The sequence below is a fragment of the Siphateles boraxobius genome, unplaced genomic scaffold, assembly GCF_051911475.1.
Source record: "Siphateles boraxobius isolate OS27281-9 unplaced genomic scaffold, OSU_SipBor_1 2, whole genome shotgun sequence".
Lineage (NCBI taxonomy): Eukaryota > Metazoa > Chordata > Actinopteri > Cypriniformes > Leuciscidae > Siphateles > Siphateles boraxobius.
This window is the reverse complement of record NW_027508810.1, coordinates 1,579,275-1,716,596: the sequence shown is the minus strand read 5'-3', so window position 1 is coordinate 1,716,596 and position 137,322 is coordinate 1,579,275. Positions and strand designations below refer to the sequence as shown.

At 40.8% G+C, this 137,322-nt stretch overlaps 2 protein-coding genes and 1 long non-coding RNA gene across 6 annotated transcripts; 1 reads left to right on the top strand and 2 right to left on the bottom strand.

Moving 5' to 3' along the window:
• Positions 1-30,600: 30,600 nt before the first annotated feature.
• cnga2a (cyclic nucleotide gated channel subunit alpha 2a) lies at positions 30,601-47,474 on the bottom strand. The gene is made up of 7 exons (XM_077235622.1): positions 46,763-47,474; positions 44,776-44,883; positions 44,570-44,680; positions 33,044-33,220; positions 32,819-32,926; positions 32,295-32,401; positions 30,601-32,153 (listed from the first exon to the last, which is right to left on the bottom strand). Exons 1-7 carry the CDS (start codon positions 46,819-46,821, stop codon positions 30,733-30,735), a joined length of 2,091 nt encoding a protein of 696 aa, XP_077091737.1. The 5' UTR covers positions 46,822-47,474; the 3' UTR covers positions 30,601-30,732.
• A 3,869-nt stretch (positions 47,475-51,343) lies between these two features.
• pls3 (plastin 3 (T isoform)) lies at positions 51,344-92,032 on the bottom strand. 4 transcript variants are annotated; one of them, XM_077235646.1, is made up of 17 exons: positions 76,257-76,423; positions 75,009-75,157; positions 73,604-73,711; positions 69,448-69,611; positions 67,767-67,896; positions 67,149-67,281; positions 66,967-67,048; positions 66,590-66,755; positions 64,786-64,928; positions 62,667-62,762; positions 59,538-59,733; positions 58,419-58,497; positions 58,071-58,188; positions 57,785-57,918; positions 56,761-56,884; positions 56,506-56,630; positions 51,344-52,409 (listed from the first exon to the last, which is right to left on the bottom strand). In XM_077235646.1, the coding sequence occupies exons 3-17, from the start codon at positions 73,662-73,664 to the stop codon at positions 52,277-52,279; spliced, it is 1,884 nt and encodes a 627-aa protein (XP_077091761.1). In that variant the 5' UTR covers positions 73,665-73,711; positions 75,009-75,157; positions 76,257-76,423; the 3' UTR covers positions 51,344-52,276. The 4 variants fall into 4 exon arrangements, with proteins under 4 accessions (XP_077091761.1, XP_077091762.1, XP_077091763.1 ...); XM_077235647.1 differs by lacking the exons at positions 75,009-75,157; positions 76,257-76,423 and adding an exon at positions 91,919-92,032; XM_077235648.1 differs by lacking the exons at positions 75,009-75,157; positions 76,257-76,423 and adding an exon at positions 76,625-76,708.
• On the top strand, positions 85,388-90,924 carry LOC143744265 (uncharacterized). The gene is made up of 3 exons (XR_013205824.1): positions 85,388-85,455; positions 86,680-86,750; positions 90,751-90,924. It is a non-coding gene; the product is annotated as an uncharacterized LOC143744265 (long non-coding RNA).
• Positions 92,033-137,322: the final 45,290 nt, after the last annotated feature.

Here is a 137,322-nt window from a genome sequence, read left to right as displayed (position 1 = left end):
GCTGTATCTCAATACTAGTTCTACTCGATCTTAGTGCTGCGTTCGATACTATCGATCATAAAATACTCTTGGATCGACTACAAAACTACACTGGTGTTCAGGTACAGGCATTAAGCTGGTTTAGATCGTACTTATCAGACCGTTACCATTTTGTCTGTTTAAATGGGGAAAAATCAAAGATAACGTCAGTAGACTATGGAGTGCCGCAAGGATCGGTGTTAGGCCCTCTGCTATTCTCAATATATATGCTGCCACTTGGTAATATTATAAGAAAACATGGAATTAATTTCCACTGTTATGCTGATGACACTCAATTATATATCTCATCACGACCAGATGAAAACACTAACTTATCTAAATTGACAGAGTGTCTAAATGATATAAAATGCTGGATGACGTGTAATTTCCTGCTATTAAATTCAGATAAAACGGAGGTACTACTTATTGGTCCAAAAAACTACCCACAAAATCCCTTACAATACAACTTTAATTTAGAAGGATGTCCTGTTACTTTATCCACTACAGTAAAAGACCTGGGTGTTATACTAGACCGCAACTTGACTTTCGAAAATCATATTTCATATATTACAAGAACAGCCTTTTTCCACCTTAGAAACATTGTTAAGCTACGCAACATGCTATCTGTTTCTGATGCAGAAAAGTTAGTTCATGCATTCATGACCTCGAGACTAGATTACTGTAATGCTTTATTAGCTGGTTGTCCTGCATCCTCAATAAACAAGCTACAGTTAGAGCTGCTAGAGTTCTTACTAGATCAAGAAAATATGATCATATAACACCTATTTTATCATCTCTACACTGGTTACCTATTAAGTTACGTATCAATTACAAAGTATTCCTACTGACCTATAAAGCCCTAAATGGTTTAGCTCCTGTGTATTTAACAGACCTTCTATTGCCATACAATCCATCGCGCTCTTTAAGATCACTAAATTCGAGGCTTCTGGTCATTCCTAGGATATCTAAGTCCACTAAAGGAGGGAGGGCTTTCTCGCATTTAGCTCCTAAACTCTGGAATAGCCTTCCTGATATTGTACGAGACTCAGACTCGCTGTCCCAGTTTAAAACTAGATTAAAGACGCATCTCTTTAACCAAGCATTCACTTAATGCTTAACCTTTGATACTACTGCTGAATCAGTTCGAATGCATTAACATTATGAACATCAGCTATGCTAATTATTTCCCATCTGCCTTTCTGCTGTTATCTCGGGACGCTAGTCCCGAGGTAAATAGCGTTCGTCAGCTCCAGTTTGTATCCAGCCTCTCACGGAGACTTCAGATGCCCCAACGCCTGTGAAGAGACGACTCGACGCTTGTGAAGAGACGACTCAAAACCGGCGATATGTTATGCCATAAATTAATACTTGATTAACTAACTGTATTTTTCTGTGTACATTTCCGAAATGCAATTTCTGTAAAGCTGCTTTGAGACAATGTGTATTGTGAAAAGCGCTATACAAATAAATTTGAATTGAATTGAATTGAATGGTCCTTCATCAGATCTGGATACGGCCTGGATCCGGCGGACTGCGGTAAACCTCGGGACAAACAGAGAGACTAATATTAGCGTAGACGCCATCCTTCTTATGATGTACAAAGTACATCAGGATTTATGGGAAGTGTTCCCGGTTCCGCTGATCTAAATTATGCAGCCTAACATTGAATTATAGCAATCTATAATGTGTTATGTGTATGCTAAGCCAAAGAGATGTGTTTTTAGTCTAGATTTGAACTGACAGACTGTGTCTGCTTCCCGGACAATGTTAGGAAGATTGTTACAAAGTTTTCGTGCTAAATAGGAAAAGAATCTACCGCCAGCAGTTCATTTTGATATTCTAGGTATTATCAACTGGCCAGAATTTTGAGATCGCAATAGACGTGAAGGACTATAATGGGTTAAGAGCTCGCTCAAGTACTGCGGAGCTAAACCATTTAGTGCTTTGTAAGTAATCAGTAATATTTTTAAAATGTATACGATGTTTAATAGGGAGACAATGCAGTGTTGACAGAACCGGGTTAATATGGTCATACTTCCTGGTTCTGGTAAGAACTCTAGCGGCTGCATTTTGGGTCCAGCTTGTAGCGACAATGACTTTTGTAGGGAAATTATTAACTCAAAGGTGTACTTTTACGTGTATCATATTACAGTGTACTTACCTAAGAAAGTACTGGGTAATAATGCATAATTTTACAGTGCGTTAACTTATGTGTACTTACAGTGTACTTACCTAAGAAAAAGGGAGAAAACATGGCGGGGGAGAAAACATGGCAGGCGGTGGCTTGGCAAGAGCTGCAGGTGTGCTCACCAAACTTTTATGTCTGTTTTCATTTACATCGTTTAAAGTGGCCGACATAGCACACGTACGCATACCTCCATATCTTGTCAACTATTAGCAACCAGTATTGTAAAGCTACCTAGAAGTCAACTCCTCATCTAATTCATCAATCCCTTATAGGTATTCCCATGACCACACATGATGTAAAAATCACTGCACCATCAAGTATATTTGATATTTTTCTTGGGATATTATTGTGCGATCCTGATTATAAATTATCTACTTCGCAACACTGTGAGTAACTTGGAACTTGCCCATAGTTATCTGAAATTCAACAGGTTGCCTCAGAGGTAGCCAGCGTTGCAAAGCTAGGTGGAAGTCAGTCGGTCTTAGGCCCTGTTTACACGAGAATGATTCTGAGTGAAAACGTAAAAATATTTTATCGGATGTGCCTTTCGTGTACACGGCGACGGCGTTTTGGGGGCTTAAAAACGCAAAAAAGTGAAACCACCCTCCAGAGTGGAAAGCTTAAAAACGCACCACCGCCGAGTTCCCGTCTAAAGGGTAAAAACGCAAATCTGCTCACTGTGGCTCTCGTCGCGTACGCGTTTACGTCACAGGCATGCGCCAGTACAGGAAAATAACAACCAACATGTCGGATTATTTCCATTCGTCGGACCTTCAAGTTGCCCTAGCAGCTCTGATAAACGTTCTCGAGTCTTTTCAGCAGTTGTACAAAATATTCTCAGATATTGGTGTTGTTGTGTGGCAGTGCTTCACATTGCCCCCTAGCCGCCTGGAGTGCATACTACATCGAATTTCACACACTTTTGCGTCACCATATGCACGCGGATTTCCCCCCCATAACGCTCGTCTAAACGCTGAATAAATAGTGATAAGGCAACGCCACTTTTGCGTTTTTTCTTCAGATCGTTTCCGTGTAAACATAGCCTTAACCTACTTATGTCAAGGTGTCTTACAGCTATCTAGCAACAACTGGATTTCTGTGAGTAACTCAGTGTGACAACATCCCCTCAACTGCCTTGAACTGCCAATTCAACAGTTACTCTGGCTAACTCTGGCTGCTTCAGAGTTAGCCATGATTACAAAGCTGCTTGGAAGTTAGTATTTCTTAACTACTTATGTCTGGGTACCTTCCAGTTATCTCACAACCAATGGCTACCTGGGAGGTACCAACTAAATGAGCTACCTACGTCTACTGTAGGTGCCTTCCATTTATCTATCAACAACAATGTCTGTGAGTTACCCAGTGGGACAACATCACCCAAACTGCATTGCAGGTATCAGTCTTACAGAGCTAGTTGGAAGTGGTCTGTCTTAACCTACTACAAGAAGCCTTCCAGTTATCTATAGTTCAACAGGTATTATAAAACAGCCTTGAAGTCAGTCTCTCTTGTCTAGATGCCTCTTAGTTACCATGTCCAGATGTCTAGCAGATATCCTAAAAGATGCCGCTGCTTATCAGTTAGCTTGTAAACAATCTGAAAGACAACCACTCAACCATGCCTCATACCATGTGCACCTCACTTAAAGCTAGGTTGTGTCACACTTGTTTAAATAAGCAGACTGGGAAACATACAAGCTAATGCCTACGCACATAGCACTACTCAGACACTCTCCCAACCGCTCAACAAATAATAATAATAATAATACGTTTATTTTATATAGCACCTTTCTCAAACCCAAGGTCACTTTACATAGTGGGAAGGCAAGTATACACAACAGCAACAACCAAAACAATACAACAAAGACAAGTTATCTGTATGAAGCTATGAGTTTGGTGTGGAGAAATGATCATTAAATAAAAAGGTCTTGAGATGTGCGTTAAAGAGAGGAAGGGAAGGACAGACAAGAAGAGGTTGTGGGAGGCTGTGCCAGAGTTTGGGGGCCAAGGCACAGCCAAATGAATTGGCTGCCTGGAAATTAGCTAGCGCTAAACCATATCTTTAATATCCACTGATAAGTTTAAAAGTAGTACCTGCCAACATAACTTCAATGCTCACCACTACCAGCTATTATAACAGGCTGACCATATTTTAGCTAATCTTGGCTTAAAATTGTTTGGTAAAGCTACAATTGGTGTTAACAGTTCATTAGCTAGCTAGCTGAGCTGGCCATTCAGCCAAGAAAAAATTGATTTTGTCAATAGCCTTACTCAAAGCACAGAACCATTTCAAAATGAATTCAAATACAGTCACATTCCTATCTTACGATATCTAGGCTACTCACCTTACCAACGTTGAGGGGAATGGCTTTGCTGCAGAAGAAGCCGGAGGCTCATTGAAATCTAGCGCCAGTGCTGTGATTGGCTGAAACTGTAGGGGGCGATGTGTGCCTTCCATGCAGCGCTGTCTTGAAGACGACGTTAGGGGCTTAAAACCCCATCGAGCCCACCGCTATCAGTTGGTTTTTGCAAGTGGCCTTTTGCTATGCGAGGTGTTTTATAGTTCCATACAAATGACAGAATAACTAAATCAAGTTGTTAAAAAAGGTTGCCGGCAAATAAATAGGGAGATTTTGAAGAGAAACTTAGGGAGAGTAACCATCTTTATCACATTAACATGGCCAATTAATGATAAAGGAAGCAGTTTCCAGCTTTCAATGCTTAATTTGAGTTTGTTAATCATGTCTAAAAAATGTATTATATATTTAGGGTTCTTTGGAATTTTCAGACCAAGATATGTAAAGTGATCCTCCACTATTTACAGTTCAAAAAGGTATCACTTAAGTTATTTGGTAAGGGCATAAATTCACTTTTACTTCAATTTATTGAATATCCTGAAAGTTTACTAAAAGTGTCAATGTAATCTAAAATTTTAAGTACAGTGACCACAGGATCAGTAACACACAGTCAAATATCATCTGGATATACAGTAAATTTATCAGACTTTCAGCATTGCCCAATGAAATACCATGAATATGTGGATGAGTTGTGATACAGCTAATGGCTCAAGAACAATGTTGAAAAGAAGAGGTGATAAATGTTCATTTGTATATTATCCTATAACTGGAGCTCTGAAACATATGAATGCACTGTGAGACAAGCAGCTGTTTATATATTCATGCATAATGATTGACAGAATAACAAGCAAACTAGATACTTTCAACCCGTTATTTAGATTATTTATAAATGTTTTAAAATTGTAATATTTTTCTCTTTTTTAAGGTTTAATTTGGTTAAAGGTCTGTTAAAGTGAGACAGATTTTCATCATTCAAAAAACACAAAACTGCATTATGTAACAGGTGCTAAAAAATGTAGTTATTAATCTATCTATCTATCTATCTATCTATCTATCTATCTATATATATCTATGTATATATGTATATATGTATATATGTATATGTATATATATGTATATATGTATATGTATATATATATGTATATATATATATATATATATATATATATATATATATATATATATATATTCACACTTCAATGGATATTAAGTACAACTGCAGTGACAAATATAAGTCATAATATGCTGGGCATGCTGGGATTTGGTGACAGTAACATTAAAATCAACTCTGTTATTGAAGTGAATGGAATCAACGTTGGACTGACTCAAAGTGAATAACAACATTATTATCTTCTGTAGAACTGCTTATAGATGAACTGAACTCATTTCATAGTTGATCGTTACACACTTATTGAACTGATCTGAATATACACTGAACTGACTTCAGCTGAACAATGATACTGTTTTCTTTTTATAGCCGCTTTACAGCAGAATTAATTTCTGTTTGCATCATTGATCATTATTTTCCTGTTTACCACTGTAAAGCTGCTTTGAAACAATATGTATTGTATAAAGCGCTGTATAAATAAAGTCAAAATGAAAAAGGAAATAGTGACAGATCTTTTCTTACATATTGTGATGTTTACATCCAAGTGTAACAGATTATCAAAAAAGAAATAATGTAGGACAGGTTCATCAGTTGTTGATTGGATGTCGCACTTAAAAATGAATGTGAGCTTGCAGTCGATTGTAGAGTTTAAGCAGACGAAATGATTGAATTAAATATTACAAGTATGACATTTTAAAATAAATATGTTCATGGATGAATCTTTTACAATAAGATCTGTGCATTTTCAAAATAAATTTAATTTCATTCCAAATGCTTGAAAATTTCACTTTAACTTTTTACTGTTACAGACCCGTCGCTATGGGCGGGCTATAGGGGGCCGGGCCCGCCCCAAAAAATGCTTGTGCCCCCCCCCACTTGAGGCACAGATAATTTTAATTTAAATTTAATTTTAATATTATCATAGTTGCTAATTTTGTGTTGCATTCATGTTGCATTCTTTATCATTAAAATAATAAAAATATTAAAAATATAAAGAAACAATGGTGTGATTTAGTTTGATTGATGGGAATCTACACTGCAACAGCCTATCACGGCCTTACAAAAGAACGTTCGGCTACGTACGTGACATACAAATAAGCCGCTCAACAGTTACCGCGCATTTTTGAAAGCTGTTTCAAAACGAGTTTTCGCCGGCTTACTCGCTTCAGTTCCTTCCAAGTGGAATGATACTTTGATGAGGAGGTTCTGCTCGGAGAAACGCTTCCTACCGCTGTACTGGGACTGGAGAGAGGACAGCGCTGCCTCCACTCAAAGTATCTGTGCGAGTGTATTTGCGTGCGAATGTATATGTGTGTGTGTGTGTGTGTGTGTGTGTGTGTGTGTGTCATGGCAATGCATATCCCTCTGTTAACTGCTTTAAAATGCAATGTTTGAGAGATGCTTCTAGTGTTACATCTAATATGTTGTGTAGTCAAGTGTTTTATGGATATTCATAACATTGCTTCTGTGTAATGCGGTGTAGGCTAGGCTACCTGGTCATAGGCCTATTGCTGTTGGTTATATGTTTAACGTGATGATTACGTGCTGCGCGACTAGAGTTATATATTATATAATAATATTTTTTTATTATAAATATACATACTGTAGGCTAATAATAATTGTTCCCCCCCCCATACATTTAATATGCCCCCCTTAAGACTGAGGTCTGGTGACGGGTCTGTACTGTTATATGCATGAATAATTTTGTGTATTTTTTTTTTTTTAGGAAATAAAAGTTAATGGATTTTCTCTACAATATAGCCCTAGGTCAAAAGAAAATTGATAAGGATCTTGATATAAGGGCAGTTCAGAGGCTGCATCATTCGAAGGCCAGTTGTGTCACCGTAGTGTGACAAAGGCTGACCCAATTTGAAGGCTCCTTCAAATGTGTCCTTCATCACTCATAAAATGAGGGCTACAACAGATGGCTTATTCACATCCCTGAATTATTTTTAAAAAAAATTTAAGAGAGAGAGAAATTGCTGAGTTACCCTTTTAAAGGGTAACTAAACACTAAAACAACTTTTTTTTTAGTTAATGATCTGTAAGCATGGAGCTTCATAAATGCTGTTCATTGATTCGAGTACATTTTTTGACATTTGGGTTTAAAGTGTTTTAATTCTGCAATATATGGTGTAAAAAAGTCTGAGTGCTGCCCTCTTCAGGTTGAACGGTGGCTACTGCAGTTGAATTTTCCTATTGGAAGTTGTGGTACCCTCTGACGTCAGCTAACCACACCCTTGCCTACAGAGAGATGCTTCTCAGGTTTTTTATATGAAGCCTAAAATGTTTTTAATATCACAATTTTTGAGGATATATGATCTCTGTATATATCAGTCTGTATATATCTGTATAATATCAGTCTTTAAATGCAAAATATTTAACGTGTGCTGAGAGCAGTAGTTCCCAAAGTAGTTGCCGTGAGAACTGGCTAGGGGTGTCGCAGAATCTCAGCTTTTTTCCAATTTAAACAGCCTAAAATAGCTATCGTACCATATAATTACCTTTTACAACATACATTTTAAAAATATATCAAAACACCAACATATGAGCATTTCCAAACAAAAATAAATAAGCGAAAAAACACTGATATTTAAAGTTTAAATATTTATCTACCGCAAATTGGACTGTTCTGAGGAGAGAATTGCCTGCTCCGCCCGTACTGATGCTAAATTTTATATTTCACGCCGAGATTGACAGGATAGGGCAAAGATAGATACATTTCTTCGTTTAAACAAAAGAAAAGCAGAAATTTCACAGTCCAGAAGACCAACAGACAACAACTCGGAACCACCACCACCCCAAAAAAAAAAAAATCAGGCATTGCAGTGAAAGCTACCTGGCTTAAAGTTTTACATGGATCGGAGATCCTGTCCCACACCTGAATGCCGCGTCTGCAGGGAAAAGCTATCAAATGCAGCAATGGTACAGAGTAAGCTGAAGAGACATTTAGACATAAAACACCAGTTTAGCCAGCAAAAGACAAAGAATACTTCATGCGACTAAAAGCACAAAATGTTAAACAGAAATGGAAGCTTTCTTATTAAGTTCAGCCGGGAAGACTCAATTGCTACATCACTTATTACCTTCTCATCTATCCAATCGTGTTCTAATACTTGTGGTATAAAAGATCGGTACTCACACGTCTGTGTTCACAGATGCTGACGCTGCCATTCACCTCCATCCTCCCCACCACCACCAAGACGGTTTCTTCCCCTCCATCCTCCCCACCACCACCAAGACGGTTCCTTCCCCTCCATCCTCCCCACCACCAATAGGATGGTCCCTTCCTATACCTCCCAGGGGGTCGGCTGCGCCCCTGCATTCGTCTTCAGCCAGGAAATGCAAAGAACTTTATATTGCTTGCTGGGCTGTCAATAAATGTATAATTGTCTACCAGAAAGAGTCTTTCTGGTAGAACTAACAAATGCTGTCACGTGTGCGTGTGTCTGAGAAAGCTCAGGAGGCAAGCTTCTTAGTAGCAGAGCTAATCACCAAATCAAAGAAGCCCAATTCCATTGATGAATCACTCATTTTGCCAGCCTGCAATAAAAACATAGGGGTATTGATAGGGGAGGATTCTGTCAAAGAAATTGCCAAAATCCCATTATCTGACAAAACAATTAAACATTGCACGACATGGCTGTTGATATAGAAACAAGTTAAGTCACCTTTATTTATATAGCACTTTTTACAATACAGATTGTTTCAAAGCAGCTTTACAGAGATAACAGGAAAATAATGTTGTAATAATATTGTTAAATATAAAATGAAATGTACCCAACTAAGCAAGCCAAAAGCCAAAGGTGAAAAAGGCGACAGTGGCAAAGAACCAAAACTCTATCAGGTGACAGAATGGAGAAAAAATCCTTGGGAGAACCAAGGCTCAGTCAGGGGGCCAGTTCTCCTCTGGCCAACGAACGAACAGTGTATGATTATGATTTAGGCAGTAATTATAGGTCAGAAGTCAGATTGTATCAGAACTTTCACAATATTTATCCAGTTCCATCATGGAGACGAGTTTGTTGAGGTGTCCATGAGGCCTTCACAGGGCACTTCAGGACTGCGTTGTCGTCGTGTCCATGCGATGGTCCTTCATCAGATCTGGATATGACCTGGATCTGGCGGCTTGCGTTAAACCTTGGGATAAACAGAGAGACTAATATTAGCATAGACGCCATCATTCTTATGATGTACCAAGTACTTCAGGATTTATAGGAAGTGTTCCCGGTTCCGGCTGATCTAAACTAATGCAGCCTAACATTGAATTATAGAAGTCTATAATGTGTTATGTGTATGCTAAGCCAAAGAGATGTGTTTTTAGACTAGATTTGAACTGACAGACTGTGTCTGCTTCCAGGACAATGTTAGGAAGATTGTTCCAAAGTTTTGGTGCTAAATAGGAAAAGGTTCTACCGCCAGTGGTCGATTTTGATATTCTATTTATTATCAACTGGACAGAATTTTGAGATTGCAATAGACATGAAGGACTATAAAGCATTAAGAGCTCACTCAAGAACTGGGGAGCTAAACCATTTAGTGCTTTTTAAGTAATCAGCAATATTTAAAAATGTATACATGTTTAATAGGGAACCAATGCAGTGTTGACAGAACCGGGCTAGTATGGTCATACTTCCTGGTTCTGGTAAGAACTCTAGGGGCTGCATTTTGGACCAGCTGTAGTTTATCTATTAAACGTGCAGGGCAACCACCCAGTAGAGCTTTACAATAATCTAGCCTTGATGTCATTAATGCATTAACTAATTGTTCTGCATTTTTAATTGAGAGCATATGACGTAATTTAGATACATTTTTAAGATGAAAAAATGCGGTTTTACAGATACTAGACACGTGACTTTCAAATGAAACACTACTAACTCTAAAAACTAGAACAAAAGTGACAAATTTACACTCCAAATTGATGATTCTACGCATTGCGGCGGACACTGTCCTCTCCTGGACAGTGTGGGATATACTGATGAGGAATTAATAAAAATAGAAAAATCTGCAAAGAAATACAGAGCCGTGCAATACCTAGGCCTACTTGAAAGAACATGGCCTTAACTGGGGCATGTTTTATAGTATTTGCACAAATGGAGCAGCATCTATGACTGGAAAAGTAAAAGGACTGGTAATTATGGTGAAGAACCAAAACCCAGATGTGCATTACCCCCTGCATGCTGCACCGCGAAGCACTCATCGCAAAGTCCCCCAGACCTGATGGTAGCATTAGAACAAGCTGTCAAAATTGTGAACTACATTAAGTCACGACCTTTGAAGTCCTGATTGTTTACCATAATGAATGAAATGGGGTCTGAGCATCAGAGTCTGCTGCTTACAGAGGTGCGCTGTCACAGGAAAGGTGCTTTCTCGTGTCTATGAGCTTCGAGATGAACTCAGGTAATTCTCAAACGAGCACGACATACCCCACAAAGAACAGATCAATGACGACTCATGGGCTAAGATTGCATACATCGCAGATATTTTTAGTCACTTAAATGAGCTTAACGCAAATATGCAAGGAAAGAAAGAAAATATTTTAACAGCAACAGACAAACTTAACGATTTCAAGGCCAAACTCAAGCTGTTGTAGAACAACATATGGCAGTCTCTGGGGTGGTTCCAGTCTAGTTATAGGGGGGAAGAACACTATCAGAGACGACAGAGCGGGCTCTGTCGAGGGAAAGACACAGGCTTGTCCGCAGAGGAGCTGATCGTGGAGGAATACACATATGGGGTCGTTGCAGGGACTGCTACATAAGGACACCCAGCCTAACACAGGTTCCAATATGCATACGAGTGTAGGCCTGGCCTCAGACACTCCGTAAAGTCTGACTGCCGCAGGGGTGATGGAGGAATTCACAGCCAACACTCAGAATGGGTCCCTCACGCTTCCGGCCACTAGGGGCGAGTATACGGGAAGATACTGACTCTACACGGAGGCTGGGTGTCAGGTGTTAGGTGTCGCCCAGCCCGCAGCTCTATATATATCTGACAGCCAGGTGCTTTGAGGCAGCACCCAGAGAAAGCAACAATTCTAGTTGAGTGTGCTCGCAACCCGAACGGGCAAGGCACGCCTTGGGCTACGTAAGCCAAGGTGATTGCATCCAATATCCAGTATCCTGAAGCTTTGCGTTCAGTCCCCTTATAACCGCAAAGAGCAGAAGGGACAGAGAAAAGCTAGGGCTGGGTCTGCCTCCTCCAAAGGCAGTGCTTGCAGGTTCACTACCTGGTCTCTGAAGGGAGTGGTAGGAACCTTGGGCATGTATCCGAGCCGGGGTCTCAGGACAAAGTGAGAGTTGGCCAGCCCGAATTCTAGGCACGATTCATCGACCGAAAATGCTTGCAGGTCCCCTACCCTCTTGATGGAAGCCAGAGCAGTCTTTAGTGACAGGATCTTTAACTCAGCTGACTGCAGTGGTTCAAAGGGAGGTCTCTGCAGTGATCTGAGCACCAGAGACAGGCTTTAAAGTAATTAAAGAGGGAGGGGGTGAGGCGGATTTAGTCTCCTCGCTCCCCTCAAGAACCCGACGATCAGGTCATGCTTTCCCAATGACTTACCTTCAACTCCATCATGATGTGCGATAGCGGCAACATACACTTTGAGGGTGGAGGGAGACAGCTTTCGCTCATACCCATCTTGCAGGAAAGAAAGTAAGACTCTGATCGGACATCTTCAGGGGTCTTTGCGGTGGGAAGAACACCATTCAATGAACAGGTTCCACTTCACAGTATCGATGTGCCTCGTAAAGGGAGCTCTAGCAGAAGTGATGGTGTCTACCACCGCCTGGGGTAGGTCACCTAGAACCTCCGCATCCCGTCCAGGGACCAGATATGGAGAATCCAGAGGTCTGTACGCGGGTGCCATAGAGTGCCCCAGCCCCATCTCTGAGAAAGCAGGTCCTTCCTCAGAGGAATGGGCCAAGGAGGTGCTGTCGCAAGGAGCATGAGTTCTGGGAACCAGATCTATCTGAGTGGAACCTGACATCGCTAGCTTATGTTATTGTAAGCCCAACACGCTAGTAACTCGCTAGCCTGTTAACGCGCCAACCGTGCGCTCAGTTATTTATTTATTTTTCTCTCGCGCGCCCGCGCCTCTGAGTTCATAAAAAGCCCAGGTGAGTAAGAATCATTCAACAAACACGGTGAGTAATGTTTTGTCCTGTTATTGTCACCTGCACTTCATGTTACATGTTTAGCATAGCCTTCCCCGTCGGCAATATAGGGTTTATATGTGATAAATGCAAGGAAACAGTCAGGCTGACGGAGAAGATTTCAGAATTAGAAACACACATCCAAACTTTAATTGAGGATAGTAAGTGTGCTAGAGCTTTAGATTCTATTTTGGATGCGCCTAGCATAGTGAACTCTTTACATGATTTGGTTCCGGCTGAATTATTGCCTGTGCAGCCAGGCAGATGGGTGACAGTAAGGGATCGCTCTAGTCGCGGATCAATAAACCACTCTTCCGTTCCGATTACCACAACAAATCGATTTGCCCCACTCAGTGAAACACCCACTGAGAATTCTGTTGATTGTGCCCTGGTAATTGGCGATTCTATTACACGGAACGTGAAAATAGGGACACCAGCCAACATAGTCACATGTTTGCCGGGAGCCAGAGCACCTGACATCAAAGCAAATTTAAAAGTGCTGGCTAATGCTAATTGTAAATTCTCTAAGATTGTTATTCACGTCGGCACTAATGATGTTCGACTCCGCCAGTCAGAGATCACCAAAATTAATATCAAAGAGGTGTTTGAGGTGTTGTAATTTGCTCTGGCCCCCTTCCTGTTCGAAGGAGTGATGAGATAGTTAGCAGATTGTCATCACTCAATGGCTGGCTGTCTAAGTGGTGTCCGCAAAATAATATAGAATTCATAGACAATTGGAAAAGTTTTTGGGGCAAACCTGACCTGTTGAAAAGAGATGGTATTCATCCCTCCTGGGACGGTGCTGCTCTTCTCTCTAGTAATTTGGCTCATAGTCTTAGAGACAAAACATGACAATCTGGGGCTCAGGTCAGGAAGCAGACAAACTGGCTAAACCGACCGTCTGCTAGCGGCCTCGCGTCACCAAGGTCAGATAAATCCCATCACATAGAGCCTCTTTCACCTAGATATCATCATATAGAGACTGTGTCTGTTCCCCGAATTTGGAAATCCAAAAAACCTCCAAACCGATCTAATGTTAAAAATGTAATTGATATTCAACAAATAAAAAATAGATATAATAAAGATGAGCAAACTATAAAGCTTGGGTTGCTGAATATTCGATCCCTTACTTCAAAAGCGCTCATAGTTAATGATATGATTTCAGATTATAACCTAGATGTGCTGTGTATGACAGAAACCTGGCTAAAACCAAACGATTATATTACTTTAAATGAGTCCACCCCCCATGATTACTGTTATAAACATGAACCTCGCCTGAAAGGCAAAGGGGAGGTGTTGCTGTAATTTATAGTAATATTTTCAAAACCACTAAAAAATCTAGTTCCCTTTCGTTGTCACTCCGAGTTACGTCGGATGACGACGAATGGGGTTTCGCTTAGAACGCCTATCGACTTCGAGTATTACAAAACGAGTCAATGGCAAAGAAATGCCATGGGTCTGCGGAATTTGCATAGCGTATCTCCGCCTTACCTCGTGGGTATAAAAGGAGGACTCCGGCAACAGGCAGATATGTTTTCGCTTCGTTGTTTTTCTCCTCTCATAAAAGAGCTCGCACGCGGCACGTGTGCACCTTTTTAAAGACGGCTCGCCCGTGCATTTCTGGTTGCAGCGTACTGGTATCGGACTCTGATGGGCACGAGCGCTGTCTAGTGTGTTTGGGCTTTGATCATGCTTGAACAGCGCTCGTGGGTGACTCAAGTTCTCGCTGGGAACGTGATCATCGCGTCATATATAGGTCGAGACACGGTGAACTCGCAAGAGTGAGAGTCCCCTCATCCACCCCCCGATCTTCGGCTGGTGGCCAGGGTGACCTGAGGGTTACGGTCTGGATCAAGGCGCCCACTATGTGTCCGCGACCCCAGCCCTCCTCTTCAATGACGGTGCCCGCTACTGAACTGCTGATTCCCGCGAGTCTACCCTCTGGTGGCCCGCGTGTTTCAGTTGAAGCTACAGAGGAAGATGCCATGTCTGTTGCAGCATCACTAGGTGGGTTTGAGTCTTCTGGAAGTGAGGGCTCGTCACAGCTGCCACCTTCCGGTGTGCCTACGGCTGTGCCTGAGTCTGATCCGGAGATGACGACCATGCTTTCCTGGGACGATGGGTTTTGGGTAAGGCCGCCGACCCTCGTCCACGGCAAACCCCAATACCTCTCTTCCCGGACGTGCATTATGAGATCTCGAAGTCCAAGAAGACCCCCTTGTCTTCTCGGGACCGCTCGCTGATCTCATCCGCCTTTCCTCCCCTCGATGGGGCCGCTGCCCATGGGTACACTGGGGTCCCCCCGGCTGAACGCTCTGTTGCGATGCTATGTGTCCTCAGAGTGCTTCTTCTGTGGCTGAACCTATCAGATGTGCTGGATGTCGCGCGGACCCGTCTGTCCGACATTCCCATATCCCAGGTCGGCCTCTTCGGCGGTGCGGTTGAGGTCTTGCCCAACAGCTCTCAGCCGCCCATGAGCAGACTGAGGTTGATTCTGTCCCGACGGCCCCGCCGTCCGCTCAGATCCTTCGGTCTGCCCACCGCCGAGGGCGCCCTCCCGCGGCTCCCACCTCGCCCGTTCACGGGCCGGCTCTGGGGGCCGCGGGCGGACGCCACAGCCCTCTCCAGCCCCGCCCCCCGCTACACGCCGGGTTAAGCGGCGCTCGTGAGACGGGCTCCTCGGCGATGGAGCAGACTGAGGTTGATTCTGTCCCGACGGCCCCGCCGTCCGCTCAGATCCCTCGGTCTGCCCACCGCCGAGGGCGCCCCCCCGCGGCTCCCACCCTGCCCGTTCACCCGGGTCGGCTCTGGAGGCCGCGGTCGGAGGCCACAGTCCTCTCCAGCCCCGCACCCCGCTACACGCCGGGTTAAGCGGCGCTCTTGAGATGGGCTCCTCAGAGATGGGACTCAGTTCTTTCCAGGAGTTGGTAGCAGGACCACTCCTTTCCCCGGGGGAGGGCCGGGGAAGAATCCTTATTCTCCAAAGAGCTGACTCTCCCGTGACGGGAGAGAGCAGAGCGCCACAGAGCGCCGCCCACGGACCGCTTCGCCCCTGTCCCCCTCTGTCGCCAGACCCCTGGCAGAGCAGGCCCCCGCGGGACGACCAGCCTGGTTCTCCCCTGGCCCCCTCTGCCAGGGCGCGGTTGCTAACTGTGCCCCCACATCGGGCCGCTATGCCGTCCACGTTTGGGCCAGTTACTCCGCTTCGCTGCCCCTCCGGGGGGACGCCTGTGGTTCGCGTGATCCCGCTGGTTCAGTTCCTGGGAGCCTGGTTAGAGCTTCCCCGTCTGTCCCGCTGACCATCAGGCTCGGCTATGCGATTCAGTTTGCAAGGTCTCCTCCCCGCTTGGGGAGTCCGCTCCACTTTTGTCGGTGGCTATGTCCCCATCAGGAGAGCAGAGATTGCCACCCTGCTGGCGAAGGGTGCAATCGAGACTGTCCCTCCAGCCGAGATGAGGTCCGGCTGCTACAGCCCCTACTTCATTGTCCCCAAGAAAACCGGTGGTTTACGGCCAATCATGGACTTGCGCGTGCTGAACCGCTCCCTTCAATGGATGCCGTTCAAGATGCTCAAACGCATTTTCAAATGCATACGGCCCAGGATTGGTTTGCAGCGATCGACCTGAAGGACGCCTACTTCATGTCTCTATTCTCCTTGAAACAGACCGTTCCTGCGTTTTTTTTTCGAGGGGCAGGCATCCAGTACGTGGTTTTCCCTTTCAGGCTAGCCCTGTCTCCTCGCATCTTCACGAAGGTCGTCGAGGCTGCCCTTGTTCCCCTTCGGGGACACGGGGTTCGCATCCTGAGTTATATCGACGACTGGCTGATCATAGCTCACTCTCGAGTTCAGGTTGCGAACACAGGGACCTGGTGCTTCGGCACCTAGCTCGTCTGGGCCTTCGGGTCAACTGGGAGAAGAGCAAACTTTGCCCCGTGCAGAGTATCTCTTTTCTCGGTATGGATATCGATTCGGTCGCCATGTCCGCGCAGCTTACGAGCTAGCGCGCGCGCAGTCACTGCTGACTTGCCTGAGACAGTTCGAGGGCAAGAGTGCGTTTCCACTGAAACTTTTTCAGAGGCTCCTGGGGCATATGGCTTCTGCAGCCGCGGCAACGCCGCTCGGATTGCTTCATATGAGACCGCTTCATCTTTGGCTTCGCGACTGAGTCCTGAGGTGGGCATGGCAACACGGCAACCTCCGAGTAACAGTTACTCCGACCTGCCGTCAGACCTTCACCCCGTGGTCGAACCTCAGTTTTCTACGGGCCGGAGTGCCCCTGGAACGAGCTTCGCGGCATGTTGTTGTAACGACAGATGCCTCCTCCACGGGCTGGGGTGCCATGTGCAATGGACGTGCTGCCGCGGGCTCCTGGACAGGACCCCGTCGCCTCTGGCATGTCAATTGCCTCGAGATGCTGGCCGTACGTCTTGCTTTGCGCCGCTTCCGGGCCGTGCTCAAGAACCAACACGTACTAGCCGCTCAGACAATACCGCCACTGTAGCGTACATCAACCATCAAGGTGGTCTACGCTCCCGCCGTATGTCGCGACTCGCTCGCCACCTCCCCATATGGAGTCAGAAGCATCTGAGGTCGCTTCATGCCATTTATATCCCCGGAGCCCTGAACTGTGCAGCCTACGAGCTCTCACGGCTTCAGCCACTCCCTGGAGAATGGCGACTCCATCCCCAGTCGGTCCAGCTGATTTGGGACCAGTTCGGGGACGCACAGATAGATTTGTTTGCCTCCCATGACTCGACCCATTGCGCCCAGTTTTATTCCCTGACCGAGGGCACGCTTGGCACAAATGCTCTGGCGCACAGCTGGCCGCAGGGCCGCAAGTATGCGTTTCCCCCAGTGAGCCTTCTTGCGCAGACCTTGCGCAAGGTCAGGGAGGACGCGGAGCAGGTCATTCTGGTCGCGCCGTACTGGCCCGCCCGGACCTGGTTCTCCGAACTAGTACTCCTCGCGACAGCACCTCCCTGGCCGATCCCTCTGAGGAAGAACCTTCTTCCTCAGGGACGGGGCCACCTATGGCACCCTCGTCCCGATCTCTGGAACCTCCACGTGTGGCTCCTCGATGGGACGAGGCAGGTTTGAGTACCCTACCACCAGCGGTGGTGGCTACCATCACTTCCGCTAGGGCGTCGTCCACGTGACACGTCTATGCGTTGAAGTGGAACCTCTTCGTCAGCTGGTGCTCTTCTCACCGAGAAGACCCCCGGAGATGCTCGATCAGCGTTGTGCTTTCCTTCCTTCAACAGGGGCTGGAGCGAAGGCTGTCTCCCTCCACCCTGAAGGTCTAGGTTGCCGCTATTGCCGCACACCATGACCTCATCGAAGGTAAGTCGGTGGGGAAGCACGACCTGGTTATCAGGTTCCTGAGAGGAGCGAGGAGACTAAATCCGCCTCGCCCTCCTCTCGTTCCCTCTTCGGACCTCTCAGTGGTTCTAACTGCCCTGAAGAGTGCTCCATTTGAGCCCCTGCAATCAGTCGAGCTTAAATTCCTGTCTATGAAGACAGCGCTCCTGGTTGCACTGGCCTCCATCAAGAGGGTAGGGGACCTGCACGCATTCTCCGTTGACGAAGCGTGCCTGGAGTTCGGGCCGGTTTACTCTCACGTGATCCTGAGACCGCGGCCTGGATACGTGCCCAAGGTTCCTACCACTCCCTTCCGGGACCAGGTGGTGAACCTGCAAGCGCTGCCCCTGGAGGAGGTAGACCCAGCCTTGCACTGCTCTGTCCAGTACGCGCTCTCCGCGCCTATGTAGACAGGACGCAGTGTTTCAGGACCTTAGACCAGCTCTTTGTCTGTTATGGAGGGAAGCTGAAGGGAAAGGCTCTCTCAAAGCAAAGGCTGTCTCACTGGATAGTGGACGCCATTGCTTTGGCATACCAGCAGCAAGGTCAACCGTGCCCCCTTGGTGTGACTGCCCACTCCACCCGGAGTGTGGCATCCTCTTGGGCTCTAGCGCATGGCGCCTCGCTAACAGACATCTGCAGAGCTGCAGGCTGGGCGACACCTAACACATTCGCCAGATTCTATAATCTCCGAGTGGAGCCAGTGTCCTCTCGTGTACTCGCTTCAACCAGCTAGTACCGGACCCGCTCAGGTGTCTTCGCTTGCTCGCCATTCCACTCCACGGACTGGATACGTGCGAAATTCTCCTCAGGTGAGCTTCCCCGAAAGCCCTGAGCTCCTCCAGCACTCCTGACGTCGCCGCCAGTGTCTATTGCCTGCGTGTCGGCTAGGTGCCTCCCGTGTGCATGGTCCCTCCTCTGAGCTGTATTTCCACTGTAAGCCTCTTTGAGCATGTGTCTTTCCCTTGGCAAGCCACCTTGCCACCCCTGGGGTTGAAATATTCCACCTGCGGCTGGACACCCCAGTGTTCTCCATATGTCTCCTTCGAGTCATATGTGTATTCTCTAAGTCCTCCCCTCTGGGTTGGCAGTAATTGCATATTTCCCCTAAACTTTGGGATATGCTCCCCAGTGTACCTTGGTATTCCTGTGCTAAATAGGAGTCCTTCGTCCGTGCCAGTCTTGCGACAGGGATCTCAGATTTACGGAGGGCACTGGAAGACAGCTGAGAAGGTGGCGTGATTAGACTGGTAACCCCATTCGTCGTCATCCGACGTAACTCGGAGTGACAACGAAAGGGAACGTCTCGGTTACGTATGTAACCCTCGTTCCCTGAGTAGGGAACGAAGACGTTACGTCTTCCTGCCACTTTCCGCTGTACCGCGGGGATCCCCTGAGCTCAGTCTTGGCTCCTCAGCGAAGAAACATATCTGCCTGTTGCCGGCGTCCTCCTTTTATACCCACGAGGTAAGGCGGAGAAATGCTATGCAAATTCCGCAGACCCATGGCATTTCTTTGCCATTGGCTCGTTTTGTAATACTCGAAGTCGATAGGCGTTCTAAGCGAAACCCCATTCGTCGTCATCCGACGTAACGTCTCCGTTCCCTACTCAGGGAACGAGGGTTACATACGTAACCGAGACGTTTTAAATATACTTCTTTTGAAGTGTTGGTGCTTAATGTAAAAATATATAATTAAACGATAAATCAAGTTTGAGAATTCTGCTGGCTACTGTATACAGGCCACCAGGGCACCATAAAGATTTTATCAAAGAATTTGCTGACTTTCTATCAGAATTAGTATTGACTGCAGATAAAGTCCTAATTGTTGGTGATTTTAATATACATGTAGATAATGGAAAAGATTCAATGGGATTGGCATTTAAAGACATTCTTAACTCTATTGGAGTTAGACAACATGTGTCAGGACCTACTCATTGTCGTAATCATACTCTAGATCTAATATTATCACATGGAATCAATGTTGATGCTGTTGGATTTCTGCAGCAGAGCGACGACATCTCAGATCATTATCTAGTGTCATGTAAATTACATTTAGCCAAGGCTGCAAAGCCAACTCCGTGTTACAAGTATGTTAGACCTATCACTTCTGCCACTAAAGATTGCTTTATCAATAATCTTCCTAATCAGTTTCTTCGTCTCAGCATCCCAGATAGCTTAGAAGAACTTGATATTGCAACAGAAAATTTTTAACTTTCCTTTCCAGCACTTTAGACACAGTTGCTATGTTGCGCTTAAAGAAGATTAAAGAAAATAGTCCAACGCCGTGGTACAACGAGCACAGCCGGGCCCTTAAGAGAGCAGCCAGAAAAATGGAGCGCAACTGGAAGAAAACAAAACTAGAGGTATTTCGGATTTCATGGAAGGAGAGCTCGATTGCTTACAGAGAGGCTTTAAAAGCTGTTAGATCTGCTTATTTTTCAACCCTATTAAAAGAAAATAAACATAATCCAAGGTATTTATTTGAAAAAGTGGCTACACTAACGAAATAGAAAGCTTCAAGCCCAAAAGTTTCCAAGAAACACAGCAGTAATGACTTTATGAACTTCTTCACTTATAAGATTGATAATATTAGGGACAAAATTATAACTATGCAACCGTCTACTACAGCATCACATCAGGGAGTGCATTATAGTCTCCCTGAGGTAAAATTTGATTCATTTGTTGCCATAGGAGAGGAAGAATTTTGCAAACTCGTTAATTCATCTAAATTGACAACATGTATGTTAGACCCTATACCGGCTAAACTACTGAAAGAGATGCTTCCAGAAGTCATAGATCCTCTTCTTAACATCATTAATTTGTCTTTGTCTCTAGGATACGTACCAAAAACCTTTAAGCTGGCTTTGATTAAACCGCTTGTTAAAAAAAACGCAACTTGATCCTACAGAATTAGTCAATTACAGGCCGATCTCAAATCTACCTTTTCTGTCCAAGGTACTAGAAAAGGCAGTATCCTCACAACTGTGTTCCTTTCCTGAAAGAAATGGTATCCTCGAGGATTTCCAGTCAGGATTTAGACCGCACCATAGCACTGAGACAGCTCTCATTAGAGTCACAAACGATTTGCTCTTATCATCCGATCGTGGTTGTATCTCTCTATTAGTGTTACTTGATCTTAGTGCTGCATTTGACACCATTTACCACAAAATTCTCTTAAATAGACTAGAAAACTATGTTGGCATTAGTGGAATTGCATTAGCATGGTTTAAATCATATTTATCTGACCGCTATCAGTTTGTAGCAGTAAATGAAGAGATGTCTTATCGATCACAAGTTCAGTATGGCGTACCACAAGGCTCAGTGCTAGGACCGCTGCTGTTCACTCTGTACATGTTACATTTAGGAGATATCATTAGGAAAAATGGAATTAGATTTCACTGTTATGCTGATGATACTCAGCTCTACATTCTTCCAAACCAAACGAAACTCACCAATTCACAAAATTATCGGAATGCATAGTTGATATCAAAAATTGGATGACTAGTAATTTCCTACTACTAAATTCTGAAAAACAGAGATTCTAATTATTGGACAAAAAACTTCCACACGTAATAACCTAGAATAGTCTTCGTCGTCAGTTAGGAACCTGGGTGTGCTCTTTGATACCAATCTTTCATTTGAAAGTCACGTGTCTAGTGTCTGTAAAACCGCATTTTTCCATCTTAAAAATATATCTAAATTACGTCATATGCTCTCATTGACAAATGCGGAACAACTAGTTCATGCGTTCATGACATAAAGGCTAGATTATTGTAATGCAGTCAACACTGCATTGGCTCCCTATTAAACATGTATACATTTTTAAATATTGCTGATTACTTACAAAGCACTAAATGGTTTAGCTCCCCAGTACTTGAGCGAGCTCTTAACGCATTATAGTCCTTCACGTCTATTGCGATCTCAAAACTCCGGCCAGTTGATAATACCTAGAATATCTAAATCGACTGCTGGCAGTAGATCCTTTTCCTATTTAGCACCAAAACTTTGGAACAATCTTCCTAACATTGTCCGGGAAGCAGACACAGTCTGTCAGTTCAAAGCTAGACTAAAAACACATCTCTTTGACCTAGCATTCACATAACACTCTATAGACTTCTATAATTCAATATTAGGCTGCTTAGATTAGGTCAGCCGGAACTGGGAACACTTCCCTTAAATCCTGATGTACTCGTTACATCATAAGAAGAATGGCATCTACGCTAATTTTAGTGTCTTTGTTTATCCCGAGGTTTTCCCGCAGCCTGCCGGATCCAGGCCGTTTCCAGATCTGATGAAGGACTTTCGCCTGGACCCGACGACAAAGCAGTGCTGAAGTGCCAACTAGCCTCTCCCTATGGAGGATCCCTATACCATTCTACAGACAAAGCGGTGTGGAATTTTTCGGTTCGCGTACCTACCCAAAGGGATAAGATTAAATTAAATTCTGCATCAAAATTTATAGACAAGTAGTTTGTTTAGGCATGGTTTGTAAGGAATTACAAACCTGCGCACATATATTCAAACGCACATAACTATAGAATCAATTCTTAATGCGCATGTGAACGCCATCAGCGTCTATCACAGGTTCACGTTTAAAGTCTGTTTAGAAAGAACGGTATAGTCTTAGCGGCCCCTAATTTAATAACAAATGATCATTTAGACGCAAGTGAATCAATCAAAACTAACTTTAGCTGGAAAAAACATTTTTCAAGAACCACTATAAAACCAAACCAATCTCTGTTACCTTAAATTATAGGTTTATCTCTGTAAAGCTGCTTTGAAACAATCTACATTGTTAAAAGCGCTATATAAATGAGGATGACTTGACTTGACTTGACTCCGAAGAAGTCCCATAACAGCTGGACCAACTGGGGAAGGAGATGCCAATCTCCCGGAAGCGTAGGCTGTCATGAGAGCTCGTTGGCTGCACAATTGAGCACGCCAGGGATGTGAATTGCATGAAGCGACCTCAGTTGCTTCTGACTCCATAGGAGATGGCGGGTGAGTTGCGACATGCGGCGGGAGTCAAGTCAAGTCAACTCTATTTTATATAGCACTTTTTACAATACAGATTGTTTCAAAGCAGCTTTACAGAGATAACAGGAAAATAATGTTGTTATAATATTGAAAAATATAAAATGAAAGAGTGTAGACCAACTTAACGGTTGATGTACGCAGCGGTCGCAGTGCTGTCCGTACAGACCAGTACGTGCTTGCCATGTTGCAGCCCTTTGAGGCTGCCCAGTGCAAGGTGTACTGTGAGCAACTCGAGGCAAATGATGTGCCAATGCAGTTGAGGCCCCGTCCACAGACCTGAAACTGCATGCCCGTTGTATGTGTTCCCCCAGCCGGTGGCAGAGGCATCCGTGAAGACCACAGCATGCCTGGACACTTGTTCTAGTGGAACACCTGCCCATAGAAACGAAGGGTCTGACCACGGGCTGAAGGTTGGAGGCAGTGCGGGGTGACGTGCACCCAGTAAGTGCCGCTCTGCCACGCCCATCTCTGGACTCGGCCATGAAACCAGTGCTGAAGCGGTCTCATATGAAGCAATCCGAGCGGCGTTACTGCGGATGCCATATGCCCCAGGAGCCTCTGAAAAAGTTTCAGTGGGACCGCTCTCCTGCTTTTGATTGTACTCAAGAAGATCAACACTGACCGAACGCGCTCCTCTGTGAGTCGCACACTCTGGTTGACCGAGTCCAACTCCATACCGAAATTAGAGATCCTCTGCAAAGGGGAGAGTTGACCCGAAGCCCCAACAGGCTGAGGTGACGGAGCACCACGTCCCTGTGTTCACACAACTGATCCCGAGTCTGAGCCAGAAACAGCCAGTCGTCGAGATAGTTGAGAATACGAACGCTGCGTTCTCAGAGTGGAACAATGGCTGCCTCGGCAACCGTCTTTTAGATTTGAGGGGCGACAGGGACAGCCCGAAGGGTAGGACTTTGTACTGATACGCCTGTCCCTCGAACACAAACTGCAGGAACGGTCTGTGTAACGAGTTAGCTCAAAGGGGAAATATTAATAATAACTAAATATTTAATAATAATAATAATAATAATAATAATAATAATATTAATAATAATAATATCTTTTTATTATTACTTATGAATATTTGGGTCAGTTAATTGGATTAACTTGATGTAGCTAAATTAATATTACAATCAATTAATCAGTTTGTCCAACAAACTCTTTTGATTATTCATTTATTCTAAGAAAAGGGTATCTTTCATGGCCACAGAAAAATAATTCTTTCTTAGCATGTACAGCGCTTAGAGCTTGTAACACGATCATAGTCAACGAATTGTCAAGATCGCAAAATAAACTTTGTTGCAACCAGAGAATCAGAACCAAATACATATTGTACACAAGTTTTTTTTTATTTTTTTTTTTACAAAATCACGAACACATAACTAACATACAAACAATTACACATACATGGGTAGATGGTAAATGACAAAACCGGAAATGAAATGAAGCTACAGAAAAGATTCAACCATCAGCTTATTATTTTAAGAGCACCTCATTAAATGTATACTTGTATGGCCTTTGCAGTGAAAGCATTTCTTGAAGTTCAAGAAAAGGGGTCTTGATTGGTCCGTGAGTGTCAAACATTGAAGTTGTAATCGTTTTCTTCTCTGTTGGATGAAGAAGATATGATGAACTTGCATGGTTAGTTCGACTCTGTTCTGGTAGATTGTTATCTCTCTTTCCATGAGCACATGGCTGGTTGTGAGTCAAGGCCTGCTGCCCTGAGGCCTGCTGAGGCCATTTAGGATGGAGGATTTAAGACGCTATCTCAAGTGTGGTAGACATATGGGTTAGGGTTTGTGTCCATTTGTACTCGATAGATATAACAAACACACACTGCATTCTAAGAGAAGGTGATGTACACTAAAGTGTGTGTCATTAAATGAGGATTAATTAGATAGGAAATACGATACAGGTCGGGTTACATTGACCATTGGTTGTATAATAAAATTCATACTGTAGTATCAAAGACTTAAAAGAACACAAGACAGTAAATCATTCACACAGTGTCCTGGGGTGCATGTTCTCTTATAGGTCAGTGCGTCCATAAATTGAAAAATTGAAAAATCTGTTTTAAGGGCTGTGGGTCTTTTCTATGGCAATAAAACCAACTTCTCTGATCGTAGTCATGGTAACCAAGACCCTTCTTGCCCTTGGGACCATAGATCCCAGAGTGAGTTTTAAAGATTATTGTCTGATTTGTCTCAGTCTTTACATGTGTCAAGGAAGAATCGAGACATGAAAGTACCCGTCCTTCAGGTCCATCGCCAAACCAATCTTGGGGACGGATGCATTTGAAAATCTGTTTCTGCGTGAGCATCTTGAATGGGAGCTTGTGCAGGGCCCGATTCACGGTTTGCCGGTCCAATATCGGCCATAACCCACTACCTTTCTTGGGTACAATGAAGTAGGGGGTGTAGAACCCTGTCTTCATATCGGCTGGAGGGACCGGCTCGATCACGTCTTTCGCAAGTAGGACAGATCTCTGCCCACAAGACAGGAGCATCGCTGCTCCACAAGGAGGTGAAGTGGATGCCCCTGAACTTGGCAGGGCGCCGGGCGAATGAGTAGCTGAGTCTGATAGTACGGATGAGCCACCGAGACACCGACACATGAGCAAGTGTCCCAGACACCGTGAAAGCGGAACCAACGGGACCAAGGACATATCCGGTGACGAGCAGCAAGGTGGAACACAGGGGACTCGAATCGGGAGGCACTGAGGCGGCCCAAAGTGGAGTCTGAGTGCGCTGTGCAACACTACCTGGTTCCAGGGTTGGGCAGAGGGAGCGTAGGAAGGCCTGTTAGTGTCCTTTTTGGCAAGGCATGGAAGCATCACTCACTGCCATCCACGCCCTCTTGAGACCCAGAGATAGAGAAGCCGCTCTTACTGAGAATTTGGGTACCGCTGACTGAGACGCTATCGGCGGAACGGAATTTGAATAAACAAAAGATTCTCCGCCCGGCCCCCCACCAGGGAAGAACAGCTGACTCCGGTCGCCCGTCTCAGGGATGCTGGCGCAGTCTTCCTGCGAAAGCTCGACGTCACAGTAGAGCTGGCTGTGACGGAGGTTTTTCCTTTTTTTTTGCAGGGGACTGATATCCCTGGCGCCAAACAGACTAAGGGGTAGCCCACGAGTGACTCTGGTAGCACATCGGGACAAGCTCTTGGTTACCTCAGCCTGCTTCTAAACTGTGAGAAACAGCTAGGTATGATCTTCAACAGTGTTGCCAAAAAAGGCCACCTCGTGAGATAGTTGCATCGAGAAAGCAAGCTTTGGCGATGTCTCACACCACTGCAAGGTTTGGCCCTGGGTTGCTTCTGGACCAACAGTGTGGACATCGTCTCACCGAGGGCCAGCGCTGTGACTTAAACCACAGTCAGTCACTATGCACAGCTCAACCCCGACTCAGAACTACTCTCGTGCATTGTGTGTTTTGGCCTTCCACAGACTTGCAGGATGGCCATCACATGCAGGGAAGAGGCGGTCAGCCATTAGCAAAGCCACCCTATCACCAAGGGTAGTGAGAAGGGAAAAACTTTTTCTGCAGATTTTGGCATGTTTGGCTTGCCATATTGGCGCCAATATGCTTCCATACTGCCAAAGTTTTTCACACACATCCGGGCAGGCACAGGGGCGGGGCAAGCCGATTACGAGTAGCCCGGGAAAGTGTGGTTGTCAAGTCTGAATCTAATTCAGCACGATTCAATTCAATTCAATTCAAATTTATTTGTATAGCGCTTTTCACAATACACATTGTCTCAAAGCAGCTTTACAGAAATTGCATTTCGGAAATGTACATAGAAAAATACAGTTAGTTAATCAAGTATTAATTTATGGCATAACATATCGCCGGCTTTGAGTCGTCTCTTCACAGGCGTCGAGTCGTCTCTTCACAGGCGTTGGGGCATCTGAAGTCTCCGTGAGAGGCTGGATACAAACTGGAGCTGACGAACGCTATTTACCTCGGGACTAGCGTCCCGAGATAACAGCAGAAAGGCAGATGGGAAATAATTAGCATAGCTGATGTTCATAATGTTAATGCATTCGGACTGATTCAGCAGTAGTATCAAAGGTTAAGGATTAAGTGAATGCTTGGTTAAAGAGATGCGTCTTTAATCTAGTTTTAAACTGGGACAGCGAGTCTGAGTCTCGTACAATATCAGGAAGGCTATTCCAGAGTTTAGGAGCTAAATGCGAGAACGCCCTCCCTCCTTTAGTGGACTTAGATATCCTAGGAATGACCAGAAGCCTCGAATTTAGTGATCTTAAAGAGCGCGATGGATTGTATGGCGATAGAAGGTCTGTTAAATACACAGGAGCTAAACCATTTAGGGCTTTATAGGTCAGTAGGAATACTTTGTAATTGATACGTAACTTAATAGGTAACCAGTGTAGAGATGATAAAATAGGTGTTATATGATCATATTTTCTTGATCTAGTAAGAACTCTAGCAGCTGCATTTTGCACTAACTGTAGCTTGTTGATTGAGGATGCAGGACAACCAGCTAATAAAGCATTACAGTAATCTAGTCTCGAGGTCATGAATGCATGAACTAACTTTTCTGCATCAGAAACAGATAGCATGTTGCGTAGCTTAGCAATGTTTCTAAGGTGGAAAAAGGCTGTTCTTGTAATATATGAAATATGATTTTCGAAAGTCAAATTGCGGTCTAGTATAACACCCAGGTCTTTTACTGTAGTGGATAAAGTAACAGGACATCCTTCTAAATTAAAGTTGTATTGTAAGGGATTTTGTGGGTAGTTTTTTGGACCAATAAGTAGTACCTCCGTTTTATCTGAATTTAATAGCAGGAAATTACACGTCATCCAGCATTTTATATCATTTAGACACTCTGTCAATTTAGATAAATTAGTGTTTTCATCTGGTCGTGATGAGATATATAATTGAGTGTCATCAGCATAACAGTGGAAATTAATTCCATGTTTTCTTATAATATTACCAAGTGGCAGCATATATATTGAGAATAGCAGAGGGCCTAACACCGATCCTTGCGGCACTCCATAGTCTACTGACGTCATCTTTGATTTTTCCCCATTTAAACAGACAAAATAGTAGCGGTCTGATAAGTACGATCTAAACCAGCTTAATGCCTGTCCCTGAACACCAGTGTAGTTTTGTAGTCGATCCAAGAGTATTTTATGATCGATAGTATCGAACGCAGCACTAAGATCGATAACGATAACACTCACCATTACAGTTGGAACTCGGCATCATCTCTGATGCAGTCGTGGCCATCACGTGAGGACAGGAAACGACCGCATTCAGAAACACACGGTTTGAATGACATCTTGAAAAAGATGCAGTGTCAAACCGTGTATGCTCTTTCAGGGAACTGCTCTGTCCTGTGCTAAAGCACCCAGGAATGACCGCGGCTACACAAACAGGACGATAGTGCAAGCCTGCTGTAAGCACTCACATTCTCATTGTAGTCGCAACATTTTGAGCTGTGAAAACAGCTGTTTTGCTCTTTGTGAGATCGCGGCCAGTGCTGTCTGTGCTGTAACACCAAACCAGCTTGAAGAGGTGTTCTCCTTAAGAAGCAGACTCGTCTTTTGAAGTTAAAACACTATCAGATAAGATTGCAGAGCAGGAACAGCATTCACCGTCTGGCTCCGAAGCGAAAGACAAGGATGCGAGGCACCTTCTGCTCATTATATGCTAGTGCCGCGATGCACAGCAGCTGGTGCAATTATCGCATGCCAATGTGCATTGGCTCATTTAGTTACACTCGAAGTAGACAGGCTCTCGCAAGGGATCCCCATTCATCAGAATCACTTCTGACTCACACCATAGTGAGCTGACGAAGGGGAACGCTACAGGAAAGGCTTGAGTTTTACTTCCCCGCTGATAATGAAAACTTTGACTGCATGAATCCGTGACCCTTTTAACCCTCTCTCATCAAAATTGTCAAAAATGTTGCCAATCAAATAGCAAGAAGAATTGGCTGAACTCTTTATGGATCAGTCTTTATAATTAAAATTTGGAGAAATGTCTTTGGATGAATTTTGGCTGCATGTGTGACACGAATACCCATCAATCTCAGAAATGCACCGTCAATGTGCTGTTGTTGTTTTCAACCTCTTTCTTGTGTGAATTCCTAGCAAACGCGAAAAACAAAAAAGACAGCTTCTGTCAGTGGAGCACGATCTGCGAGTTGCACTATCCTCAATCTACCCTGTATCAAGAGGCCGTGCTCGCAAAAGCAGGCACATGTATCCCATTAAAATACACATGAGACAGTTCCATGCACAGATATTTTATTTTCAATTTTTAAGTTAAAAGGTCAGGTTTGAACAAATCAAAGTTAAGTTAAGTATCAATCTTTAAATGTGTTTTAAATGTGTTTTAAATGTGTTTTGTTCCAATGATTCCCACATAAAGTAATTGTTTCAAGTCTGTTGACATGTGTCATTTAGATGTAAAAGACAGATGGTTCATTTGAATGGGTTGTTTCACCTCATATTATGTCAGTTGTGATACATTCATAATACTTCATGCTGCTGTTTATGCTTCATTTGTTGTTTGCTCATCTAGATTTAATTTTATATACAGTATGTACACATGTACGTTTAGTTTAATAGGGTTGGGGTGCCGTGAAAAAAAAAAAAAACACTACACATAGGAGTGCCATACTTTGAGGCACCACTGAGAGTATAGTTGTAAAAGTTTAATTTAGGCACAATCAAAATACTTAACTTAGCCTGCAATTAATCGCAATTTGAACACGCTTTCTATTTAATTATCAATACAATGCCAATTACAACTGAATGGCACCAACAGAAACTACTGCAGGACATTTCTACTCCAAAACACAATATTGAATTATTTTACTGAAAGATTAGTCAAACTGATTCAAACCAGTAACGTGTGTGAAAGTGAATTATTAAAAGATGCTCAAATTATTTATTTGTGAATCGGGGACTGTGTTTGTTTTTGCATGCAGCTTGTGAGGACATGACATGTGCATTATTTTGACTTATCAAATTCAGATTACAAAATTACATTCACAAATATTTCCATGATATTACCATAAAATAAATGTTACTCAAAATAAATCTATATGAAGAAATATATTTTAACAGTCACCACCCCAAGTCTTTGTAACTCTGTAAATTGCATGGCAGTGGGGGTCCCGCTCCATGTTGAATGAAATCTCATGTGAGTACACACAAATGTAATTGTAAATGTAATTGTATTTGTCAAAAATGCTGTTCATTTTTTATTTGGGAAATTCTTCATTTGGCAAAACATCACACAATAAGCAACAAAAAAAGAAAAAAAAAAACCTTTAAGCAGGCTGGCCAAAATCTCAAGGAAATTATGTTATTTTATGTTATTTTAAACTAAGGTTTGTTCCATGACATTTATAAATATATTTATAAATTCCACATGTGGATTTTTGACTGCTATAATTGTTATAAAGCGCTCATATATTATTGCTATTGAGTAGTCATCAAGACTAGTACAAGGTTCTCTCTTAAAAGCAAGTGCTCAAAGTTGGATGTTGACCTCACTGTGTGTACCATCACCATCAATAGTGCTTTCATTGCCATCTGAGAGGAATCCGCTTCCAGAATGATGTGTCCTACACTCCAATGCTGTAAGTCTCTGCTTCAGCCGCTGTTGAGTAGCTGTGTATTCAGCCAGTAACCGAGCAAACCGAGTCTGTAGTATTTCAAGAGAAGCTTCCAACCTCTCCACTTTGTCCTCAACCCGCTCTTCTCCCATTCCACCGGCCTCCAACTCCTCCAGCAGACCCTCTTTCAGGAGAATCTGTCTTCCCCTCTCTTCCAGAACTTTCTTAGCATCCGGATACTCCATTACAGCCTCCATCAGGTCATCCTTTGACAAACAAAAGAGGTCAGAGTAGCCAATGCTACGGATGTTAGCTGTACGACGGTTGCCCATTTTGCTCCCTTTGATGTTGAGGATGCTAATCTCGCCAAAGCAGCTGCCGCCCGTCAAGTGTGCATACTGGGTCACCCCATCATCAGCCACAACAGCAAGGCGACCCTCTTTAATGATGTACATCTCTTTTCCTATGTCCCCCTTTCGGCAGATGTAGTCTCCAGGGCTAAAGACCTGTGGCCGCAGCTTGAGCACCAGTTCCACTAAAAGGCCTGCCTCACAGTCCTGGAAGATACGGACCTTCTTCAATGTTTCTAAGTGCACATTGATAGCAATCTCAGCCCGCAGTTTGTTTGGCAGATTCTTTAGGACATCCTGCTCATCAATTGCTTTCTTGTTGGTCCACAAGTAGTCGAACCATTTGATGACTCTAGCTTCTAGCTCTTTGCTGACCTTTCTGAACTGCATGTAGTGTTTGATGGCGTCGATGTGAGCTTGGAACTCGGTCCGTGTGGCATTCATGTTTGATATCATGGCTCCTACATTACCAACAATGGTGGCGAAAATGAGAACTCCAACAAGGAAATCAAAAACAACAAAAAGATACTCCTCATCTCGCACCGGAGCTGGCATTTCCCCAATGGTCGTCAAAGTGAGGGTTGACCAGTAGAGGCAGTAGACGTATCCTCGCGTGAGAGTCCCAAACTCAGGGTCAGACATGTTTGGGTAGACCCACTGGTCGGATCCAAAGCCCAGCGACTTGGAAATGGCAAAGTAAATACAGGCATTCCAATGAATGATGACTAGGATATAGAGCACCAAGATGCAAATGCGGAAAATGTTGGGGTAATTTGTGCGGGTCTCTGTGCGGTCGAAGAACTCGAACAGGCGTGAGAAGCGCATCAGTCGATTGAAACGCAGCTCTGGTACATGAATGCCAATGACGATGTAGGCTAGATCCGTGGGCAGTATGGATAGCAGGTCTAGCTTGAACTGCAAAGTATGTAAGTAGCTTTCTCTTAACTTGGTAAGATCCTTCACAAGAAGACCCTGCTCAAGGAAACCTATAATGAAGGTATACATTGTCAATTCTTAACAATTGCTCATATACACTTAATTTTAGCACCAAAGCACCTATCTAATCAATAGTGCGAATTGTCACAAAAACTCTTTGAAAAACATGATAGATGCTTAAAGATTCTGACCAGTTCTCAGTCTCGCACAGGTGTCCAGTATATATATAACATCAGAGAGATAATCCAAAACCAGCCACAGAATGAAGTTCCTGGTTTGAAGCTCATCAAAGCAGGCTCTGTGTTTGGGATATGAATAATGAAACACCATTAGCTTGTCAGGACTAACCTGTTCATATATGGCACAACAACACTTATTTACATGAATCATCATCAAAATGAAAGCCTAGATCACACACTCTTGCTCATGAGGTCTAATTACACCGCTTGGATTTAATTGGAAGAACAGCTGCTACAAATAATTTCCTCTCAGGCAATATACATCCAGTGTTCAGCAAGCAAAATTAGTAGGTTTGTTATTTTTTTCCACTTACAGTATTCAGATTAATTTACTGTATAATTTGCTGTCAAAAGGTTTTCATTGGAATCATTGGATTTATTTTAGCTAATAAATGCTATTGACGTTTAATATATCAGCTTTAAACTCCAAATAAAATTATTAGTGTGTAGATAAATTAACATTTCTTTTGTCTTACCTAGCCACCACAAAACACCAGTTGTACAATACAGCTGTGGCAATAACAAACAGCCAGCGGTAGTACAGGTCATCAGCAGGTGCCAGTATGAAAACATCAGACTTTTTCCTGATAACCAAATGCATTTCATAATTTTATGTGGTTGCATGTTTGTTAAAAAAAGTCAATGGAAATTTCATACAGCTATGTATAAATGGTGATAATGGTGTGACAGGACAAACTCACTTGGTTTTGGCACTGGTTTTTCCATCTTGAGCCTCAGATCTACTGATGCTTATCCGACTGGGAGCAACTTGAAGTTCAGGTCCTCGGAAGCGCTCTAAAAAAGAATCTGGCCTATCCTCCTCTTCCTGAAGGCTCTTATGGGCCCAGTCTCTAAGAGTGACTACCATACTCACCAACCTTGGAAACAAAGGGAAATAATGAATCAATGTGGAAATACCCATTGTGAGAAATTGACCAGAATTTAATTTCAAGAGTTCACCTTCCATCCAAGTCTAAATTGAAATAAACTAAATAGCCTTCTAGATGTTCCCTAACTTCATATATGTGGGAGCTTTGAAAGGTACCGCAGCTTCCCAAAGGATTTCAACAAGAGTGCCCTGTCCTTTGGTTCTGGGGAGTCCTGGGAGAAATTGCCTGATTAATTTGGTTCAAACATTCTACTTTACCAGGGTTCCTAAATGCTGTAGTTTCTCCTAATTATTTCTCTGAATTATGATCCTGTGACGCTGACCAAAGTTTGATTTAAAAACTGGAAGCTGGAAATATAGTGCCAGAAATCCTGAAATTAAACTATATAATAAAAAAAACTAAACTATATAATATGGAGATAATTCTGGTTCTCTGAGCAGTCTCATCCTTAATTGATCAATATTAACTTAATTTGTTATTTTTCTATTAAGTGAATATAGCTGTGCAGATTTAAAGTTCGCTCTTTTTTAATTTGGTGATGTATGCATCTACTGTATGTTCTTTCTATAGTTCACAATATTTCCAAAACTTTGGTAGGTCATCATATAAATATCATCAACATAAATTGAATTAAGAAATTTTTAAAGTATAGTTCAACCCATACTTCACTTGCCCGTACATATCTTGTCGTATCCGTAAATAGAGAAAAAAAGTGGGAATGGCATAAATTAGTTTTCACAGGGAACAAGAAAGGTTGACATGGAGCAGCTAAATCTCCAACCACTAGGAAATCACCAATTCCCTATCTGTCAGTCTCTTTGATGTTGTGTTAAGATTAACACTAGGGACCACACTCGAAAGCCCAGAGCATCTCTGACATTTCAGAAAAGGCCCATGAGAATTGGCGAGTAGACTTTCCATGCCAGCTTCTCCCCTAGACATATGGGTATAAAATGAGGATGGTGTGCTCTACTCATTCAGCTTTGTCCTTCTGAGCCTGTAGAAACTTATTTGTATGAGTAGAAGCAAATCTACAATCCATTCATCTCCCTCCATTCTGCCGGATCTCTCAGCACATTTCAGTTGTCTCTCTTTAAACAATGCACAGATAAGTGCAGGGAGTACCCCTGGGGGCTTCAACTAAAAGAGGCAGTTTCTCGTGAACACAGTGAATCTCGTCTTTTAAAAGGGGCCTTTCTGTCCATGTCCTTCTGGATGTGGCCAATTTCTCTCTCCTTCAGATGGCCATGATCACTTGAATGCCTGTGTTGTACTCACGCTGAGACAGCATTTGTGGATGGTTCGTGTTCACATTGTAAGAACATGGGCATGAGTACGGTACGTATATAAATCTCCAGGGCGGTATCCAATTTCGTTGCATGTCACAACTCGCCCGCCATCTCCTGTGGAGTCAGCAGCGTCTGAAGTCACTGTGAGCCACTCATTTCCCAGGTGACTTCAATCTCACAGTGGAGACTTCCTCCCCAGGTGGTTCAACTGATTTGTAATAAATACGTTGAGGCAAAAATAGATCTGTTCGCTTCCTGGGTATCCTCCCATTGTTCTCTCTGGTATTCACTGACAGATGTCCCCCTCATCATGAACGCACAGGGACGCAGCTGGCCCAGGGGTCACAAGTACGCGTTTCCCCCAGTGAGTCTCATTGCACAGACACTGTGCAAAATCTGGGAGAAGGAGAACATGTCCTATTAGTTGCATAATCTGGCACCTAAGTCCAGAACTCTGGAAACTCCATGTCTGATCCCTGAATGGGACATGGAGGTATTCAGGGGGCTGTCAATAGCGGTGATAGATACAATCATTCAGGCATTTTGTTCACTCACCAAAGCCAAGGTGTATGCCCCTTGGGGGTATCACAGCCTCCTCGGGTTTAGCAAGTGATGTTTTATGGCAGACATCAGTAGAGCTGCAGGCTGGGCTACACCCAACACCTTTGTGAGATTCTATAATCTCCGGGTAAAGTGCCCGTTCACTGTGGCCGGTAGTCTCTCCTTTATCAGGTAGAGCCGACTACAAGGGCTTTTCCTTTAAGTAGCACTTCCCAGAAGGTAAGTCCATAGGATGTCTATCCACATGTTAATCTCCCCTTTGGGCAGGATGTGGTCTCCATAGTGTTCCTTTCTCTGCAGAGATGGAGAATACTTCCCCAATGTAAACAATCAGGTGTGCTCAGCTGTAAAGAAAAATAAAAAGTTCAAGGATATGGCTGAAGCATCCTATTCCCATGATGAGGACAAGTCCCTTGAATAGGGAGGCTTTTGTTACTTACACTGGGCATTGGGAGTGTTACAACGTCGCTTTAGTGCACTTGCTACTTGGCACAAGACAGCATGCATGCACCTGCACCGTCAAACTTCTAACAGAGTTTAATAGAGTTGTGGTTGTGGCGTTTAGTAAAGGGTCCCCCAGTGTCAGTCTCGACAAAACATTGTAGTGACTGACAGATAGGAAACATCTCGGTTACTCAGTTCCCTGATCGAGGGAACAAGACTTTGTGTCCCTCCTGCCAACTCTAAACTGCCTGCTGAAATGACAGGGACACTATCTCGGCTCCTCATCTTAAACCTGAATGAGTGGAGCCTCTTATGCCTGTATGTCTGGGAAAGTGGCTGGCATGCAAATTCCACTCACCAATTCTCATTGGCCTTTTCTGAAATGTCAAACGTGTTCGATACTCCCAAGTGTGACCCCTAAGTCTTATTCTCTCCATCAGGGAATGGAGGTTACAATAGTAACTGAGATGTTTTAAACAAATGGCGAAAAGGCGTGTCTGCTGGCAAAAAGAGAGCGCGACAGAGCTCATAATAAAACCAAAATCAACATTGGTTTGGCTTTTCGGAGAAGACGAGAACTGAGGGATTTGAAGTGTTGTAAAAGTGAGGTGGAGATAATGGTGTTTTTATTACTCAAAAGGTGAGTAAAGTTTTTTATTGAATAGATAAACTGTCATATGTAGCTCTCTAACAGAGTTCACTGTAAATCATTATTTATTGTTAAGATAATTTAATTTTAAAACTTATGGAATGACTGATGTTTGGTGCTTTCAGAATCCTGGGCGCAGAGGCTATTCCTTCTATTCACCGGTTCACAAAACATTTTCTCGAATCGATTATTTTTTTGTTGATAATAGTTTACTTTCATTAGTCAGTAAATGTGAATACCAATCAATAGTGATATCAGACCACGCACCACTGTTAATTACTTTAAACTTGCCTACCACAATTAGTGTGTATCGGCCGTGGCGATTTAATACTTAACTTCTCTAAGATACTGAGTTTGTTAAATTTATTTCTAAGGAAGTACACGAGTTTTTAGAACATAACCGGACCCCAGGGGTGTCCTACTGTCTAATTTGAGGAACGTTAAAAGCCTATCTCAGAGGCCAAATCATATCGTATAGTGCCCGTGTAAAGAGAAAACAACAGGAAAGACATAAAAAGATAGAAAGTGATAACTTGCAAATCGATGGGGTTCTCTCACACTCGCCATCAGTCGATTTATTTAAGGAACGATTGGCTCTTCAGACAGAATTTGTTATCTACGAAACTTATTGAGAACCTTTTGAATAAATCCAGACACAAGTCTTATGAACACAGCGAAAAAATAGGGAAAATCTTAGCTCATCAACTACAGCAAAAAATTGTCGACCAGTCAATTCTCGAAATTATTGATGAACACGACAAAAAATTAATTGATCCATTAGAGATTAATAATAGGTTTATGGAGAATTACTCGCAATTATTTACATCTGAATCCAGTAGAAATGAGGTACTCTTTGACTCATTTTTTAGCAAATTTACTCTGCCCACCATTGATGAACAATATGCCTCAGATTTGGAAAGACCATTTTCAAAGGCCGAAATATTGAAAGCAATTGCCACCATGCAAAGTGGAAAATCACGGGGGCCAGATGGCTTTCTGAGCGAATGTTTCAAAAAATTCTCCTCAGAACTCTTCCCTATCTTACTTGCGGTCTATGATGAGTCCTTCACCTCAGGGTCGTTACCAGAAACCATGAGGCAAGCAGTTATTTCTTTAATTCATAAAAAGGGCAAAAGTAAATTAGATTGTAGCTCATATCGACCTATCTCATTGTTAAATATTGATAGCAAAATATTTGCCAATCTTTTAGTATGTCGATTAGAGATTGTTATACCTTCAATAGTGTCTGATGATCAGACTGGCTTTATCAAAAATCGATATTCATTCTACAATATACGCAGACTTTTGAATATCCTCCATTGTCCCACTCCACCCGATATACCTATGTGCATGCCGCCCTGGTTTTCACCCGTGCTCGACCGCCGGTGCACCACCACTGGAGGCCAGCGGACCTCAGAATGTAGTCCAGATGTATATGTGTGTGTGTGTGTGTGTGTGTGTGTACAGTAGGATCTTGGGAGAACGGCAGCTTCTACCTTTGGTTCAGGGGAGCGGTTGAAAGCAGATTATGATATTATTTCCCCTTTGCCCTTGACTGACAGTCTCTGGGGTTCGCCATATTACCATTACAGCTCCAGCACTTACACCAATTTTTCAAGTCTGTCAAACAGTAACATGTTGTGGCCAAAACTTCCCAAATGGAGGCGTGGACTGACCACTTGGCATTAAAAACATCACTTCAAATCCTAACGGAGGTAGTTTATATATTTTTTGGTGCTTCTGTCACTTGATGCTGAAAAAGCATTTGATCGGGTGGAGTGGGACTACCTCTTCTATACCTTGAAGAAATTTGGCTTTGGTGCCAAACTCATTTCATGGATTAATGTTTTATATTCCTCTCCTGTAGCAGCAATTCGGACAAACAATAACATATCACCATTTTTCCAATTAGGCCGCAAGACTAGGCAGGGCTGCCCATTATCCCCCTCATTATTTGCACTGATGATTGAGCCCCTGGCAGTGGCAATACGGTCCGATAATACTATTAAAGGCATATTGAGGGGTGAATCCGAACATAAAGTGTCCCTTTATGCGGATGATACTCTCTTGTATGTATCTGAGCCGCATAAGACCCTGCCTCGTCTACTGTCATTACTTGGTAGTTTTGGGAAAATATCAGGATATAAAATAAACATGCAAAAAAGTGAACTCATGCCGATTAACACTGCAGCCAGACTTATCACATTTAACTCCTTACCGTTTAAATTGAGTAAAGACACATTTAAGTATTTAGGTATATGGGTTACTAATAATTACAAGAACCTCTATAAAACTAATTTCATTCCATTGATAGATTCTATAAAACAAGATTTTGAGCGTTGGGGTACATTGCTGTTATCACTAGGAGGCAGGATAAGCACAGTCAAGATGAATATCCTACCTAGATTTCTATATCTGTTCCAGTGTATCCCGATATTTTTAACCAAATCGTTTTTCCTACTGATAGACAAGCTGATATCAACTTTTATATGGAATGGGAAAAATGCACAGATCCGTAAAAGTGTTCTGCAGCGACACCGAGAGCATGGAGGACTATCATTATCCAATTTTCAGTACTATTATTGGGCAGCCAATGCTTGTTCTATATTGTATTGGTTTAACTCGCATGCTGGTGGTCCTAAGTGGCTGTCCCTTGAGAATTTGTCATGCCATCCTGCTTCTTTACATGCATTGCTCTGCTCAACATTGCCATCACCTCATCCAATATATAAATACTCTCTGAATCCAGTGGTTAAGCACTCCTTCAAAATATGGGGACAGTTTAGAAGACATTTTTCACTTAATGACGTATCAGTCTTTGCTCCTATAGTAAGAAATCACATGTTTACTCCTTCTATTATTGATGATTCTTTTGGTGCCTGGTCTGTAAATGGCCTTAGGGTACTAAAGGATATGTATATTGATGGCACTTTTGCAACCTTTCAGCAAGTGAAAACTAAATTCCAAATTCCCAACACTCACTTCTTCAAATATCTTCAACTTCGCTGTTTTGCTGCATCGTCTGTTAGTCACTTCCCCTCATTACCACCTGAGTCACTTCTTGAGACTGTCCTAAAAGTGAATCCATATTCCAAGGGGGCCATTGGTAAATTATTTAGTGTAATGAACAGTGCTTTAAGTGTGCCGGTACGCACAGGTACTCAGTACCGCCAATTCCAAATATAGCTCTTGAGCGTACCGCCACCTCTCCGTGCGCCCAGAACGTGCTTTTAGGGTACCGGTACGCTCATTTGCACATCTGTTTTAATCATTTGCCTGTGCTGCCGCTTTTCACAGCGCCCTTCACAATGCACGGCACGCTTCCTAATTCGTCCCACCGAGAGCAGAGACTACATTACCCATACACCCTTGAGTTTTACAAGTGAAAAGAGCATGCGTCGCTTTTGCCGCTGTCAGTTGCTACGTTTACATGGACACAATCGGAATGAAATCAATACGATTGATGAAACCGAACAAGGTGTTTACATGAATGATAAATAAAGTAATCGGGTTGATGTGCGCTTTTATATGCCACAAGATTCAAATCGGATCTGATTTTTGCGCAAACTGCACGAATATACAGAGTTTCCCGCTGTTCGCGCATAAATATTCTCCTCTATTGGTTCTTTATTTGTTTTAAACAGCAGACGTAATATTAATTCGTATCTGGTCATAATTTAGAGCATATTAACCGTTTTGCCGTGCTGATCACGCAGTAAAATTGCCCCTCCCCGCGGCCAAAACCAGACGTCTGTGGTGGATGAGAATCCACAACAAGGACTAGTGGGACGTTGTCCTGCTTCACTTCACATACGCGCGAGTAAAATGAGAATTTTAGAATGACGGGAAACTTATTAATAAGACACTTTGTTCAACAGGAAAAACAGCTCGTTCCGCGCGTTATACGTCATTACGTTTATTTAACGTCATTGCACATGCGCAGTCCTTTCAGTTTCGGTTTTCAATCCGATCAAGTGTTTACATGTTCTCTCGATTGGATTACATAAGGGATAAACCACCCCTTTCAATCCGATCGAAATGTCATGCGGATCGAGCTCAATCGGATCGATTAGGGTGTTGACATGAGGGTTTTTTAGTCCGATCGAGCCGTCAATCCGATTATAAGTGTCCATATGTCAATCATGGTGTCAACTCAACGTGGTCCGGAGAGGGTGTGTGAAACGGGTAAAGAAATGAACCATAGCAAGACTCATGTTTATGTTCTACTGTTCTATGGTTATTATGTTATTATGTTTTATAATTTATTTTATGTACATTTTGTTCAAAATGTTTTAAATACCCTTTTGCACATTTTATTTATGTTCAGTAGCTCTTTCTAGCTCAAGCAAATCCACAATTAAATTATTTTTTATAAGGTCATCTGTTGACTGCTGTATATAAAACCCCTTCAATATAGTTATTGTTACCCCAGGGGAGGAGGGGACTCAGCAAAAAAAAAAAAAAAAAAAAAAAAAAAAATATATATATATATATATATATATATATATTAATAATAATAGTAAGACTACCGGAGTACCGGCACCTCTTTTGGGCCACTTAAAGCACTGGTAATGAATACTCATAATATGGGACCTCTAGCTCACGTGAAAAGATTGTGGGAAGCAGTGTTAATTTTGGCAGCCATTTTTGATTTAGTCTTAGTCTTCATCTTCAGACGAAAATGCTTATTGGTCTTAGTCACATTTTAGTCATTTTGTCTTTCATAGTTTTAGTCTAGTTTTAGTTGACGAAAAGTCATTGCATTTTTTGTCAACTTTTAGTCAAACTGCAGTTACCGACATTCATTTTGGTAGCTATTTATATGTAGCCTAGTCTTTAGAAAATAAATTCATAATCCTTTTTCTCTCTAGGCCAATTCAATTAAGCTTATGAGAAATTTTAATTATGGTAACAGGCTGTATTGACATTGCACTCTTTAGCAGTAGCACTTATGCAATTCTATATCCCTTAGTTAAGTGGTTGTTCAGTGGACAATATTTGCCATCTTAAATCCAGTTAAATTTTTTACCTTTATAAAATAAATAATGCTTTAAATAAAACAATGTTCAATAAATATGCAATGATGGTAAAAACGAAGTGATACTTTTAATATTAAATTAAAGTCGCCAGTAGGTGGCGGTAAGTCACTGTCTTTAGTGAGTCATCGAGTGTGCTGCAGTTCTGCTATGGATTTCTTAGCAAAATAGAGCAATAAGCCTACTGACAATACTGTTTTAAATGTAGTAGGCTACATCACTTAATGTTACCCTTTTGTTTGTTGAATTGTTGTATAAAATCGATGTCACATTTGAAATCGGATATTCAGGAAACATTGCAGTCTTGCTCGTATAATATGATCAACATTAAAAACACTGCTGGATATCAGCCTGCATTTTAATCGCAGATTTAGTCGCACAAACAGCGCAAGGGGCTCGTGACAGAACACAGACTGACTGAATGACACTTTAATTTGAGTAGAACATCTCAAATGAAGATCGCTGAACTCCAGCTTACTTGTCTGTGTTTTCAGATCATCCGCGCTTCTTCAGTAGTGTAGAGAGAGCGAGCGCATGGTTGCCAGATAGCCTAGCCTACTATTGAAAAGACCGTGTAAAAAACGTGTTCTTTTATCAGAAAAGCTCTGACTGGGGTTTAAATGATTGAAATCTGGCAACCGTAAACTTGAACGCCTATAAAAAAACAGTCAATGTGATGTCGTCTCCGTTCTCTTTTATTTGACAAAAACAATTGGTTTTGGTCAAGTTTAATTTTTAAAAAAAAAAACATTTCAGTCTCGTCTTTTTCCGTCAACGATATTGCATGTGTTGATATAGTCACAGTTACAATTTAATGACGTGGGTGTCGTCTCTCATCCTCTTGTCTTAGTCAGGGAAAAAAAGCTCGTCAACGAACATTTTTCGTCATAGTTTTCGTTAACGAAATTAACACTGGTGGGAAGAGGAACTGTCTATAGGAATTTCTGAGGATGTATGGGAATTTATATTGAAAAACATTCATTCATCTTCAATATGTCAAAGACATCGAGTGATTCAATTTAAAGTTGTTCATACACTGCATTGGTCTAAAGTAAAACTGGCAAAATTTAAATCAGACATAGATCCTCACTGTGATAGATGTGAAGTCGAACACTTCACTTCACTTCACTTCCCAGCGGGCACCTTGACGTCAATTTAACATCAATATGACATCAAACATTATGTCAAAATGACGTCACGAAATAGGTCAAAAATGAAAGTCATATTGATGTCAAAGTGTCAATGTCAATTTGATGCCAAGATTTTGACCTCTGCTGATGTCATTAATTGAGTGATGATTGGCCAATATTGAAGACACCTGATGTTAACAAGCAGAATCACTGAAGGAGAAAATCACAATTTTAAGCCACCATTTTGGTGATCAATGTCTGCTTTAGTTGGGCTCTTGACTATACTTGACTATAACTTCAGATTTTGTTTGGCTGCTGAAACTGAGTGGTGAACAGCCAGATGAACAAAGAGTAAAGGTGATCTGATGGTGTTGGTTATGTTTTGACATAATCGTCATTCGATCTGTGTCACTGAACTCATTTAGAGTCTAATCTCTGATTAAGATTTATATTGGTAATTACAGCATCACGGTATTCTAGAGCATGTAATCCTGAATTTTTAATTTAATCCAAAGGATTTCCTAAAAGTTGTTCTGATAAAACAAGTGTGTATTTTAGACACACACAGACATCTAGAATCAGTGTATGAATCTCAACAATGGTGACAGACAAAATATTCAATTAGGAAAAGGAAATTACTAAAATAAATCAGATCAAAATGTATTAATACCGCAAAGCATGATGGGAGCCATGAATGAGTTTTGATTGGTGGCACCCAGAATGCACTGCAACTTATTATTGTCACCATTGTTGAGATTCACAGGTTGATTATTGATGTCAGTGTGTCTAAATACAAAATGTTTTAAAGTCTTCTGATCAGAACAGCTTTCATGAAATGTTTTTGATTATATTGAAAATGCTGATAATTGTTATGTATAGAATCACAGTGTTGCTGTAATTAACAATGCAAAGACACTCTATTTGACTCAAGTGATTTAGGTCAAGTGATGATTATGCCAAACAAAACCAACACCGCCTGATCACCTTTTCTCAATGTTCATCTGGCAGTGACATTAACATCAGCCAAACAAATTTGAAATATTAATAGTATAGGGGTCAAGAGCCCAACTAAAGCAAACACTGACCACCAAAATGGTGGCTTAAAAATTGTATTTTCTCCTTTGGTGATTCTGCTTGTTAACATCAGGTGTCTTCAATAATCACATCAGCAGAGGTCAAAATCTTGACATCAAATTGACATTGGCACTTTGACGTCAATATGACTTTCGTTTTTGACCTATTTTGCGACGTCATTTTGACATAATGTTTGATGTCATATTGATGTTAAATTGATGTCAAGGTGCCCGCTGGGTTTGGCTCTGTCCAAAACTTGAAGTTTTTTGGAAGTCTATATTTAAATTTATTTCCGACACTTTGGGGACAGTCATAGAGCCTGATGCCATGATCTCTGTATTCGGCATTGTACCGCAGCATTTTCACTTAAATCATAACAACAAAAGCCTCATAGCATTTAGTACTCTTTTAGCTCGGCGGCAGATACTGCTTAAATGGAAAGACAAGTACCCTCCAACATTCAAAATGTGGCTCATTGATCTTTTATACAATCTGACCATGGAAAAAATAAGGTACGCTACAGCAGGCTGTGCCTATACATTTTTGGATATCTGGCAACCGGTTCTGGACAAATTAGGAAGGTGGATCCCTCTCTACTCTCAATTTCAGAGGAGTAATATACTGTACATACTTGTGCTTTCTTCTCTAAAACATTTCAATAATGTTTTTTTTTTTTAAATTAATATTTGCATTGGTGCAACAGGTGGGGATTGTTCTTGGGTGGGTGGGTTAACAAAAAAAGAAAATGTATTGTAAAAGTATATCTTATGTTTGATAAGACGTTCAATAAAAAAACTTTGAGGAAAAAAAGATCATTTCATTATGGTTGTTGTAGCGCTGTGTTGGAATTTATTTTCATCAGCTTGAGATCCGTATCATCTAAACTGCTTATATCTCTTAAGCCTAGTAGTGAATGTTTTATGAGCAGTAGGATAATCTCTCTCTTTAGTTATGAGAAATAACCATATTTATCCACACAGTCACACAGTGCCAAATCAAAACCAAGACAATGTTCTTCTGCAAAATGTATGACGTTTTGTCCTTTAACCGCTAGAGGACCATATATACCTTTAACCAATTTCAAATTCAAATTCCAAAGCAGGCCATACTTGAATAAACCCAAATGATCTGAAGAAACTGTCTGTGACACCCACCTGGACAGCGCCCCTCTGCCACGGAAGGAGTTCTGTGAGCTCAGTCCACGTGCTTCAATGGTGGCCACTCGCTGTAATTCTGATGAAGTGTCATCACATATGGACTGACCACTGCATTGGCAAAAGAGACAAACAGGGATTTATACAGACTGATAGACCGTATATGACCGTTACACTGCTGATTGTTGAGTTCTAAAATATCTGACCGGCTGATAGTGCTATCGGCACGCTCTGACTCATCTTCAACAGAAGTCTTCACAGACAGTCTGTGGGCCGATAAATCCATGCTCTCTACCAACACTTGTCCGGTCATGCTGTAAAAGAGTTTTGTAGAACTGAATATACTACCAATCAAACAATTTAATAAACAATTTAATATTATTAGAGTCTCATTCATAGCAGCATCTGTGTATTTGCACATTGATAACACAAAACATAATTTGTACAAATGATACTATAGAAATACTGCAATGCAAAAATACTACATAGAACAAATTGTCATATTACTGAAAAAAAACAAGTTAGAAATATCCAAATAATTTTGTGGGGTGCACGTTCTTCTCAGCTGGTGTTAGGTTTTATGAGTTTGTTCCATCTGTATGATTACTTATGCTTGCAGTTTAACACATTATTCACCATACTAAAGAAGTGTGTTATACTATTATATGATTTTAAAAGAGACACAAAATGGTGTGTTAATTTTATTAATTTCATTTTAAAATGGACAGAAATATATCTAATAATATCAGGCAACTTAACAAATAGGTTTTTCAGTATTATTGGAATATATGAAAGTTAAAATTAACGTTTAATGATCTATGAGCATTTCAAAGGTTTCTTGATGACCGGACATGATTGTGTTAACTGTAAATTTTACATACTAAATTAGGACATTAAAGTGACATTCCTTTTGTAACACAAGATCAGCACAGGCCTGACTGTGTTCAATGCTAGCAGTAAAGTATGGTGTTCACTGTTCAAAGGTCAAGATGGACAACTATGCAGGACACTCTGAAAAGCCTATGTCATTTTGGGGAGGCTCTTAGTATTCATGACAGTGAACTGGATTGAGTTCATTCACATCAGTTACTGATTTATTAGAGATGAATGACTTTTGATAGATTTTGGTCTGTATGTGTAATACATATGCTTTGCCCTTAAAAAAAACAAGCTCACTATTATAATATATTCAGCTGTGCTATGTTGTTTTTCTTACTGATAGTTTTGTCGGTAATGTTGAGTAATATGATGACATTTGCAGTTTGGACATTTTTACACTGACTATCAATCACCCTATTGTTAACAAACAACCCGAAAAAATGATACATTTTAACAGGGTTGAAATTAAGGTTGCACAAAATATGTTGTGAAAGGGAAATGTTTTAATAATAAACAGGCATCTATGGTTCCATGAAGAGGCCCTAACATCCATAAAACCGTCCTATTCCACAAAAGGTTCTTTATAGTGGAAAAATAATACTTTATAGTGTCCTGAATAAGATATTTTACATAAGAGATATTAGCATATAATTCACAAGACCAAATAATAGTTGAATTCATTAAAATGACCGTTTATTAAAATTACCCCTTGAATCATAATACTGTGTGTCATTACCGTCCTAGATGATCCACTACCATCCAAGATGGATGTTAATGAATTCCTTGTTTGTCCCGAGCAGTTAAACTGAGCACCGTTCTTCAGAAAAATCCTCCAGGTTACACAAATTTAGTTTTCCAGCATCTTTCGCTTATTTGATCCCTTTCCAGTAGTGACTGTGTGCTTTTAAGATTCATCTTTTTATTATTTTGTTAACATAATGACAATTTTGCAGATTTTGCAACATATAAACACATGTAACATTTACACATGTAAACTTTTGACCAATCATTAATGTTTAAAACTGTTAAAACTGTAAAGCTGTTTGCAACTTTTGAACACTGTGATCGTGAGATGACTAGAAGTGACCTTAGAATAAAGATCAATTATGACTGCATTTGAAGCCATTGCTGTGAATAGCACTAAACGTCAACGTTTAGTTCCTTTTTCAGGAACTCATCAAGATCTGACAATGTAATATTTCCACATATTATTTAAATGATTAATTAATACTATTACGTAGAATATGACTATGTAATAGCATCTAGCAGTACATTGATGATTAAGGAACAGAAGTGTTGTGTTTATTTACTCACCTGCTTGTATTTTGGGCTGTTTCAGGTTTTTGAAGAGATGCTTTATAATAATGCTCCATAACTTTGAAGAACGTGCATCTGAAGTGTTAAAACATCCCTCCTCTCCTGTTCTAAGTTCTGAAGAGTCTTCCTCTGACTTCAGCGCAGTGATGTTTTATCTGTCTGGTTCATGGATTTGCTGCGTTTGTTCCAGAGAAATCTGAAGTGAAGGGATGTGTTGTGATTGAAATGAGGCTGAGAGGACAGTTGAGTGTCTGGAGGCAGGGAGGGGGACGTGGGACACATTACCATACAGCTCTCCAGACATCACACACCTCTCCACCGCCTCCTCACATCCCACTCCATCTCTCCCAGCGGAGCAACATCAATATCAATGTCTTTTTCTCCGTCCTCTGTTTCTCTAAGCTCTGATCTGTTTGAATGTCCAGCACAGTTGTGAGATTAAAAGGTGGTCCTGTGGTTTTGTGAGAGCAGAGAGGCTTATTGTTATTCCAGCAGATGCTTGTGCGTTTGAAGTGCACTGATTGCAGTGATGTGTTTTTGATGCTCAGCCTTTGCTTTGGCGAGCACTTGAATACACACACAAGCACTGTTTGCTGTTTTTCTCAACCATGTTATCAATGGTTTTACTGCTGCTGCCTGATTGACCCCCTACACTAGAGAAATGATGACAGAAATATATAGACTCAAATACTTTGTCTGTACATATACAGTTGTGGTCAGAATTAATGGCACCCCTGGTAAATATGATCAAAAATGGCTGTAAAAAATACATCTGCATTGTTTATCCTTTTGATCTTTCATTCAAAAATTTTGCAAAAATCGAACTAAGTAAATTAATTTTTTACGAGTAAAATATCTCTGAAGTATATTCCAATTAATATTTACCTTCTTTGTAGCACACCAGGGTGACTATCAACAAGAAATTGTCTAGCTATGACTTCATGTTTCACAGGAGTTTAAATATGAGGAAACACAAAGGCCAAATTCCCTTAATAATCCATCACAATGAGTAAAACCAAAGAATATAGTTCTGATGTGCATCAAAAGATTATTAGGCATCACAAAATAGCTGTAAAATGTAAAATAGCCATTTCTTAAAATGGCTGTAAGAAAATAGCTATAGAATTGAAAATCCCCATTTTGACCTTCAGGGCAATAATTAAGAAGTTCAAATCAACTAAAGATGTTATGAATCTGCCAGGAAGAGGACGTGTATCTATTGCCTTAATGCATGGTGAGGAGGAGAGTTTGAGTGGCCAGAGACTCTTCAAGGATCAAAGATGGAGAATTGCAGAGATTAATTGACTCTTGGGGTCAGAATGCCAATAAAACAAAAACCAAACAACCCCTACATCACCACATGTTGTTTAGGAGGGTTTCAAGAAAAATCCTCCTCGCTCGTCACAAAACAAACTCCAGCATATTCAGTTGTCAGGCACGACTGGATCTTCAAAAGGGACTGGATTCTGTGGTCAGATGAAACAAAAGAAAAGGGCTTTTTGGCAGCAAACCCACCAGAGTGTTTGGTGCAAACAGGGATAACAAGTACCCCATGCCTACGGTTAAATATACTGCTGTATCTTTAATGTTGTGGGCCTATTTTTCTGCTGGAGGTCCTGGACTTCTTATTCAGATACATGGATTCTATCAAGTACCTACAGATAAAAAAATCAAAACCTTACGGTCTCTTCTAGAAATCTTATAATGGGTCGTGGTTGGATCTTCCATCAGGATAACAATGCAAAGCTTGTGAATTTGCACATGGTTTGTCTTAAAGCATATTAAAAACACTACATAGACATATATACAACATTAAAAGCTTGTTTTTCACCACAGGGGGAATTTAAGGAAATTAGCCAAAAGGGACCAGGGCAAGATAATAGACGATATACGCTACCACTCAAAAGTTTGAAATTATTACGATTTTTTAATGTTTTGAAAGTAGTATTTATACTACTGCATTTATACAGTAAAAACAGTAATATTGTGAAATATTATTAAAAATTAAAATAACAGATTTCTATGTAAATACATTTTAAAATGGAATTTATTACCATGATGCAAAGCTGAATTTTCAGCACTATTACTTCAGTCACATGATTCTTCTGAAATAATTGTATATGCTGATTTGCAATGGATCAAAGCATGGCCCAAGCCAAGCTCTAGTTCCAACGGCTGCGGACCTTGGTCCACCACGGACTTCACCAGCCAACACCATCCTGGCCACTGGATCCGTCTCATGGTGGACAGGACTGATAGGACTGTGGCGGATCCACCCTGACGTTGATGCATTGACTTTACTTTTCCTCGGTGCGCTCAGTAATGTCAGCCGCCATTTGGTGTGTCTGGGCCACACACACTTCCCTCGAGGCGGCGACATCCACCACGTTGAGGAGGCAGACTCTGAACTCTCTGTGCCCCTGTCGGCTCTGTTACAGTCACAGAGACCAACCCTGAATTCCCCATGCTTCTTGTCATGGCCATGGAGGCCATCTCTGAACCACTGGCTCCGTTATGGCCGCACATGAACTCTCTGTGCCCATATCAAGTCCACTAAAGCCATCCCTGAACTCTCTGGACTCTCTTTCTTCCCAGCCAACATGTGAATGTGGGACCCACATGGGTTATTTTAGGGCTAAATGGGTACCAAGTGGGCATGTGCCTAAAATGGGCATTTTATCTGGAGCCTATTTGGGTCAACCATGTTGTTCTCACATGGGCAAAGCCATGTGGGCTCCCTATGTGGGTACAAGTTGGGTGACTAATGGAAAATAAGTTTATGGGATCAAAATGGGGCCAAGTTGGGTTTAACGAATCGGTTTGACGTGGGCAAACACAATCAGTCCCATATAGGCAAACTACATGGTTACTGAAGTGCACAAGTAGGTAATCAGTATATGGTTTCAGAAGGGGGAAACACATGTGCAGCCTACCTTGTTCAACCATGTAGTTCTCACTTGGGTTAACCCATAAATGGGAAATAGGTGTATGGGCTCAAAAAGGGCAACACAAATTTTCTGCTGGCTGGTCTCCAGCTCTACCCTGGCTCCCCGCTCTACCTTGGTTTGGAGGCCCACCTCCACCACCTCACGGGCCTGATCCTAACCTCATTCTTGACATCCCTTCACTTTCCACTTTTGAGACTATATGTACATTTTGAAGCTAGAATGTTAGTATAGTAATTTTCAAAATAAAACCCAGACCTAACAGTCCTCTAACCCCTTCAGAGACCCTGTGTCCATTGGAATGGACATCACATGGTTTTTTGGTTTAAACCAATCCACTTTTATGTTTTGTATTATAATGTTCAAGTTTTATTAAGATTAATGTTTTTTTAATTCATATTATTAATGTCATTTAGTTTTTCATTGGTTTAAGAGAGAACGAGAGAGTATAGGGGATTATGTTGATAAGAAGGAATCCTTGTCATCATAATGGGATTATTATGAATCAGGAAAAACTTTCACACTGATAAAATCAAAATGCCCCTTTACCTCAGAGACCTTTGGCCCTATTGGATTCCTATGAAGGAAAAGTATGTTTTACAAAAGTAAAAGTCTTAACTTTTGGCCATTCTTTCTAGTAATGAGTAACTTAGCAATACAATGCAACATTTGGGTTCTGAAAGTAAAAAAAAACTCCATTCATTTTAATGATTACTTATAAACCTTTACAGCCCTATACGGTGAGCTACGAAGTTGTTAATCGGTGGAATTTGCTTCTGTTGAAGCATTTTGCCTGCACTATTTCAACTTTATTTTTAAAATAATCAGGTTTAACATCAGAATTATAGTATAGTAAATATATTCAAATATATACATACAAATATATACATATACATATAGTAAAAACTATATTCTCCATGATTTTGTAAAGAAAATTCCACCAATCAAGAGAGTTGCCACAATCGAAATGAGCCCAAATAGATACTTAGCCCCGTCCACTCATGAAGCACTGCGAATGACATAATCGAGTCAATTTCCCTCTCAAAATACTTAAATATTTATACAGTATGTGCATATTTTGCAATAAATTTAAAATGTATCGCTTTTATTTAGTCTATATAATCAACATTTTTAAGTGAGTAGTTTTATATCTCTCCATCATTTTTAACTCAATTCTGTTGTTCGCAATGCTTCATGGGATTGTAGCTCTTTCCCTCACTAAAGCCGTTAAACGCACAGTCTTGTACCTTTGTATTTTTGTCTGATTTTTTAATACTTTCTTGCTTCAAATAAAAGTTTGTAATGTTATGCTTCTTCTCGTAGTTGTTTGTTTTGTTCATGACCTGTAACACTTTAATGAAGACTTTTTAAAAATTCCTATATAAAGGAATGGAAAAATAAGGCGGGCTGTTGCATTCTATCATAAAGAATTGTAAAATGTTTAATTTTACATCATAGCTTTACTGTTTTAATAGGCTAAACTGTCAAACAAATAAAGCAATTTTCAATGTGACGTGTCACTGTTTGACTCCTGCGTGTTCACAAGCTTCACATCAACATCGCAACACTACTTCATCTAGAGCACAAATCACTGTTTATGTGAAAAAGAAAAGGAATGAATACAGAAGAGTAATGCTATGCACAGTTGCATTTTCTGCTTTATTTTAATGATGTTTTTCAGTTACAGACATTTGGTGTCAGCTGCTTCGGTTCACAGATAACAATGACCAGACACTTCCAGTTTCATTCCCGGAAACAGTCACTCACCATCAACCGACGGTAACAGGTTTGACACTGACCACATGTGGTCTGCGTCAGCGCTTACTTGTCATCTTTGTATTGAACGTTCAGCATGGATTGGTTAATGCTTAAAGTTTTAAAGACATTTTCTGAGGAGTGTATTGTTTTAAATAAAAAATATAGATAGATCATGCATAGTTCATTCTGTTTGGATGTGTCTTGAATGTAAAAAGCAGTTTTGAGTATACATACACATAAGACAAATAGTACACAACTATGGAATGCGTTAAAGTGTCTCACTGGAAAGTTTCTGGCAAATTCCGTAACATGTATAAAACATAAGGAAAATAAGCGGTCCAATTCAATGGTTCAAACACAATCATGCTCTGCATAGAGGCAATACTGCATCTAGTAAGGCCAGTCGTGACTCTAAACGTCCAAAGCTGTCCAATTGAGACCTACAGCTAGCACTCGTACATTCTTCCTTTATCGATTATGTAAATAGAGTATTGCAAAGCAGAGTCCGACATGGTTTAGATCCAATGCTTTAGTCATCTTGCATTTTATTGACAATAAAATTTGGTATTAATTTGTCCCTTTCGCAGATGGAATCGTAATTGTTTTGGTTAAAAAGAACTGACCCTCCCTTTCCATTAACTTCAAGCCTATTTCAACTTTGTAGTCTTGCCAAACTTAAGCATGATTCTTTAACATCTGTTGCCATTTCTATTGTGGTTGTAATAAATTTACTGAACCAGAAGCCTTTCAACCAGCAAAATGGCTTTTGGGTAGGACATCAGCGCTTGATTGTCCGCAGGGTCCCGCGTTACGCCCTCTTCATCCCTCGGCCCATTAGACACGCAAACACGGTCATGACCATCTTGGGTTTGACCTCCACTAGATCATCAGGCAGAGCGTAGACACGAGCCCCAATCTTCCTGGCCATTGACACAGCAAACCTGCAAGAAACACACACAGAACCTCACTATACTGGGAAACATGACATGCACCTAAAGACTTCTTAATGGGTGTGTCATTTATAACATCCCTAATTAATAGCTCTCACAGCATATATATATATATATATATATATATATATATATATATATATATATATATATATATACTTTTCTTCATACATTTACACCCATATTCGAGTGCCTTTTCATATATTAATCGCTTTTTTATTGCCAATGTGTAAACAGCTTGTAACCAAACTTTTAAAAAAATACATTCCCTGACTTCCTAGGTTGTCTATAAAATCCTGTAGACTGATTTTTAAGTGAAGGACTCAGGCGGTTTTGCAGGTAAAATGAAAAGCATGTGATGTTTACGCGCTCCTGAGAACTTCTCTTCCGTTCACATGAAACGAATGCTTATACAATGTTCAGGATAATGCTGAAAGAGCCATTCTGTAGTCAAGTCAAGTCAAGTCATCCTCATTTATATAGCGCTTTTAACAATACTACTTTGTACTTTGTACAGTACTACTGTACAGTAATTTCAATGTGCCATGGAAAGAAAAGGGATTCATTCAAACTATAGTCTTACATAGTCAGATCTATATAGTCTATAGTCTCAAATATACTTTATAATCAAACTATTATAAAACTATTACTAATGTTAATGACCTCATCTGTTCTCATGACGTTTATGAATCTCAGAGCTGTAGAAAACACATCCACATCTCTACGATCACTGTCATGCATGTTGTGTTTATTTTGTTATTGAGAGGAAAGCGCTCAGCATATATTTACATATTCATCTAAACGTCGCTCTCTGCATCGTGGACAGTGTCAGGATGTGCGTCAACAGTATTCTGATGCAAAGGTAGGGCTGGGCGGTATGACGGCATATATTGTTACCGGGGCTTGAAATGTCAACCGTGACAGATTTATTTATTCCGTATATACCGCGACATGTAAATAAGTGGGCGTGGTTAACTCACGTGCATCGTGTGTGAGACCGAGACACTGAGATTTGTCAAAGAAACATGGAGAAAGCAGATCAACAGGATCCACAAAGGAATTACGTTTTCGAAAGGGTTGTTAATGTAATATTTTCAGGAAAAAAGGCGCAGCAGTCAACTAGAGCAGTGCAGCACCCTTAGGCAACAGTTTAGAGGAGTGCATGTTCGCAACGGGGAAAGCATGTAGCTTACTTGACAACAACAGTTCATATATCATTATCGTAATGAATAGAAATAACCTTAAATAATGTATGGTCATCTTTCCATCTCGTATGAATAGTTACTTTTAAACACAAAAATCGCATTCAGCATGACACGCAAGCGGTTGCCGTGGTAATGAACAACCTTGCTTGTTAAAGCGAATGTATAATCCTGTATCTGAGGCAAAATTACTAAATATGCAGCGCGAGTTATATATTTCTAACTCCAAACAATTGGCCACTGAACCAGCTGATAAAATCTTCCTTTGATTCGATATGTGATTACAACTTGACACTCAAATTAACCGATCGCATTTTATGATGCAAAAGGTGCGCATGCACACACACTGAGGGGGAGCGCGGTGTGTCAGTGTTCACCGGGCTATGGTAAAATAATGACGCAGTTACAAGGTGTGTATAATTAAAACTATTTAGTCAACACTAACAGTCTCTGCTGATCAGTTTTCATGCTCCTTCTAGTAACTTCTGAACTTGATGAATTTGACACTTGTGAACTTCTCTTGTTTAACGCTCCAGGTGATGGGTTGCCAGATATCACAAAAAGAGCAAAACAAGCCCCTTAAAAACGCAGTATAATAAGCAGACATGGCAAAAATGTACCAGGGAACACATTTAAACATAACTAGTATTACTAATATCCTACAAAATTAAAAGTAACTAATTTATTATAAATAGAATAATTCAATATAAAATATTGAAATTCATTTATAAACTGATTGATGAAGTAAAGCAATAACATGAGATTGAAAAATTATTCAGCAACACTTTATTTAAAGTTTAATTGCACCTATGAGTTGTATTTAATATCAATCAGTTGGGGGACGTTCAGCTAAATGTTGATGAGTGTGTTTTGTTTACTATATTTAGCTATCAAAATAGTTTAGCATAGAAATTATTTACCAAATAAAAGATCAAACAAGGGGAAGTACTTTTAATTTCTAAAGTATTTGGGTTTATCTATTATACAAAGCCATTTTTGTCGATTTTTCGAGAAAGGCTACATATATAAATAACTATCATGAAATATATCGTTACCGTGAAATAAAATTAGTCATACCGTGAAAGAGAATTTTGGTCATACCGCCCACCCCTATGCAAAGGTATTTCTAACTTCTTTCGACTTCTAAGCAAAGAATGGAAAATAACTTGAGTATATCGGGTCTTACTCAAGATATAAGGTACAAGGGGTGTGCATGAGTGTGAGCAATAAGTGCTGCAGTTCACTTAACGGCCACCGGTGTCGCTAATAACAAGGGTTTCTGGGTTTCAACTCTACATAATGCCCCTTTAATGTATTTTATAAACACTTTTTTGTTATACTGGTTGAAACTCTCTTCACATCTTAATAACAATCAATGATAGAAGTGATATTAAAAATGTACATATATCTTCTGTGGAAGTCTCAGGACCTAAAATTGTTCGTCCAATAATTGCATTAGGTCCGAATGCAATGATAGCATGTCTTCCATGCCTATCAACAAATGTATTTCCATACCACCGCACAGACATCACACGTCATCAGCACTTTCTGATGTCTTTATGCATGCCGAGTGCCATAAACAAACAGCAGCCGCCTTTTAAAGTTCCAACTGAACCAAAAAAATAAGCGTTCACGGTAGGGCTGACTTCTAATAGTCGAGGATTCGACGATTCGATTCGGAGAGGTCTGATTCGACTATGAAGCTCATAGTCGAATAGTAGGGAAGTGTTATGTAACCAATAGGGGTGTGACGGTTATTATATAACGTGAGACCGACGGTTATAGTTGATCGCCGTCATTAGAACTCTATAACCGCCAAAACCGTGCTATTAAAATATTTTTTACAAAAATTTTTTATCAGAGAATGTTTAAATACTAATATCATCTTACGAGGCAAACGGAGGCGGAGTTAGTGTTGCTTCGGAGGCGGAGTGCTGGAGATGATTCGGGAGAGGTCTGTGCACCTTTACCGATCAGAGCGCGTGCTGACACGGAGTAAAGCCTTGTTTATACCAGACGCGTCCGCACAAGAGCGAAGGTGCGCGCGGCAAAAACTGTTGGGTGCGCAAGACCGGCAAGACCCCATTTCGCTTGGCTGTGTGCACGGCTTTTTTTGTAACAGCGCGCGCGGCGCCGCATCCGAGGATGAACGACTTCAAGCCGAATCTGCTCAAGCATGTACGTCTCACCGCACCGGCACGCAGTTTGCGCGTTCATTGCAAAGTTTTTTTGTTAAGGTTTTGTTTACTGTGTGTGATTTATTTAAAACAAAGCACGTTCATTGCAACGTTTTTTTTTGTTGTTTTTTTGTTAAGGATTCATTTAATGGAAAGCACATTCACTCTTGCTGTTCATTTTAAATAAACGTAGAGCGAGTTGTCCTCTAACAGACGAACAGTTATTCAACCGAACGTCTACTACCTAAAAAAAAAATAAAAAAAATAAAAAGGTTCGACTATCAGTCGACTACAGCAAAATCTAACGAATCAGATTCGACTATGAAAATCCTTAGTCGAAAACAGCCCTAGTTCACGGTCTTAATTACTGTAATTATGAGATGGCAACATGTGACATTCTTAGTTGGAGCTGTTCAGGTTCTTGGACTTGAAAATAATATGAAATTAATCTGCAGTAGTCATGTGGTAGAAGTTGTTTACTTTAGTTATTATTGTAATTTAAGTGCTTGAATCATGAGGTAATTTAACACCATCTCTTGTGTGTGTTCATGTGTTTTGAAGGAGGCGTGGCTTTGGAGATGCTCTGAAGGGTGAGTGGGATCTTATGCTTTCAAAACTAGCTTACTATTACTAGCTTCACTGAAATTGCCTACCCTACCTTTAATGCTTGATGCATGTTATCTAATGAACACTCTTTTGAAATCTTACTTTGCATTGTCCAGTTTGTCTTCGTCGCTAAGACTTCCTCTCTTCACGAGGTCGTAGTTGACGCAGCCGGGCTGGATGGCATCAATCAGGTCCAGGACGGCCAGACTGGAGCTGATCTCTTTATCCTGTAGTTCAGAACACAACACTTACTTCTGATATTCAACACACACGTGTAGGAACATGAATACTGGCTGCTGCATGAAGCATACAGTATACATATATGCATGTTAGTTGGATAAATGAAGGGTTGTGCACCTTGAAACTCGATATTTTAGTTGATTTTCCTGCCTGCGACAAAGTCTTGTTAACCCAGTTGACGATGATTTCATCGTTGACCTTCTGCCCGTCGCCCAGGTTCTCTAGTACATTCAGAGTGTATCTGGAAGAAAACAGCAAACACTCATCAACATGACATTTCCTCCAAACTACTTAAGCTTTATACACATACACATGCTCTAATAAGAAAAGAAAAGAAAAGAAATACAATCTTTGTTCATGGAATTTTAGGTATTTATTGTAAAATTTGTTTTTAAATATTAATGATGGTGTGTTTGTTTTTAAATCAAATGTGAATTTAAGTTTTAAAATAAGGTTAAATTTGTTTTCATTAGTTAATACATTAGGCATCAAGACCTTATAGTTTAAAAAAAGTCACATTTATTGATCAAGGTTATTGTCCATTTATTAATATGCTATTGTTCAGTCTCATACTGATGGAAAGGTTTTTTTAATTATATTTTTGAAAGAAGACTTCTGCTCACCAAGGCTACATTTATTTGATCAAAAATACAGCAAACAGTAATATTGTGAAATATTATTACAATTAAATTACTGTTTTCTATGTGAATATATTTTCAAAAGTATTTTTTTTTCTGTGATCAAATTACTCTACTCTTCAGTGTCACATGATCCTTCGGAAATCATTCTAATATGATGATTTGATGCACAAAAAACATTCATTATTATTATCAATGTTGAAAACAGTTGTGCTGCTTCATAATTCTGTGGAAACCATTATACTTTTTTTAGGATTCTTTGATGAATAGAAAGTTCAAAAGAACAGCATTCATTAGAAATAGAATATTTCGTAACACCACTTTTGATCCATTTAATACTTCCTTGCTGATGTTTACAACATTTATTAATCATTACATATAGATATCCACAATGCAAGATTTACTATACTGTACATGTTTAACTACAGTGTACTTTCTATTTGTTTAGTAATAACACTGTGAACGTTTATTTTTTTTATAGGACACGTCTGTTAACGTTTTACCTCCTCATGAGCTGCCAGACCAGGGCGAGAGTGAGAGTCGGGTTCCCATCATTCAAGTCCTGTCCCCCGATGCCCACCAGTGAGAAATTGGCTTTGGTCTTCCCCAGTTCCACAGCGTAGTTACAGTTCTCCAGCTAAACACACACACACACACACACACAGATGTAAAGACTGAAACAGCACTTTATCCAGTCATAAAACTGTCACTCATTATGCAGGTTTGGATTGGCTGACTTCCTCAGAGGGAGGGGTTTTGGAGAAAAGGTAATGCGTGTAGAATTAATACCTTCTTCATGTTGGCTCCTAGTTTGGGATAAGGAGGCTTGTTGACTTTGTTGTTCCAGTCGACAGGAACCTTGATCTTCTCATAGAGTTGCAGGATGACCAGGGCATCTTGAAGGTCACTGAGAAGGTATGAAAAAGATCCAAACTGATTCAAATGTAACACTCAAGTGTAACATTATATAAACGATATAAATAAGACGTCACTCATGTGATTGAGTCGATCACTGATGCCATAAAGTCTTGAGAATTAAGTGAAATTCACATCCAATACATGAGAAAAATCGAATTTGATTTCACTATCAACTTGATTGGGTTTTCATGAAACAGATTAAGAGAGTGTGTGATTTACCCGTATAAGTGATTGACATGAGGGTTGACGCCCAGAGAATTCATCCAGTTTCTGAAAGTCCTCTCCTCTCTGGTCTCTCCTACACAAACCAAGCAAAAGCAGGAATTAATCACAGCTCACTAACACAAGAATTACAAACTGCATTTTTAGTCCACAGAGAACATTTCAGCAACACTTTATAATAAGGTTAATCAACCAAATCAGTTAATGTATAAAGTTAGTTAATAAAAATACAACTGATTATTGTTAATTCGTGTCAGGTCATGTCTATTAAATAATATTAACAGATAACACTTTTGATTTTAATAATGTGTTCTTTAGTCATAAACTAAATTAATATTAACAGAGATTATAAATGCTTTATAAGGGTTTTTCATTGTTAATTCATGTTAATTAATTATTGTGGTTAACTAATGTTAACAAATTGAATCTTATTTTAAAGTGTTACCAATATTTCTTGACGACCATAAGTGCATGCATGAAGTTAATAATAAGAAGCAAATATCATTAATAATCTGTTTATAAATAACCATACATTCAAATTGTATGGACCACATAAGTTACGTGTGATGATTTTATAATCCTGTGGCCTGGTTTCACAGACAGGAATTAGATTAAGTTTAATTAGGGCATTTAAGTATCTTTTATAAAAATGCCTTAGAAAAACACATTACTGCTGTGCATCTTGAGACAAAACAATGGCACTGATATATATTTTAAGATATGTCAGTGCAAGTTGCTTTCAGTTAAAACAGCTCAAACATGCATTTTAGTCTGGGACTAGTTTAAACCTTGTTTGTGATACTGGGGGTTAATCTATAAACTGAGGATTAGGTCTGACAGCGGATGTTTTCCACCACAAGAGGGCACAGTCTTCATCAAAAGGGCGTAAACTGTTCCAGCCTCAGGAAATGAGCCAAACAGTCCCTCCCTTTGAATCTGTGGTTGACGTGCTTCACCAGTTTCCACAAAAAAAATCCTGAATGTCCCATTTGTGTATTTTTAGAAGCAAGTGTTTGGAGGCAGTGTAAGCCATTTTCATGAGTCATTACGTGGCGCGTGTATTTAGTGAATGCTAAAATGGTTTTAGGAGACAGGAAAGAGTAACAGATTCCCCACCCTCCAGAAGGCCCCAGTTGATGTCTTGATTCTCGGGTTTGGTCAGCGCTGGGTACTTGTTGAAGAGATTGGCCACGAAGGCCAAGTTGAGTTTAGGGTTGCCAGACACGACGTCAGTAGACGTGACGAACTGTCTGCAGCCCAGCCTGTCTGCCTGCTGCAACATACACTCGGCTCTCTTCAGGTCATCTTTCTCCTGCGGGACACACAACAGTTTAAACGCAATTCAGCGCATGTTTCCCTCTCTGCTTTAGTGGGACAGATTTACTTAAGCCTCAGATGCAAAATATCCTCCTCTTCTGTTTCATGGGTCAGTGAGAAAATAATACACAAATCAAACATAAAACAGGATTAAAGGGTTAGTTCTCTACGGCCGAAACTTGACTCGCGCACGGCTGTTACAGGGAGTGGTTATAGTTTATAAAGTTATAAATATGGATATTTTTCTTACAAAAACGCATGGTTTCACTTCAGAAGGCCTTTATTGGAGCCTGGAGCCTTATGGATCTCTTTTATGATTGAGGCGCTTTTTTGGGCTTCAAATTTTAAGGTACCATTCTCAGGTTCCATAAGGTTAACATTATTCATTATTGATAACAAAAATAATAACAATTATTAATAATTGAGAGCCAATAATAATTGATACATTATCACAAATAATAACTAATCAAATCGTCATATTAGAGTGATTTCTGAAGGATCATGTGACAATGAAGACTGGAGTAATGATGCTGAAAATTCAGCTTTGATCACAGGAATAAATTGCAGTTTGCTATAGATATTTCAAATTGAAATAATATTTCACAATATTACTTACTGTATTTTTGATCAAATAAATGCAGCCTTGGCAAATATACGAGACGTCCTTCAAAAGCAAATCTCACTGACTCCAAAATACATTTCAACATATACACTGAATGAAAAAGATCACTTTTTTTAAGCTATCTTGCCCAGTCTTTCTTATAAAGGAACTGCATACGTCACCAGAACAGACCTTGATGCAGTTCACTGGGGCTTGGGAAAGAGTGTCAGACACTGAAAGGAAACATTATTTATTATCTGAGACTCAAAGGCAGCAGAAAGCTGAAACACTGGCTGATGTTGATGGTGAAACGACCCTGAGCGTGTCCCAGCCACAGCCGTCTCATTCAGCACACAGTCAATAACAGTGCGTGGGGTTAAACACACTGGCTGTTTACAAGTTGCTGGGAAATGGCCAACATTGTTACTGTCTTAAACCAAAGCAGTGAATGACTTAAAGCATGGCATGCTGGGGGAGGATCTGGCATCTGCGGTGGCTGCTCATGTTGTGACTTCCACGGCAAACTGGAACACAATGTTCAATAAACACAGGCTTTTTGATGATTTTCCTACTGGAAGTATCGTAAAAAACACTCTGAAAACACATCCTGCTCAGAATTTGCAGGTTTTCATTTTGGCAATGATTATAAGAATCAATCCCAGGTTTGGATAAACTTTCACCCTCCTGTGCCAAGTTTAGACCCCAGAGAAACTAGTGTTTGAACTGCTGATACTTGATAACTGCGCTTCATACACCAGGAAGATACCGGTCAAATCCATAGACTGTAAAAAAAGATGCATGACGCCCCCTCGTTCTCTTCCATTGGCGAGAAGTGAAGCCGCCATTGTCCCGATATGGCGCTGACATCTTGGGACTTGAGTCTGTGCAGTTGCGATTTCGGGACCAGACATGCGCAGTAGTGAGCAGGACGTAAAGCCGCGAAATCAACGTCCTGCTCTGGTCCCGCCCTCACTCTGGCTGAATCAATTGTAAGCACGCGCCTCTGCTGCAGAACAAACCATTATGTCGGTGTGAAATAATTAATTATAGAAATTTAGATATTAAATTTAAAGCTCCAATCTCCTCAGTCCTCCAAAGATCCCGAAAAAAAGTCTGTTGTTGCTTCAGTGACTAGTTTGCTCAGAGAACCTGTTAATCACAGCTGTCAATCATGTACGCCACAGCACCGTTTTTATAGCATCAAATAACTAACTAAAAACAAACTTATTTTAAAAACAAACACTTGAAATTACATCAGCGTGATGAAAACTACAGTAAATGACAGAAACTATCTTTGGAAAAAAGATATGTGAAGTGTAATTTAATTGTTTAGTTGGTCTCACATCCCATTGACTAACACGGGGAGGCGGGGTTTATGAGCTATACTAGGACCGGTCACCGGGGGGCGATCGAGACTCTTTGGCTTCACTTTTCAGGGCCTGTGCGGCACACTTGGTCAAATCTGAGAGGAACTGCTTCTGTCCTCCTGACTTACAATGAGTTGCTCTAGTGAATGAAGCTTTGATATTTTTATATAAGACACGCTCTTCTACTGAGAGCTGTACGATACCGGATGCATCAGAAGAGCGATTCAATAACTACTTACTGTACGTTCACACCGCCGCCGGCGAGAGCGGCAAAATTCGCTCTAGCCGCTCTGCCAGCGACGCCGGTGAAAGATTCGTGGACGCTCTGATGCTCTGACGTAGATCGAACGCGTGGTCTTTTTTACAACTGTATGTAAAGGGGCCACAAAGCAAACAAGCATGTCGATCGTTATTTTTGCAGAAAATTGATCGATTGAAAAAAATTAATTATAGTGACATGTTGGCTAATGAAATAAACAAATTAAAAGCCATTTGTGTGGTGTGGCTTTTGTGTTCATGGTTAAGTGCTATTATAATTTGCATTCCCGCTGAAAAACAAGCGTTCTAGCCCGAAAATATTGCCTATAAATAGTGTTGCGCGCCTTCTTATCAAATTCAAATGATCAACCTCCTCAATTTTGCTTGGGAACTAATGTGGTCGGAACCAAAGTTTACAGGCCTGCGTTCTCTGGACTCCTCTCAAACGGAGCACTTCTATATTCCGATTGGTTGCCGCCGAACCGTGTCATTGCTTATTACCATAAAGTTGACCTGACTTCAACTCTCACCGTCCAAGACGCGCCGCTCTCGCTGGAGCTCGCCGCCGGCTCTCATTGAAAATGAATGACTTCCGGCCACTTTGACGCTCTCGCCGGCGGCGGTGTGAACGCACAGTTATGGTTCTGTCTTCTATTTACTGGTTTATAATACAGAAATGCTTAATGGTAGATGTGAACTCACGCTGAAGCCTGACATGTCAATGTCAATGTGTTTCTCGCCCTCCTTCTGTCCTTTAGGTGCGATCTGGTTGAGCAGGTGGAAATAAGCCCTCGAGTCCTGCAGATTCAAGAGTGAGAACAGAACAATCTTTCAGTGAAACATTTAGCGTAGTAATGCTGCCTTCAAGTCACGTCAGCAAGACTGTATTTATGAGTTTAGAGTATATGAACATAAAAATCGCGTCATTACTAGAGACAGATTCTCAGACTCTCTGGAGTTATTTTTGAATTAAAAGCCGACATAAATTAATTGATTATCAGGAACTTAAAAAAAACTCTCTCTACAGAGTACTGGAGGGATTTACTCTGAGCCCAGACGTTCTGAGCTGAGCCTGACTTATGAAAAAATATTCTGAAAAATATATTTTTAAATAGTAATAATAAGTCTTAGTAAGATGATATTTAAATGCTTAGTTTTATGATCAAAGCTCTGTAGTTTTAAAACATATAATGCAATGCAATACAATGATGATTGAGAAATGAACAAATACAACTTCCTCAAAAGCCTGATGATCATATTTGAAATTTAAGATGTTTCTAAAAAAAATTCTATTTCAATACATTTTTGAGTACAGTTGTTGAAGAATAATTAAAAAAGCCTGTGAATACTATGAGGCAACAGACTTGTGCAACTACAATACAATAATGCTCCAAAGCATCAATTTTATTCTGTCCAAAAATCACAAAATCTGAAGGAAAAGGACTTGAAGGCATCAAAAGATAATTACACTTTGAATTATATTTTCGTAAGACACAATCAAGAGAAAAGAGTGAAAATATGAGAAACAGACAATCATGCGTGAATTCCTGAGAACATGACTGTGGAGGATGTAAATGAATGAACTTGTAAACAAAACAACAAAATAGACATAACTGATCTCACAGTACAGTTAGGAAAGTACCTTTACACACTTTGAAAAATCGGTTAACTGCAGCACAGAGGAAGATAGAGAGAGATGTTAGTTAAATCATTCACTTCGTTTTTCATCTTTATCTTCATCGCCAAATTACTATTTCACGAAAATAAATGACATATCACGATTCAAGAGGGCAAGCACCTAACAGCTTGGGTCACGCATTTCTTTCATTAGACACTAAATGATCCTCACATGTTTTACACATTTTTTCTCGTTTTTTGTGGTTTGCCATCCAGAGCATTTGGAAGTCAAAGTAACTGCACTCTCGTTCTGGCGAAATGCCTTTATGGAACAGAAAATGGAGCTAGCTGTTATGTAAATTCAAATTTGGATAAATTTGGCAACATGATTTTTTATTTCATCATTAAATTTAAAGCTAAAGTAAAGCTGTATCTTGGACATCTACCCATAAGTTCTTCAAGAGATTTAAAATATTCAAAACATCTACGCAAAATTTTCCATTTCACCCACGCTGGGTTTCATGTTATTCAAATGATAATTGTAGGTACATGTCATTTATTGTTAGTGTAAAGTACAATATGTATCATTTAAATTCAACTGCATATAATAAAAAGCTATAATTACATGTTCATATTTCCGAGTGTTTCTTAGTGATAGAGTTTCTTAAAGAGACATAATGCTAGGGTGTTAATATGCAGATGTTATGAAGTCAAAAGAGCCCGATCCCAAGTCCCAATAATATCTATGTATAGCTCAGAATTTGCATAGAAGAGTAATGACATGCCTATATTCTATATAAGCCACAATTCAGGCATCATAATTAATAACCACTCTGTTGCACATTAGCACATTATCCTAGCAAAATAAACTTTATCTGTGACTGTTTATCCTCTGTTACACTGACTAGCTATTTCAATAAGGAGGAAATTTGTTATCAGTTTTATATCATCTTGATAGAGAATACAAGCCCTGATATTATAGTGGTCATGCATTAAAACTATGCATTTAAACCATTACCATCTCAGATGGATCTCAGAGAAGCTTACATATTTTACAACTAAATTAATATAAAAAATAGACAGGACTACAACCACAATTCTCATGCTCAATATCCTCATGAAAACAGCATGGAAAGAGATCTGATACTTCATCAGCACACAGACACACAAGCAGAGTATAGTAAAAGGACACATTAAGGCTGACCTTAATATCATGGCTGAAGTTGTTGATCTTGCTCCAGCCAGCATTTTCCAGGTGGAAGTTGGCCCAGCGGAGCAACAGTTCCTCTGGAGACAGTTTCATCAGATCCTCAAGTGTCTCTCCATCCCTCAACAGTGCTGCAAGAGCTGAAAATAGAACACAATGACATTAAATCACACCGTTTTAACCTACATTTTGAATCAGAGAATGATGTGGAACAGCTGATTTTAATGGCTATTTCCTGTGCCACACTGACACATAAGCATCTTCTGACCACTGATAATTTAAGGCAGACAGGTCCAGTTGTGCTTTTAAAAAGCCAGTTCACTTAATTTCAAACTGACCAGGCTCTTTCCACGACCTCATAGTACACCATAACTCATTTTCGGTGTCAAATACTAGATTTCTCTAGTTCAGGGATGGGCAACTCCTGTCCTGGAGGTTCACTGTACTGCAGCGTTTAATTCAAATCTGCCTGTAATTTTCAAGCAATCCTGAAGATGTAGATTCGATTTTTCAGATGCAATCATTAGGAATGGAGCTAAACTCTGCAGGATAGTGGCCCTCCAGGACCGGAGTTGCTCATCCCTGCTCTAGTGTATCCTGTAGGTGAACATACTTTGCCCACCACATTCAAGTAGTTAAGTCTTTAACTTTAAAAACCCTACACTATCAGTTAAATTATAGACCAGTCTATATTAACTTGTTCATGATGGAAACACTTATTTTCAAGAGCCAGGTCTCTTCCTTACTTTTACAGGGCAAATTTCTATGCAACAGTCAAACTTTAAAAGCAGCCTCCAGATCATGTGTCCTCATTCTGCTGGACTATACTGCAGATTTTGAAACATTAAATGACTAAATCCTTTTATCTAGCCTCTTCTTAATGTGCATTACAGAAACTACATTCCACTGGTGTGAGTATTACCTTACAGATCCTTCAGGGCGTCTCTGAAGGGAGAGATGTCTAAGTCATATTAACTAACCACCGGAGTACCTCAGGGTTCTGTGCTGGGTCCGTTTCCTTTCTTGATTTAAACAATGTTGCTGGTACCATACATTCACATCGAATGTATGGTATTCAATGTGAATGAATACCCCCCACCCCAACAATTCACCACAAAATCACTGTTTAGCAATGTTCTTTGATGATAACACCGTCTTTAGACTGGATTACTGCTATGCTCTTCTAGCTGGCCTTTCTGTTTACGCACACAAACCTCTGGAAACGATCCAGTAGGTCTGTTGTCTTTAACTCAATGAGAACCCAAAAAACAGGCCATGCTACACTTTTCTTTCTCACTTTTACTGGCTGCTAGTTGTTGCCCATAGTTCAAGCCATTGACGCTTGCATACAGAATCTTCACTGGATCAATAAATGTCAAGCCAAGGCAATTATTGTATTTGTTTATAATTTATGATCTCAAGTCTGCTTTGTGACTAATCATTCCTGGCAGTGTGTCCCATGAAAAGCAATTTTATGTAATAAAATAACTTTATTCATCCTTTCAGCATGATTCTCATTCATTAGAGGTTCATCTTAGGCTAGACAACTCTCTAGATCTGTGCAGAGCCTTTGAGACAGACCTAAACTCCCTTAAGTTTAATTTAAGGGAGAAAACAAACTGTCAGGTCTAAGAGCTCAAGTCCACCATAACAATCAAATCAGTCAGTCGGGTTAACATTTAACTAGAAAAGAGACCCTATATCTGTTTGTCAGGATTCCTGGATGTTGTCATCAGCTGTGGCAATGCCAGCACTGTTTGGACTAGACGTGTGATCGTATTTGTGCAACAGAGACACGTACCCTCGTTTCTGCTCAGCTCAATGTCAGCAAACAGGCCGATCTTAATGATCTGCCACAAAAGGCCCAAAACCAGATGAGGTTTGCCTTCCCGAAGGTCCAGAGCTCCGATGTTGACCACGTGACAGCCAATGGCAGAGGCCGAGTTAAGAGCCAGGTTAAGATTCTCCTGCAATACAGAAGCAATGATCTTTGTTAGCCCCAAATCTCTCTCTCTCTCTCTCTCTCTCTCTCTCTCTCTCTCTCTCTCTCTCTAACACTCATGCGCTTTAATACATTTGGGGGTAAAAAGGGTTAAAACAATGCAAGTGATTCAGAGTCATATTTTAAAGAATAATCTTTAAACAGAGAGGGCACCAAAAAGAAAATCAAAACCAAACCTGTATTGTGAATGGTGTTAGTTTCTTCTTGTTAATGGTCCTCTCATCAATAGTATCAGGTACTGACAGGTTGATCATTTTACTAAAAAGGAAACAGTGACATATGCAATGAGGAGGTTTCTTAAATAATATAAAATAATTAAAACTCACAGGCAAGACTTTGAGGAGTGTGTCCTACTTACCACAGCACAATACCGTCACCAACAGCCTTGAAGAGAGAATCTGTATCGGGGTTCATGGGCAGCACATGTTTACAGTCAGGGTCCTGTTCCAGCGCTGTGTTGATCCAGTTCACAAAAGCAAACCTCTCCTCCTCTGGACAAAAACACAGAACACAAGATCACATACCACTAACCACTAAAAACATAAAGGTTGCACTTTGTTTTACAGTGTGTGCACTTACAGTGTACTTACCTAAGAAAGTACTGGGTAATATAAGGTAACTACATGGGTTAAGGCTAGGTTCAGGGTTAGTACCTATTTATTTACCCAGTTATTGCAATTATTATAATAAGTACATAGTATGCAGTTTGGGGAAAATGACTTGAAATAAAGTGCTACCAACCTAAAAATACATGGTAACATTATAATGTTATGGGATTTAGAACCTGGTATTACCACTGCATTAGAGTAGCATGTAGATCTCAAGGTATGAAAATGGCAATCCATACAAAAACCATATTATTACTATCTTTCTGCCACAGTACTACATTCCAAGCCAGTGGAAAGTGGTGCAAAAGTAATTACAGCAAAAGGAAACAGTGGTTTGTCTGATCCGGTGAAATCATTGGTGTTTTTACCTGAGAAGGAGTGCTGTGTGCCCGCACTGGACAGCTCGGATGTGCCGCCAATAGCCAAGATTCCCTCTTTCCTGTTGATGGCCTTCCGGAAGCTCTTTGCAATGTCACTGCTCTTCAGCTCCTGAAAGATCTGTGCACACAGACACATGGGAACAAACAATTCATTATTTACACATTACTGGGGCTTATAGTACCTTACTGCTTTAATCCACACCAACCAATTCATCCACACATAAAAAATAATCTATGTATTACTAATTTAAAAATACACTAACACACAAGAGGTCCTTGAAACTAAACAGATGCCCGTATTTAATGACGTGTGGCATGTGTGGGTAATTAAACCATGATTGTCAGTGCCAAGGCTGCCAGCAGCTGCTCATAACCTCCTCACAGCAGTGCAAACAAACACAGGGCCATTCAACGGGGTGATGCCCCATTTGCAGGAAGCATCAACAGTCTCAATAAAATACAGTTTTCGTTTTGTATATCAACATTTACCGACTGCAAAAAAGTCTCTGTGATATTCTGGACTGCAGAATTATTCAGCAAGGTCACATTAAATTGATCAAAAATAGAGGGACTTTTACATTGTTACAAAAAAAACTGCTATTTCAAATAAATGCTGTTCTTATGAACTTTCTATTAATCAAAGAATCCTGAAAAAAAGATCACATAACTATATATTATAATATAATCATTATTAATAAATGAGCACCAATAATAATTGAGAATCAAATCAGGATATTAGAAAGATTTCTGAAGGATCATGTGACACTGAAGACTGGAGTAATGATACTAAAAAAATCAGCTTTGCATTACACTTTAAAATCTATTCAAATAGAAAACAGTTACTTTAAATTGTAATAATATTTCAAAATATTTCTGGTTTTACTGATATTATTATTGCTATTATTGATATTGATATTACTGAATATTACTGTTCAATCTAGCCTTGGTGAGTATAAGAAACAAACAATTTTATTCATTTTTCACCATTAGTTTTTGGGAATTGTTGACCTATTTCACAGCACTCCTCAACCAGCCTGCACAATTTAAGGTATCATGTCTGTTGCACATGGGATGAGATCTACAAACAGTCATTACTTCATCATTCCTTTAGTACCACTAATTACTAAAAATGATGAAATGGTGAACAGGCCATCTGGATTCAGCACTGAACCTCTAATCTATAAGGACAATGTTTTATCTGTTGTCCATATATGGTGAAAGCTACTGCTGAATATGCAAATCAGGGATTTTAAGCTTTAAAATGGCACGTTTTAAAAATGTGTTGGGTTTCAAATTCCGTTCCAACTTCACATAGCGATCTTAAACTGTCTGATTTATTAATCATGCAGAAACTGTTTTACTGTAATCATTTAACTTCACTCTAAACGATGCACCTGGCGTTGATCCATTAAAATCATGCTTGCACAGAACTATTTTAGAACAGCATATGTGATCATGTAAATGTTTTCTCACGACAATAACATTTGATTTGCAAATGAAGTTTATGAACTGAACAAAGGGTTGATTCAATTGACAACTTTTTTTTTCAAAGCACTACAATGAAAAGTTAGTATATGTGTAGCAAGTTTTAAGCGTAGTTAGGATGTGTATGTAGATGTTTAGAATTATTTTTGTATATTACGGAACAGAACAGTTCGTAGACACTTACAGACAGAAATTCTTCAAAGCTGATCTTGTTGTCCTTGTCTTTGTCACCATCTTCCATCAGTTTCTGGATGATCTCTCGGACTTTGTACCCTGGCAGGGGCAGATTGGCCTCTTTGAACAGCTCATGGAGCTCATGGTCACAAATAAAGCCATTGCCATTCAAATCTATGGAGAGATATGGAAATTATTGATTTGGCATCAACATCTTGCCTCTTCCCAACAAGGACAAAACATTAAGGTTGCAATTAGTTAACGTTGCAATTTAACAGCGTAAAAATATTAAGAAACCACAACAACGTAGGTAAAAAAAAGTGAGGACATGCAATTGAAATCGTTTGATTAGCCAAAATTATCAACAGCAAACTGCAACTTTGAGAAAAACTGTAATTGTCCTGCATACGCATGTAAAATAAAATGTTTTGGAAATGTGAAAACATCTCACATGTATCAAAGTAGCATTTTAACACAAAAACAAATACATCTGTACACTTAAATTAAACTACTAAAATGTAAGGAAAATATTAATATTTATAGAATTTATGCTTAAGACTAAAACATAGGCCACACTAAACATTTTCACTGAGCTTCAAGCAAAGCATTCTGGTATTGTTTCATCCACAAAAGAGACACGCAACATGGCATTAGATACTGGCCAGAACGAGGTGTAGAAGATTTTTATTAATCATAATATAAATATTTAAGTATAATATAGCCATTTTTATTCTAGTATTATGATCACAGATCTAAATCTGTGAATTATAACCATGTATCGGAGCATGCGAGTCTGCGTAGAGGCCTGTAAGTTGAGTCTCTCGCTCTGCCATTAGATATATACGTCTCATTAAGAGTATATAAAGAATATTTGTAGGATGACTAGGGGCCTCTAATGTAAATAGGTTTGATCCTTCGTTACACTTTTTAAAAACAGACTGGATTCACAACCAAAAATGGAAGAATTGATCAACAATATTGGTGCAGAGTTTGAAAATGTATAAGATGTATGGACCCCACCTAGGTGGAGAGCTATAGGAACTTAGACTTTATTACAAAGAAATAAAGCCACCTTTTAGCATCAAAACTCCAAGACTTCAAGAGTGATTTTTCACAGAGACGAAAGAAGCCACTACAAACACTGGCTACATTAGATAGGTTTGAAACAGAGCTGTTGTGTCATGTGTGTCTAAAAACTGAAACAGAATAAACAACATTACAAAATAACCATTAAGAATTGACAGCCACTGGGTTTTTTCTAGTATGTGCATTACAATACCAGGACATGGGCAACAATTTAGGCTCCAATGCTCTGCCCAGTCTGAGGGAGAAATCTGATAAACGGGGAAATGCAGTCTGAACCACATTCTTGTCAAGGACCATTAGAAAAAAAACAAACTCCACAAACTTCAAAACCCAGACTTATAGACCGAAGTCTAAGATCACCAATCGCAATATACTCTTTAAAGGAGTCATGAATAGAAAAACCAAATTTTCCTTGAGCATGTACTATAAAAACATCCTGTAAGTTTTAGAACTCAAAAACGTCCTCGTTAGTCCAAAAACAGCCTTTATTGAAAGCTTCACAAATGACTCATTTCGGATTGTGTCACATTATGACATAATACTACGATGAAAGACCGCATCATCATAAGATCAACGCCTACTTCTACATCGCCACGTTAATGAGATGATAGAGGATCACTGCGCTAAAAACAACATTACCTTACAAAGGATCCTAATGTTATGAATGTGGTTATATATTTTCCACAATGTGAATGTCTCAGTAGAGCATTATTTGTTTGTTCACTGTGGATTCTTTGGTACATCAGTTGTATTTCGGCACAGGCTTTAAAACAGACTTTTACTGTAAGATATGGACCCGGCAGTAATGCCACAACATGTAAGTAAATGCGTTAATTCTAATGCCAATTATTTCTGATATGTAATGATTCATGTATATTCAGACGTTCTTTGTCTTTAAATTGTTTATTGCTGTTTATGCAATAATTTTATTATTATTTAAAAGCAATCATTTTAAATTATTTATTGCTGTTTATGCGTCAGTAAAGCAAATAAATGTTCAACTTCACATTGTTTCTCTCAATAGCATGGAAATAATCTGTTATTTAAATTGTGATTAAATTATAATTCAATAATAATATACAGAATGCAATCAAAGAACTCTCCCTTTAGCTGTCAATCAAACAACACGTGCAGAAATTGCAGAAAGAGAGTGCAGAGATTGAGTTGCGATTACAATATCACTGCATTCATGCGTTCAACAAACATGTCTGTCATCGGCTACAATGCTCAACACTGCAACCTTTCATGCCACGGGAGTCGATCTAAATATACTGTAATGCCGTAATCAACACTTTTCAAAATGAGCTAATCTTAACAGCTGTAGCCTAATAGTAAAAACATAGTAAAAGTTTGAAAGGGTTCCACATGTAATGCTCATTTCATATGCAAAGCTGTTAGCCAATCACAGCAGTGGACGTTTACATTCTCACAGCAGACACGCCCCTTCAAACAGAGCTTTAAAATCAGAGGCTAAAATTAGGGCAGAAAATTGCCTTTTATTTCTAAATTATGACATTTTGAAGTAAACATCATACTAACATAAGTGCACCACAGGGTTTTTTTTTTAAATACAGTTCATGACCCCTTTAATGACTTGCTTTTTGTAAATCTACAGGCATACCATATTAATACTGTACTCATACTCTATGCAATACTCAAACTCAGGCACTGGCTGACATTAATCTTCTAAAGTCTTCTAAAACACTTCAACAAACTCTACTTCTGAAGCACACAAAGAGATCATATGGAAATGTTTATGTGAGTATATATATATATATATATATATATATATATATATATATATATATACTGTATATATATATATATATATACAATTAAATATTTTAGTTAAAAGAACAAATAACATTTTTTAGAGACATTGGCTGGGCTGTTTTTTGTTTTGTTTTGTTTTTTCTATTGAAAACCCAATAGTTGGACCAGCCTGAAAAAAAGCACATTTTTGCATGATCTTTTGCAAGCCAAAGAAGCAACATTTTTATACTATTTTCGCTGATTTAGCATGTAATTTGAGTGTCTTAAGTATTTTAGCATCTCAGTACAGCAAAATAGGCAATATTTTTCCACAGTTGAATTCTAATAATATCTAATAATCTAATCATTTCTAAAAATATGAACTGTACTTGCTTGGCACGTGAGAAAATTGTTCGTGTGCGCACATTTGAGCTTATTTTGAGTTTAAATGTGAATAAAAGCCTAAATTATATCTGTTATTAATAAAGTGATCATAAGCCGCTTGATTCTAATGGGTTTACGATCTCTTTATGAACGTTTTGAAGATTCAAAGTTTTGGGTGAATGAACTTTCATTGGAAGGACAAAAATATCTCAGAGATTTAAAATATCTTCATTTGTGTTTTGAAGATGACGAAAAAAAAGTCTTATGACGGTGAGTAAATGAAGAAAAAATTTGTGGGTGAACTAACCCTATAAAGAGAATTATTTTGAAGCTGACACTCTCAGAGTGCACAATTTGCCAAATATTCAGTGCACAATTAATGGTAGCGAATAAATTAAAACAATTACTTGTTAATAAATCCAAGTCCTATTCAATGATTTATACAAAATATTTAGTTTGAATAGAACTTGGATCACACACACATAGGACAGTAAACACTTGTTGGTTTTGGAGACAAAAGTCCATGAGGACAGTTTAAAAGCCAGGCTACAGGTTAGGCCAAAAACTTCATGAAATCAAATGAAAAACCCAGATGTTTTTCTGAGCAATAACAATCCAGACTTTCATGAAACACGCTGCACATGAAGTCAGGGGGGGAGATAACAACATTACAAAACAATTAGGCCATCACACACACACAAAAAACAAACATCTAGAGTTTCCTAATCAATGGAATTTAAACCTAGATGCCAAATGAGACATTTAAAAATAGATCTAATTTTAGGCTTTGCACAGCAATGTAGCTGTTTTCATCCATGCAAAGAAAAACAAAGATAAATCAGTAGAAATCACAAGATACGTAAAGGAAAAAGGACACCTTTACGGGCGGCATGCCAACTTGAGATTAGAGTAGACAAAACAGGTTGGACAGGAAGAACACTCACCGACTTTCCCGAAGGCCTCCCGCAGCTCCTCCAGCTCATCTTTAGATATCTTTCCTGCCATCTCCCCGAAGAACAACCTGAAGCTCTCTCAGTCGAATATAGTGTGTCCTATGGAGAGAAGACAAAAACTTTATTGTGTGGACTTCCAAATTGTGGTAAATGCACAATGGCGCCTGTCTTCCGAAAGAGAAACCTGGAAGTGGGATTGTACAGTAAGATGATAAGACATGCAAACGACATGCAAACGTCTATCAAGCATGAAACAGAGCAGACTATATTTGGGCAAAATATATGTTTGAGAGGGCGTGTCAAGACAGGTTCTTTTGAATGTAACCTGACTGTAATGCAAGCAGTGCAATCACATGGTGATTTTGCCAAGACAATGATTTAAACACTACTTTTATTTAAATGACTAGTTTTGTGTTTCGTCGACTGCAGAGTCGACTGGGAATCGAGGCAAGCAAAAAACGAGCAAACAGCCACAAATATAGTTATTGCACATTGAAAATGGTAGAAAACAAAAAAAGATCAACTAAAGGAAAGAGTCTAATCCACAGCCAAAAGTCAAAGTCTGGACCTGTTTCTTTGGAAGATCAGTGTGTTATTTTATCTATGAGTTATGATAGATGAGTTCAAATCTGAACACCAGATGCAGTCTATACTGAGCTGTGCTACAGTCGGTCTGCTTTTGTTTAATTGTGAAAGTGGATCTAACTACCTTCTTAAAAATAAAAGCTCCAAAGTCATGCTATTGAAGAACCAATTGAGTTCCCCAAAGAACATTTCAGTGAACAGTTCATAAAAGAGCATGAAGATCATATCAATCCTTTTCCACTATAAAGAATCGTTTGTGTAATGCAAAGGTTCCATGTGTGTTAAAGGTTCTTTCATGGAACCATCAATGCCAATAAAGAATCTTCACGTATAAAAGTGTAGCATAAACCTTATCATCCAAACACACAATAAGCAGTAATACACTAAACAATACACTAAAACCTAAACACTAAAATGATTGCACTCGCCCTCAAGTTGTTCCAAACCTGTATGAGTTTCTCTCTTTTGTTGAACACAAAAGAAGATATTTTAAAGAATGTGGGTAATCAGACAGTTGACGACACCCATTGACTTCCATAGTGTTCAACAGAAGAAAGAAACTCATACAGGTTTTCATCCCGTTAAAGGTTCTTCATGGAACCATCAATGCCAATAAAGAACATAAGTGTAGCATAAATCTTATCATCCAAACACACAATAAGCAGTAATACACTAAACACAATACACTAAAACCATGGTAAATATTTGTCCAGGATATATAACAATAATTAATATAGTCCAATTAAATGCAGTATTATGGCATTGGGCCAATGTGTCAGTGAGCAGCAAAGAACACACTATGTTGACATACCGTTTGAATCAAGGCCACAACAAAATAAAACCAGTTGAGCAGAGTCCACCCACAGCAGCTGAACCGAGAACAGATGCAGCGCTCCAGCCTCCGTTGCACAAACTGACCCGAGAGCTGCTCTTACAGGCAGCGATCACAGCACTGCAGACCTTCAAGCAAACCAAGACACATCTTCCTGTTAGCCACTACCTTACAAGAACTCATGATGATTCAGGACACACCCACAGCGCATGTCAACATCTCCATTCCCATAGTCGTCAATCCAGCTTGTGCTTTTTTTTCTTCAGTTAGTTATGTCATTAGCGGTGCCAGCTGTCCAACCACACCCCAGTGGGACAGCATAAAGTTAGAGACTTCTAAAAATGCTCCAAAACGAGTCAATGGCATGCCAATGTTACATAATGGTTAAACTGTTTATTGTTTGAATAACTCTTAAAGACAGCGCTGGACTACAATTATTTCTCAAGGTCTACATTTGATGTCATCCTTCAGCTATTCGGAAGGCCAACAGAGAAATTTTACAGGAATTTTTAAGAAAAACACAAAACACAAACGGGCCAATTCTCCACCCTTGTGGCATCCCTTTCACAGACACAGTACCGTGTGCTAGATACCTTTATCAAATCATCAGTTGGAATCGATTCTTCCACATTTCACGCTTTAATAAACTTCTTCACAATTCAAGCATAGATTAAGTGTAATTTGACTAAGGTTTGTTTACTTCCCAAATGAGTGAGGAGTAGTTTGACCTCATGGGATTGAGTCATGCACAAATCTAAGCAGCCAGAGAATCCTGTCTAGTCACTAGATTTTCAGAGTCTCTAAGGACTGCCAACACTGCACGAGTGATTGAACAAAGTCAAAACCATTATGCAGTGTTAAGTTACAAAGCAAAAGCAAAGAGAAAAACAGCCACAGAATTGCTTTCTTGGGGTTTTGATTGAGAAACAGAAAGCATGTGCTCCACCAAACAAAATTCATTTACCAGTCTGACGAGATGTAAAAAAAAAAGCTTAACCAGTTACCCCAAAACTGCTTCCTTCACTCCAAACAGATGCAACAAATGTGAACTCAAACAACAGATGTTTTTCACAGATGCTGTAACGTTAGCAGAGCGGCTGGGAAAAGAGACAGACAGACAAACAGACAGAGACTGCTTTTCCCCAGTGTATACTGTTAATGAGAGAGTGTGGGATGTAGAGGAGAGAGGAAGAAGCAGCAAAAAAAAAGAGAAATGGAGAGACAAACCGTTGGGATGTGTGCACAGAATGGGTCTGTAGGCAGCAGCGGTCGCAGCAGAAGAGAGAGTGCTCGCTCCACACCCTTCAAGGCTAATCTGAAACACCAGCATTCCTGCCTGCCTCACAAAGACCTAGGCAGCAAGTCATAACACTTCCTGACAGGCTATGGGAGTCGCTTGACCGCCGGAGAGGGAGGAGGGATAGGCAGGCGCAGGAGAGAAGGAGAGGGGGAGGGGAAAGCGTGCATGCTTTTCTTTTTTCTTTACTACCAACGTTTCCATCCCAGATGTACCGAGTAATGCAATAAAGTCACGAGAGAGAAAAGGGGCAGGGAAAAGTTCAATGCATCTCTTAAATCCGCATACCGTCACTCACCTTAAAACATTCTGTTGCTTTAAAAAGTCGCTACCGGAGGGAAAAAATAACAGTGTGGACAGACATATGCTGAATCACTCCACTGAATCACTTGGAAACACATGCTGAACATGTGATATCTTTGCATGTTTAAGCAGAAAGACTGTTCAAATAAACAGATTGCACTTTTATGTTAGTTAAAAATCACATACAGTCAGCGCAAAAACTGCTGCCATTTGGCAGCGAAAATAAATAAAACATTTTGTAATATCCTCCCAGTCTATCAATAGTAAACTAATTTCAAGGACGGCTGAACGGACGTAACAAAGACTCATTCATGTGCCAAGGAAACAGGCCACATGAGAAATAACAGAACATTCCCAGAGACAGAGCTTAAATGAGGGCATGATGACCGCAAAACACACTCTTACTGTTTCAGTTCAGCATTAAATTAATCAAATATGGTATCTGCATCATAATCTTTTTTTTCATAGCCTTAAGCACAAGTTGCATGTGGGTTATGAATGGGTCTGGGTTTTAGCAAACTGCTATGCATTTGCCAGGGCCCCTAGTTAAAACAGTCCACCTCCACATATTTTGGCCCTCAGATATGTCCCAAGTCCATCCTTTTTTTGCCAATTTCATGAAAACGTAAGTCTCTATGAAAAAAAAGAGCACAGCTCTCATGATCTGGCATGACAGCATAAACATGAGCTCATTAGCATATAACCACTCACATTTACATATCAATGCCTTTTCAGCAGAAACTTGGCCGCACCTTGATGAAAAAAGTGTGAACTATGTTGTATTTCACATGCAATACAAGGTTAGCTAATCATACCAGATCTCATTTACATAGAGATCTATACAACCTAGGCTCGTTGGAAAAACATCCCTTTACATTTTTACAAAACTCCAATCTTAGCTTGATACATACAATGCAGTTTCCACAGTAAAACACCAACATCTTCTATTAATTTTCACAGGAGCTATGATCATAGGGGCAGATTATTGATAAATAAAGACTTTTTTAAATGCGATTCATTATAAAATACTATTTTATGGCCTTTTACCACGAGCATGAACTAAACTAATACATTTTGATGTTAGCATCACATAACCAGTTCCATATGTATCGTTTCTACCATAGAAAACTTGCTCGGTAGCTCACCTAGTACAATATTACACACAAGTACGAGTACTTTGAAACATGAGTCACGATAAAAGAGCTCAAAGACTTGTAGAGGCAAGCTAAAATGGCATTGCTACTTCAGCGAATGCGATTTTCTCTCATATTGGCTTATGTTAACATCTTCGTTTAGGTTTAGGGTCGTGTTTAGTTTAGGTGCTACGTTATTTTCAAACGAGATCATTAACTTTGTAGCGCCACTCACTGAACACTTCATTTCTGAACTGTTATGATACGTACAACAACCAACGTAATAAAACATCGCCATTGATTTCCGAAAAGCAAAAACATTGTGGCACAAAACATCCAGATTAGACTGACACAACAACTGCTCAACCAATGTCATGATCTGGGGGCGGAACTAGGCCTATCCATTTGTCCAACCATAAACAATGGATGACGTGTTTATAAAACCCTTTTGAAAACAATCATGCCGTTTGGTGATACTAGTTGCACAGAAATTTCACACCAAAAAAAACTTGTTGGAGCAAAAAAACATTATTCGAAAATAAAAGGTTTTACAGGAGATTTGCACACATTGCATACATTTCTAGACACAAGTGAAAGGTTCCTTTCATTTATTATGAATGTGTTGTGCTACCAGACCACAGAGGAATTCATGATTGTGGCATTCCTGAAGCTCAGGTTACAACACACACAACACAACACCTGTTAAACAAGTCTGATCTTGAAGATCAGGAACATTCAGTATCAAGAGGCAGAATTGTAGTGGAAAAATCCACCTAACAGCTGGAGAACACAGTTGTGTTGGATCTTCAAATTCCGCCATCGCACAACAACTAAGATTTGAAAGCTCTCTTATCTCTGTTCTTCTCAACAGTTGCAAACTGAAGACAGGTGTTGACTTACAGGTCGTTAAGTAAACTCAACCTGCACTGCACACCGGACATTTACTGAAGCGTGTGTGTGTGTGTGTGTGTGTGTGTGTTTGTTTTTGTGATTTGTGAGGGCACAAATGTGTATAATGACATTGGTATTACACTGGTATTACAACTTGAACGGGATTTATGAGGACATTTCATGAGTCCTCATGTTTCAAATGGCTTTAAAAACATACTAAGCAGTGTTTTATTAAAAATGTAAAAATGCAGAATGTCTCCTGTGATGGGTAGGTTTAGGGATAGGGGCAGTGTGTGTGTGTGTGTGTGATGGGTAGGTTTAGGGATAGGGGCAGTGTGTGTGTGTGTGTGTGTGTGTGTGTGATGGGTAGGTTTAGGGATAGGGGCAGTGTGTGTGTGTGGTGTAGGTTTAGGGATAGGGGCAGTGTGTGTGTGATGGGTAGGTTTAGGAATAGGGGCAGTGTGTGTGTGTGTGTGAGTGTGTGTGTGTGAGTGATGGGTAGGTTTAGGGATAGGGGCAGTGTGTGTGTGTGTGTGTGATGGGTAGGTTTAGGGATAGGGGCAGTGTGTGTGTGTGTGTGTGTGTGTGTGTGATGGGTAGGTTTAGGGATAGGGGCAGTGTGTGTGTGTGGTGTAGGTTTAGGGATAGGGGCAGTGTGTGTGTGATGGGTAGGTTTAGGAATAGGGGCAGTGTGTGTGTGTGTGTGAGTGTGTGTGTGTGAGTGATGGGTAGGTTTAGGGATAGGGGCAGTGTGTGTGTGTGTGTGATGGGTAGGTTTAGGGATAGGGGCAGTGTGTGTGTGTGTGTGATGGGTAGGTTTAGGGATAGGGGCAGTGTGTGTGTGATGGGTAGGTTTAGGGATAGGGGCAGTGTGTGTGTGTGTGTGTGTGAGTGTGTGTGTGTGAGTGATGGGTAGGTTTAGGGATAGGGGCAGTGTGTGTGTGTGTGTGTGTGTGTGTGATGGGTAGGTTTAGGGATAGGGGCAGTGTGTGTGTGTGTGTGTGTGTGTGTGTGTGTGTGTGTGTGTGTGTGTGTGTGTGTGTGTGTGTGTGTGTGTGTGTGTGTGTGTGTGTGTGTGTGTGTGTGTGTGTGTGTGTGAGGTGTAGGTTTAGGGATAGGGCAGTGTAAGGGGATAGAATATACAGTTTGTCCAGTATAAAAACCATTATTAACCATTACGAGAGAGAGAGAGAGAGAGAGAGAGAGAGAGAAGAGAGAGAGAGAGAGAGAGAGAGAGAGAGAGAGAGAGAGAGAGAGAGAGAGAGAGAGAGAGAGAGAGAGAGAGAGAGAGAGAGAGAGAGAGAGAGAGAGAGAGAGAGAGAGAGAGAGAGAGAGAGAGAGAGAATGATTTTATATGAACCAAGAAATAACATTTTGGAAAATCTTATTACTATAAAGTAAAAATATATTTTTAGATTTGTAAATATTTTCTAAAAGTAAAGTTGATGTCAGTTTTGTAGCAGGCTGTGTGGTATTTAAAGTATTTATTCAAAACATTGTAACATTCCTATAACTGGATTGTTTTATTTGTATTTTATTACTTTTCTTTTGTATATTGTTACTTTGATAAATAAATTACTCATTCTGTTATATACAAATTTGATCCCTGACCTATTTTGTGGATCAGGCTATTTATGCAGATTTGAATAAAATAAAATAAAAACATTGTAAAATAGTATTTAAAAAAAATAATAAAATAATTCCAATAATGATCACCACAGAGAATAAGAAATACTAATTATTATTACTATTAAAAAAAGCATTACAGTAAAAACAATTTGTGAGGGAAATGTTCTTAACTATCATTAAATCGTCAAAACTCTCACAATTCTTTTTTCTTTTCTTTATATTTTAATACACACGTTACAAAGCATCCCCCCACCCCATGCCAGCAAATAAGAAACAAAAACATAAAATAAAATAAATAATAAACATCCACAAAAGAAAACAATAATAATAAATGCCTATATGTACAAGTACACGTAAACATATCCATACATACATATACACAGTACACATAAAAACATCTACATAGGCCTACATTAAAAATAAAATAACAATAAAATGCCAATGCCAATGATTACCCAATTATGGAGATAAAAACTGAATCATTGCACACTGCGAGACACTATAGTATACAGTACCCCACCTCCTAAGTCAAAACTCTCACAATTCTTTAAGCAAAATGTTAAAACGGGACATTCTATCAAAAAAATTGAGTTCAAGTGAAGTGACTTGAATGGCACAGTAAACATGACACTTCAAGCAAACGTGTTCACTCCTAACGGCTCTACGTAACACAAGCTTTAAATTACCAGTCCCATTCAAAGTGATAAAATCGACCAACAGAGTGATGTGAAATGTACCGTTTCAAAACAACATCATGAAGACATATCAAAACACATAGGGCCTACTGCAATTTGCAGTATAATTAGAGCAATGCAAATGGGATTCAGAGTCACAAAACAAATTAGAGGAAGGAATAGCTGATTGTTGATATGACCCCTTCCAAGCATTCAATCGAGGAAGAACTTAAACACTGAAGAAAAGAAAGGAACAAGTCCAGCCAAGAGAAGAGCGACAATATTCACAACATTCAGATTCACAAAGCCGGACATTAGAGGTGAATGCAGGTTTGTGTAGTCAGAGCAGGAATGTTTAGTCTACAGCCTCCACCGGTTTATCATAGATCATAAAGCATGAATAAACCAGTGAAGTACTACAAAACCACATAAAAAAGACAGACTACCGGTCTAAAAATTGTGTCGTCAAATCGTCCCAAACATACAACTCTCTTTCTTATAAGTAACACAAAAGGAGTTGTTTAGCAGAATGTTCACGTTGCTCTTTTCCATACAATGAATGGCGATCACATCTGTCAAGCTCCAAAAAACAACAAAAAGCCTCTTAAAAGTAGTGAAATTCCCATTTTTACATCTAGTCTAACTGTAAGTTTGTTCTGTTACATGTAGTTCTCACTGGATCCGTCAGGTCTCGCAATAAAGTCAATAATTGTATCCCTTAAAACTCATCTTTGAGAATCAAAATGAGGTTTAAATGTTTTTTTCCCGTGAAAATTTCTTCATGCCTTAAAATAGCTTGAATGTATGCAGATCATAAATATGGAAATGAGCTCCGCCTCAACTCAATCACAGCCGCTCGAATTACCCGATCCACTCGCTAAACTGGTTTAATTCAGTCATGTTTCACCCAGAAACTGATTCAGAAGAAGAAGAGGAAGAGTGAATCATACAGGTTCGTCCACAAGTACTTGTGTCAGAATGGTAAAGCATTTTATGTATCGCTCTCTACAACGTCAGACACATAACGGTAATTGATATGATTAGCCTTTGGCTTTACTACGTTATCACACAGCTAATAATGCGTTGCTAATGTTTATGAATGGCAGTGAAGTGACGCAACTGACGCTGGTAGGTCACATGATAATGACAACATGGGGAATGCAGAACCAGATTACTGTACATTCATCATACCCATTACAAACCATTTTAGCGCATACAAAATAGTTATTCAAAAAATGACCTCCTCAAGAGAGTATGCGATTTCAGACGCAGGCAATGTCTTTAAAACACTTTCCAAGTGGAAAAAGGTATCATTCACTGTAATATTTTTTTTTAGAAAAAAAGAAAAGGCACCAGTAATTTTCTGCCAAGTTCACAGACATTTCCTTTAAGCCTAAAACACAACACAGTGCAATGTGTAATTCAAAATACACACGTAAAAAATATTAACACAGTACATTGGTCCCCGTTTTTACAGGCTTTTCTTGGAGTGCTGTTGCATGTCGAGACTCAAAGTTAGGTGGCTTTTATGAGGGGAAAATGTGGCAGAACTGGGGTGGAACCATCTGGACTTCCCAAACAGTCAAAACACTAAGAGACCAACAGATTTTTTTTTTTTCGTAATCATTCAAGACTATTAGTTATACACCCACTAGAGGAGACGGAGAGACACAACAGTGGGATATTAGTTAGGGAATCAAAATACTAGCCAACCTTGAGACACTTCAGTCTGTGGTGTCAATAGAAACATCTGTGGTGGCTTCAATACAGCACTGACTACTTCCTCTCACTATCTATCCTGAGAGTCATCATGGCATATCATTACAAATAATCAAGATTCATTCAGCACGATCTAGTCAAATGCTTGGAGGTCATGAGCAAACAGCCTCCCACAGACATTGCTGAGGGATTTTTGTCCTGACATCACTTTAACCTCAGCCTTGACAATGGCATCCAAACCACACGGTTCTCCAGGAACGGCTCCAACCGAGAACATGCTCCAGTGAACCGGACGCAACATACACTTACAGCTGAAGAATGAAGGGTTTGAGAACGTGAGACGGTTCTCGGTGGAGGAATATAACCACAGCACGACAGAAACCAGTATGAACAGTGTTTCGAGGAGGACAAAGCCAGACATACTTAAAGGAATAGTTCACTTAAAAATTCACTTGAAAATTCTGTCATCATTTAGCCTACTCTTTTTTCTTTCTTCTGTTGAACACATAGGAAGATATTTAGAAGAATGTTAGTGGTAACCAGACAATCGTTGGACACCATTCACTTCTATAGTAGGAAAAAAATACTATGAATTCAATGGGGTCAAACAACTGTTTGGTTATAACATTCTTCAAAATATCTTCCTTTATGTTCAGCAGAAGAAAGAAATGCATACAGGTTTGAAACAACTTGAGGGCGAGAATGATGAAAATAAATGATGACAGTATTGTTATTTTGAAGTGAACTATTCCTTTAACACCAATGATCAGGAATGAAAACAGATTCACCTTTCTGAACCAATCACAGCTTTAGGAAAGCAATGCAAGATATCTGAGTTCTCAGTCTTTGTTATGGCCTTTTCAAAGGTTGTCTGACGAGCAAATAAAAAAATATAAAAAAGACGAAACCACACATTCCTATCTAGCCCAGCAATGCAGTCGGGAATTGCCTCATGTCTAGGGCTTTGCACCACAACATCTCACACTACTGGCTGCTGAGACATGCCATACAGTTCACATCCAGTATAACACAGTTTACTTCTCTAAAGTCTGGAAGTGTGTTCCATTACACCCTGAATGCCCTATGAAGGGAGGGCACATGTTCAGTTCAAAGGGCACTTTGAATAGGGAATAAGGGAACATCGATACATCAAATTACCCACCAGTCATTGCAAGACTGACTAAAATATAAAAATGATTTGAGGCTCCAGCGTTTTTAATACATTTAAGATATACATAAATTACATAAGAACACATAAATAAGTCAGGAGGAGTTTTGTTTGCAGGGTATAAATTGTGCGAGATGCGACAATAGTGTGGTGCAGGGATGATTATTACAGCACAACTATCATGATTAGAGCTAAATAAGATAAAATACACATCTAAGGGGCAGTTTACACAAAAACGTTTTCAACTAAAAACAGAAAACTTTTTATGCTTTTTGTCCGTTCGTTTACACGACAACGGCATTTTGGCGGCCTGAAAATGGAAGCTTTTGAAAATGGGTTTCAAAGTGCAAGTTTTTGAAAACGATACTGTTATTGTCTCTGTCTAAACTACAAAAATGCAAATTTGTGACAACGGTGACGTCATGCATAGCCATGTATTGTTTCTTTACAAAGTGACATCGCCATCTACTGGTCTGGCAGCACAATACAGCGCTTTGAGTCGTATTCGCAGATCCTTGTGAATGAAAAGGACGTTTTTCAAAGGAAAAACTTTTCCATTTTTAGTACATCGGTGTCATGTAAACACCCTAAAATAACAGACATTTCTCAGTCAGTTTGCAAATGTATCACTCAGCATCGTCAAATGATAATTAATTAAATAATAACTTAATAATAATATAAATACACTTGGATGTATGTTTATATATCTTTACCAATTTGATTATTTATGGTTCTGTTAATGTATGTCTGAGCCTCGTCACAAGCATTTCAATGCCACTTTTCCCGGTGTTAATTGTGCAAATGATAAATAATTGCCACTTGAATGTATAATAAAGTAAAGTATAGCCTAGTAATTTATATTACATTTATTTACAAAAGTACTGTATATTATGTGATATAACCTCAATCCCCTTTAATATGCACAACTCAAGTGTCATCTTTGTTTGATGATGTTGAAGTTTGTTCCCAATGAACTTATCTTGCCAAGGGAAGTGAACCTCAGCAGACATGGTGTGCTCAGGGAGTAAGGAGCAGTGAACACTGCGTAGGGACACTGTAAATCTTTAAAAAAGGCTGTCTTGAATTGCATGCAAGCACTCTTACTTGGAATGCAGTGTGCAAAGTTTGTACAGAAAACAACTTTTCTGCACAAATGAGATGCCTGAAAGGTCAAAAACATCTGTAAAAGTATTCAGTACCAATATACTAGAAATATACATGGAATACTGTATCCCATAATGCAATATGTTCACATCTGTCCCAGGTCCGTTTTCGAATCAGTAGATTCACGCAGCAGTCGCACTCAATATGCAGATCTGCACCAACTCTGCGCCAGACTTGTCTGTAGCTTCGACTGTGACAGTCCGTCCGGCGGGTGCGGCGCCGATCCGGGGCAGACCATACGCGCCACAACTGAATTGAGTCCGCCCGGCGGGTGTGGACCGGATCCGCGCGAGCTGCGCAGACCATACGCGCCACAACTGAATTTAGCCCGCCTGGCAGGTGTGGACCGGATCCGCGCGAGCTGCGCAGACCGGACGCGCGGGCGCCACCCCGCATAAACCCGCTGACAAGAGTGGAAGACTGCAGGCTTCACCATCTTTGCTAATTGGTAAGTGCATTATACAAGTATAATTTAGTAAGTACATTATAAAAGTAAACTGGTGTTGATGTCATGTTAGTCTGTTACATAATTATATTAAAAATAAAAGTTTACAAACGTTTACACTGACATTCTGACAACCTGAGACGTGTCAGATAAGTTGGGTAGTAGCAGGCGGTTAGCTGGTAGTATAGGTTCTTTTAAACATCCACAACTGAACTGATGTGAACATATGCTTTAAGGCTGAATCGGTGATATTTGCTTATTATTCACTAAAATTGCTGAATATTGTGTCCATTGTGTGTTAGATGCAAAATCGTATAACGTTAGCCTACCCACTAACGTTAGCAGCGGTGACTGCTGCTATAACGTTACTGCAAAAATAACAAATTAATGACTTCCCACGTCCAAATACATTAAACTAGTTCGACGTCAATATCATATCAATTTTCACTGTATTATACCACCTGCTGATATGTTAGCTATCAAACTACCTGCAAATTTGGCCTAGGCCTACTGTTGCTTACCTCCAGTTCGTGTTGCAAAATGGATAAACCATATTAACGTTACCCACGTCTTCTAAGCCACTGCGATGTGCCTCTTTTATTAATTTGTTAAACAAGCTGTTTGTGAAATACCCTAAAGCGGTTTTTAATTTCCATTGATGACTGATTATTGCAGGGTTCGGACATACTATTTATAGGCTGTTAATAACTTAATTATAGGCCTAGAATTCATTGTATAATCGATCTAAATGTTTTTAGATAATTTAGATAATTGTCAGCCCAAGCAAGCTTCTATATAATATTATTATCCTGCCAGCGTGTCAATGCAGTGATGCGCAGTTAAATTATTGCGTGGCAAATTAATTATAATAGCCTATCAATTTAACAATGAAAGTAGGCCTTCCCTAATAATAATAATAACAACAACAATAATAATAATACAGTCATACTAATAATAATTTAATGCATAAATTGGAAATGCTAAATCCTCTTGAGGCGATCTAGACACGGCAGGCAAAAACATCGTTTTTTTTTCTCTCATTAGGTTTAAAATAATTTTTTCATTGTGTTCATATATTAGATGGAGAAATAATTACAGAGGGATTTATGGATATCTACTTTTGTTATCCTGTAAATCAGAATATACTGTCTATGAATATGTTGTCCATACCTCTCTATCATTTATCAATCTTTTACTTCTCACTAATTTAATCTCTTGTTTCCACAGGTGGGAATGCTGGCCTCTATTGGTGGAAGAGATACCAAAAACATCATAACCAAGCAAGGCCATTATGGCTCGTAAGTATTATATATAGATGCCTAGATCACCACTCTCTCATTCATTCACTCACTACTCTATGAAGGTAAAAGAGTATCAACACTCTAGAGCACGTAGATGTGAATTTGAGAACTTGTACAATAAATATTCATACTTGTACCTGAACATTTAATCTCACAGTTCCAATGTGAAAACCTGTAAAATTAAAATCTGAAGTTTTCTCCCTCCCATAGAAAACACTTAATGAGGCTTAATGGACCAACAGTTATAAAAAATAAAACACAATTCGTTATACATTATTAATAAAACACAGGCAGCAGGTTTATTTGCTCTGAACACAAATTTGCTTTCTTTAGTCAAATTCTGTGCTCATCGGCTTTTCTGTTGAATGCATTATTATAATAATAATATAATAAAACTTTATTACAGACTCACCGGTCCAAATAAAAACAAACAAGACAGTACACACAATACAATACAATATAATAAAAACAAATACAACTTCAGAGGAGACAACTATACCAATGCTTCCATAACTTGGACTTATACCGTGTAGTGCTAAACTTGATATTTGTCAATGCCACAATTATATAATTCTCTGAGTTATTCAGCCGACATATAAATTTGTACATAACATTTCTCAATGTGGCTTGCAGAGTATTAACACCTGCAGCCACAAACATCTCACTGGCACTACACCAGCGTGGTCTTCTCAGCAGAATTCTCAGTGCGTCGTTGTAAGCTACCTGAAGTTTATGCAAGCTAGCTTTGCTGAAACTAGACCACAAGTGGGCATTGTGGAGAGGAGTGCAGTAAGCTCTGAACAAAGCAACTTTCACTCTATCTGTGCACCCACCAAACTTACGAGCCAAACTATTCGCCTGAGCATATATAGAGCGGCATTGCCTATAAACGTCAAGGTCATCCTTCAACTGGTCTGTAATGAGATGCCCCAGATACTTATATTTGCTCAAAACTATCAAGGTATTACCTGCCAATTTAAAAGGAGGAAACATTTGACATTTATCCTCCTTTGTTCTACAAATCATCACCGCACTCTTGTCTGTATTAAATCTTATGTCATGAACAGTTCCATAGTCAGAGCAAACATTAAGAAGCTGTTGCAGACCAGCACTGCTAGGACTGAAGACCACAAGGTCATCTGCATACATAATATGATTCACTAGAGTGTTACCTATCATACACCCAGTGTTACACAAATTCAAGCAGACAGAGAGCTCATCAACATACAAGTTAAAAAGAATAGGGGAGAGGATTCCACCTTGTCTGACCCCGTTCCTGACCCCAAAAGGGGCAGAAACACAGTGGCCCCATTTTATAAACATAGACTGGTTGGCATACCAGTAGGACAGAATTCTCACAATACATTTAGATACACCTCTCTTACTCATTTTGTCAAATAACTTGTAATGATTGACGCGGTCAAACGCTTTTGAAGCATCAATAAAACTCATTAAAATTGAGGAGTTCTTATCTCTATACGTATTAACAATTTCCTTTAAGGAATATGGCCATATCTGTGCCATGTTTTGGTTTAAAACCAAATTGGTTGTCTGTAGAGGGGATAATGTCCACAATTCTGCTCAACAGGATGCTTTCAAAAACTTTAGACAATACACTGGCAAGGGCTATTGGTCTGTAGTTATCAGAGCAACCAACCTTACCAGACTTATCCTTGATCACCGGCACAAGCAAGACAGATATCATTGTATCCGGTAGGAAGCCATGAATTAAAAAATAATTAAAACAAATACCAAGAAGGGGGGCTAACCTCATGCTGGCATATTTAATGTGCTCAGCAGTGATGTGATCCAACCCACTTGCTTTATTATCTGCTAACTTATTTATTGTGCATGATACCTCATGTGAAAAATTTGCCTTAAAATCAACACACTTAATATTGTCAGACACATAAATATCACTTTTAACACAATTAAACAAGGTCCTGTAGTGCTGTCTCCACATCTCAGCAATATTCTCAACACCTGAGATACCATCTACAGTGCACGGGGGTGGTATACTACATTTGTTAAGACCCTTTACCTCCTTCCAAAATTCAATAGTGTGGTTATCCATTACCTTCTCGGCCATAGATTCTGCCCTCATAGCTTGCTCATTTTTATCAATAAATCTAACAGCATATTTATACGCTGCATTAGCATTTTTCTTTTGTTCAAACAGCGGGCCTTGCCTTGGTCTACCAGCCAACACCCATGATTTAAACGCTAACTTAGCTTCCTCATGATATCCGGCCACATACTTATTCCAGCCAGGCCTCATTTTACCCCTTTTGTTTTTCCGTTTAAAATAGGGTCTACTGCTTTCATACAGGGCTCTCACAACATGATCATATAGTGAGGAGATTTCCTCCCTGTGCTTCCAGACATTACAGGTAGGATCACTACACCTAATTGCATCACTGGGAAGACTGATTTTACTCAGCAATCTATTTGTATCAGCATAATAGCCAGCAATATCCTCCCTTGAAAGGGCAGACCAATCCAAAAATTCAGTATTACAATCAGAACTATCACAAGAGAGCATTGGAATATCCTCAACATTTATCAATATAAGCACAGGCATATGATCATAGGTGGCTGCCCCATACAAAATGTCCATACCCACTATAGATGAGTGTGCATCATCTGTGCTAATACAGTGATCCAACCACGAGGCTGTATGCCAAGCCTCACTTATATAAGTATAAGTATTTGAGGGTAGAAACTCTTGACTTGATAGCTTTAAACTATTATCCTGACAAAACTGGATCATATGATTAGCAAACAGTGAATTTCTTTCCGCAATGTCAGCATTCATATCCCCAATTACATAAATACAATAAGTATTACTACACTGAATAAAAGAATAGATAAAAGCAAGCCTATTAAGATATTCGGCTTCATTCTGAATACATTCATATGGTGTATAAACATTAAGTATGATGAGCTCCCTGCCACTGTAACTGAGCTGAACACCAATACACCAGTCTACATCAAGCCTAAGGACATTGACAAGTAAGTCAAGTCTCTTATTCCACAGAATGGCCCGACCCCCAGGTATTCTACCCCTGATTATTCTCGAGCTAAGATCAGTTGTTGATTCCCCTGCACCGTGAAAATTGACATCAAGCATAAAATGTCACAATTTTCCAAGAGATTGTCAATAACCAAACGACGAGCCCTGTCACCTGCGCCCTGGCCCAGACGCAGGCCTCGACAATTGTAGGACAAAACACGCAAGAGGACCAGTCATATGAGTGAACTAGTAAGTGCTCACAGCACCAGTAGACCCACTTCTCAACTCACTTCTCCAGACCCACTTCTCTATTAGTATGGTTTTTACTGAGTTTGATAATATCATTTATTTCTTTAAATATCAGTCTAATGCATTAAGTCATGTTAGCATTTCAGAGCGTCCCCCTTTCTCTCTTACTGCCACTGAGTTTCAAGTGCACAAGTTAGTTTTGCAACTTGCACGAAAAGAGGAGCAAAATTCAAGGCGCGAAATTTGAAATTGCAGTGACAGATTTGAGAAGTTGCAAGTGCCTAATTGAGGTTGTACTGCGATTAAATGCAAATATATATTACAAGTTTGTGTGTGTCGTATTTCTGTGAATGGCATTTTATACATTTGTGACTGCTTGTCTGCAGCTTAAAATTCAGAATACAGGTTTGTGACTTTTGTCTGCGAGTGCAAATTTCAACATTCAACTTCAGATTTTAATTTTACAGGTTTTCACATTGGAGCTGTCAGTGTAAATGTTCACGTACAAGTATGAATATTTATTGTACAAGTTTTCAAATTCACATCTATGTGCTCTCAAGTTTTGATACTCTTTTACCTTAATACTACTCACTCTACACCACTTTAGTCACATTTATTATTATTTATTTGTGCAAGCATTTTACTATAATGTCATGTAATGAAGAACCTTTGAATATTGGATCTAATATTTACTCTTTGTTTCTTTGCTTTGTGTGCTTTGTGTACATCTTACAGGAGCAGTGAGGAAGAATCGCATGTCTGACAAAGCCTGACACCGAGATAAACCAGTATAACATCAGGTGGTTTAATCTGGCATGCGACCGTGGGGGTGGCCGCCGTGCCCGGTCACACCCAACTAATGAGCAATAAATGAGATTAAAATAAAAAAAGTTTTTTGAAAATTACAAATTGTCTGGGTGTTTGTGCCTTAATTGTCTGATAGCCTGAATATGAATCACAGACCAGGGCCAGATGAGCCCCCGATGTAAAATATGAGTCACGGATCTGGGCCAGATCTGCACCACATGTCATGGCATTAATAACTGTACTGGGCCAGTGCTGGCCCAGATCTGTCTCTGATCCGTAATTCCATCCTGTTCCGGTATTGGGCCGTTGGAAAGAATAAGCCCGGCCCAGGTCCGTTTAGCGGATCTGCGCCAAATGCTAATGAAGACCTGGCCCAAATACATTTTCCTGTCTGGGGATATATGAACAGCATTGCAAAGATAAACACACTTTTCGAGTGATCTCACAATTTCCTTCGACTCTGCAGTTGTTCAATCAAGTTCTGGAGCAGTTTTTCATGCATTATATATATTATTACTACATTCCAAGAATGAGTATCATATTCAAAACAAAACAAGTTCGCAAGTGTTTGACATTTATTAAGACTGTTAATTATAGATTTATGAAGCACAAAACAGACTCAAGTCTTTAGCTGCGTTCAGATCATTCGTCGCATGTAAAATGCCTAGGAAAATATCATAAAGGGCGTTTCGTGTTAAATGGGTTAATTGAGAAACAATCACCTATTTCATCCATTCATCATCAAATAACAGCTATAGTATAACAACAACCATGCATGCTTCCGGCTGCAAAAAACAACAACAAAAAACACTCACATCACATGATTAACCGTCTCTAAAAAACAAATAATGAACACTGAGGGGAAAAAAACGTTTCATAGCAGCATATCGAAATGAAAATGTAGACTAATACTACTTCCTAATGCAGTGATGACATGAAATAACGTTATATTCAACTTCCAATAAGGCTCACGAGACTGTTTATAAATCCATATAAATGAAGATTAAAACCTTATGCCTCCGTGTTTGTAGGAAGAAAAACAACACATCAGAAAAACAAAAGTGCTCTACATAGTTTAATAAGTTCAATAACTTACTGCGTCCGCCTGTGTGTTTGTTGCCCTGCTGGCGTTTCACGCGCACACACACACACACACACACAGTCACTCACAGCAGCGCTGAACTCACTGGGCCGTGTCTCAACACACATCGTCTATGCTACAGTACACTACACACACTACAGTCTGTGCTGACTACCTAGACAGCCTTCTGTGACAGCACAGGCTCACACACCGACAGCAGCCTAACTATATGCCTACACAGTTGAACTCGCAAAACCATGAACTTTCTACCAAACATGTCAAGCTGACGTGATTGGGATTTTATCAGGCTTTTTTTATTTTTATTTATTTATTTTGATAATAATAATAAAAATAAAATAGGCTAATATTTCAACTAAATATGAATCTAAAATTAAAACAGAAAATATAAAAATAAAATCTAACTCACAGGACAGTATAGTATAATAGTTGGCTATATCAATGATGACACCCGTGTTGTAGTAGGCCTACTTTGGTACAGTGATGTATCAGATTGTATTACCTACAGTATATGATATGCCATGGTATTGATTACTGTACTTGTGTGACATTGTTTTTAGATGACACTCAACATTAGAATATGGTGTAGGTCCAAAAACAATATGGTTTTACAGTTATACATGTAATTTTTGTTAGTGTAGGAATGGAATTCAGTTATTCACTTTTCATTAATTGATTCATAGCTGTATTTTGATATTATGATCATAAAAAAAAGTATTGATACGGTTTCATCTGGGTTATGCTGCTGACAGGTGTCTTTGGATTTTATTAGGCTATTATAAAATAACATTTCAACTGCACATAAATCTAAAATGAAAGCAGAAAATATAACAATAAAATCTAATCCAATCTATTAACAAAAAATCTGTTAGTATATCAATGATAGCCTACTGAATCGACTGACGTCCAGCTCATGTACATGTACTATGGTACATCGATGTTTTGAAGATGGTATTACCATGATATATACACCATGATATTGATTACTGTATTCATGTGCCATTGTTTTTAGATTACACTAAACAGTACTTCAAATAATATGGAACTGGATGGTGGATGTCCAAAACAATATGATATTACATGCAGTGTTAACTCTAATGCCTAATCTATTTACTCTCATTTAATTACATTTCCCTTGAAAAAGTAATGTAAGGGATTCCTCTTAATGTTTTGTAATTCAATATCAGTAATTTCTGATGTAATTGCATTATGTATAAAAATTCTATATTAAACAATAGTGAATTTAAAATCAAAATTGAACTTTCTCCCTTTACATATTTTGGTCAGTTCGAGGATAGTTTATGCAATTGTATATTGTTTATTTGAAAAAATCAAAAGTGCAGTTTCGAGTCGATTCTTGTATTGTTCAACTGGTTGAGGTTGATATGGGATTTAGAAAGTATAATTAGTAATAAGTAATCCAATAGTTTGTAGAGATAATAATTGCTACATTAATCTAATTACACTGTTGAAGATGTAATTAGTATAGCTATTAGAGTAACTTACCCATTACATATTTTGTGTTAGTGTAGGAATTGAATTCAGTGGAATTCCTTTTCATTCATTAATTCAATCATTGCTGCATTTTGATATTATGATCATCATAAAAAAATGAAATGATTGATATTTTTTCTAATGAGTCATGCTGCTGACAGGAGTGTTTTTCTTTTCCCTCCATATAGTGTTTCTCAGGTCACAGCGGTTTTCTGCATCATAATCACAGACTCATATTCCAGAATAGGAGGAAATACCAAGATGAGGAGCAAAAGTTATTATTAACAGCATAACTGTCTTGCTGCGATTAAAGCTGCTGTATTTCCTGGAATTTCCTTCCAGGCACTAGTGGATTCTCGAGACGAGTTTCATGTCCTGTGTAGTAAATGCTCAGTCTCAAAGCTGCTGGACATGCAACATTAAAAAGTTCCAATCAGGCATTTATTCATAATTTAATATATACTATACATCATATGGGTTACACTCAAATAAGCTTTTAATGGTAGACATTCTACAAACTACAAGTTAAATTCAAACTACATGTCAACTAACTCTCATTAGAGTATTTGCAGACTGTTAGGGTTCGGGTTAGTAGAAAAAGTTGACGTAGTAGCAAAGTCACTTACAATCAGTATACTGTCTGTTCTGGAGCATCAAAATAAAGTGTTCGATATTAAGCAGATCTACTAATTGGCACGGTGTGGTGCAGGCAGAAGACAAGGAGGAGTCAAAAGTTCCAACGCAAACTTTTACTCACAATGTAACTCAAACAGGTACAAAGAAGACGGGCAGAAGGTACACACACACTTAATACAACGGAGATCGGACAAGACTGACTGAATAGAATGAAACTAAATACAAACACTGATGAACACTGATTAACAGAACACAGGTGACATAGATGATGATGATGATGATGATGAACTAAACACAGGTGATACAGATGGACTAAATGACAGTAACCATGGATACGAATGAGTGGCGGGAAAAGAACAAAGGAAGACATGTGACTACTAAAAAAATACAAACAAACACGGACCGTGACACTAATACTCTAATGACTGCTAGTTGACATAGTTGCAAAGTTATTTTAGGTCGGATAATGTCTAAAGTGAACCATTGAAATGAAGTGTTAATATAACAGATGTTAGTCTCTCCAGCACTCATGGCTCCACAGGACAAGCGGTTTCTGCACAATGGTCATGTTCCAGGTCTATTGTTTAAAGTGGTCTATTTTAGAGAACATATTGCTGCATATTTCATCATATATTTCACGTCTTTCATCATCACGCAGGGTGTTTCCTTATGGAAATGCATGAATGGCCTCATAAAGCGGAGGGAAAAACAACATAATCAGACAAGCATGGTGAGAAAACATTGAGCTGTTGAGCATATGAATGGAATATAAAAAGTTTAAGGGTTATAATAACAAAGTGTTTTGTTTGGACTCAACAATAAATACATAACTAGACGGTGCAGTCGTGTAATGCAATATTGAGCAGCTGGCTGGAGAAGCTGTGTGTGTGTGTGTGTGTGTGTGTGTGTGTGTGTGTGTGTGTGTGTGTGTGTGTGTGTGTGTGTGTGTGTGTGTGTGTGTGTGTGTGTGTGTGTGTGTGTGACTAACAGTCACACTGCGCTGGGAACAACTTCTGCATGTTATTCAAACCTCATCAGCTCTTATGAATAAAGTGGGAGAGTTTATTTCCTAGTTTGAACAGTTGTCAATACTTTGTGTTTTGGTGGTCACTTACAGACTAAAAGTCTCCTGAAATCATCCACCAAGCAAAAAAAGTCACTTTGACATCCATACAATTTGAAGCAACATTCATATCTGTGCAGTTACCAGTGTTTACATTGCACCAAAAAACAATTAAAACAACATTGTCCGTGAAATCATCCACAATGTACACTTTGATCGATGTGTTTTGTCAGCTGTGGACGATTCATGTCATGAGTGACAGAAAATAGCAGATGTACCGGCGTCAGAGTAATCACTAATAAAACTTCCTTTACATGACAGAGACTTTACAATGCACTCACATATAGTTCAGTCCATCATTAATACGCACTTTCCACTGTAAATAAATTGTGATTTTAACAGTAAAAGAAAATGCTACGGTGAAAAACAGTTAATGTTTCCGTACTATATACGGTGAATAACTGTAATAGATCGAACCGTACATTTACTGTAATTTTACAGTGAAATACCATTAAATTGATAGTTTTGGGAAGTGAAAAAGAACAAGTCATTATGTAATTTACAGTGAAAAAAACGTAAATTTACATTCCCAGAATTTCCTGCGTGACACTTCACATTTGATGTATTTTCGTTTCTTCTTAGTTTTTTCTAACCAGTTATGTACATTCGAGTTTTATCTTACATCTGATGTTGTTAAATTAATGTGTATTGCTTTTTTACATTTGATTAATAAATGTAACTCTCATCAAAACTGTGTTAGAACCTAAAATATGACTACTGCATTTTTTACGGTAAATTTCTGGCAACCACAGCTGCCATTTTTTACCGTAAATTTAATGATTTTTTTTTTACAGTGTATACGTTACAAAATAGATCAAATTAAATGTCATTACAAAACATTTATTTATGTAATATTTGGAGAATTGCCTTTTTAAACCCTATCGCAACAATTTTGGACATACTGCATACAGATTTGTAATGAGTTATCACACATCTGATGCGTGTTATTTTCTAGCTACAAACATAAAAAAAAAGTTTCTCTCCCTTTGTTGGGAGAGTGAGTTTGCTGGATAATTCATTAAATATTATGAATAATTTGTGTGTGTCTGATTGGTCCAGATACTACATCTATAATGATAAAGATATATCATACTAAATATAAAAGAATAGCAGAAACCACAGCACAACTATAATAACGGCACAGAGAAACAATATCATTTGAATCACTTTCAGAGCGATTTTTTCCATCTGATGAATGATGCAACCATAGACGGCCAATCAGAATCCATCTTGCTTTATCGAGCTCCAGCATTTAAAGTGACAGAAGACAAAATTACAGCGCACTTATAATAAACAGAATGAAATCGTCCGCTGGTGTGGACGCTAATATAGTTATGTTTGGATTATTGGCATCTGCTTTCCCTGTTTGAATTATCTTTGCATGTGTGTTTGTTTAATGAAAACTGCTGTGATTAAACCCTCTCCTCTCCTCTTACCTGCTCACCATGACAATAAGTGTGTTGTGCTGATATTTATTGTCATCTACAGTATAGCAGGCTGCAGCAGTCCTGGGTCAAGGGTGAAGATCTGACACACACAATAGAGCTAGAATGACATCAGGTGACAAAACTTATGAAACTGCTCACTTTTGTAGCTACCACCATTCCAGTGGTTTGTTGGTATTTGTGTGAACAGCTTATATCTGTATTGTTTCAACGAGTTAGGAGTATATTACGCTGTGAATAAAGTTCCATTGAATAAAACCTCTTTTATTTCTAGGGGCTGTGAAATATACGCTTGACCATGTAATGCACAATATGTAATACTTAAGTAGTAAACCATCAAGCCTTATGATCCTTTGCGTAAACATGATGAGCTGATTTGACCATGAACATTCATTAAACTCATTCTCTCGTCTCACTCAATGAATTAGATCTTCCAGAAATGAAAAATCGCATTACGTAATCACATTAAGAGGTCAGATGTGACAGGCAGAAGTACCAACTTTATTTAAATTGGAAAATATATTTAAATTGGAAAAAATGAGATTGAGTTTTTCACTTTGCATTTTGAACCGAAAAACACGTGACCTTTCAGAGTGATTACGTCATGCGTGGTGCATCGCAGAGCTAGTGCAAGAAGAGCAATTGTAGCTAAAATGTATATAAATGTTTTTTTGAAAATGGTCGATAGTTTAGATAAGACTCTTATTCCTCAGCTGGGATCGTGTCGAGACTTTGAAGCTGCACTGAAACTCACATTTGGACTTTTAACCCGTTGGTTCCCGTTAAAGTCACAATATGGAGAAACATTCTGGAATGTGTTCCTCAAAAACCTTAATTTCTTTTCGACTGAAAAAAGAAAGACATGAATATCTTGGATGATGTGGGTGTGAGTAAATTATAAGGAAATTTAAATTCTGAAGTGAACTACTCCTTTAAAGCAACTCTTCATAAGCAGAACTGGATACTTCTGATCTAAAGGCATTTTTTTTTTTGCAACCCTTTAATGTTCTTTAATTAGTCTTTGTTATTTTCTGAGAATTTATTTGCAAATATTGATATATGTAATCACCTGGATATCTTTTACGAATTATTCAGAATATCATTTTGCAGCGATGTCTAGCAATTTCTCATGCACTGATAACATTCAAAATGAATTGCCGATATGAATTTATTCATATCTTCCCACAAATACTAACAGTCTAAGAAGAAAGACTAAATCCAGTACCAATTACTAAACGTTCAACTGTCATCTCAGCCCTTGCTAGAGGCTTCTCACCTAAGAGATGTAAACACTTCTTTAGGTGAGGCTTGATTGACTTCTTACTATAAACCTGACAGGCCTGATCAGGGTGTAGATCCTCATTCAGTCACATCTCATTTACTCTGACTCTGTACATGAAGCTAAATGAATCAAATCTAACAAGAACTGGATCAAAAGGAGCTGGTTTGGTTTTGTGGTCTTTGCAGACTTATAAACTGTGGTAAGCTGTATGTCATTTGACCCACCCAGTTAGGCCGTGGATCATAAAAAGAAAAATCTCTGTTGGCCACAAAACTAAAAGCATATTGGGTTTTACAACAATAATATGCACAGAGAGACGGTCTGTAGACACCAAGACAACACAAAACAGAGACAGGAAGATGAGGGTGTGACATTGCAAGTCATTCAAACTTAACTGGACTTGCTTTTATCTGTAAATCATGTGTCTTTTATAGCCAGAGTCCCTTGTGTCCGGAAGGGGGTGTTTCACAACAAGACCTGATTTTCAGGATATCAGATACTTTTAATTACTCCTCACATGCCTTAGTGTTGCGTTAGTATGTTACCCGCTATATTTTCAACCTTTGACTGGAAAACAACATAATGGTGCATTGCAAAGTCTGTAAAAGTTTTAACACTTTGCGCCAAGTTTTTGACATGAGGCGGTCCAAGTATATATATATATTTGGACCGCCTCATGTCAAAAACTTGGCGCAAAGTGTTAAAACTTTTACAGACTTTGCAATGCACCATTATGTTGTTTTCCAGTCAAAGGTTGAAAATATAAATATATATATATATATATATTTAAAAAAACACAACTGTGTCAATATTAATTAGGGATGCATGATATATCGGCAAACAATTGGTATCGGCCAATATATGTTAATTTTTAATGTTATCGTTATCGGACCGATTAAAGCCAATAAATAATGTATTATTTCCTTCAGCTGCGACACTTCAGATGCGCACTGTTCGCCATGTTCATTTTTAATTGCTTGAAATATGATTTAAATCACTTCAAAAAGGAAAATCCAGTAAAGTACAATTTCAGGATATCAGATACTTTAATTACTCTGGACGTGCCTTAGTGTTGCGTTAGTGTGTTGCCCGCTGTATTACAGCTGTGCAGTTTTTGTGGGTTAATCGGTGTACAGTGGGATTGATGAATTTTCCTGCTAACGGTTAAACTCCAGTTTTGCACACAAACCTGCTAGAAGCTTTTGCAAAAATGTTTTCCTTCCTCACATAATGTGCTGGTATGTTTCTCTGCCTTCCGGACAAGCACCAATCCAGTCACTTCACTCAAGGAAAGCCTGGAAGAAATTACGTCATACAGGAAAAGCTCTCAGAAAATATTACCTTAAAAAGAGCTTTTCTGCACATCTCAACACGGCAGGCAAGACTTTAAACACCACCCGAATCCCGGCGGACTTGTTTCAGACAACAGGAGAGTCTGTACAGCCTAGACCTTCAGCCATTCGGACATGCTCACCTGGAAAGCATTTTCTTAATCGGTCTTTTAAGGAACAGTGGCTCCATCTGAAAGCTTAGGCAAATGACTTGTTGCTGCCCTATCAGGCAATGACTGTGCAGCGTTTGGGCACGAATGAAACTCACAAAACTGATTCCAGACAGACTTCTGAGGCAGCGATAAGCTTTGATCTACAACATACAACATAGAGCAAGCTTTGATGATGACTAAATAAATATGAAATTACTACTGTAGTAATTTCTCACACAAAAAGTAAAAAACGTTCTAAAACTTACATTTACAAAAACTAACATTTACACACAAACTGACCACAACTTTTAGACGATATGCTAATTTTGTCACTGAATTAAACGCACAGGATTATGGGATATCATCTAGGCAGCGAAGCACATATCAATTTTGCCTTTAGAAATTGATCAGATGAAAGAATCTCAGGAGACAGGAAGTGACACGATCATTGGATTTAGACGTGCCTTGTTGCGTTCCTACTTCCATATGCATTTTTCAGCATTCGGACACAGCCAGAATCTAAATACCCATAAAATATGGTGAATTTACTTGTTTTAAAATTAAGTTTATTGTCAGATCATTTTTGTTATTGGTAGATTTATGCTTAAAAAACAAGACATTGCCAATCAATGGGGTAAGAAAAATAACTCAAAACGGAGTAGGGCTTTTCCCCTCCAAAAATTTTACTGGAAAACAACACATTGGTGCATTGCAGAGTCTGTAAAAGTTTTTAAGACTTTACGGCAAGTTTTTGACACGAGGGAGTCCAAATATATATATAAAAAAAAAAAAAAAGAAAACGATATCAATATTAATTAGGGATGCACGATATATCAGCCACCATATCGGCCGATATATGTTCATTTTTAATGTTATCGTTATCGGCCCAATAAGAAAATTTTGCAGATATATTAAAGATATATGATGGTTTTGAATTACTTGAAATATGATCGAATCACTTCAAAAAATTAAAATACAGTTAAATGCAACTTGAGCAGCGCAAGTCTGTCATATAGGCTGGATAAAATTATGAAAACATTATTTTCATATACACTTTTAATGGTGAGATTTTTGTAGTCAGGCTCTCAAAAATTATATAAAAATTTTAATTTAGATTTATCAGCCAATTTATCGGTTACCTGTCTCAATGACGAGTTCGAAGATCCAAGTGCAAGTAAAACACAGTGTATTAGACAATCAGGGAACTACACTCAAAACGGCACAGTTTGCAGGCGGGCGACCTGAAATCCATAATGCCAGGAAGCAAGACGAGGAGACAACATAACCTCCGCAAGGAGACTCCGAACAGGAACTAGGTGAGAGAAAAAACAAGAGTGATGAACCGACAACACACAGTGCACACGCCAGCTAGATAAAGGCAGCTAAACTAGCCACAGCTGAGCCTCTCATTAGAGTAATCAGCTGAGTATCTAGGCAACGCACACGCACTGACACACCCATATCCCAATACACACCCGACATAAACTCAAGAAATGAACACACAGATTTATGAATCGTGACAGTACCCCCTCCCCTAAGAGTGCATCCTAGCACTCCCAGGAGAGCCTACCTGGCGATTGTAATCATCGATAAGGGAGTGATCCAGTATGTCCCTAGCAGGAACCCAACTTCTCTCCTCCGGACAGTAACCCTCCCAGTCCACCAAATACTGGAATCCGCGTCCCCTCCGTCTCGAGTCCAGAATACGGTTAACCGAATACGTAGGCTCCCTGTCTACGAGTCGCGGTGGTGGGGGATTGGTGGCTGGTACCCTAGATTACACTCAAACGGAGAGAGGCCCGTGGATGACACTGGTAACGAGTTATGTGCGTACTCAACCCATGAGAGTTTCTGGCTCCATGAAGAAGGATTTTAAGAAAAAAAAACATCGCAACACTCTCTCTAAGTCTTGGTTGGCACGCTCGGTCTGGCCGTTGCTCTAAGGATGAAACCCAGACGAAAGACTGACACTCGCCCCCAACAAACGACAAAACTCTTTCCAAAATTTGGAAATAAACTGGGGATCCCTGTCAGAGACCACGTCCATCGGGAGGCCATGTAAACGAAAGACTGGATCTATGACAGCAACCGCTGTCTCATTGGCAGAAGGTAATTTGGGCAAGGGAATGAAATGGGCCGCCTTCGAGAACCGGTCCACTATGGTCAAAACGACGGTATTGCTCTGGGAGGGCGGGAGGTCAGTGATAAAATCTAGCGCGATGTGGGACCAGGGTCTCGAAGGGACAGACAACGGTTGGAGTAGCTCATCCGGTGGGCGATTGGAAGTCTAACCACAAGCACAGACCGAACATGCCAAAATAAAACTTTGAATGTCGCGAGCCAGGGAGGGCCACCAGAATCGTTGCTTGACCAAAAAACTGGTGCGATTGACTCCCGGATGACATGCTACGTTGGAACAATGACCCCACCGAATGACGTCGGACTGTAAGCCCTCAGGCACGAATAAACAACTCGGTGGACACTCGGGCGGAGGCGTTGCCCTTTCTAAGGCCGAACGGACCTTCGAATCGATCTCCCATATGAGTGTGGAGACAATGAGTCTCTCCGGAAAAATACACTCAGGAGTGGATGGGCGAACGGAACGGTAAAAAATTTGAGATAAAGCATCGGGCTTGATGTTTTTGGAGCCCGGACGATACGATAGAGAAAATTCAAAACGACCGAAAAAAAGTGCACAGTCTAAAGCCTATAAATCCTAAAGGAAAAGTCAAACCTTCACAAAAATTGATGAGCATATGTGTCATAACATGGTGAAGAAGCATGCAAAGTTTCATGGAGATCGGACCATAGGTAGCGCTATAACTGTCAAAAAGGTCTCATTCTTAATAGGTGTTCAAGCACTTTAGTGCTGAAAACCTATTGTAATTGATATTTGAAAAAAAAAATTCCCCTAAAACGCATCGTGCAGCCAAAACCGTAAGGCCCAGAAACTTGAAACTCGGCCAGATGGTAGGCCTCAATTTGGGGACAACCTATCCGAGTATGACCCCGATTGGCCCATAGGTGGCGCTACAGCAATCCAATTTCTATTCCATCTATGATTCCAGTGGTTAAATGCTTGCTACATAAATCTTAATGTCTTTTGATGCTTTTGAGCTTAACTGCCTTAACTGCCTAAACTGCTTGAACACCGATAAATGCTGCTTGCAGCTTTAATTATAGATTATTACTGCACTAAAGCAAAATATTCTTTGCTGCACTATGACACTGTGGCGAAGGACGGCCGAGGGATGTGAGAGAACGGCGCTAGGCTGGTGGTGCGAACGCGGCTCCCGACGCCCATCAAAACAAAACAAAAAGTTCAGGAGGGTGGTGACGCGGAGGTGGTCCCAGGGGAGGGATGGAGGGCCAGGCCCGCACAGGGGAACGGGACCAGGATATAGTCATGCCGGACCTGGGCCATGGAGCGTGGGCGGACCAGGCTATGCAGGCGACCAGGGTGGAGCAGGCAGTTCAGGCGGCCACGGTGGAGAAGACCCTTCGGGCGACCTCGGCGGAGAAGACCCTTCGGGCGGCCAGGGCGTTGAAGACCCTTCGGGCGGCCACGGTGGTGAGGATCTTTCTGGTGGCCGTGGGCCCCTAAGTTGCCTCAGCGAGGAGCTACTGCTCAGGAACAAACACTGGCTCAGGAACAGACACCGGCCTGAGTCGGTGTCTGTTCCTGAGCCGGTGTTTTTTGGAGCTGGTGTTTGTCCTGAGAACAGACACCAGAACAGTAACACCCACAAGGACAGACACAAACAGAGAAACAAACATTGGTTCAGGAACAGACCCCGGCTCAGGAACAGACACTGGCTCCGGCTCAGGAACAGACACTAGAACAGTAACAGCCACAAGGACAGACACAAACACAGAAACAAACATTGGTTCAAGAACAGCTACCGGTTCAGGAACAGATACCGGCAACGCTGAGCGTTCAGGTTCAGGCGTGACTTGAACAGTCTCTGGATCGGCAGACGTGACTTGAACAGTCTCTGGATCGGCAGACGTGACTTGAACAGTCTCTGGATCGGCAGACGTGACTTGAACAGTCTCTGGATCAGCAGACGTTACTTGAACTGCCTCTGGATCGGCAGACGTGACTTGAACCGTCTCTGGATCGGCAGATGTGACTTGGACAGTCTCTGGATCGGCAGACATGACTTGAACAATCTCTGGATCGGCAGACGTGACTTGGACAGTCTCTGGATCGGCAGACGTGACTTGAACAGTCTCTGGATCGGCAGACTGACTTGAACAGTCTCTGGATCGGCCGGGACCAACAGTGAAGAAGGCTCAGGACTGGACGGCGCCAGCGGCGAAGGAAGCTCTGGGCTGGACGGGACTACCGGTGAAGGAAGCTCTTGGCTGGACGGGACTACCGGCGAAGGAAGCTCTGGGCTGGACGGGACCAGCGGCAAAGAAAGCTCTGGGCTGGACGGGACCAGCGGTGGAAGCTCTGGGTCGGACGAGACCAGCGGTGAGGGCTCTGGGCTAGACGGAAACAGTGGCGGATGGAGCCCTGGACTGGACATCACCAACCCAGGGTTGAAGAGAGGCCAGAGTGTACAGTGGTGTCGGGATTCTTCTCGACCACCTCCTCTACTGCGGCCTCCACGGGTCCCGCGAAATTTGACCAACCGGGTCCCCTCAAAGAAATGTCCTCTCTCCCGCTCGGTGGCTGGGGAAGAGACACTGGCGAACATACTGCTGGATCTTGTGTGGTGAGTTCTTCTGTCACGATGCGGTAGAAACGATGCAGAAGCAGGATCCACATGCAGCACACTTTATTAGACAGACTGGAAACTAGACAAAGACTCAGGCTATGAAAAGGACTCAGGGAAAGCACGAGCAACATCGACGATAACAACATAAGAACTCACAAGGACTGAAATGAAACACAGAGCTTAAATACAAGGGCAAACAAGCTAAATGAGATAACAAGGGGGCGTGGCTAACATGAAAAACCTGGGAACAATAGACAAGACACATGTCAAACAGGGAATCACATGACATACAAGAACAAGGAACAAGACATAAAACCCAACCGTGACAACACCTGGGTAGCACACCGTTCTTGCAACTATCACGGAGGAGCGGAAGCATAAAGGAGGAGGATGATGATCGAGAGAGGAACAGGCCTGTATTTTAGTGTAGTGTAGCATAGTTCAGGGAAGAAGGAGCGGAGAACCAGCGAACATTCAACAGACTTTATTTAAAATAAAACAAACAAACCAAAATACCGCCAGCAGCCCCTCGCGGACGACTGCTGGCTACCGAAAATAAACATAACTGCCAGCAGCCCCTCGCGGACGACTGCTGGCTAAAATAAAATACAAAAACACAACATAACTAAAATACAGACCTGTTCCTCTCTCGATCATCAACTTCGTCGCTCCTCCTTTATGCTTCGGCTCCTCCGTGAGAGATGCGAGACCGGTGTGCTACCCAGGTGTTGCTCCTTAGCAATCGCACCACCGGCCTCGCGCCGTTCTCTCACGTCCCTTGGCCGTCCTTCGCCACAGACACCAATGAAAGTAATCTTCGAAAGCTACGGAAGCCCTAAGAGGCCATGCTTTTATCCTTTTCCTGTTTTTTTCTTCTTCTCATAGTTATAACTTACAAACGTATTTTTTTTTGTAATCTTGACTTCATTTTCATGTGATCTAAACATAACAAAAAGCATTCTCCTTCATTTTCAAAAAATGTAGGCTAATTATATTGCGAGAAAATCGGCATCATAAATTTAATAATTGCCCATTGTCCGCTGTGACTACACATTCAAGGTCTCTATATTATGTTTGATGATAAACCTGACGGCATCCTTCTCAAGTGTCGTTTGGTAATGTAGAAGTTGTCAATCACTGCCAGACACAGAGCTATTTGCTCGAGTGAGTCTCTGATCAATGCAGGAAGCTTTGCTGGCACCAGTACAACAATACCAACATGCGGTTGTGTTAAGTACACAAACAATTTTAGTCAAGATCACAAGAAATTTAAGTTGTGATCACGAGACAACAAGAAAGAGAATGCATGGACTCTTTGGGCTTCCGTGGAAAGCATGTGCTATTATTATATACTATGTATCTATAGTGGTTATTTGTGCTTCACACATTTATCCCGGGTAGCGTCCCTGTGAGGAACAATGCGTGCCTTCAGCTCGGGAAACACTACGGAGAGCACTCAAGGTTCTCCTTATATGGACTTAAAGACAACGTCTGCCTTGATTGGCTCCCAGACATCCAAACCAGAACATGTGGATTTGCTGGCAAATTACACACAAGCACCTGTTAAGACATGTACATCAAAGAAGACAACACACAAAGAAAGGATTTCTTCAGTTGTGTAATCCACACTGATTAGCTCGGATAAATATAAAATATAAAAGTCCAGAAAAGGAAAAAACTGTGAAAGATTGGGGATGTCTATGAATGTAAACAAAATAACAATATAAATATATGAAAGATCCTGAACAGTTTCACTAACCGTTTGATTAAACTAGTATATATACAGTAGAACTTCAACATTTCTCACATTAACAGTTTATTTAGAAAATGGTAATAAAATATGACAACAACTCAGAGTTATCAAATCAGTTGATATTTCACTGGTTTTGTCCGTCCTTCTGTTAGACTGTCTCACAGATGAATTATGTTGAATATCTGTCAGCTGAAAAATGTAACTACATAATTCGATAATACCAGTTTACACATTTTACTGGTAATCCACTGTATGAAGCATTTTTGGGTATAATTTGTCACAGTTTACTTTATTTTGCTATCTTCACTTACACAAATGAACTATAGTGTCCGGCACCCACTAGTAAAAAAATATAAAGTTATATTTTATAAATTATTATTTTATATATTGTTTTTGAATAATTTTTGGTTTGACTGTTTAAATATATATATATATATATATATATATATATATATATATATAAATATTAATAATTACTAATTTCAACATTATTTTTATCCCTTCTTGACAGGAGTGTTAAGCTTATACTTTGTTGTTACAACTTGTCGATTTCAGTATCCTATTTACATTATTTTCAAGAATGATCAAGAATTATGGTTGGTGAAAATATGAAAAGGTCTTTTTCTCTTCCATGACTCATGGTTTCTGCAGTGTTATTCAGTATCGAGATGTTCAGAGAGACAGCACTGATCTCTACTGGCCAGACATCAGCCGTGCAAATATCATTGAAGAAAACCATTAGATTGAAGGCATTTTTACAACTCCAGAGGGACAAAAACCACAGCTGAGACGAGCAGCTAGAAAATAAGTGCTACTACTGTGTGAAACACTACATAATAGTAATAAAAAATATTAATCTGAAGTATTCATGCATATTTCATTCCATGAGGGGAATTGACTTCTCAGATCTCATAGCAGTAAATCCAGTTATTTTGTGTATTTATTAAACAAATTTTGTGTATACACAATATACAAGTGCAAGAAGAATCATTACTTTTTCAAACCCTTTTATTTACATATAATTACTTTTCAAACACACCCCTCATCTGCTATTGGTTGGCTCAACTGGAAGCCCCGCTTGTGTTTCAAACTTAACCAAAAAACGATACTCGGTTACTTTCGTAACCTCAGTTCTCTCTAGAGAGGGAACGAGTATTGCGTAAGTTTAGCTTACGCTACGGGAAAGATTCATCTTCTCGAGATACTGAAGCCAAAAAATTATCCTTAATTTTGTATTCCTTGTCAACGCAGTGCAGCAGCTAGCAGACCTAGAGCAGGCCATCTCGCGTGCTCATTGGCTGCCCTGCGGGCAACTGCTGCAGCCTACCAGTGAGACCTGCGTGACGTCACGCCCAATGAAGGGCACCCGCTCCTTCATAGCGTCACAGCCCGCCAGAATGGGCGTGGCTTAGCGTATAACACTAGGGGCTGTAGGCTGACTTCCCTGGTTTTCGTCGACTGAAGCGAAGTCGCTCGTGGCGCGAGCACGGCCGGTTACGCAATACTCGTTCCCTCTCTAGAGAGAACCGAGGTTACGTTAGTAACCGAGTATCGTTCTCTTACGAGAGATTCTCTCGTATTGCGTAAGTTTAGCTTACGCTACGGGAATACTTTGTCAACGCCGTGCGCGCCAAGCATCCACATGAGACCCCGAGCTTTCAGGGGAACCCCATAAGTGGAAAAAATAAGGTGGCCAGCCACGCGGGCCATCACTTGTACATAAGCACACATAGGGAATACAGAGCAGCGCGCCGGTCTGTATAGGCACATGGCACATACCCTACTTAGTGCAGCTCAACCAGGAGAGCTGAGTCATGTGAGAGTGATCTGAGAAGGAGATCTGGGCAGAATACACCTTTCCTTCAGACTGACAACAGTTTAGCCTGCAAGGCAGGAACTTCTAGGTTATAAAACCTGACAAAGGTAGACGGGGAGCTCCAGCCCGCCGCTACACATATGTCATTGATAGAAATTCCACTGGACCATGCCCACGAAGAGGCCACGCCTCTCGTGGAATGAGCCCTGATGCCCAGAGGGCATTGCAGACCTTTTGACGCGTAAGCGGCCGCTATAGCGTCTACTATCCATCTGGATAGGCTCTGTTTCGAGGTGGCGAGACCTTTGGTGCGCCCACCAAACGAAACAAAAAGCTGTTCCGAACGCCTGAAGGAGGCGGAGCGCGTAATGTAAAACCTCAGCGCTCTGACAGGGCAGAGGAGATTCACATCACCTTCGCTGTCAGATGCTGGGAGAGCTGACAGCGAAATAACTTGCGCTCTGAATGGAGTGCCCATCACTTTAGGGACATAGCCATGTCTAGGTCTGAGGATGACTTTAGAGTCATTCGGTCCGAACTCAAGACACGACGCGCTGACAGACAGCACATGCAGGTCCCCTACACCTTTTACTGACGACAGTGCCGTCAGAAAGACGGTTTTCAGTGATAGATATTTCAACCCCACGGTGTCTAGTGGTTCAAATGGAAAAGCTTTCAAGGGCCTCGAGGACCAATGAAAGATCCCACATGGGAACCGACGGGGGGCGCGGCGGATTCATCCTTCTAGCTCCTCTAAGGAAGCGGATGGCCAACTCGTGTCTTCCCAATGACTGGCCGTGCGTCGATTCTGCGAACGCTGCCACGGCCGCCACGTATACATTGAGCGTGGATGGGGACCTTCCCTTATCCAACAGCTCTTGTAGGAAGGTGAGCAGATGCGCCACCCCGCATGTCCGCGGGTCCAGACCTCTGTCGGTGCACCATCCAGAGAACACCGACCATTTAGACGCGTAGAGCCTTCTCGTGGAAGGGGCTCTAGACTGTGTGATCGTGTTCATCACTCCTTCTGGCAGGGCAACGAGTACCCGTTGATCAACCATGCATGCAGAGACCAGCGCTCTGGATTGGGATGCCAGATCGTGCCGCGAGCCTGAGAGAGGAGATCTGCCCTCACCGGATTCGGCCACGGAGCTGTATGTGACAGCCCTGCTAGTTCCGGGAACCAAATCTGATTCTCCCAACGCGGGGCTATGAGGAGCACCGAGTGGCGCGTTTCCCTGATTCCCTTGATCACCTGTGGCAACAGAGAGACCGGAGGGAAAGCATATAGCGCGAGGCTGGGCCAAACCTGGGCCAGCGCGTCCTCGTCCTTCGAACAGACCGTCGGGCATTGAGCGTTGTCTTTTGACGCAAATAGGTCGACTTCCGCTCTGCCGAATAGGCGCTACAGTTTCTGGACCGTTTGGGGTGCAGGGACCATTCCCCTGGGGGAACATTGTCCCTGGACAGTTTGTCTGGGCCGTCGTTCAAATGGCCAGGCACATGCGCCGCCCTTAGCGAGCGCAGGTGTATCTGAGACCAAATAAGGAGGCGTTCCCTCAGATTGCAGAGACTTCTGGATCTGACACTGCCCTGACGGTTTACATAGGATACCACAGACATGTTGTCCGAGCGGACAAGAACATGCTGGTCCTGTATGAACGGGAGGAAGCACTTCAGCGCGTTCTCGACCGCTATCATTTCCAGACAGTTTATGTGAAAACCCTTCTCCTGGTCTGACCACTGGCCAAAGGCCGGTCTGCCCTCGAACAGTGCGCCCCAACCCGAGTTGGACGCGTCTGTCGAGATGACTTTACGATAAGAGATGGTTCCCATCATTACTCCCTGCTGGTACCAGTCGGCCACTAACCAGGGCTGCAGAGCTGCTATGCAGGCCTGAGTCACTCTGATTTTCTGGCCGCCAGACACCCGGCGGGACACGCGAGCATTCAACCAGCGTTGGAGCGGGCGCATGCGCAGTAGGCCCAGCTGGAGCACCGCTGCAGCTGATGCCATTCAGCCCAACATCCTTTGAAATGTTTTCAAAGGGAGAAAGCTGCCCTTCTGGCAAGATGCGGCTAGGTGGCGAACACGGCGCGCGCGCTGTGTCGATAAACGAGCCGTCATGGTCACCGAGTCCAGTGCTATTCCTAAAAAGGAAATTGACTGGCTGGGCAGTAATGAGCTCTTGATCCAGTTGACCGTGAGACCCAAGCTTTCCAGATGACTGAGAAGCACTGTTCTGTGAGATAGCAGTTCTGTCTCTGACTGTGCCAATATCAGCCAATCGTCCAGATAGTTCATTATTCGCAGCCCCTGACTTCTCAGGGGGGCGAGCGCCGCGTCCATGCACTTTGTAAATGTACGGGGTGCCAGGGATAGGCCGAACGGCAGGACGGTGTAATGATATACCTGACCGTCGAAGGCGAATCTCAAAAATTGCCTGTGACAGGGTACTATCTGAAACTGAAAAAAGGCATCCTTCAGATCTAGAGAAATAAACCAGTCCCTCTGGCGAACGTGCTCGAGGATTTTCCTGGTCGTAAGCATTTTGAACGGTCTTTTCGCAAGCACTTAGTTCAAATGTCTCAGATCTAGGATAGGTCTGAAGGCTCCGTCCTTCTTGGGTACGAGAAAATATCGGCTGTAAAAGCCTGACTCGCTCAGAGAAGGCGGTACCTTTTCTATAGCCCCTTTGCACAGCAGCTTTGCTATTTCTGCGTGAAGTAGGTGTGCTACTTCCGCATTGAAAAGTGTATTTGACGCCCCGATCATAATGGATGGGGAGCGTTTTATTAATGCCTTGCGTTTTGTGATAACACTTAAACGCGCGGGCGGAGCCCGGGGGGAGGTTTGTGTTAGCAAGAGTGAACGCACTCTGGCGGGCACGAGACTTACATTCATAACCTGCTTTCTTGATCGTGTAACAGAGCGGGCAGATAGTGGGCACAGACTTGTGGACACATTTCTTACATTCAACACTCGAGCGGCTTTTCTGCGCTTCATGAGAGTGTGCTCTGCGAGGTTCGGAGTGCTTATGTGTAGTGGTGAACACTGGGGCATGGGCACTTTCATTACACTTACAACACCGACGGCATGAGCCGGACCAGACATTAAATACTCTTTTTGAGATTTCTCTGGGTCGCCGTGAAAACGGCGTTTGTGTGCAGGCGAGAGGGTCAACAAACCGGCTCGTTGGCTGCTAATTGAACCACTGCAGTAGCCTGTTTGAAGGGGACTGACAGGGAATAAACTTAAACACGCACGTCTGGGTCACCGCGAGAACGGCGGATGTGTGCAGGCGAGCGGGTTGCATTACCGGCTCGTTGGCTGCCAAATACACCACTGCAGTAGCCTTATCTAAGGGGACTGACAGGGCGAGACATTTCGACGGCGGCGCGCAAGCTCGACTCGAAGCCTTCAACACCCGTTTGTTTACATAATATATGTGTGTGTACTGTGTATATGTATATATATATAAATTCACACACATGTATGTATATATTTAAGAAACATTTGCATGTATATACCGTATATATATTTATATACAATTTATATTATATATAAATATTGTATGTATAATTAACAAATTGTTCTTAAATATATACATGCAATATAATTATACACAGTACATGCTCATATATTATGTAAACAAACTTTTATTTTGGATGTGATTAATTGTTGCACAGCTCTACTTGGCGCACCTAATATTATTGTATTATTTCACTCTGAAGAGACCAACCGAGTGACTCAAAGCAGAATGAGAAAATTGTCAGCATAGATGTACAACTGGAAGAGTTGTACAGTACAGTACAGTACAGTACAGTACAGTACAGTAACCAATCAAAAAAATACAATGCAATGGGCGATCAAGGCGCTTTTAATGGCAGAAATCATGACCTCAGGCAAGACAAGAGCAAACACTCTCCGCATTTAAGACACGTTCACTCACCCTGAGGTTTCCTCATCTCACACTCAACTCGCTCAGAAGCCTCTGAATCACTTGGATTCGACTTTGGACACTTGATATGCACATGTATGAGGTAGAATTGAAAACACCTTGCTTGCCTTTGTGCGTCTTCCGAATCTAGCAGAACTTTATCAAATCAATCACTCATTTTAACCATTAAGGCACTTTGCGCATTAATATTTCCCACCGCTCCTCCACATTTAACCAAACAGGAAGTTGCACAAAAACAGAAGGCATTTATGTTAGAAAGGAAATTAAGTCGAATACATTTCTAAATTACAATTCTTATTATAAACACTACAGTTCAAAAGTTTGGGGTCGGTAAGATTTTTTTCCAACATTCTTTGATGAATAGAAAGTTCAAAAGAACGTCCTGGTTGCGTATGCAACCCACCGTTCCCTGTACGTCGACTGAATGGGGATCACTGCCAGGGAGCCAGTCATCTTCGAGTACCATTGAATGAGGCAATGAAATTGCCATGCGTGATTCTCATCACACACTCCGCCCCCGCGGCGGGGTCATAAATACGGAAGTGGATGCACACACTAGTTGCTTTTTCGCTGAGGAGCCGAGCGTAACCCGCAGTCAGCGGTGGTCCAGCGGTAGTGGCAAGGGGACTACGTCCTCGGTTCCCTCCTTCAGGGAACGGTGGCTTGCATACGCAACCAGGACGTTCCCTTTCAGTCGATAACGTCAGACAGTCTATGTCGACTGAATGGGGACCAACCATTGAAAGCGCCACTAAAGCTGCCACCTTCCAGTGCCTAGACAAAAGCCTCCTGATGTCCCCGCACTTAAGGCGGGGAAGCACAGAGCTTAGGCCAGGGAAGTCACTGCTGTCCCTACACGATCACTGGGAAAGTGTTCCCTGTACATGGAAGGAAGATAAGCTGATAAGCTAACTGAGCTGATAGAGAATTTTAGAGGTGAGCATTTTACTCTTACTGCCCTTATATCATCTCTCTATATTGTTACGGATTAGTTTTGTTTGGGTTTTTTCTGTTTGTCTTTTCTCTCTTTTGATAGGTTGTCAGATAAGGATCCACACCTGTCTTGAGTTGGTGGATGGATATAAGATGTCTGCCCTCTGTCTACTGGGGCCCTGCAGTTGTGCTGAGGAGCTGGACCTTCATATTGTTTTCCTCTTAAGTGTTTGTTTATTTACTGTTGAACAACTATTTTCTTTATTACTTACCCCTAGATGTAAATAAATATATTGTTAAATATATTTTTGGACTCTGAACCCTTTCTTTTGTTACTTCCTTGAGCCGGAACGTAACAATTGGGGGCTCGTCCTCAAAGTTTTTTTTGGTTAGAATTCGGAAGGTCCAGCTTCTATTGAAAAAAAAGGTATTGTTTGTAAATTTTTCGCTAGCGCCTGTGTATGTGTAGGCGGAGCGTATTTGACTAGGCTACTATTCGATTCACCTGCGTGTGGCTTGGCGTTCTGGCGCTAGCAAACAGGTGTTTGTTGGGAAATGTGCGCGAGAGTTTTCGGTATCTTTAAATCGGTGGATTTTCTTCATCATAGGGTTCAATTGAAGAGAAAGTAAGTGGAACCCAAAATAGACCATTAGATATGGTAAGTGTATTGATTTCTCTTAATATTTCCCATTGTAAAAACGTTTGTTTCTTTTGATAGGCTAGCTTTGGCAGGATTTTGATGGGTATGTTTACTCTGGTACTCTGCTCGGTTAGCTAGGATTGCTGAAAGAAAGGTAATTTGTCAGCGAACTCTGTATTTTGTTGCACAAATAGTGAGGTTCCCCGGTAGGTTTAGCAACGCATCGCGTTGATCTTTTTTTATTTTAGTTTGTTGTTTTTGTGCTGACGCTGAGTTGAGAGCACTGCCGCGATTGTATGTCTCACTGGTTTGTCCGTGAGTTTATAAATCTGACGGTATTTGAGTGCTTAAAGATACTCGACTCTTGGTGGAGGCATGAAGACTAGGGTTGAGTTATTTTAGGGGAGAGAAGAGAGAGAGTAGAGGGGAATAGTCACTTTTTGGTGCTTGTAAGTCAGAGTGAACGACTACGAGTTCTGCTGAATAGAATAGAGAATGGCTACTGAGTTAGACTTATTTTTTGAATCTCCTAGTGAGGAATTCTTTGACCAATTAACGAAAGAACAGTTATTGGAGGTGGCCGCTAAGTATGATATCTGCTTAACCACCAAAGAAAAAAAGTTAAAAGAGTCTGTTGCACTAATTGTTAAAGCCACTCTAGTTAAGTTAAGCCTAGTTCACACTACATGATTTTAAAACGTCGGGCTGAACTGTGCGGTTCACACTACATGACTTGCTCTCTGAGAAATCAGGAGTGTTCAAGTTGTTGAGCTGTTCACACCACACGACACAGCGTGATTGATCCGCAACAGGAGGTAACCCACTACACGAGTTGACAACAACTCTGTCACCCAACGATTCTATCTTGTCTACAAATCTATCTGTCTAATGTCTATCTTGGCGCGAAACAGCACGCGCCAATACACAGCAAAGAACAACACAACACGCGAATATGGACGTCAGACAGAAACTAGTGCTGCAAACTGTTTGCGCGATGATTTGCTCTGAGAAAAAACGCAAAAAAAGAAAAAATAAGAGAGTATGGGGGAAAGAGTGGATCTGCATACGCGAAGAGCAGGTCTGTGCTACAGAGAGAGTTGGAGGTGAGTACAGCATGTTTATAGCCTATCGGAGATGTAGCTGCATGTTTATGTTTAGCTGATGGCAAAAATCACGTATTTACCCGGTGACCTCACTCATGCGTTGCTGTGATTGGCTGTTGCTCATGACATCAGTGAGATTGAGTTGTGCGACAGCTCTGGATATCTAGCATGCTAGATATTTTTCTAGGCTCGGCGACGCGTCTGCGAGGCGTCTGCGAGGGTCTTTGATGCGTTGTTGGCTCTTTCATACTAACAGATTGGCAAGCGTTCATCGCTCGCTAATCCCCCGCGATTTGCACGCGATAACACCCTGACCTGTCGGCGAGCTCAACGATTTGCAAATCGGGCTTAAATCGGGCTTAAAATCATGTAGTGTGAACTAGGCTTTAGAGGTTTTTGATCCTGATAAGCCTGTTGATTCTGATGAAGATGATGATAGCGCTGCACAAACTTCAGTTATTGCTTCCAAGTTCTCTTTTGAGCAACAAAAAGAACTAATGCTTTTAGAGTTAGAAAAGGCGAAAATGAATCGTGAAATTGAAATTCGTAAATTGGAGGTTGAGGCTTTGCGGTTTCAGTTAATTGAGGAGGGTAAACTGGGGGACAGTGCAAGTGCTCTAACCAGATCTGTCAGAAAAGGGTTGGATGTAGCCAATAATATTAAGCTGATACCCAAATTTAGTGAAACTGATGTAGACACATTCTTTAGTTTGTTTGAGCGCTTGGCAGATGTTATGAAATGGCCAGATTCTGAACAGACTTTGATGTTAAAGTGTGTGTTAACCGGTAAGGCACAAAAAGCTTACTCCTCTTTGAGTGTTCGTGATAGTCAGAATTATCATAAGGTTAAGGAGGCTGTTCTGAAGGCTTATGAGCTGGTGCCAGAAGCCTATCGGCAGAAATTTAGAAACATGCGAAAACCTGCAGAACAGACGTATTGTGAGTTTGTGAGAGATTTAAAGATCCAGTTAGATCGCTGGTGTGCTGCTTCAGGAGTAACTAGTCGGGAAAATCTTCACGAGTTGTTCCTGTTAGAACAATTTAAAAGCACTTTGTCTGAGCATGTTTCCATCTTTCTGACTGATCGTAATGTTACATCTACGGAGGAGGCTGCCATTCTTACTGATGAGTATGTACTCACTCATAAATGTGAAGTCAAGAAAAGTAGGTTCAAGTTCAGTGAAAGTCCAACAGAGAATGTAACTGTCCGTCATGCCTGGGCTGATAATAGTAAGAGTGACATTAGGAAAATATGAAATACAGATGTCCCGTCACATTAGTTTCATTAATAAAAATCATTTAGTAGCCAATCCTTGCCTTGTTTTTGAATAAATAAATCAAATAGTGTAAAATACATTTCTGAGAAAGTTTTTCTCAATCTTTTCCACTGGCCAAATATTATTTTTAATTGATTTATATTTTTAATGGAAACAGATAGAACTTGTTGTGCATTATTTGCAACAAAAAAAAATTCTCAGACCATCTGCTATTATCATGATAAGCAATTATCTCTGTAGTTAAAACATTAAAACACATCATACCAGAGGAAAAGTGTTCAAAAGCATTGCATCCACAACAAATATTTATATTTATTGAATATAAAAAATGTTGTAACTCAGTAATGATTTCACGTAGTTTAAGTGTTTAACTCCATTAATGAGAATGGCATATTTAATCTAAATGTTTATATCAGAAGTAAAACAGTTTAAATCATTGTTTTATTTATTTAAACTGCTATTGTGAACATGCTTTTTTTGTTATTGTGAACTGTATGTTTATGATTAGGACTTTTTTAGGGTGTTTTTAGTTAATCTGCGGTTAGATATACTACCCTATATGCGTCAGTTTCACTAAACGGCTTGGTGAGTAAAATTATATTTGTATGATCTTTCTGTATAATTTTCTTTGGATCTTCTGTCTAAAAGAGAACAAAAAGACATTTAACTCCAGTTCACCATCGGTGTCGCCAAACAGCTCCATCTCCAAAACGTTCGTACGCATGGGTCAGAGTTTGCGTGCAGGTGCGCAAATTTTCCCGTCAAGTTTGTTTTTATAAATCCCAACTTATGCATCGGAGGTGGCGTACGCATCTTTCAGGGCCTGTTTTGTGCGTACGCAACGGTTATAAATGAGGCCCCTGGCGTTCTCAGCGCCAAAAATAAAAGGTCCGCTGCCCATAGTGCCTATATACAACAAGCTACCTGATTTAAAACACACCAGACATGCCAATTTGAATGGAGATATGTCTCCATGACACAGCTTTTCTGACTTTGTCCCTATCCAACCTCAAACTTGTATCGTACAGCTCAGAAAATTCCGACACACACAGTAGAGTACTAGTCGTTCATCCATTTTGATTTCTGTGCTTGTTTGGATGCCCTGGATACCTTCTATTGGTGTGCTGGTAATCATCACAGAGCACAGTGGCAAAAGTTTAACTATTTTGAACTTGATAAATCCTCTCGGATGGCGTCCTGCTAAGTTTGCCTTTCTCGGGCTCCGCTGACAAATCTACTTTTAACAGTCAAACAACACTACTTACAATCCTGTTACGTGTATTTGTTTACATAAATACTTCATAGTGCCCCTCGATAGCTTAAAGATGAATTCTGCTGCAGACAAAGGGAAAGAAAAAGAGATATTGCGTACTTCACGTGTGTCCGATAATGGAAGCCTCCACGGCTATTCGTCTTCTGGTAAGATCCTCTTATCTACTCCGCTTCCGGAGAGCCCGGGTAAGCCCCCTTCAAAGAAAGGCAAAGCAGAAGACGACACCGTGATTTCCACTCTCTCACTGCTGATAATTAATCGCTTGGATGCCCTGGAGAAAATGGTTGGTGACAACTCTCTTAAAATTGAAGGGGACTTTGGAAGGGGACAGTGGACTTTGTATGTGCCGAGTTGAATGATATTAAGGGGAAAATCGGTCACGTCGAAGCTAGACTAAATACTGAAGAAAAAATGGAGCTCTGCGAATTAAGAATTGCAGACTTGGAAAGGTACTCTCGCCGCTGGAACCTGCGTTTGCATGGAGTACCTGAAAAGGAAAATGAAAATGCCAGAACCGAATTTGTGCGGCCATCTTTCCAGAGGAGAGCAAAACTCTTCCAGATAAGATCAACTCTGTCCACCGCATTGGGAAGAGGCTTCTGAATACTTCAAGGCTGCACGCGTTCATTATTCAGTTTTCCTCACGTGTGAAGCTTTTTTTAGCTCTGCCTTTTTGTTATGGAGCAGGATTATTGATGGCTGTAAGCGCACATGACTTGGCCTTGTCATCAGCTGCTTATGCGTTGTCAACATCAGTACAAGAGCTAAACTCTTCATGAAGAGGAACAAACACCTCTGAGCTATAGCCATTAACTACATCTCAGTTCATTTTCTGTGAAACTACTCGGCATTCAAGTAACAAGTTTGAACAAGTAACAAGAACATTTCTTAAAATGTTCAGCCCGTAATGAAAATTCTCTCATCATTTAATCACCCTCAAGTTGTTCCAACCCTGTATGAGTTTCTTTCTTTTGTTGAACACAAAATAAGATATTTTAAAGAATGTTGGTAACCAGAAAGCTGACGGTGGCCATTGATTTCCATAGTAGGACAAAAATACCATGGAAGTCAGTGGCTACCATCAACCATCACCCCTGGTTACCAACATCCTTCACTCTATCTTTTGTGTGCAGCAGAAGAAAGACATTCATTCAGGTTTGGAACAACTTGAGGGTAAATAAATGATGACATAATTTTCATTTCAGGCTGAACTATCCCTTTAAAGCTGCAGATTCACCTTATGCAGACCTTAATGTCTTTAAATATCACATAGCCTTGTCAGTCACTTTCTTAATAAACACAAGATGTTTTTCGTTATTGTGTTTCAGTGGAAACAAGCTAAACTGAATGGAAATCAGTTACATTTCTTAAATTGAATACAGATTTAGGAATATGGATGGTTACCTGATTTAGCGAGATGGTTCTCACTGCAGAACATGAAATCTACGGGGAGGAGTCGGATTCAGATCCAACTCCCCCACCTTACATATACCTAAACCTACCCATCTCCGCCCCCTGATCCCTAAACCCACCCCTAATCCCTAAACCCGCCCCTAATCCTACCCATCTCCGCCCCCTGATCCCTAAACCCACCCCTAATCCCTAAACCCGCCCCTAATCCTACCCATCTCCACCCCTTGGATCTTGATCCGACTCCTCCCCGTGGATCTCATGTACTGCATTGAGGTGCTACTGGACTGAGCAGTGCTAAGGCTCAGGATATCATCAAGTCCCAGGACAGGTGATTATGCTGTCGACAACAACTCAGTGTATAATCAATGTCACAATTATCAGGAGGGTGCTTCTCATTTTTCATTTATCTGCCTTCACTCCTACTAAAGGAGCTCTGCATGCAAGCACTGACAGATGCAAGACATGGGCTATGTTTGCAGTGTAACATTCTTGCTCATGTTCATGTCTCCGGCACTTCAAAAAATCTGTTAAATGATGTTAGAACTTTATTCAGGAAATTCCTAATAAACTTAACTAAAGCAATATGCATTTTTTAAGAATCTAGAAAAATAGATGCTTTATTCAAACAGTTTAATAACTTTTTAATGTATCTAATTACAGTGAGCAACAACAAAAAATAAGCACACAAAACAAAGGAACAGAGAAATAAGGTACATGCACCATTGTTTGAAACTGTGCTAGAGAAGTCATGTAAGTATGTCAGGTGCTTCAACAAAAAAGAGGTCTGTATAGGATACACCTATGTTTTCTCTCTAATGAGGAAGCATTAGACTACTGAGAAATGCACATGCAAAACCAAAATGGGCTTTTACCAATCAGGGGCCAATTTCGAACTACAATAAATGTTTTTCAACCATTTTTCAACAGACTTGCTAAAATCATGAAGGCCCACCCCTAAACCAAGCCCCCAGTGGATTAGTGCAAATCGGGTAAAGCGGTTGAAAATGCCCATTGTGGTTTGAAAACGCCCCACTGATTGAGAAACACCCACTAGTGTTCTGCAGAGATACATGCCTGAATGATCTTGCTCATCAACTACAAATCACTGTTAGTTCAATGTCACTGTCTCCACCCATGTGTCCCGTTGGCTTCATCAAAATTTCAATGCTGATCCAACGCACTTTAAACATTGAAATGTCAATCTCAACCAAAATGATGGTTTGGATCAGAAAGCAACATTGTATCAATGTCACCATGCTATCTGGGCCATCACTGATCATAAAGCAACTCTTTTCCAATCCCCTCTATCTTCAGTTATCTCTTCTTCAAGACCTAGAGCCTCTTATTGGAAGCTTAACTCTTCTTTGCTTAAGCTTGATCAATTAAGAAAAAACATTTTATTTTGGATTGCATATTACTGGATCAAAGCACAAAAGGAAAATAAATACGGCCTCAATTGGGAACTTCTTAAACATGAAATTAGCAAGTGTGATAGGAATTTTGGCAGCCTTCTAGCTAAACATAAAAGACATGAAGAAGAGACTGTCATTTCCAAAATAATGACTCTCTCTCTCTGGGAAAACGCAGAATGGTTTGTCAGAAGCTTGTCACAATCAATAGACGGAAGCAAAGATGCAAGTAACTCGTTTATTTGTAAGGTCAGAAGTAACACAGTCCAGGAACACGGGAGGGCTTGTGGCGCAGGGACTCGGTGATCAGCCTGCTGGTGCAAAGAGATGGTGAAGATTCCAGTGCAGGTGAACATCCAGACGAGACGACAACCACGAAGAAACCAAACAGGAACTCGAATCAGGACAGGACTGCAGACAGGCACACGATACACAAACACGGAGGACACCAAACCAACGATCTGACAAAGAGGGGAGAGTGTGATGAGTTTATATAGGTGAAAGAATTGGCAGCAGCTGGTGCAGGGAATGAGATCAGCTGGCAAGTTGATCAGAGTGAAATGAGCGGTAACGCCCACTCACACACGCTCACACACACACAACAACAAATACACGAGACGCGAAGAAAACAGTAAATTCATGAATCGTGACAAAGCTGAATTGGCAGAATGTATTGATCCGCAAACTCAGTTAGACTCAGACTCAGTGAATAAGGCAGAAGGCGCTTTATTCGCTCTAGACTCGAGGAAGGTTTATAGAGCAAGGAGAACAAAGTACAGCATATTTCTTTAGAATGGAAAAGAATAATTTTAGAAATTCAAATATTAATTCTTTAAATGTAAACGGTACGGTTATTTCTGATCCTAAGGAAATCGGCACATTTTGTGCAAACTTCTACTCAAGTCTTTATAACTCTAAATATTGCAAAGACTCAGCTTTGTCTTTTTTCCAGTCTTTGAAAAATGTTAGGACATTGTCTAATGCAGATCAGAGCACCTGCGATCGTGATTTATCCATTGATGAAATAATTGAGTCTATTGAAGCTCTTAAGAAAAATAAGTCTCCGGGCAGAGATGGGCTGACAGCCGAATTGTACAAAAGTTTTGCTTTAGAGTTAGCACCTTTCCTGCTTGAAACTTATTTGGAGAGTATTGCTTCTGAGACACTTCCGCCTACTTTATCAGAGGGATTATTTACTTTAATACCTAAACCTAAGAAAGACATTATTTTTATTGATAACTGGCATCCAATCTGTTTGTTAAACTGTGATTATAAGATATTAGCTTTGTTACTGGCCAAATGACTTAAACAGGTTCTGGGAACAATAATAGACGAAACTGAGTCAGGTTTCATCCCAAAGAGGCATATTGCTAACAATCTACGCCTTGTTTTAGATTTGTTGGACTATGATTAACTGATTAGAGATGAAAGTTTTATTCTTTTTTTAGATTTTTTATAAAGCCTTTGATTCCCTTGAACATGAATTTATTTTGCAATCCATGTATTAATTTGGTTTTGGGGATATCTTTTGCAAAACTGTCCGAACATTATACAAAAATATAGCTGCGTATAGCTTTTTCGAGGGTGGTCCAGCAAGCGTGAGACACGAGCCCTCTCTCTTTACCTTGCATGCTAGGAGGACTTCGGCGGATCTTGGCTGGCGTTGGGCATCAGCCGCAAGACGGGGCTGAGAGGCCTGTTTCGCCGGCTTTGCTGGTTAAGGCGTAGAAGGGGCTGTCTTGTGTTTGCTCGACGCAGAGCTCGAGCGCTTTGGCAGGAAGTGTTGCATAGCCTGGGACGCCTTCTGTGCGTCAGTGTGTCTCTCAGAGAACCCCTTCACCACCGGGCCGAAGAGGCCGGAGCTGGATACCGGGGCGTCGAGGAACCTTGTTCTGTCCGCGTCCTCAATCTCGGTGAGGTTAAGCTAGAGGTGGCGCTCGAGCACGACCAAGCTCGCCATGTTCCTCCCGATAGCCTGCACTGTGGCCTTGGTAGCCCTCAAGGGCTACCTTTAAAGGCCTCAGGGTCCGGGCCAGCCTCGTCCATAGACCGGAGGAATTTGGCCTGGTATACTGGCAGAATACGCGCGTCCAGCGAGGGCTGAAGTATTTCAGCATGGTTTGTTGGGGTGAACAGCTATAGTTTGCTAGCTAGCAGCTGTGTTCGGGCAAAGATGAGCTGCCACGACTCGTAGCCCTTTTCCGCCGCGCCGTCCACGGAGGAGAGCGTTGCGGAAACTGCGGCTCCCACACGTCTTGAATAAGGCCGCATATCTCCCTCGAACAGGACCGGAGATGGTGTCTGAGCTGGAAAGAGTAAAGTCCATGCCCTCCGGATGCCATTGACTGCAGCTAAACAGTCAGAGACGTGAAGTTGTCGATGCAGGAGTAAAATCTGCTATAATGGCAAATTCGGGGACTATTATAGGCTGAGGCCACGCCCCCTTGGTGGGCTCTGATGTGTAATGACATAGAGTTGTCTCAGTGGTCGCACGTCAGAGGCGCCCGCGCCATTGGAAGTGCAGTTGCCGCAGCACAGCCTATGAGCGAGCCAGACGCTCAATGTACAGACTGATCTCATGAAATGGCGTATGTATGACACGCCAATTCGTATTTCCATTTTTGGCGTGCTATCAACACGCATAATCGCTTTTCAGCGTGTTTATCAACGCCTTTGACTTAACGTTATATTACTGTATTATGTATATATAGATATATGACCTACCCCAACCCCGTCCCTAAACCTACCCGTCACTGGGGTTAATACCATTTATGAGTGTTCTCCTACCATCCTAGGAAAAAAAAGATCGCTCCACAGATATAGATATAGATTTTGCTTTGTTTCGCTCGGACATTTAACGGCGTACACATACACGCGGAATCACTCGGACATTTAATGGCGTAGACATACACGCAATAGATTTCGGCGTGGACATACACGCGGATAGCTCAAAATGCGTATAGATAACACGCTACTTGACTTGAAAGTGGCGTGTATGTTTACGCAAAGTCATGATGTCATGTTGCAATGTGCTAGCTGTGCAGCTGCAAATGCGTTTTACATATAGGGTTCAGTAAATCGAGGAAAAGGAGTTTCCCCTCTGCGTATAGCTACGCAATACGAAGTGACCGTTCGGAAGGGAACTGTAGTTAACTATGACTGTAGTAACCGTGGTATTTTGGTGGGTTCAGTGGGTTCAGTTGATAGCATGGTTTTACTACAGGAATATTGTAGAAATACTTCAGTAAAACCATAGTAACCATGGCTGTAGTAACTGGTATTTTTAAAAACCATGGTTTTGATACCATGGTTTTACTACAGTAATATTTTAGTAATACTACAGTAAAACCATAGTAACCATGACTGTAGTAACTGGTATTTTTTAAATACGCGCAGTGGGTTCAGTTGTGGGTTCAGTTGATACCATGGTTTTACTTTAGTAATATTTTAGTAATATTACATTAAAACCATAGTAACCATGACTGTAGTAACTGTTTTTTTTTAAAACCATGGTTTTGATACCATGGTTTTACTACAGTTATATTGTAGTAATACTACAGTAAAACCGTAGTAACCTTGACTGTAGTAACTGGTATTTTTAAAAACCATGGTTTTGATTCCATGGTTCTAATACAGTTATATTGTAGTAATACTATAGTAAAACCGTAGTAACCTTGACTGTAGTAACTGGTATTTTTAAAAACCATGGTTTTGATACCATGGTTCTACTACAGTTATATTGTAGTAATACTACAGTAAAACCGTAGTAACCTTGACTGTAGTAACTGGTATTTTTAAAACCATGGTTTTGATTCCATGGTTCTACTACAGTTATATTGTAGTAATACTATAGTAAAACTGCAGTTACTGAATTATCTTGAATTACATTTAAGCCATTTAGTTACAACAAACATCTACAAAATAACAACAGAAAGAAGTTATCATTCTATGATACAGACTTCATTACAGAAATTACATAATCTGAAAGACAATATAAACTTGCATTTGTTCTCACATGTGACATAAAACAATAAACTACAAAATGTACAAAATTATTGGTGATAAAATGGTGCTTTGCAATGGTTAACAAATGTAGTTGCTAATTTACAAATAAAAAAATAGCAATTTGTTCCACTATACTGATTTATATACAAAAATAACATATTGTACAAATAAACATGACTTTAAATACCTTTAAATACACAGCATATACCTCCTCTAAAATGTCTATAACCTGTAAACACAGTCCCAGCACAAGCATGTTTGCAATTTATACTGTACATACATTAACAGGATTAAAACAACAATACTTAAAGGGACAATGTGTAGTTTTTTAGGTATTTTATTATCTAAAATCAATATTTTTATTCATAAATATGTCCTCAATGATGTACAAATACCTCTGCTAATTATCTGATTTATCCTCGTAAACGAAGAATTTATTATCTTTATATACATGTGACGGGAAGGTCCACGGAGGCTTCCATGTCGTTCCGCCATCTTGAAAAACTATAATAGCAGAGAGGGTCAAAAAGTACTAGGCCAACGTGTTTCCACAATGCGTTTTCGTTCAGAGCCAGCGTCACGTAACTGAAAGCAGCAGAAACGGAGGAGCAGAGCAGTGAGAGGAGCTTGTCACTGCCCCGGCAAGTTTAAAAGGCTGCATTGCACTGCTATTTTTTTTAATGGCAGAATATACATATGCCAAGCCACAGGAGAAGAAATCCACATCGCCAAAAAAGTCCAAAATTGAACGTAAAAGGAAACGTGACCGGAGATTACAAAAAACAAGAGTCAAAGTCGGGATTGCTTTTTGGTACATAACAGCTACCGTAGATGCAACATGCCTTTGAAAAAGCGAGGCGCTGGAGAGCACAATTCGTTTGAATGCAAAATACAATTTCACTGCTAGATGGGAGAAATGCCTACACAATGTCCCTTTAAGAACAATAAATACTTATAAATTCAGAAGAAATGCGCAATTCTTTTAAGAATGTTTTAAATGATATCCACTCATAAGAGATGAAGACATGGAGTCTCCTTCACACTTGAAATTCTAGGTAAAAAAGTTTTTGTTCAAAAACATGTGATGCAGCATCCATGCCAGTGTCAGTATGAAGTCTGTCTTGTAGGCCAGTAGGTGTCGGTGGTATGAAGTATGTCTTGTATGCCAGTAGGTGTCGGTATGAAGTCTGTCTTTTACGCCAGTATGTGTCAGTATGAAGTCTGTCTTGTAGGCCAGTAGGTGTCGGTATGAAGTCTGTCTTGTAGGCCAGTATGTGTCGGTATGAAGTCTGTCTTGTAGGCCAGTAGGTGTCGGTATGAAGTCTGTCTTGTAGGCCAGAAGGTGTCGGTATGAAGTCTGTCTTGTAGGCCAGTAGGTGTTGGTATGAAGTCTGTCTTGTACGCCAGTAGGTGTCGGTATGAAGTCTGTCTTGTACGCCAGTAGGTGTCGGTATGAAGTCTGTCTTGTAGGCCAGTAGGTGTCGGTATGAAGTCTGTCTTGTAGGCCAGTAGGTGTCGGTATGAAGTCTGTCTTTTAGGCCAGTAGGTGTCGGTATGAAGTCTGGCTTGTAGGCCAGTAGGTGTCGGTATGAAGTCTGTCTTGTAGGCCAGTAGGTGTCTGTATGAAGTCTGTCTTGTACGCCAGTAGGTGTCGGTATGAAGTCTGTCTTGTAGGCCAGTAGGTGTCGGTATGAAGTCTGTCTTGTAGGCCAGTAGGTGTCGGTATGAAGTCTGTCTTTTAGGCCAGTAGGTGTCGGTATGAAGTCTGTCTTGTAGGCCAGTAGGTGTCGGTATGAAGTCTGTCTTGTAGGCCAGTAGGTGTCGGTATGAAGTCTGTCTTGTACGCCAGTAGGTGTCGGTATGAAGTCTGTCTTGTAGGCCAGTATGTGTCGGTATGAAGTCTATCTTGTAGGCCAGTAGGTGTCGGTATGAAGTCTGTCTTGTAGGCCAGTATGTGTCGGTATGAAGTCTGTCTTGTAGGCCAGTAGGTGTCGGTATGAAGTCTGTCTTGTAGGCCAGTAGGTGTCGGTATGAAGTCTGTCTTGTAGGCCAGTATGTGTCGGTATGAAGTCTGTCTTGTAGGCCAGTAGGTGTCGGTATGAAGTCTGTCTTGTACGCCAGTAGGTGTCGGTATGAAGTCTGTCCTGTACGCCAGTAGGTGTCTGTATGAAGTCTGTCTTGTAGGCCAGTAGGTGTCGGTATGAAGTCTGTCTTGTAGGCCAGTAGGTGTCGGTATGAAGTCTGTCTTGTAGGCCAGTAGGTGTCGGTATGAAGTCTGTCTTGTAGGCCAGTAGGTGTCGGTATAAAGTCTGTCTTGTAGGCCAGTAGGTGTCGGTATGAAGTCTGTCTTGTAGGCCAGTAGGTGTCGGTATAGGTGTCGGTATGAAGTCTGTCTTGTAGGCCAGTAGGTGTCGGTGTGAAGTCTGTCTTGTAGGCCAGTAGGTGTCGGTATGAAGTCTGTCTTGTAGGCCAGTAGGTGTCGGTATGAAGTCTGTCTTGTAGGCCAAAGGTGTCGGTATGAAGTCTGTCTTGTAGGCCAGTAGGTGTCGGTATGAAGTCTGTCTTGTACGCCAGTAGGTGTCAGTATGAAGTCTGTCTTGTAGGCCAGTAGGTGTCTGTATGCAGTCTGTCTTGTAGGCCAGGAGGTGTCGGTATGAAGTCTGTCTTGTAGGCCAGTAGGTGTCGGTATGAAGTCTGTCTTGTAGGCCAGTAGGTGTCTGTATGAAGTCTGTCTTTTAGGCCAGTAGGTGTCGGTATGAAGTCTGTCTTGGAGGCCAGTAGGTGTCGGTATGAAGTCTCTCTTGTAGGCCAGTAGGTGTCGGTATGAAGTCTGTCTTGTAGGCCAGTAGGTGTCTGTATGAAGTCTGTCTTTTAGGCCAGTAGGTGTCGGTATGAAGTCTGTCTTGGAGGCCAGTAGGTGTCGGTATGAAGTCTCTCTTGTAGGCCAGTAGGTGTCGGTATGAAGTCTGTCTTGTAGGCCAGTAGGTGTCGGTATGAAGTCTGTCTTGTAGGCCAGTAGGTGTCTGTATGAAGTCTGTCTTGGAGGCCAGAACGTGTCGGTATGAAGTCTGTCTTGCAGGCCAGTAGGTGTCGGTATGAAGTCTGTCTTGGAGGCCAGTAGGTGTCGGTATGAAGTCTCTCTTGTAGGCCAGTAGGTGTCGGTATGAAGTCTGTCTTGAAGGCCAGTAGGTGTCGGTATGAAGTCTGTCTTGTAGGCCAGTAGGTGTCGGTATGAAGTCTGTCTTGTAGGCCAGTAGGTGTCGGTATGAAGTCTGTCTTGTAGGCCAGTAGGTGTCAGTATAGTCTGTCTTTTAGGCCAGTAGGTGTCAGTATGAAGTCTGTCTTTTAGGCCAGTAGGTGTCAGTATGAAGTCTGTCTTATAGGCCAGTAGGTTACAGTCCGGATTTGGTTTGGTTCTGTCTTGACCTTCAGCCCAAATGGACGCAGGACCTAAAATGAGAAGAATACTCACCACATTAACTCACTGCTTGGTGGAATGCTCAACTGTTATTGGTCAGTTGCACTATCGAGTAGCCATGTGTAAGACTATCGGTTCCAATGGCCGTCTTCCAATAGTTACTGTCTTTCCTTTTAAGCAACATAACAAGATTACATTTTCTCATATGTATTAACTCGTTATTTCATCTGACTCCATTAATGAAAAAGGTTTTAATGATATCTGGGCATCATTAAAAGTGAGTGAATGTTTGATTATTCTTTTTTAACTCTTTCTAATTATGTTTTACCTGCTCAGATTAGGAAGCTATGTCACTCAAGAGGTCCTCGCGTCTTCCGCGGGTCTCACGATCGCAGTCTCGCCAGTTTCGGGCACCAAACAGAGGTAATTGGCTAATATCTTAGGCGGTCGGATTCACCCTTACACAATCAAAGATACTTTTATATTGCCCCCTTGAATTTGTATACACTTGAATTTAAAGGGACTTTAAGTAACTTTTTAGGTAATTTATAATCTAAAAATCAATATTTTTATTCATAAATATGTCCCCAATGGTGTACAAATACCTCGGCCAATTATCTGATTCATCCTCGTAAACGAAGAATTTATTATATTTATATACATGGGACGGGTAAGTCCACGGAGGCTTCCATGTAGTTCCGCCATCTTGAAAAACTATAATAGCAGAGAGGGACAAAAAGTATGCCAATGCGTTTCCACAACAAGTTTTCGTTCAGAGCCAGTGTGACGTGACTGAAAGCAGCAGAAACGGAGGAGCAGAGCAGTGAGAGACGCTTGTCACTTTTATTTTTAATGGTGGACCATACCTATGCCGAGCCACTGGATAAGGAATCCTCTTCGCCAAAACAGACCAAAAATGATCGTAAAAGGAAACGTGACCAGAGGATACAAAAAACACGAGTGAATGTCGGGATTGCTTTTTCCCGGTGGAAAGAGCCAATGCAGGAGAAAGAATTCAAAAGAGAAGCTGAAGTCCTGCTTTCTCCTCGACAGGTAAGTCAATGTTACAGTCTTAATTACAAGTTTTTTTTAATTGCTTGGTTGTTTACTTTATTATATAGACAGTAGAACATTTACAGTTAAAAGTTAAACAGGCTCTTTGATGAATAGCAGCTATTGAGTAAAGTAGAGAAGGCGCTAAAAAAAACGTTTGTAAACGTTCAATTTTTATGTTATCTGATATTTTCTGTTATTTATCATTTATACTGTGACCTCACATTGAATAATACAGATGCATAAATTCTGTATGTAGCTCTTATAGCTGCCGGGCATCTTTGTCGTCGTTGTATTGACTCTCACTCTCCTCCTCTTCCTCGTCGTCCACCTCCTCGCCTAGATTCCACTGATCCACTGCCTCTCTGTCCTCTTCCTCTACCTCTACTTCTTCCTCTCCCTACTGTTGAATCATCTGATGATGATATCTAACAATGCACATACTTCAAAAAAATATAACGAGTAAACAAGGCATAACTACTAATTACAATAGTTCATGTTTTTGACACTCATTACTTCATACTGTAACATTCGTTTGTTCGTTGTGTCAATTTGAAGTTTGTTTGAAATAACAAACCTGTTCACCCAAAGGAAAACTCGACGAAGTGCTATTAGAAGACATCCTGTCATAGTTTTTTGGTACATAACGGCTAACGTAGATTCAACACGCATTTGAAAACGCGAGGCACTGGAGAGCACAATTCGTTTGAATGCAAAATACAATTTCACCGCTAGATGGGAGTAATTCTTACTTAATGTCCCTTTAAAGTAACGTTTGCTTCAGGCAGATCTATGGCCATTATTACAGATATAAGTTAACCAACTTCACTTCTCTTATAATAGCTTTGGATTGGCCATGCCGCGGTTTCCCACGTATTTAAAGTAACATTAAATTAAAACAGAGGTAAAACAGACGCACCCAGATTTAGGTTGGTCGAGCAGCATTTTTGCTGCCCTAAACAGAAATAACTCGTCTCTGCAAAACAAGTAGCCTACACTTGAATTGATGAAAAATATTAGTCTTCACTAATGTGACGCAAACTTGGGGGGACATACAAAAAAAAAGGTTTTAAAAGACTTAGACTAAATTTAAAAAATTTAGATATACAGTACATACCATATAATCATTATGTTTATTAATGGCATTCACTATGACTTCACTATTTACCTGGCAAACAGCTGATGGGTTCACACTCTCTCATGTCTGTATTAAAACATTTCTATAATTAGAAATTATATTTTTGCCAGTCACAAGTTGTCCAAAGTCATTAAATGTAATGCTTAATAACTGAATAATTAATATTTTATTTCTATTTGAGCTGTACTTAAACAATATACAATACAATATAAAATGTGGCTTATGAGCTCTGTTGCTTGCTGTCAATACTCTGTCAAAACACATCCGTTGCCCATTATTGGCTTCAGTACACGCTATCTGAGAAAGAAATAGGACTGCCTCTTACTGGTAATGTTTGTCATGTGCCAGAGAACTTCACTACTTCACTACACCACACTACTGAATCCCTTTCCCTGCAATGCGGATTCTTAATGGCCACATCTGTATAAGATGTATAAAATCTGAAAGTGTCTGTCTTTGTGTGAATGCACCTGCATTTATTTACTCCCTCTATTCATGAGTTTTATTGGTTTACAAACAGGAAAAATGTCCACATCCAGTATACAAATAGTTACCTTTATTCTTTTGAGTTACTATAGGAGTATTTAATGGGACAGATTGTTGTAATGTTGGCTATCCAAAGCTGCAGTAGGGAGCATTGAGAAAATGTTGACTTAGCCTGAAAATTTGAACAAGCACAACTTACAGGTCCAACCCCCTTGCTCTCTGCTGCGCTACAGCCCTCCCTCCACAGCTCCTCCCCCACAGCGGAGCCTGCCGTGAACGCGCAGGCTAGTAAGCAGGACCACCAATGACAGCGGATAAACAGTTATGAAACATTCACTAATAGGGACGAAACATCAACAATATGCTTTACATTGACTATGGCCTGCCCATACTTTGACTACAAACTTGTTCCTCAAATCATTATGTATTTTGCAATACATGTAACTTTATAACGTTGCACTCTTTCCATAAGTTATAAATAGATAGTAAGATAACTTTAAAGGATTAGTTCACTTTAAAAAAAAACTTTTGCTGATAATTTACTCACCCCTATGTCATCCAAGATGTCCATGTCTTTCTTTCTTCAGTCGAAAATAAATTAAGGTTTTTGATGAAAACATTCCAGGCTTTTTCTCCATATAATGGACTTCAATAGGACACAAACGGTTCAAGGACCAAATGACAGTTTCAGTGCAGCTTCAAAGGGCTTTAAACGATACCAGACGATGCATAAGGGTCTTATCTAGCGAAACGATCGGTCATTTCAAAAATAAATAAAAAACTTTACGTTTTATAAGCACAAATGCTCGCCTTGCTCTGTTCTGTGATGCACTTTCGTGACTCTCCAGTTCGAACTCGTTCATCAAAATGAACAAATCTTTTTTCGAGTCATTTCGTTCGTTGAATGAACGAAATGACTCGAAAAAAGATTCGTTCATTTGGATGAATGAGTTTGAACAGGAGAGTCACGAACGACGGTACGCGCTCGCGCTGTGCAAGAGAGGGGTGATCAACACGTACACGAGCGTGATTGACACTGCTAAGACATTCCTCCTGGCTCTGATTGGTTGTTTCTGACCGGGAGCGGTGTATTTCTGCAAATGGCAATAGGACCACTGGGAGGAGCCAGAGGAGCTTGATTTTTTCACAGATTATCTGTCTCATATTCTACTGTCAGGACATAATGACAGTTTTAACAAATATTTGTTTACAAAAGTTACCTAATGCAGCTTTAATATACTGATTAATGTGGTGAGCAGGACGAGGCCGAGGGACGTGAGAGAACGGCGCAAGGCTGGTGGCGTGTGTGATAATGAAGGACACCTGTGAGACGCACCGGTCTCGCATCTCTCACGGAGGAGCGGAAGCATAAAAGGAGGAGCGACGATGGCGAAGATCGAGAGAGGAACAGGCCTGATTTTATGTTGTGTTTTGTTTCGGTTTTGTGTGGCCAGCAGTCGTCCGTGAGGGGCTGCTGGCTTATTCTTTTGTATTTTGTATGTCTTTTATTTTGATTAAAATTGTTTGAATGTTCGCCGGTTCCCGACTCCTTCTTCCCATAACAACGAACCTCGTTACAATTAATTAATTTATTCATCTATCCATTTAGGGATGGCCCGATACCGATACTGGCATCGGGGATCGGGTCGATACTGTCCTCATATACTCGTACTCGTACTCATAAAAATTCGCCGATACCACGCCCCGATACCACGTACATTTTGCGAAACGAAACTGGCCGCCGCGAGTGCTTTGTCGAGGTGAACTGAGGCATAGGGACGTGCACTCCCAACGCAAAAGAGTGCGGCGCGGCACTAGATCTGATGGCCGAGCGCGAGCGCGGGCGCGGGCGGTAATGCACTCACTCTGTGTGTGCGGGTTCCGGGAGAATAAAACGATTCGCGGGACTCCCGCAAACTAGAAATATCTATGAATACAACATATTAAAACTAATAGATTTTCATTCATCTGTTGCAGAAAAGCAAGAAGAACAACTAAAACAAAATAGAAACGATTTACAGGCCAGAGTTTCTATTCATGACATATTTGCAGCGTTGAGCGATGTAGCCAATCACAGACATGTGTGTTGATTTCTTGAACGCAATGGCTAATCAGAAGCATTTAAGATAGACTCCCCTCACTGCTCAAAACTTTTTTGTTCAGTGCTGAATTCTGTATGCTGGCAAATCCTCCAATTATAACAAACAAAGTGTGGATATTATGAAAGATTCATTGTGCAGTCAGCTTCATTGATAATAACAGATGTGTGAGATCGCGATGAACTGTCAGCTTTTTAGGAATTAGACTATTAAGGGAGCGCACTTTGGGCGCATTCAGTCATGTCAGACCATGCACGCAGTAACTGCTTGCTTTTATGTTAAATTAACAGTGGTTTGTGTGTTAATACATTTATTATTTTACTCATTATTATTTATTTTTAGACTTGTTAAAACAAGCAGAGAAGAAAATAAAAACAGTCTTCTAACCTGTGTTCTAAAATAGTCTTCTGTCTTCTTTTCTGGGAGCCTATAGTTACTTTTGCGGTAGAAATATCGGTATCGGTACTCGATATCGGCAAGTACACAAATGTAAATACTCGTACTCGTATCGGTTTGAAAAAAAATGGTATCGGGCCATCCCTATATCCATTCATTCATGCTTGCTTCCAAGATTAATGCGTTCGGATGTGAAACATTATCCGACACAGCACTTTCCCTCACTTTCACCAGCAGAGGTCCTCCTCGAGCTCTGATTTGAAAAGCTTCGAGTAATGAAACTTTTTCCAATACAATTGTGTTGAAAGCTTCACTGGTTCATAATGCTTCACTTCACCATCACTAAAGAAAACACAGGCAAAAGGGAAATGTAGTCCATGATAAGAGTGCAAGATACGGTGGTGTTTCGCCCTAGAGCTTTAAACTCTACAACCTCCAAACTCGGCTCAGACCTTCAGACTGTTCTGTCTCGATTTGCTATATCTTTTCTAACTGATCGGACTTACGGTTTTCCTAAAAATGATGATTAAAACTCGGAAAAACTCTATGGCAAGGGGGGCGTGGTTCAGCGAAGAGAGAGGATCGGGAGACAGGTGTGGCGTAAGTGGGTTAAGTGTGAATGACAAACACCTGTGTCTTGTTTCAGTAAGTGGCGTGGGGAGACGGATAAAAGCCATGAGGAAACAAGAGACTTGGAGAGAGAGACCGATAACGACTCGTGGGTGAACTGGACTGAGACGGAGAGAGTGAGAAAGGAGAATGCTGAGGGGGGGTCTTCGCTGGATCCGGCAGGAGGCCTGAGACCCCAGCCCAGGGGCACGGGGTTCACTACCGCTGGGGCAGACCCGGTTTCCTTTCCTCCCCTCTCCCCACGCCAGTCACTTACCTCACTTCCTGCCACTAGAGCAGTGGGGAGATCTGGGCCGGCCTGCTGGCGTTGCGGGGACCCGAACCATTTCATAGACAGGTGTCCGATGATGGAAGTGGGGACAATGATCTGGGTCCCGGATGCCCCGCAGGCTTCCCACGATCAAGCTGGCCGGTACCAAATACCTGTGAGTATAAAGGGGGGTACCTATCAGGCTCTGGTGGATTCCGGATGTAACCAAACCTCGATCCACCAAAGCCTGATTCAACCTGAGGCATTGGATATGAGCCGCATGGTTCGGGTAAGGTGTGTGCACGGGGATGTGGTGAAGTATCCGCTCATGTCTGCTCTGATCAAATTTAGGGGGCAAAACCATAGTGTGGAGGTGGCAGTTAACCCGCACCTCAGGCATCCATTGATTTTGGGAACTAATTGGCCGGCTTTTACGGAATTATTGGGGTTGTTGTGTGCGGATGTCTCTTGTGGAAAAGGGAAGCAGGAGAGGGGAGCGGTCGTGCAGTTGGGAGAGGCTGAACTGGGACCTCCGGGACTGGGTCCAGGGGATCCGAGCGTAATTGGGAGACAGATTCTCCCAGAGCGTGATGATTTTCCCCTGGAACAGTCTCAGGATGAGTCGTTAAAACATGCTTTTGAACAGGTCCGTACTATCGACGGTCAGCCTCTCCAGCCCGCTCGACCGCTCACTTATCCATATTTTGCAATTCTGAAAGACCGGTTGTATAGAGTGATACAAGAAACTCAAACAAAAGAAACTACAACCCAGTTGTTGGTACCAAAGAGCCGCCGGGAAATGTTTTTCCAGGCGGCTCATTCAAATCCCATGGCTGGACACTTGGCAAATAACAACACTTAACCGTTTCATGGCCCGTTTCTTTTGGCCGGGCATTCACGAGAACGTGCGTAGGTGGTGCGTGGCTTGTCGTGAATGTCAGCTGGTAAATCCGCCGCCCGCCCCAAAAGCGCCATTGCACCCCCTTCCGTTGATTGAGGTCCCCTTCCAACGAATTGCGATGGACCTCATCGGGCCTTTAGAACGGTCAGCACGGGGACATCACTTTGCATTAGTCATAGTGGACTATGCAACGCGATATCCTGAGGCAGTGGCACTCCGCAACATCTCCGCTAAAAGTGTAGCGGATGCCCTGTTTCGTCTAATCTCCCGAGTGGGGATCCCCAAAGAGATCTTCACTGATCAGGGCACGGCGTTTATGTCACGTACGTTACGTGAACTTTACGGGTTATTGTGCATTAAATCGATTCGCACCAGCGTCTTTCACCCACAAACGGACGGCTTGGTGGAACGATTTAATCGCACATTAAAGACAATGATTCGTAAATTCGTTCACGAAGACGCCAAAAATTGGGATAAATGGTTAGAACCCCTATTGTTCGCTGTGCGCGAGGCCCCGCAAACCTCCACGGGGTTTTCCCCCTTCGAGCTCCTTTATGGTCGTCAGCCCTGCAGGGTGCTAGACGTGCTGAAGGAGACTTGGGAGGAGGGACCCTCGGAGAGTCGAAATGAAATTCAGTATGTCCTGGACCTGAGAACAAAACTCCACACTTTGGGGCGGCTCTCAATGGAGAATTTTTTACAGGCTAAGGACAGACAGACCCAGTTATACAATAGGGGAACGAAACTAAGAGAATTTTCACCGGGAGATAAAGTCCTTCTATTGCTTCCCACGTCGAGTTCCAAATTACTCGCGAAGTGGCAAGGACCCTTTGAGGTCACACAGCGAGTCGGGGATCTCAATTATGAGGTTCTTCGAACGGATAGGAACGGGGCACGTCAAATTTAACACCTCAACCTCCTAAAAAAATGGAGCGAGTCGGAGTCAGGAATGCTGGCGACGGTGATTAGTGCGGAAGAGGATCTCGGACCAGAAGCGAATATCAAATCTCCATCTCTCGCACTGGCACCAGGTGGAGATCATCTTTCGCCGTCCCAGCTTACTGACGTTTCCAGGTTGCATGCAGAATTTACCGACGTGTTCTCGTCCCTACCCGGTCGAACCAACCTCATTCAGCACCATATTGAGACCGAGCCGGGCGTGGTGGTGCGCAGGCGGCCATATCGATTACCCGAACACTAGAAAAAAGTGGTTCAGTCTGAATTAGAGGCGATGCTCGAGATGGGGGTAATGGAAGAATCCCACAGTAATTGGGCGAGCCCGATAGTTTTAGTACCTAAAACGGACGGCTCAGTTCGGTTTTGCGTGGATTACCGCAGGGTGAATGCCGTGTCGAAATTCAATGCCTATCCAATGCCCCGGATTGACGAACTGCTTGATCGGCTCGGCACTGCCTGTTTTTATTCGACGCTGGATTTAACTAAAGGATATTGGCAGATCCCCTTATCGCCTATATCTAAAGAAAAAACAGCCTTTACGACGCCATTCGGATTACATCAATTCGTTACGCTTCCGTTTGGGTTGTTCGGGGCTCCAGCCACCTTCCAGTGTCTCATGGAAAGGATACTCCAGCCACATGCTGCATATGCCGCTGCCTATCTGGATGATATCATCATATATAGTAATGACTGGCAGCACCATGTGGAGCATGTGCTCGCAGTTCTGGGAGCGCTGAGACTGGCTGGGCTGACGGCCAACCCAAAGAAGTGTGCGGTTGGGCGGGTAGAGGTCAGGTATCTGGGATTCCACTTGGGTCACGGGCAAGTGCGTCCCCAAATTGATAAGACAGCAGCCGTTGCAACATGCCCGAGACCCAAGACCAAAAAGGAGGTGAGACAGTTCCTGGGGCTGGCGGGATATTATAGAAGGTTTGTGCCCAATTATTCGGACCTTGCCAGTCCGGTGACTGATCTCACTAAAAAGGAGTCACCAGATCCGGTTTAGTGGACGGAGCAGTGCCAGCAGGCTTTCACCCAGGTAAAGGCTGCTCTATGTGGTGGGCCGCTAATACAAGCTCCTGATTGAGGTTGCAGGCCGGACGGTGGGGGTATGTGGCAAGGGGGGCGTGGTTCAGCGAAGTCTGTGACGGGAGAGAGGATCGGGAGACAGGTGCGGCGTAAGTGGGTTAAGTGTGAATGACAAACACCTGTGTCTTGTTTCAGTAAGTGGCTTGGGGAGACGGATAAAAGCCATGAGGAAACAAGAGACTTGGAGAGAGAGACCGGTAACGACTCGTGGGTGAACTGGACTGAGACGGAGAGAGTGAGAAAGGAGAACGCTGAGAGCGAGTGACTTTGAAACCTGAGTAGCGTCTGTTTTGTCCAGCGCGTGGTGCGCATCTTTTGTTTTTGTTTGAGAATTTTGATTTGAATAAAACACCCACAGTCACCTGAAGCTGACCCTGTCCTCTTCCTTCCCTATATCTGAACATTTCATCCACTACAAACTCCCATTGACTTTTACGGATGAAATGTTCAGATTTTCACACTCCCCAACTGTAAAAAATTCAAATCTAAACTCCTTGAAGCCCTAGACTCAATCAAACTGCCATTCTATATACTATCCAGCTTATTCCTGACGAGTTTACTGCGTTTTGAATTATGGGTGGCACTTCCGGTTTGGGGAACTTCCATTCAAAAAGTCTGAAACAAATCATTTCAAATCATAAGGTTGCCCTACAAATAAAGTCTATCCATCAGTTTGACTCAATGAGCTATCCGTTTTCTTTCATGTTTCATTTAAGAATAACATGAGAATAACTTAACACTTGGTATTTTAATGTGACATGTTAACAAGAATATCAATGGCAAGGGCTCTTTTCAGTCACTGCATTCTTTTCCTCATGATTGTTTTATTTTTTCCTTTTGCATTCCGCTAAAAAAGGTCAACATATACTGCACATTTGTTGTCTGTTCTCCCGAGTTAATTTACAATATTAATAATTCACTGGAATGCACGAAGAATCTCTCTTTTTTTCTCCCCAAATCCTCAGTTCTCTTTCCAGGTCTGTTTTCACAGGTACATACAATTTATTATCTGTCAAAATGAGTGAAATCACTTTGAAATCGTATCACGCAATGCTGAAGTAATAGTTTTTTTTTTTTTTTTTTTTAAGGCAAGGTATGTTACATAATACAGATTACCACAGGGATATTTAACCGTCCGATTTTGCTATGGAATGATTCAATTTCACGGTTTCGGTGTTATTCATGGTCTTGTTGACGCTTTTACACTTTT

Excerpts from the sequence above, each read along its gene's own strand:
- cnga2a (XM_077235622.1), bottom strand. The coding sequence starts at position 46,821 with ATGGAGCATTATTATAAAGCATCTCTTCAAAAACCTGAAACAGCCCAA. Across the intron at positions 44,884-46,762 it reads ACAGCCCAAAATACAAGCAG|CATGACCGGACAAGTGTTGG; the intron begins GTGAGTAAATAA and ends ACTCTTTTACAG. Across the intron at positions 32,927-33,043 it reads AAAACCAGTGCCAAAACCAA|GAAAAAGTCTGATGTTTTCA; the intron begins GTGAGTTTGTCC and ends TTTGGTTATCAG.
- pls3 (XM_077235647.1), bottom strand. The coding sequence starts at position 73,664 with ATGGCAGGAAAGATATCTAAAGATGAGCTGGAGGAGCTGCGGGAGGCC. Across the intron at positions 66,756-66,966 it reads TAACACCATTCACAATACAG|GAGAATCTTAACCTGGCTCT; the intron begins GTTTGGTTTTGA and ends TCTGTATTGCAG. Across the intron at positions 52,410-56,505 it reads GACAAACTGGACAATGCAAA|GTTTGCTGTGTCAATGGCCA; the intron begins GTAAGATTTCAA and ends TGTTTCTTGCAG.